General features: G+C 46.3%; 1 protein-coding gene and 7 non-coding genes across 8 annotated transcripts; 4 read left to right on the top strand and 4 right to left on the bottom strand.

Moving 5' to 3' along the window:
* The first annotated feature begins 57983 nt into the window (after positions 1–57983).
* LOC140346545 (2-oxoglutarate dehydrogenase complex component E1-like) lies at positions 57984–109384 on the top strand. Its single transcript, XM_072432669.1, has 21 exons — positions 57984–58211; positions 61458–61640; positions 63454–63556; positions 68925–69040; positions 69686–69840; positions 71012–71249; positions 71912–72091; positions 72165–72293; positions 78299–78478; positions 78923–79075; positions 79363–79465; positions 80373–80501; positions 84809–84959; positions 92391–92518; positions 95330–95508; positions 95577–95648; positions 95854–95979; positions 97822–97894; positions 100869–101032; positions 101142–101296; positions 109215–109384. The coding sequence occupies exons 1-21, from the start codon at positions 57984–57986 to the stop codon at positions 109330–109332; spliced, it is 3063 nt and encodes a 1020-aa protein (XP_072288770.1). The 3' UTR covers positions 109333–109384.
* A 4040-nt stretch (positions 109385–113424) lies between these two features.
* Positions 113425–113511, bottom strand: trnay-aua (transfer RNA tyrosine (anticodon AUA)). Its single transcript is given in 2 exon segments — positions 113425–113460; positions 113475–113511. It is a non-coding gene; the product is annotated as a tRNA-Tyr (tRNA).
* An 844-nt stretch (positions 113512–114355) lies between these two features.
* trnas-gcu (transfer RNA serine (anticodon GCU)) lies at positions 114356–114437 on the bottom strand. Its single transcript has one exon. It is a non-coding gene; the product is annotated as a tRNA-Ser (tRNA).
* A 1034-nt stretch (positions 114438–115471) lies between these two features.
* Positions 115472–115558, bottom strand: trnay-gua (transfer RNA tyrosine (anticodon GUA)). The gene is given in 2 exon segments: positions 115472–115507; positions 115522–115558. It is a non-coding gene; the product is annotated as a tRNA-Tyr (tRNA).
* Positions 115559–116749: 1191 nt separating this feature from the next.
* trnay-gua (transfer RNA tyrosine (anticodon GUA)) lies at positions 116750–116836 on the bottom strand. The gene is given in 2 exon segments: positions 116750–116785; positions 116800–116836. It is a non-coding gene; the product is annotated as a tRNA-Tyr (tRNA).
* An 878-nt stretch (positions 116837–117714) lies between these two features.
* trnas-gcu (transfer RNA serine (anticodon GCU)) lies at positions 117715–117796 on the top strand. Its single transcript has one exon. It is a non-coding gene; the product is annotated as a tRNA-Ser (tRNA).
* An 829-nt stretch (positions 117797–118625) lies between these two features.
* On the top strand, positions 118626–118712 carry trnay-gua (transfer RNA tyrosine (anticodon GUA)). The gene is given in 2 exon segments: positions 118626–118662; positions 118677–118712. It is a non-coding gene; the product is annotated as a tRNA-Tyr (tRNA).
* Positions 118713–119740: 1028 nt separating this feature from the next.
* On the top strand, positions 119741–119822 carry trnas-gcu (transfer RNA serine (anticodon GCU)). Its single transcript has one exon. It is a non-coding gene; the product is annotated as a tRNA-Ser (tRNA).
* Positions 119823–144179: the final 24357 nt, after the last annotated feature.

The raw sequence follows: 144179 nt of genomic DNA, 5'->3' as shown, positions 1-144179 counted from the left end.
TAATTTCCTTCAGAGTCAGAATCTGCTGTAAATTGCATGCCACGTGTACTTCCTCCAGCCATTTTTTTTCTTACCGGATCTGCCCTAGATCATACCTGGCTAATAAAGGGAAGTTGCACCGAACCGACCAATGACTGAAGTGATTTATTTTCTACTATTATTTCATAAATTTCCTTGTACGGTGAAGTCGCATTTCTGCGACTTTGGCGCTTAAATTAATAAGCAGCTAAAAGTTGTGTCACTGTTCTATACTCCGGCTTCTATTGTAGTTCATCTAATAATATCTCTATCTACTTTGAATTTCAAACAGGACCAAGAGGCTGTGGCTCTGAGTAGATCTCAGCACCATATATGGACTGGTACCATCCTGATTCAGCCTCATTATACCAGCGTTAAGGTCGCTGAGGAGCCTGACCTGGAGCCGCCTCAGAGCCAAGGCTGCCATTGAGCATGGGCAAAATATGGCCTTCAAGTTTTTCTTGGAATGAAAAAAGGAACTACAATCACCCTTAAACTGAGGACATCGTTTTGCTCTATCTTAAGTGTAAGGCCTTAATAAATGTCACCTTAGGTTTCTACTGCAGAGCCATGCAATGTAATTATGTAAAAAAAATTGCAATAAATAAGCATCATATTTGTTTTGTGTAAAATCAGTATTGGATATGAACATGTGCACTTTATATCTGGGGACACAGATAGATTATGTTCTATCTCAAAAGAAAATCCTTCATACCATTTTAAATATTTTAAACATTTCCTTATCTGCGTCCTTATATATGAAGTAAACATGTTCATATGCAATACTGATTTTACTAATAACAAACAGAAAAGCAAAAATGTATATGACATTGTAAATACTAGCATAATTTAAAGAATAAATCAGTGTAATCCCTCATTAGTCCAGGAGTGTTCCATTGTAGAAAAAGATTCAGTTGTATCATCTGAACACTGTTTTAGAAAAACAAGACGTTTGGACTCTCATCCAAGAGTCATTCTCAATCTGTGGATCTGGTCTTAGAACTCGGATATTTATCTTACTCTGAGGAATCTGATAATAACCTGTCCTTATTTGCTTTATAAAATAAGGACAGGCATAGGATAGGTAGATCCTATGCACATACATATAATGTATTATAGCTGGAGATATATTTATGCACATTCATTATTGCTTTGGGTTTTCTGCAGCTTGGAAGAGCCATCCACTCTCTTCAGAGATGAAAAGGTCTCCAAATGCACTCAGCACTCCAGCAATGGTGGACGCATTTCAGTAATGGTGAGGTCTTTGTGATTGGATTATGATTTGTGTTTTCTACTCACATTAATGGTCATTTTATTTACTAAAGGTTAAGTGGACCTGAAACTAGAGGGTGAAATGTAAGCTGAGGACCAGACGGCAACATCCACACACAAAGAGCGTTAGAGCCACATTGATCCAAGTGGTCTCCATGACTACCATGGAATGGAATGGAAGTTCTAAAGTTGCTCTTTGGGAGTGGAAGTGTACAAATTCTCCATGTCTACAGGGGTGCAAAAGGGTACATTGCAGCAGCGTTTATTAAACATGTGTACCCTCATTTGATGTTCGATACTTTTTACAACCCTTTGAAACTTTGATGTATCCTCGGTCGGGCTGGTCTTATTCTCTGCTTCATGTCCTCAATGCTAATGACATTGTCAGAGGAGTACAATTACATGTAATACGGCTGAGATTTGAGCAATTGTTTTTAGCAGTTGTGTGGGCCCTAAAGTGGATGGAAGAGGTGAAGCCAGAACGAGTTGTCGTCTGCTCTGACTCGGCTGCTGTGTTGCTGTCTCTGAAGTCAGGAGCAAGGCCAGATTTAGTGTTTGAGGTCTACATGAATTGCACAGGATGTAAAGGGGAGGGACTGATGTGGGCTTTATGTGGGTCCCAGCCCATGTGGGAATTATGGGCAATGAAACTGTGGACCAGGTCGCAAAGGCGGCATTAAAGCGGGAAGCAGGGGATATAGACATTGCCCTGAACACCGAAGTGCAATTAAAAGGACAGTGTGTGCACAGTGGCAAATGGAGTGGGACTGGGACTCTTGATTGGAAAACACCATAATGGCCAATGTGAAACCTGTGGAAAAGAAGAAACTGTCCCTCCATGTTTTAATGGAATGTATCAGGTTTGCAGTCCAGAGGAGATCACTTTTTTCCCACCTTTTTGATTTGGGGTTAAAATATGTGTCAATGAAGATTTTGCTTGGCCCCTCTTTGCATCAGCAGGAGGTGTACAGAGCACTGATGGAGTTTGTTTTCGATAGTGGACTGCATAGTAGACTCTAGTAAAGTGTCATAGCAGACTATCATCAGTGAGAGTCAGCAGTGCGCTGTGTGGCGCACAGTCTGCCAAAAAAAAAAAAAAAAAAGAACCTACCGGAAGAGGTGGTGGTGGCGTGTAGTTCGAGCAGTATGGCGGAAGCGATGAGTGGTGGTGTGAAACAGTTTATTTTGGAGAAGTTGTACTATTGTTGGCGTTTGTTAGTCAGTAGCTCGACGGACGATGAGCTGTATTATCAAGTGGAGTGGCTTTTGTCCTTCACACAAAACGCCCAGGCGAGTGGACAAGAAATTCCTTTGCGACTTAATGAAATCTTGCAATGTGTCGTAGAAGAGCCTTCCTTTCAAGAGCTACGCACGGATTTCACCTTCCAGGTGTTCTCTCAGGGGCAAGGGGGCGTGGGTCGCCCGAGACTTGATATTTCTTTCGACGGCCTGGAGTAGTTCGTGAGCTTCGGATATTCAGCCGTAGATATTGCCCGGTCGTTAAATGTCCATCCCAACACCATCCGACAGCGACTAAACCATTATGGTCTTGGTAGGAGAGATCAGTTCTCTGCCATTTCTGACGAGGAACTTTATGACCTCATTAAAACTGTGTTGGTCCAGCATCCAAATACAGGATGTAAAATGATGTCTGGTCATCTGCGATCCCTAGGACACAAAATCCAGCAGAGAAGGGTCAGAGAAGGCATGATTCGTGCTGACCCGGAAGGCGCTATAAGATAAGATAATCCTTTATTGTCCACACATGGCGAAATTTCATTGTTGCAACGCAGGTAGATACAGAGGAAAAGAACAGATAACTTATAGGAAGTTTAAAAAACACAACATATATTATACAATGCACACAGGCTTTTAGATAGGATTTGAAAACATCCCGTCCAAATAATTTTGTCCGGTTGCTTCAAAAATTTTGGAAAGCCAATATGTTTATTACGACCTTTTTTCCGACGCTTTTACAAAGTAAAGTGGCGCTTTTAACGCGGAGGCGCTTTTAACGCGGAGGCGCCCGCACGGCGATCTAGAGCGGCGCCGGCACGCCTCTCATATCATATTGACTTTCCATACTCTCGCTCCGCCTACGCCTCTCGGCTGTGCGGATCACACTCTGCCACTTAGGAGCGGCGTATCGCGCCGTATTTTACATGGTATTTGGCCGTGGAGGTTTGGCATTTTCCGGACCACGGCTCGGCAGCCAATCAGAGCCAAGCACACAAACTTTGTCGACCAATCAGCGCGCAGCATGCAAATTTTCACTTGTAAACAGTCAACTGTCATGGCGGACTATCGTCAAACGCTTCCCGGCTCAATTTAATGATAGGCTATCTAAAAGCCTGCATGAAGTCATGCAGGCTTTCAGTCGAGGATTGGTGATGTTCAGACAATATTTCAATCAGGAATATTCTCAAATGGGCCTGTAAATGTCCTGTGTGAGGTTCAGGTATTGTACAAATGTGTAAAATTAACCACAAAAGTGCAGCTATATGACATTATACCCCAAGATTACCTTTGACCTTTCTTTTCTTTTATTTCTAACCAGCTCTTCATTTTTCACAGTTTATTAGAGACAAAATACTTGTACCAACAAATACAACATATAATTGCTGCACGTACTTAACATAATACTGAAGGTAACATTGAGAGACAAGTCTGTTCATATCTATTTGCTGCAGGAACTTTTTATAAGTTTAATCAATACTGAAGGCAATCTTGAGAGACAACCTCAAATCTGTTCACACCTTATTCAATATTCTACATAGAAGGAGGCAGAATGATACATTAAAATAATTAATATAATTAAAGGGAGTGTTAATTCCTGAAAGAGTTAAAGGGAGGGGGTAGACCCTCAAAGAGAGGTGGCATACATACAACATGATGAGGTCTCTTAAAACCTCCTTGGCATCCTTAGGTAGTGACGTCGAGCAGCAGGAAAGTCAAACTCAGCCATAGGTATCTTTGCGTAGCTAATCCTGATCAGCTTGTCGAGTTGATCCACACCAAGCAGAGTTCTGAACTTGGACTTGATCCGGTTCTGGCAACTGAAGACCCTCTCTGCCTCTGCATTGCCTACCAACACCACCAATGTCAGGCACATCAGCTTGAACATCCCTGCAACACAAGGACATCTTTACTTGATGTCAGATAAATGTACCAGATCAAGTTTTAATTTTTAATACTGCCTTTTGCTGATTTATATGTACATTTCCTACCTGAAAATACATGCTGGTTGGCGACGTTTGGACCCCCAAACAGTTTCTCCATTCATTCTGGTGCCCTGTAGAAGTGGAAGTGGGGTATCGCATCTTCGTCCTCCCTCATCTCCCCTCTCAACCTCATGACAGCCCTCTTGAATGGCAGGAACTCTCCCATATATACATTTGGGTCCACCAGCGCCTCAGCCCTCACTCCTGTTGTGCTCACCCTGTCCTCCCCATAGTACTCCAGCAGCACTCTCAGGTGATCCTGGCCCCAAAAGTATAGGCGGTGGATGGAGAGTCAGAGGGGTCAAATATCTGTGGGTGAAATAAGTACAAACTTTACGTCCTTTAGTCTAGCCTCAAACTTACTTAATACTGTGTATTTTTATTAGACATATCTAATGAAGTAAAGATATTACAGATATTTCCACCAACCTGCATTGCATGGAGAATGTCCACATTGGGGAACCTAGCCTCTAGGTTGGCAATGAGTTCGGTCAAGAAACCTGCCTTGACAGTTGCCAGCTGTTCCACCTGGCCTGGTTGGTTGCGGCCGCCCACCACTCTCAGCTCATAGCCCTTGAATGTCCCTTCTGCCTCCACCTCAGCTTTGAAGGCAGCCAGCTTATGCCCATATTGGGCCTGCATGGTACGGAGGATGGACAGACAAGCTGAAAATAGGTGTAGAACATAAAAAGTAACACACATATTTTAATAAGGTATTACACAATTATGTTTAATAGAATAATGTGTTCTTTAAATCAGGGGTCCCCAACCACCGGGCCGGGGACCGGTACCGGTCTGCAACGCATTTGCTACCGGGCCGCACAAATAATCTATCAGTGACAGCATCTTCTCTGACGTAACTTTGGCCTGTCACTCATGACACGCTAATAAGCTCGTCTGTGGATATATCATGAAAAGCCTGATAGGAAATTGCCAATGAAATCCTTTAAATATAATGGCAAGTATATTATATCTCTGCTCTTGTCCTGCGTGAGAACATTTCTGATACGTGCATTATACAAACACGCTGCCCAAAAGTTGAACCACAAGCCAGCGAAAATGAGTAAAAAACAAAAGTCTTTGGAGAGCGTTTTTGCAAAGGGGAAAAGGCTAAGTGAGGAGCAGACGAGGAGCCAGCGAGGATTTTGGACACGTCTCCTAGGCCAGAATTCTGCAACTGCTGCGCGATCAGCTGTTTTTACTTTTACAAGAGTTTGAGCGCTACTTCCCGCGCCGTGACGGCAACAAGACAAAACTACGAAGCGGACTGGACTTAAACACACTGCGGGTGTCATTGTCTCCCATCAGTCCTAGATGGGACCCTCATTGCACAGAAACACGCGCAGGGCTCCCACTGATTCAGCGTGTGGTGAGTCGTAATTTTTATGCACTTATTTTTGCCATATTTCTCTGATGAGCTTCCACCAGTCAGAAGAACAGTGAGGACACGTGTAACTGTACCTTATGTTACTCCAATTCAGATCTTTTGGTGTGGTACACTTAATAATGTACAAACGCGTCTTTTGAGAACATTTTGCTTCTGAGCTGAATCGAATGGAAGCCTAAGCCCCGCCCACTTCCGAGCAAGTTAACCTGACCGCGACATAAACTAGCACACCGGTCCGTGAAAATAAACCTAAATTTTCTCCATCATACCGGAGCCAGGTGAGCTTGGTACCCCTGGGAGAACTTCTTAGTCGCGGTCTTTTTCTTCTTGTTAGAAGGCCCATTGTTGTTCTCGTCCTGTGCCGAGTCATCTGACACTTCCCCTGTATATGAGAGGGCTGGGGAGGGGGGAGCAGCCAGCTGCTCTGAAGAGGGACGATGAAGGGAGAGGGCAGACCTTGGAGGGGAGGGAGCAGCAGGCCCTTGTCAAGAAATTAGACATAAACCAATGCTATTCCTTAACACACAGAGAACACAATTCAACTTAGAATATGAAACGACACAGAAACGTCAGACTTTTGTGTAGCATGCATGGGAGAAACCGTCGGGCTGGGTCGCCAAGGCTGTTGTAAGCAGCCTAGCGACCCTCCTGTGGTCTCACGACGTTTTTTCTCATGCAGGTTGGTTTTATTAGAAATTATGGAATAGGCGGGTCACATTCTCATTGGTCAGCTTCACATCAAGGCACTTGTCTTTTACAACAGTTGGTATTTTTCCTTAGAGATAAAGCATGGGTAATGTTTACCTAAACTCCCCTGGGCTGTTACACCCCCTCCCTAGGATAAACATTCCTCTGGCCCATCTTTATGACACACAAACAAATGCAGTTTTTCACATGCCGTTTTACTCTTAGACTAATGATGCAGATAAAATACATCACAGAAATATAATCATATATATACATTTTATCACATTTTCCTCATGTTTATCAAAGCATTAGTCTACTGTCTCATATGCCAAACACATTACTCTTTTCAGTTTTCAACATGTCTTTCATATTGTTGTTAAAATTACACTTTTACACTCAAAGTTATGCACAGTTCTCAAACATTGAACACACTCCTTTTCTCTCGGCCAACAACATGTCTACTACCATTACTGTCCTAAATTGTAGGTCAGATTGGTCAATCTCTAATTTGACAAACAGACAATTTATTCTGTCTATAATTTTGTGCGGTGTGATGGGAAATATAGAAGTACAAGCGGAAGGCCCTTAAACCCGCTGCTCTCTGGTCAGTCAGTTTGTCTCGTTAGGGACCTCTGGACACCCCAATAAAATCAAATACGTTGTATCAGGTGCTACTGGGACCAGACTGTCCACTAACCTCTCGACCTTGACCTTGCAGTATGGTTTTGGGTGATGCTGGTCTTTGTAATGACCATGGCTGGCCACAAAAGAGATACATAGGCACAACGTCCTAGTCCCTTTGGCTTCCAAGTGCCCCCTCAGCACTGTGTGCCCACACCACCATACGTCCTCGCTTGGTTTCTTAAGAGACCTCCTCCCGCTGCTCGCTTCGGTCACACCTATGACACATATGAACTGGTACACTTCCCATCTCAATGTATAATCTCATTAACATTGCATGTAGTTATGTTGTAGCAGATAAAAAAGCTCTCTTAGGTAGTGTAAACAACGGTGGCTGTATAATATGCCATTGTGTTTCCCAGCTACTGTCACTTATTTTCTTCCCTCTATTTTTCATGTCTGTGTATGTTTCATTTACCGGTATACACAGTTGTGACACACCAATATATGTTGATCTGTTGAAACATGGATTGGGCGAGATTATTTCTGCCTCTTTGCTGTCTCTTTTTTCACGTGTTACCGATTGTCCGGTGCATAATACAGATGTTCAGCACCCATATTACCGTCGTCGCTGTGGTGATGATAACTGTTGATTTCTTTTAGCAGAGTATAATGCTTTGCGCATCGTAGAATCTGTGTTCACTGCATACAAAACAACGTCCTGCGTCTGCCACTTATGGATCTGTTGTGTTGTCTGCCGCTGGTGCCGCCAGTTCAGACAGATTCTCTCTCTTTCCCATGAGAGCGATGCACCCATGTTCTCGTCCCTCCACTGGTGAGGACGACACGGTGTGGCTCCTTCCACTTTGGCTGTTCCACTTGGCTCGCCTCTGTAAACACCAGATCTCCACATGTTCTTGCTGTAGTGATAAACAAAGTCTTTTGGCAGTTCATGTATTTCAACCAGTTCTCTCGTGAGCATTGTCAGTCTTATATTCCATGATAAGTCTGTAGGTTTATCACTGCTGGGTCCATTGTTCACATCAAACACTGTTTCCAAATTTTTTTTGTTAGTACTTATTTAATCGGAATGTTTGTTTACTAGTCCCTCCATTTGAGACATGGCATCCGCCCATGGTTCAAACTTCAACCCATTTTAACTTTGAGCTTTGGTAATCATGCTTTCCATAAATTTTTCTGCATTTCATAAAGTTCAATATTCCAGATAGTTTACAAGATGTAATCAAGGAAGAGATGGAATTGCGTCTGTGGTTCGCAATAAGATAAGATAAGATATTCCTTTATTGTCCCACATGGGGAAATTTCATTGGTGCAACGCAGGTAGATACAGAGGTAGATACAGAAGAACAGATCACTTATAGGAAGTCTGAAAAACACTTTCAGTAGAAGATCTCCTATAAATAAATAAAAACTCCCATAGACAAATAAATACATAAATACCATTGCATGTGATCCCGACAGTAATTGCACATGAATATGTGTCACGACAGCACATAGATTGCACATGAATTCCAACAGCAATTGCACATATGACAGTATTAGGTTAGGTCAGTATTGCGACGGGATAACGTGACGATCTCCGGTAAGACGACTGTTCTCCGCAGTTTCATGAGTTCCTCCTTTGTGGAAACGCGGTACGGCGCCGGCCGGGGGGCGGGGCCGGAGCCGGGGGCGGGGCGGAGCCGGGGGACTCAGAGCCAAGACACATCGCAACGACACGACGAAAACACTCAATCCAGCCGAATAAAGTCAAAACAAGTTAATTTAAAGCGATTCCAGTGCGTGTCCCGATCGTTCGTGAAGTTCCTCTTTCATATAAACGTGTATATAAACGTGTACCGACGACACGCCATACTTTAGCGCGGCCGGAGGGCACGGGGGGGGGCTGGTGGGCTCGCTCGGAGCTAGCTCACGTCACAACAACACAACGACCGCAACGAAAAACGCTCAAATCCAGCCGAAAAAAGTCAAAAACAGTTGAATTAAAAAACTATTCCAGCGCGTGTCCCTATCGTACAGTAAAATAGAAAAAATATACTAACTATATTTACAAAATATAGGAGATAAAGCACAATAAGTGTGAGAAAGAAGAGAGAGCGTTTACACCAGGCTGCCAGCTGTACCAGCGCCTTATGACGTGTACCGTTGTTTTTTGTGAAGTATATTTCACCCTGGAGAGACACAGAGACCACGAGAAAGGACTGTTTAGCAAGCTTTATTACGTGAGTTATTTGGCGCTCAGACCCCGGCGGAAGACGTTGCGATCATGGGCACTCCATGATCTATTGATATTAGATGTCTCCCCCCGGAGCCTGGAGACTGGTGGTGGTAGATGTGAAGAGAAGGTAGAGGATGAGGGGAATGCAGAGGAGGAGGTGGTGGGTCGCAGTACGGTTTGAGCGGTCGAGCCATCTGCCTGAGGGCTTAAATGCGACCGCCTGGGTGCTGATTGGGAGCGGGGAGGAGTAACTTGAGAACGTTGATTGGGGATGAGGAGCAGGTGCGAGGGCCATGATGCAGACGCCCCCTGTCCTTTCACCCTCCTTCTTGGCCGGGAAAAACTGCATAACCTCTTTGGGATAAGCGCCGAAACCTGGGAGAGTCCATGGTGAAGTGAGGGATCTGACTCTCACAGACGGACAGGCGGACGCCCGCTTGAGTGCGATGATGGCGCTGGGGAGAGGGTGGCCTTGACGTAGATGGGTGGAGTTAGGTCTTCCAGGCTGAATTTACGCAGGCTTCATTTGTACAAAAATGTGAAATAATTACCCAATGCATCAAGAGTTTCTCTGCCAGCCAGAACTTATTTTCTTAATTGGGCCAGGGCAAGCCACAGTGGGTGGCTTCTTCACATATTTGAGTGTGAGTGTCCAGCCGCATTTCATCTGTGCTTAACACCTGGTGAAACAAAACACATGTCAGAAGATCAAATTAATCTAAATAATTTAAAATGTTGAAGGATATTTAATCTTTCCTATGCGTGTTCAAATACATCGAGGAGAGAGCACCAGGAATCAGGAAGTTAAAGTAAAAGTATTTATTCCCTGACCAGTACAATTCTAAAGCAGATCTGGGTTCCTGAGTCCCTTCGCACACAGTTCTGTGTGTCTTAGCCAAGGGTACAAACCAAGAACAAACGCATTTCCTCAGAAACCCAGGATAACAGACACAGATACATGAATATGCAAATGTAGGTTGATCTGTTGTTTCTTCTTCGAGCCAAGCCTCCTGCACTGCTTCTGTAAGATATAAGATCATCCTGCCCACGCTGTCTGCTCAGCACAGTATTTTTTCCACTGACTCCATTTTGTAAAAATGCCGCCATCTTAGGTCCCCAATTGACTCTATCCAGATTATGTTTTATGCGGCTTCCTTTTAGCATACTTTAATAAATGATTATTCTTTATTCCAGCATAGTTTAATACATTATTATTATTTAATGTGAATAGAATTTACAGATTGGATCATGCTCTGTACATCGAGATCTGGACAATCATCCAGACAGAGTGGTGCGGTTTCCTGCTCTTCTCCCATCAATACATGAATGAGGGCAGGGCTCAGGACATATGTATACATGGGCCGTTGTTGAGAAGGCTTGTGACCCAAAATACGTCACACAACCGTAAACAGGGAACTGTCTGTGAAAGCCCTCGATGGAACAGGGAGGAAGTGGTCACTTTGACCCTCAAAGAAAAATGTCTTTTTGCCAATCCCTGAATAGTTAAAGCATCTCATTAGTACTGGGATTAGTTAGTTGAAAGTAATTGAATTTTTGAGTCTTCTCTTTCTAACACAAATATGTTCAAATAAACATAGATACATGCTCCAAAATTTAAATTGAATCCATGCTGGACACAGGCCACAGCGGTGGATAAAAAACGGCGGTCTACACTCTCTCCTGATACCACATCTCCTGGAAGAATAAGATAGACACAGGTTGTAGAGACCAATGTACTGTAGCGTTTAGGAATCAATAATGCTATCATGTTCAATCTGATAATTTGGTTGTCTGCTTAAGGTATTTCTATAAATGTCAGCACATGGAAGGAAATTGAGTATTGCCTTTGACCCTAAACAGCAAGTTAAAACATGATTGTTACCTCCAATGAGAAACACATCCAGGGGCGCAGACCAGTTGTTTTTCCTTTTATGGAAGGAAACAATATTGCGATCTCGTTCCTCCACATCAGTTAAGTTGACACGAGGTCTGAGAGTTTCGGCGTTTTTGTGTTCTTTCCTCACTTTTTCACCAAAATCCTTCATCATTTCCTCAGGAGTCATATCATCTATTACAAATTGGATCAATTAAATGCTTGTAACAATTAAACGTTACAAGTTTTTGCCAGTAGTTGGAAGGGTAATGAAACTCGTCCTATCTTTGGGGTTTCAGAGTGACGAAAAAACTGCACTGCGTAGCAATATGTGCCATTCTCCAACTAGTTACCTGTGTCTTTTGGCTCGTCATCAATTTCAATGACCTCTGTACTTCGGTCCAATTGTTCTGGGCCAGAGTTTGTCTCTGTAAAACAACACAATTATATTATTTACCACACAATTCTTAATTGAGACACGGTTGAAAAGGTTGTTAACGTAACACCATCCTTTATTATTTTAACCCATTCAATCAGTGGCTAGTGGGTTAGTAAAGATGGAATAAAGTATTAAAATGTGTACAATGTGTACAAAACATTTTTCTTATTGTCACATGACCAAAGATAATGATGTCCTGCAAAGAAGATGTACATCTACAATGGCTTGCAAAACGTTACAACTAGAGATGCACTGATCAATCGGCCGCCGATTAAAAAAAGACGGTTTTATGTCCAATCGGCCCCAATCGCTGACCGGCCCGTCACTGTCGTAATTTCCGGTTTTCGGCCGATCAAACTGACCCGCATGCGCGGTGCGTAGCAGCTCAACGCTCTCAAAGCAAAACAGCTAAAAACTAGCAAGACTCATTCAGAGCGCGGCGGCCAAAGTGTCCAGTTTACATTCAAAGTCTATGTAAACGCGCGTTGAACACCTCCTGTGTTTTCCGCGGCGCGATTCCTACTTTTTCGGCATGGAGCGTGGCGCGTAGGGTGCGTTTTGTCGTTTTCCGCTCTAGACGCTTTGACAGGCGTAAAGGCCCGTACACACTGCGGTGGCCGAATCGCGCCCGACGCAGAAGTTAGACGCCTGTACATTTGAAGACAAACGCCCCGGACGCGCATTATTGACGCCCCGGACTCATGTCCGTAAAATACACTCATCAGCAGACGTGCGTTCGAGTGGCGCAGAGGAGGAGTTGTGCTGTGTTGCTTTTCTCGTGGTGTAAATGGAGTTTCATGGCGGACCATGATTTCGGTTTATTAACTTTACAAAGTCCAAAAGCAGAAGCGATGGGCTCCGGGGCCCGTCTGGCACCCGCATATACTTCAGAGCTGAGCAGAGTTTATTCAATATACTTATTTGCTCCAAGAGCTGTGTTTGAAGATTTTTTTTTATCTTGCGGGGTTTGTTTTGGGTCTTTTTCCGGGTTGTGCGTAGCACGTCATCTCTGATTGGCTGCTGCGGCGCATCTGCCGCAGAAAGTTGAACAAAGCTGAACATGTCGCGCCGGCCGCTTTGGGCGCCTTGGGCGCGCGCCCAAAGCGCCGGGAGCATACAAAAACGCACAAATCGCGCCGCAAAAACGAAGAAATCGCACCGCGGAAAACGCAGGACGCGCTCGACACGCGTTTACATAGACTTTGAATGTAAACTGGACGCTTCGGCTGCCGCGGTCTGTAACCCCCTTAAGCTTCAAGGCGTTAAAATTGTTCGCCGCAGAAAAGTTCAGATTTGTTCAACTTTTCTACGCGAGGCGGCGCAGCAGCCAATCAGAGATGACGCTCCTTTTTGTTCCTGTTCTGTATATATATATTATTTTTATATATAGTTATTTATTTTTCTTTTTTACCACAAAGTACATTACATTTTATATTATAAAACGTGTGTCCTGTATACATGCACCTTTTTCATATATATAAAACTGGGTAGTTTGTGGGAAAATCAGTGGCTAGATAGAAAATCGGCATCGGAAAAAACGGTTTTGGCAGGTCAGACCTCCCTAAAAACCGGAAATCTGTATCGGCCAAGAATTTTGCAATCGGTGCATCTCTAGTTACAACTAAAACTAAAAAAAAGACCACATTAAGAGTACTGTCACTGAAATATAAAAAGGACCAGATCTTACTCCTTTCTTTTGTCCAACTATCTCGTTATGATTTGATCTGTGAGCTGTAATAAAGCACATCAATTTGATGTAGTCTCTCATTTGTCCAAGAGTGATCCATTACAGAAAAAGCTTCAGTTCTATCATCTGGACACAGTTTTTAGAAAAATAGGATGTTTCGACAGAAGATTTATACTTTTTTTAATCGGTGCCAGATTTGTTGTGCTTCTACAAAGCACAACAATGCTTGGCAATTATGTATTAATAAGACAATGTCTCTTTTTAAAATAAGAAATGATAGTTGAAGACATATCAAAGAGAAGGTACAAAGATTTTTTTTAGCTGGACTTAATAGAAATGTTGGTGAAGATATCAAATGTACAGATTGTAGCCAACTTTCCTTTGCAGAAATACATTGAGAAAGACAAAAGCCTGGCCAGGGTAATTCTAAAGCTCTTAATGCACATACTTTGTATTTCTTTGGCAGCCTTCGACATGTTGCATGCTTGAGATTGAGATTTCTAGTGATGGGCAGTTTCAAAACATCAGAGTGAATGTGTGTGTCACCATGTGTGTGTCACCATGTGTGTGTAACGTTAACATCAAATAATTAAAAGCAAAAGCATTTTTATGTGGTTTTAATAAGACAATGCAATAGCTCTTCTTAAGAGTATACATACCGAAGATATGTTCAGCTCAAGATCCCGCTGAAGAGGGAAAATATATATGATGCCAGTTCGAATGCAGGCCTGCTCATGTAGGCTCTTTACACAATGCCCCCCCTCAGGGTAATGAATTGTTTCGAGGGCCCTGGAATGGCCCCCGAAAGATTTTAATAAATCATAGCCCCCTCCATGTTGAAGTTTGGTGAACCGCGCAAACAGTTTTTTTTCAAAATCTGCAGGCCCAGCATCTTGATCTGCAAAAAATTAAATACATAGTAAATATGATGAAATTACAATCAACAAAGAGCCATAAATATGAGGCGTATTTATGGATGGTACCCTTAAATGTACAATAAACAAAAATATGAATGCAATACTTTTGTTAGCTTTGTTTTTCAAGAGCTGAACTCAAAGATATGAAACATTTTCTATAAAAACAGACGACACATTTCTCTGAAATATTGTTCACAAATCCGTCAAAATCAATATTACTGGGCAATTAATCTTGGCCACTCAGAAAGGTGGTATTTTGAAATATTGTGAGGACGCTGGGAGCCTGTGCACCGTGGGGGCTCCTCCTCTTCCACGGTGAGGAGCCGGTTGTGGGCAGGCTCGCACCCAAAGGTCAGTGGATCCAAAGTGATAACATGTTCCTTCCTCCCATTGTTGTTCAGTCTGAAATCCTCGACCACGACTTATTCCACCTTGGGCTCCTCCAAAGCCTCCTCTGAATCCTCCCTTAAAACCTCAACCTTTCTTTAGTAGAAAAAGCTTCAGTTGTAGTCATCTGGACTCAGTTTGAAAAAATAGACGTTTCGACTCTCATCCAAGAGTCATTGTCAATAACAGAATTTAGGTCGAGAACTCCGATATTAATACTATTCTGTGGTAAGACCCGCCCATTGGGAGGAGCCTTCCTGAAGTAGAAAGAGTTGTTTGTTTCAATAGAAACTCCCCCCTTGTATCTACCGAGCTAGCCTATTCAGAATCTTAATGGGCTATTAGAAACCTCTTTGTCTTTGTGAGACCCTGGCTCAACCACCCTGAGTACCTGATTAGCATCTGAATGTCCTCTACCTTTCCAGGGGTTCAGTAACCCATTATAAATAACAGGAAGATTAAACCTTAGCCCTCCATTTCTGTTTAAAGAAGGTCTTTCTTTTTTAACAAAAATAGCTTCCTTGACTCCTCTTTCAAACCATCTTTTCTCCCTGCTTAAAACCTTCACCTCACCGTCTTCAAACGAGTGATTAGAGGCTTCAAGATGGAGATGCACGGCACTCTGTGGACCTGAACTAGTATTTCTTCTGTGCTGATAAAGCCTCTTGTGTAGAGGCTGTTTCGTCTCACCTATGTAACGTTCTTTACAGCTTTCTTCACTGCATTGGATCGAATAAACTACATTGCTCTGTTTTGCTCTGTTCACAAAACTGTGGCTCCGCTATGTCGATGATACTTTTGTAACAATCAAGAAACAAGAGCTGGAAACCTTCTCTGATCACATCAATGCTGTGGACCCACATATCAGGTTTACAAGAGAAGACGCTAAGGAGAATCGCTTGGCCTTTCTTGATTGTGCCACGATCAGAGGAGAGGACGGGAAACTCCAAATAGAAGTATATAGGAAACCTACACACACGGACCAGTATCTGCTCTTTGGTTCCAACCACCCACTACAGCACAAGCTGGGTGTGATCAGAACCTTACAACACAGAGCTCAAGGTGTGCCCACCAGCTCAGAGGGCAAGAAGAAAGAGGAAAAACATGTCCGTAATGCCCGCTCAGCCTGTGGTTACCCCGCTTGGGCTCTCAACAGAGTGAAGAGAACCAAGAAGCAGGACAAAAGGGAAACTGAACAGAGAAGGAAGGGTGTTTCTATCCCTTATGTGTCTGGCCTATCGGAAAAACTGCAGAGAATTTTTAGACAACACAAAGTCCCTGTTTATTTTAAACCAGGCAACACTTTAAGACAAAAACTGGTTCACCCAAAGGACAAATTGCCGACTCAAAAACAGAGCAATGTAGTTTATTCGATCCAATGCAGTGAAGAAAGCTGTAAAGAACGTTACATAGGTGAGACGAAACAGCCTCTACACAAGAGGCTTTATCAGCACAGAAGAAATACTAGTTCAGGTCCACAGAGTGCCGTGCATCTCCATCTTGAAGCCTCTAATCACTCGTTTGAAGACGGTGAGGTGAAGGTTTTAAGCAGGGAGAAAAGATGGTTTGAAAGAGGAGTCAAGGAAGCTATTTTTGTTAAAAAAGAAAGACCTTCTTTAAACAGAAATGGAGGGCTTAGGTTTAATCTTCCTGTTATCTATAATGGGTTACTGAACCCCTGGAAAGGTAAAGGACCAGGGCATTCAAATGCTAATCAGGTACTCAGGGTGGTTGAGCCAGGGTCTCACTAAGACAAAGAGGTTTTAACAGCCCATTAAGATTCTGAATAGGCTAGCTCGGTAGATACAAGGGGGAGTTTCTGTTGAAACCAACAACTCTTTCTACTTCAGGAAGGCTCCTCCCAATGGGCGGGTCTTACCACAGAACAGTATAAATATCGGAGTTCTCGACCTAAATTCTGTTATTGACAATGACTCTTGGATGAGAGTCGAAACGTCTACTTTTTCAAACTGAGTCCAGATGACTACAACTGAAGCTTTTTCTACTATGGAACACGCCTGGACGAATGAGGGATTACACCGACACTCCAAATTATTGTATACTTGTGTGTGTGTGTGTGTGTGTGTGTGTGTAATATATCATTATTTTTTTAGTATGGCATCATAATGCAGGGTATTTTTGTAAACAATTGAACGTTTTGCACTATTTCTTGTTTTTTATCTAAATGAAAAAAGTGCCATTTATTAAATTTGTTGTTTATTTTATCTCTTATACAGGGTTCTATTGGAAAATTATGGGGACACATAAATATTTTTTATCAGTTATAATAGGTATTTGTGGCCTCCAAAACATCAAAATGTATTTTTTATGATCATAGAGGAGCTAAAATTGTAGTAAAACAGTTTGGCACAGTTGGCACATATTTGGATCACTTGTTCCGAATATACTTTTTGATACAAAAAGGTCAACACCAAAATGCCTGTTCCTAGAGATCTGAAACTTTACACAGTTGTTGTCAACAAGATACACATCATGTACAGTGAACAGCATAAGCACACAATGAAGTATGTCATGCTCAGGACCATTACAAATTGACAATATTCAGGCAAGACTAAAAAAGGATGTTTTGTTTATGTTTGGGCTTCTGTAGTGTAAGTTCTGAAACTAGAAGTCCTAGGCTTTCACACAAAAATCACACTTGCATGTGGCTGTAAGATTCTGTTTTAAGAAGCAATGCCATTTGGGTCCAACCATTGTGCACAGGGTGAAACAGGCGGATGGTGACAGGTTAAAGACATAATATGGCTTTCTAATAATAATACAAATGAGTATCATTTTGTCTATATCTAGAGCTCATCTAGAACTGCGCAATTTACAGCTTGACATTTATACAAACTTTTAGTCACAGGGATTTTTCAGACTTCATTTACATCGCTTGCCTTTGACAGATTTTGAAAAACTGCACGCACAAAAAGATAACTTGATAAACAAGCCAATTCCATTCTACAAATGATCAGGTGTATACAGTGAGGAAAATAAGAATTTGAAATTTCTCCCACTTTGAAATTATGGAGCGGGCTTAAATTTTCATCATAGGTGCACTGTGTTTCCCCCAGCCCTATTTAGCGTGGCAGGCTGGCCGATACGCCCTTTTCCTGAATCAATCAGAAGCCACGTCACAGGTAAAGTGGCCCGCCTTTTAAAAGGCGATGGTAATGTGGCCCGCACGAGAAAAGCTGTTGCGCATTTTGCTTGTTAATTACAGTAATCGTAAAAACAACGGAAGTGGTGTTTGAGTTTAGGGACTAAACAAAACATCGAGACTGAAATCAAAGTTTGAAAAATAAAGTTCATATTCATGTTAAGTGTAATTATTTGTTATACAGTGTCCAAATTTGCCTATTACATATGAAGCCTGCGTAAATTCAGCCTGGAAGACCTAACTCCACCCATCTACATCAAATCAAATCAATTTATTTTTGTAAGGCCCAAAATCACAACAACAGTCGCCTCTGAGGGCCACAGGGAGAAATGAATCAACAATGTCTGTGGTGACGATGAAGTCAGACAATGTCTGTGGTGGCGAGGGACGATGTCCCAGGGTCCTCTGTCCTTAGACTCTCCTTCTCGGCCAGGAAAAACTACAAAAAAAACCTCTTTGGGAATAAAGCGTAGAAACCTGGAGTAGTTCCAGTGAAGGAGAGATCCGACTCTCACAGACGGACAGACGGACACGAGGGAGACTGGAGCTGGACCCACTCTTCAGGCAGATGAGGGACCGTCGGAGGCGAGCTGGACCCACTCCTCAGGCAGATGAGGGACCGTCGGAGGCGAGCTGGACCCACTCCTCAGGCAGATGAGGGACCGTCTAAGTCGAACTGGACCCACTCTTCAGGCAGATGAGGGACCGACTGAGGGGGGAACTGGACCCACTCTTCAGGCAGATGAGGGACCGTCGGAGGCGAGCTGGACCCACTCCTCAGGCAGATGAGGGACCGTCCACACAGGGCAGGGACCACTTCACCAGGAGAGGGACATCTGGGTCCACAGGTCCTCAGGAGTGAGAGAAAGAAAAAGAAGGCGGTGAACAGTTTGCAAGTGGAATTAAAAAATAAATATTGTTTGATAGCATAAGTAGTCAGAGGAAGAGGATAGTGCTCAAGCTGTCATACTTCCCCCAGCATAGTTACTCCTAGGGCAGCGTAGCTAAAGCTGTGGGTTTATGTTTCTGTTCCTAACTAGTCTGACCATAAGCGATTTCGAAGAGGAACGTTTTAAGCCTGGACTTAAATGAAGAGACTGTGTCAGCATATTTAACATGGGTCGGGAGCTGATTCCATAACACAGGAGCTTGGTAGCTAAACGCTCTACCTCCTACTGTACTTTTAGAGACTCTTGGCACCACCAGAAGGCCAGCATTCTGAGAGCGAAGAGCTCTGTTTAGATGATATGGTTCTATAGCATCTTTGAGGTCGGATGGGGCCATGTCATTTATGGCTTTGTAGGTCAGGAGTAGAATTTTAAATTTGATTCTAAACTCGATGGGGAGCCAGTGAAGAGACTTCAGCACCGGCGTAATGTGCTCTCTTCTTTTTGTTCCTGTTAGTAATCTTGCTGCTGCATTTTGAACCAGTTGAAAGCTTTTTATGGAGCTTTTAGGACACGCTGCAAGCAGCGAGTTACATTAGTCTAATCTAGTCGTTACAAATGCATGGATAAGTTTTTCGGCATCACTTTTAGGCAGGATTCTTCTGATTTTGGCTCTTGTTGCGCAAATGGAAATAGGCTGTTTTACAAGCTTGATTTATATGAGCTTTAAATGAGAGCTCCTGGTCAAATAAGACTCCAAGATTTCTTACAGTAGAACTGGAGGCTTCACTGACATTGTCCAGTGTGGCTATCTGCTCAGATAGAGCGTCTCGTACATGTTTAGGACCAGCACAATGACCTCGTTTTTTTCAGGGTTAAGAAGCAGGTAGTTGAGTGTCATCCAGGTTTTTATCTCCTTCACACAAGCACTAAGTCTGTCTACTTGATCGCTCTGATCAGGTTTCATTGATAAATACAGCTGAGTGTCGTCTGCATAGCAGTGGAAGTTAATGCCATGCTTTCTGATAATGTTGCCTAATGGCAGCATATAAAGAGTAAACAGAATTGGACCGAGTACCGAACCCTGTGGCACACCGTAAATTACTTTAGAGCTTGGTGAGGAGCTCTTGTTTACATTAACAAATTGGTACCTATCAGATAAATAGGATTTAAACCAGCTGAGGGCTGTTCCTCCAACACCTACATCACATTCTAACCTCTGCAGTAGAATGTTGTGGTCGATGGTGTCAAACGCTGCGCTGAGGTCCAACAGAACCAGGATTGAGACCAGTCCATCGTCAGCGGCTAATAACAAATCATTTGTGACTTTAACTAGTGCAGTTTCAGTGCTGTGGTGGGCTCTGAACCCTGACTGGAAAACTTCAAATAAGTTATTGTCCTGCAGGTGGCGACAAAGCTGTTTTACTACAACTTTTTCAAGGATTTTAGAGACGAAGGGAAGATTTGAAATAGGTCTGTAGTTTACCAATAGGTCGGGATCTAGATTAGGCTTTTTCAGAAGAGGTTTAATGACTACATGTTTGAAGGACTGTGGAACATAGCCACTTTCGAGTGAAGTATTTATTATAGTAAGAATAGGGTCTATAATTAGGGGGAGAATGTCTTTGAGGAGTCTGCTTGGAATGGGGTCTAGGATACAAGTTGAGCTTTTAGAGGACATAATGGCTGAAGTTATCTCTGCTTGATCAACAGGTGTGAACCTTTCTAAGTTTACAGGTGGATTTATATGGGACGTTAGATTTACAGCTTGGGCTTGTTCAGGGCTAATAGCGGGGGTAATTTCATCTAATTTATCTCTGATTGTTTTTATTTTATTGTTAAAAAATAGGAGGAAATCATCAGAGCTAAGTGTAGCTGGGATTGAGGGCTCTAATGCACTGTGACAGTTTGTTAGCCTAGCTACAGTGCTGAAAAGGAATTTAGAGAGCGCTTCTGTGTGAGAGCGACGAAATAATCCCTCTAACTTTCTAACTCTTTGTTTATGTGAACGCAGTTCTTGGTTGTACCATGGGGAGGCGCGCTTTGGCCTAATGACCTTCTGTTTTAACGGCGCTACAACGTCAAGAGCAGACTTCAGAGAATTCATGGTCACGTCGACAAATTGATCACTTATACTGGGACTAAAACTATTCTCAGCAGGATCACCTGACATGTCACTGAGTATTGGCTCTATTATTTCTTTGAATTTTGAGATAGATTTTTCAGATATTGTCCTTTTCATTATAACTTTATTTTGTGGGACTGGATGATCTTTAAGAATAAACTGAAAGGTAATTAGGAAATGATCTGACAATATAGGGTTTTGAGGGAGGACAATGAGGTCACTAATCTCTGTTCCATACGTTAGGACAAGATCCAGAGTGTTCTTGTGAGTGTGAGTCGCTTTATTTACATTCTGAGTGAAACCAATGCTGTCTAACAAGGCGCTGAAGGCATTACTGAGAGCGTCATCACTCATGTTCACGTGGATATTAAAGTCTCCAGCTATAACTATTTTATCCCAGGCTAACACTAAGTTTGATATAAAGTCAGAAAACTCTGTTAAAAACTCTGAATAGGGACCAGGAGGTCGGTAGATAACTATGAACAAAACTCCTTTTTGGTTTTTCATATTTGGACATGTGATCGACAGCATAAGGCTTTCAAATGAGTGAAATGCATTGTTAGTTTTAGGGCTCATGAGTAGGCTTGAGTGTGAGATCACTGCCACACCACCACCTCGGCCTGTGCTCCTGGCAGTCTGAAAGTTAACATGGGTGGGTGGGGTGGACTCCTTTAGTCTGACGTAGTCGTCTTGTTGAAGCCACGTTTCAGTTAGAGCTAGAAGATCTATGTTATAGTCACTAATTAATTCATTAACTAAGAGCGATTTGGAGGAAATTGCTCTAATGTTTAGCAGTCCACATTTTACGTGTTTATTCATTTGTATATTTGTGTCATTTGTGATTGTTATTTTCCTTAAGTTATTTGGTCTGACGCCTGGAATATTTTTTCTGAGATGTGACTTTTTGGCATTATTTGTACGAGGGACACGAGGGACACACACAGTCTCTATCTGTCTTGAATCTGAACACTTCACATGTAACAGAACGGGCGAGAGTTCAGCGACAGAGGAGCGTCTTAAACTGCTGCTCTGCGCCCAGGGCTCATCCCTAGATGGTCACTTAACACGACTAAGACTATCGGTCAAATTCCGAACTAATAGGGATGTACCCTCCAAAGTCGGATGGATGCCATCCCTGCGTATGAGCCCAGGCTTTCCCCAAAACGCACTCCAGTTATCAATAAAGACTACGTTGTTTTGAGGGCACCATCTAGATAACCAGCTGTTGAATGCTGAAAGACGGCTGTACAATTCAGCATTGATCCGATTGGGCAGGGGACCTGAAAATATTACAGTGTCTGACATCGACTTCGCTAGGTCACACACCGTGGCTACTTGAACTTTGAGCACCTCTGATTGTCTCCGCCGGGCGTCGTTACCGCCTGCGTGAATCACGACTCGCCGGAAACGGGTCCTACTCTGCTTTAAGATCCTAAGGTTTCCTTCGATGTCACCCATTCTGGCCCCCGGGTAACACCTAACGCTAGCAGCTGGCAGCTTCACGTCTCTAACAATAGAACTCCCGATTACAAGAGTTTCTCTAGTGTGTTCAGCGGGCATGTGATCGCTGAGGGGAGAAAACCTATTATAGACGTGAAGCTCACGGCGCTCTGAGGTTCGGCGTTTAGTGCCTTGTCCCCTCTAAACTGTCACAAATTGGTCCCTATTCTGTTCCTGGTCTAGTCCCGGCTGCACGGGAGATGCTGAGGGGCTGAGCTCGGCCTTACTGCTACTGCTAATGCTAATGCTACGCCCTGCAGCGCGGTCCGGTAGCCCTCGCGCTTAAACCGAACTATAACTGGACTTAAGCTCCTCTAAACAGCGGATCCGCGCTTCTAACTCCGTAACCCTGGCCTCCAAAACTACCACTACACTGCACTTCACGCACCTGTCATCAGAGAAGGAGCCAGGGTTCTGACTCGACATATGACAGCTCAAACAGGTAAAGGTAGATCCAGCCATGACGCTAGCGGCTAGGCTACGCTAGGCTAGTTCAGGCTGGAGCTAGAGAGTGAGGAGGGCTTTTAATCCATGAAATACTGAAAAGTGAGCGGCTTGAGGCTCCGGATTGTTTGCGGAGAAATCAAACGCTCACTTTTGTGTATATGATGCGTAAATAGTGTGTATAATTCGTGGATTAATCGGTGAAAGGCTCTAAGAACGAACAGCTCTGAAAACGCGACACACTCACCGGAAATGACGTCACTGGAACATCAAGGCCACCTGCTCCCCAGCTCAACCAACTCACCCAGTCCGGCCTGTCCGTCTGTGGGAGTCAGATCTCTCCTTCACCACGGAACTCCTCCAGGTTTCTACTTTTTCCCATGGAGGTTTTTGTAGTTTTTCCTGGCCGAGAAAGAGGGTATACTTAGGTATGTCTAAGTAGATAGTGCTCACAGACTTTTTGTACTCATGCATGTACTTTGCAAATTTTGACCTCTAATTTATTATTAAGTTTTTGCCAGTATATGCACAAGGTACATAACTACATTGTATCAGCTAGAAATGGCCGTTTCAAGCACTCACAAAATAGAATATTTAGCTGTAATCTTCTACAAAACCAAGCGAATCTTGTAGGGTCGCAACAAACGTTTAGGGTCAGTCTGGTTACCCCCCATGAGTCCGATGGTTCGCTAGTCCGAAGGTTCACAAGTCTGAAGGTTTTAAAGGTTCACTAGTCCGAAGGTTCGCTAGTCCAAAGGTTCACTGGTCCGAAAGTTCGCTAGTCCGAAGGTTCACTGGTCCGAAGGTTCACTAGTCCGAAAGTTCCTCATAGGCTAAAGTGAAGGTGCAGACGGCATCGGGATGTAGTCAGTGTGTAAAATGCGCACGAAGCACGAAGACACGCACTGGGGCTCGTCACGTTTAATGTACCAGCTGCTCACAGGAGGCACCGCAAGTTGTACTGTGTATATAAAAATAACAAGGGAACATATCGAATCCTCCGTTATATGTCTTCATTTGATCATAAGAAATATGCGTGATCAGAATCCTCCACTCTAGGCCTTCATTTGATTATAAGTATAGAAATACGCGTGATCCGATCACCATAGGATTTGGTAGTCAAAAAGGAAATTCAGCTCGTCAAGACGGGAGTGTCTACAGAGCCGCGGCGCGCGGCCAAAACGGCTGGGCTATTTGAGTTAATTAATTCATTAATAATACGATAAGGAGCTCAGGCTATGCACAGAAACAAGTCGGTTATGGAAAATACATGAGTGTAATCATAATAAGTGCATCTACACTAGAAAAGTCTTAAAGGTCCCATAACATGCAAAATCGACTTTTCAGAGCTTTTAACCTTCTTACATTGCTATTTGTGCTTCATATATGTACCCAGAGTGTTTTTTTGATTGATTCCCGCAGTGTTTAGCTATATTACAGACTATCTCCTTTCCTCGAATCTCCAAACTGACGGGGGGTGTTCACAGGACCGCGTCATAATCACAGGCACGCGTCATCTGATATATCTGTTCTGCGCACGCTGTAGAATAAACACCAGATTTATTTAGGCTCAAAGTAATGTTGATCTGAAGTTCTATCGTTTCTCACTCACTCGCGTGGCGCAGCGCACGGCGGAGCAGACAGCTGTGGGGCTACGTCACGGGTGGGCGGGGCACACACGCGCTCTCTGAGACTACGTCACGGGTTGGGCGGGGGAGCCAGATCGCTCTTCGCAAGGGTGGGGGCGAATATCAAACCAAGCCGTCTGCATTTCCGGGTTGGTGAGGGGGTCCAAGGTCTGGGTGATATTTCTTAACTATTATGTTAAGGGTGTTGCACAACCCTTATTATTATCAATTATACACTTTGGATAGACTACGAAACGTGAAAAAAAGCATGTTATGGCACCTTTAAAAGCCAGTGGGTGGGTAAAGGGAGGCGAGGAGAACCTGCTGCGCGGACACACCTTTGGTGAGGAGAGCCGCGAGTAGAGCCCGCTGCGCGCACTCACACCTTCGGACTAGCGAACCTTCGGACCAGTGAACCTTCGGACTTGTGAACCTTAAAATTTCGGAGAAATTTCGGACCCATTAACCTTCGGACTAGTGAACTTTAAAATTTCTGAATTTTCGGACTAGTGAGCCTTCGGACCAGTGAACCTTCGGACTCGTGGGCAGCCACCGGTCAGTCTTGTAACTGGAACCTCACATGTCTTTTTATTTGGCCTTATATTGGAATATGTTCATGATGTAGAATTTTTTGACCACCTTAGCCACCAGCACCTGCTCTTCATCAGGCCGCCGCACCTGCTGTGACAGGCTGCACCTGTGAACACTGCACGTATTAGGGCACAAGCCAGGGCACGTCGTCGGACATCACGATGCCAGACTCCACCCATATACATATCAGATGAGGAGGTTTGTTCCAGATCTTGAGATATTTGCAAAACAAATATGTAAATAGAGATTGAAGACAGACATAAGTAGGAAGATTTTAAAAAGGCATGTTTTGCGACAAAGTTTATGAAAAGCATTCTTGTTTCTGCCTTACAGATCACATTCCCTAATTTGGAGAGGAATGGTGGGCATGACAGGTAAATTTATATTGATGCTTAGTTGCTATATTTTTGCAAATCAAGTTTTAGTTCTATCTCATCCACTAGAACCTCATTATGATTGGTAACCATAATATTCTGCTGTCTTTGACAGTGCTCCCAGCGTGCAAGCTCCAAGTCTGCTGGAGCTCCTGTTTGAGCACATTGCTCTCCACGTTGACAATTACGCCAGCAAGAACAGTGAATCTTAACAGGAAGAATGAGCGTGCTGCAACCCTCCGAGGATTCAAGAGGTTGTCCTTCAATCCAAAAGCCAAACTGGACGTCCTGTTTGTGGCGGAGCCGGGGATAGACCATGGAGGCCTTGCAAGGGAGGGCATGCGCCTTGCCATGAAGCAAATGACATATCTTCCGATATTTGGAGGGGCCCCAACCGAGAAAATGCTGACATTGGATTATCCTTGTAAGTAGCAATTTTTTAAAAATGCTTGCGTTTAACATTGCTATGCACATGGTTAGTTAATATAGCAGGAATTTTTATTTTAAAATATATTTCCTGTTTTGTTTAGCTTTACAAGGTGGTGCAGAGCCCTCCGGTGGTAACTATGAAGCTGTGGGGCGCTTCCTTGCCTACTCACTAGTCCACAAGGGGCCAAGTCCCTGCTTCCTCAGCCCTTTGTTGTATGAAGCTCTTGTGAAGGGACTTGACAATGTGAAGCCACAGATCCAGCATGTGGTTGATTATGAGCTACGAGGCAACCTCGAAAAGGTAGCTGGCATTATGTCAATGATGACTATGTTTAAAGGATTTAGTTTAGAATATAATATTGTTAGACCGAAAGAAATTAAGGGTCTAGTCTAGACTTTGGGGAAAATATAAAATTTAAAATTAAGGTTCAGTTCTCAAGAATACATATAAATTGCCTGATTACGTTAAAGGATATTCAAACTCTAAGAATTTGTGCTAAGTAGGTATGTACTTAAACATAAACTAATGCCTTGCTCTATCTCAAGGGAATTGTTCTAGGTAGATGTACAGATCTTTTTTAAGTTAAAGGATTTTTTTATTATGTAATTCAAAATAAATATCTGTTATTCACATTTTTTTTTTGCATGTTCAAGGTGCTGGATGCCAGGGACAAGGATGCATACCTTGCTGCAGTAGGCCCAGTGACAGACGCTGCTCTGTGGGCCGGTAGCATGACCCTCCTGCGTGAAGTTGAGAGGAAGCAGGAGCTGGTGGACAGCATTGTTCAGTTTTCAGTCATTGACTCAGTAGGAATATGCATCAACTCTTAACTAAAGTTTTAATTCTGTGTTCTAACCTTCTGTGAGCATTGACATTGACTTATTTTGTAAATGTTTACAGATTTTGCAACGGTCTTGCCACCCTTGACATACTCGCAGCAGTGAAGGCCAACCCTGTGTCATGGAGAGAGGCCTTCGTCTATGAAGAAAGGCCACTGACTGCTGTGGCAATGAGACCCTTTATAGCTCTATCGATTATTCCCCCTCTAGGACCAACAAGTGTGAGAAGGAGATGGAGGTCATCAGCTGGTGACAGGATTTTCTGATCGAGGCAGAGGGTAATTAATTCATTTATTGAAAAATAAAGTTCACATTTAAGTTTTACCTTTATTCCATATATGCATACATTTTAGTTGCCAATATTTAACAGTTATTGCACTGATATGAATGTTTTTGCCTGAGGTCTTTTGCATTCCAAATGACCCTCATTTCCCTTTCTTTTTGCGGGAATTTCATAGATTTTGAAGGAAATTTGGTTATCCCCCTCTAGCGTGAGCTCTGATCAGATTGTCGTTTGAATACTCTAACCATAGTTCTATGACTTTTCATATTCCAGATCCTGGCATGCTAGAAAGCCTACTTGTCTTTCTGACCGGGTCCAGTGCTATTCCCCCCTTGGGATTTGATGAAACGGCCAGCATCACATTTGGTCATCCTGATACCATTGCCCTGGATGATGCCACTGTCAAATTCCCAGTGGCAAACACATGTGCCCTTCACAGTTCGTCTGCCAATGTAGAGCAGTTATGAAGAGTTCAAGCGCAATATGATGAACTCCTTTCAGTTGACCACTGACTTCACCCAACCATAGGATGGAGAACAAGTTGGTTGTATTCTCCTGCTAGTGACAAAGTAAAGCTGGCTTGATTGTGATTTTTCTTAAATGGTTTTGATGTATTCTTGCAACCTGTTACCAAATGTTGATACATAAGGGTAGAATATAGTTAAAGAAAAAGTTGTATCCATTGTAAGACTATTGGTCAGGGTGTTTCTTGTTGGAGGATATGATGTACAGTTGTGATTTTACATGATCATGCTTTTGTACTTGTGATATGTTTATGATACTCACCTATTTGAATCATTAGTTGGTTAGTGTATTTCTAATGTGAACTGCAGTGTAGCTTGGCTAATGTTAAACATAAAGGCCTGTTAGTTTACCCCAAAGGGCTTATTCTTCATATCTCATATAACAATAGATGAGGATATTTTGGGATCTGTACACAAATAGAGCCCTGATGCTGGGAGCCATGGGGCCATAAAGCTTGAGACGAAGTTGAGGGCTTTATGGTCCAATGGCTCCCAGCCCAAGGAGCTTTATTAAATATGTGTGTGTAAATATTAGAGATGCACCGTTTCAAAATTCTTGTCCGATACCGATTTCCAATTTTTAAGGAGGTCTGACCTGCCAAAACCTTTTTTTCCCGATACCGATCTAGCCACTGATTTTTCCACAAACTACCCAGTATTATATATATGAAAAAGGTGCATGTATACAGGACACACGTTTTATAATATAAAATGTAATTTATTTTGTGGAAAAATAGAAAAATAAATAATTATATATAAAATAATATATATATACAGAACTATATACTAACTAATATATGGCCTGGAGAAGAGTGGGGGACACAGAGGATAAAGGAGTCCATTTCTCCTGCAGAAGATGCAGCTCATTCATTTAATCTTCATGCTCCAATGGTTCCAGATTGAAATCAAATGTATGTCAAATATATTTTCATATAGTAATTTATACATTTGTAATTTTACACATTATTTTGAATGAGCTGGAACCCTCTGCAGGAGAGGAAGCAGATGGAATATGAGGAGGGTCAGTCCCAGAGCGCTGCCAGGACCTCCCTCTCAAAGCTGAAGGACTCTGGCTCCAGGTCCTCTTCCTTGTGGTTCTACAAAAAAAACACATTGCAATTTAGATGACACAGGCTAAAAAACAAATTGTAATCCAACCAAATGCTTTTACACACCTGTGGGTGCAGCAGAAGGGCCAGCATCCCCTGAAGGAGCAGGAGCAGCAGGGAGGGCTGAAGGCGAATCCAGATCTTAAAGAACATTGTACAGCAGTTATATTTTAGCCCAGTACATTTACTGCAATATTATTCAAACTTTTACTATTACAATACAGCATATTTAATGAGGCACATGTATGTTGCCAATATCATTATACAGTTTCACCAGCTCTTTGATAACTTCACACTACCACAGCCCTTCCGACAGCCCTGCTGTTGCTTCTTCTGGCTCTTTCATATCTGTGTCCCTACTCTTCTACAGATTCCTCGGAATAAACACATGAACTCGTATCAACATGTTGATTTTAATCGTCTCAAAGTTCTAATAACTTACCCGGCAGTCCACTCTCCTCACGGATCGTCCTCCAGGCTCGGTCCTTCTTGTTCCACCAAAGACACGCCGCACAATAGTTTATCGTCTGCCATTGTTGCGGTGCCGACAGAAAAGTTGAACAAATCTGAACTTTTCTGGGATGAACAATTTTAACGCCTTGAAGCTTACGCCTGTCAAAGCGTCTAGAGCGGAAAACTATGACGGGGTATCCTGTATGACGGGGTATCCTGGACTGAAATGTTTGTAATGCGTTAGATAAAAACTAACGCACTCGAACTTGAAACTAACAAAACAAACGCGCTCAAACTCACCCTTGTATTGGCCAATCACAGCCAAGATAACAAATTTGATGACGGCTCTGTTGTGAGTAGATGGAGGACAAGTGAAAACTAGTTTTAACATAAGTTTAAATTGAGGTGCCTGTCAAACACACTGTCAAACGCGCCTGGGCCACACAGAGTGGGCTGTAAACCATGAAAAAACACACAGAAGGGCCCAAATGAATCTCTGGTGTGATGTTGATTATTAATAATGAACATGGTATGTTCCTCGAAGATTTTGCGGTACTAGGAGATCTAGATGTTCAGATAAATTGTCTCATATTAAAAATTCCCCACACATTAACCTTTACAGGCATTTTTTTAAGCATTCCGGATAGGAAGTGTCTACTTTTAATTATGGTCTATAGACATTATTACCTGAGAGTTTGAGAAATGTGGGTATTAAAAAGAACCAATACATGCAAATGTTTAACCACAAACATTATACTAAACCATATACTGTCTTGTATTGATCTAGATGTTATTTGAAGTGATATAGTGCATATAATAAAACTGAGAAATTTGGCAAATATTTAACTTATGTACACGTTGATTGTGCTGTCCTCGCCCCAAGTTACTCTCTTTGCAAGACTAGACTGCCAGATGACGGCGCTCCAATAAACAGACGTCTTGGTGTTTTGTTCATTTATTGAAGAACAGCATACAGCTGTTGTCCTCTTAGACCAACCGTAAAACTGGAATACAAAATATGTAATTAGCTGCTGACATGCAAATGAAATGCTAGGCTAACACATTAATTTAGGTTTAAACCTGCTCAAAACAATGCAGAAATCACCCAAAAACAATAACAAACTTATACCTTTACATCACAATACTTACAGGCAAATATTGTCCAAAGCAACAACACGTATGTGGGAAACACGAGCTCAACACATGACAAACTCGGCATGGCGTGCGGCCATCTTGGATTTTTAGACGAAAACAAACAATAGCACTGGGCGAACACAAGAGGGCAGTGTAGGCTAATGTACAACCCTTGTAACAACTAAAACCTTGAGAATGGGCAGAACATTGATATCTACAACAAAAACATTACCGATAAAACTATGCCACATACAATGCTTATAAAAAACATAATAAACATATGAATACGTGTAAGCTAACATTCTACACTAGACCGGCTACATGCCAACAACCTCTTACATATATTCAGAGTAAAAACTAACATAAGACTAGCCAAATAAAACAGGTTACCTATAATTGCGTTAAGTGAAATAAATAATATCGCAAAATATCAAATGCTAGCACTAGCTTATCGAATATCTTGCTAGTGCGAGTTCTTAGGTGTTAAAACTATTGAACACAGATGAAAAAACATTTAGTATAAAAAAAATCCACGAAACAGAAATGGTTTATAAAGCATCTTAGGTTTAACAACAAAAAAAGCATTGTGAGAATCCATTTAACTGTAAGATCTTAAATCGAACTCACACAAACTCACTGCATATAAAACACATACAGATAAATATTTGAAAAGATGAATAATAATGTTACTATAATTTAACGCTAATTGGAATATACCTAGCACCGGAAGCCAGTAGCATTGCAGTTTGTTCCTGCAGGGCTATATCTGTGCACAGATGCCCTCTGACATTTAAAAAAAATTATATTCTAATAACGGTAGATGAGGATATTTTGGAATCTTTACACAAATAGAGCCCGGATGCTGGAAGCCATGGGGCCATAAAGCCTGAGACGAAGTTGAGGGCTCCCAGCCCAAGGGTTTTTTTATCTAACGCGTTAGTTTCCAGTTCGAGCGCGGTTCTTTTTATCAAATGGAGTGTCTACAGTGCCGCGGCTGGCACAAAATAACATGGCAGTTTCGGCCACGCGCCGCGGCTCTGTAGACACTCCCTTGTTTTTAATCTAACGCGTTACAAACGTGCGTTTGAGTCCAGGATACCCCATCATAGTTATGCTGTCATTGGCCACAAGTAAGTACAATGTTTATGTTTATAGTAAAGTTTGAAATGGAGGGTATTTTATTGTTCAATTATAAAGGCGATTGACTGTGGCACTGGCTCCTACAGTTAAAGATCAGATTTTGACCAGACAGAGATTTTTTTTTCTAATTCTGAAACACTGACAGAAATATCTTACACCAACAGTAGAATCTCCATGAGACTGAGAGAGGTGTCCACAGTCCTGAGTCCCTGACTGAGATGAACCATCTTATCACAAGCTTCAGTCAAAAAGTTTCACCATGTAATACAGGACGTATTTTATACACCATACTGTGTATAGTTTTACAGTATGCAGAAAGACGAATGGCATTTTTAGGAGAAGTGTCACCAGATACAAACTGTTGCACCTACAAGTTTCTTTTTTATCTTTTCCGACAGTGAAATCTCCAGCCGTGTCCACAACCCGGGCCCAGGATTTGGCACCACAGGCCATAAATGTAAGATGATATTGAAATGTATAAAATAGATCAGTTGTTCTAAAGGTGTGTTACGTACCACAGTGAAATAAATAAATATTGTAAACGCTGTATAAAAGGATAAAACACCAAATTCGGCTTCATCATTAGATATTTTTTAATCATTTTTTAAAATGGATCTAATAATTGATTTAATGTTTTAGTCATTGACCACCAAGATCCACTGACTTTGCTGCCACATTTCAAGGGGACGACTTGGCTTGTTACACAGAGTCAGGTAAGACATTTCACCTTTGTCAAGGTCTATTCCAAACATGATAAAACATGTTATTTTATGGATTTTATTTCATTACTGTGAAGAAAAAAAAAAATGTAGCAACTACACATTTGTATATCAAACCACTGAATTATGAATTCTCATTCATAAAGCACTTCTCATGCATAAACTGTAACACAAAGTGCAAATAGGAATGTTTAGCTTTAGATTCTTTCCTCCTCATTCATCCAGGAGAGGTTCATAGTAACAAGTTTTAAAACTCAAATTTGCTACATGAGCCAGGGGGGGGAAGGTTGTTACAGGTGTTGACCCAGGAAGGGCCAATGTTTTTGGACTGCTTTGGGGGAGTGCTGTTTTCTTGTGTTTTTTGAATATATCACACATGGATTGTTATAGTTCAATAAATGGCTGTAGTATTAGGCTGGCCTCTATAAAATATAATGTTGCAATCTTAGTGCCAAACTACCTCTAAAAGAACCTTGCTATGTCAGAAGAAATCGTTTATTTTTACAGATTAATAATTTGTGTTTATTTTTGTTATTATTATTAACAATAAATTATCACTAAGTGACTCAACTGTGTTTTATTGTCAATGTGTTGCCGTTGATATTTTCAGGCTCCCAGAGTGTCAGCTCAGCTCGTGCTACACAATAAATTACAATTATCAATAAACCCACTCCCAAGCACATCATGCTGCGGGGGCAACAACCACACTACAGTGCTAGATCTACAGGGTCAGTAAAATATATGTATTAATCAAGGAGCCACTAAGAGAACGAGCGTACACGAGTAGATGACAACAAAGGTGGACAGGAAGTGCGCTCTTGTCGGCATGACTGTCTTCGCACAGCGGCTCAACGTGCACGGCGTGACTGCAATTTTGCGCCACAACTGCGGCTATACCCTACTTGTGTCTGTGGTAAGGGCGTGACAACAACTTTGCGCCACAACTGCGGTAATACAATACTTGTGTCTGTGGTAAGTGACAAGATTTCCTTATCCATAATCCCTGATTTAGTCAAATGTACGTTTCGGTTACAACTTTAATATCAATATAAATGTGAGAGAGGTGGGTCGTTTCACAATGTTAAGGCTAGAGACCTTTCGTTTCGAAAACGAAGTTTAAGCTAGTAATCAATGTATGTAAACATAATTATGACTCTAATGTCTTATTTATGTGGACAGATAAAGATAACCATGAACCGGAGCCGTATTGTAAATCTGTTGGAGGAAGCTATGGGCCTCCTAGATGGAGCTAGACCCTCAACCTCAGCTGCCAACGTGCCTTCACCATCGGCAGGTCCATCGGCAGGTCCATCTGCAGGTCCATCTGCAGGTCCATCAGCAGCAAGGTCCCAAATAACAACAGGTATCTTCTGGAAGACACATTATGCTTTTTTCGAGCACTTATCGAATTATGACACAAATATTAATTTTAGGGATAGGTACTGGATGAAAACGGCATACTCAAACATATTTGAATTAACAATAATAAGGTAAACGACAAAGCTGCTAATATGAAGAAAGCCATGGGGGAGACGAGTGCGGTTTGGGCGAGGGCGTCATCACCATTCCGGAGCACAGAAACGGGGGAGCGGAGTGCGGCGTAATAGACACCGTTGCTGCCGCGAGGATCATAACACTCGCCCCAGGTTTACATTCGACGGATTTCATCAACAAAAACATATATTTAATTTTTAAAGCTAGAAGAGTATTTATTAAAAGTGCAGTCCTGAAAAGCACATTACTGGTCTTACTTTATGACACTGTTGCACTTTCATTTACTCTGCACTTTGCTTATTTGTTTACATGCTGCTGGGTATTTAAAGTTGAGGTGCTATTTTGGTATAATACAAATTTTGCTCTACTATATCTTATTCGAGTTACCTCAAAGAAAGGTGCACTGTTGAAGTGTTAAGAAATGAAATAAAAACTGGGGACAACCTATTTATGTTGCATTTGTGCTTTTTTTAATGTGTTACAAAAGGATAGGATCGGGACACGGTATCAGCAGATACTCCAAATCAGATGACTGAATCGGATCGGGGCTGAAAAAACCTGATTGGGACATACCTAATTATAACACAGTAAAAAGCTCAAGAGAGTTGATTTAGCATAATATCAGATCCTGTTGAACCTTTTTCTTCTATTAATGTATTTCCAGAGAGAGCACATCTGGGTCACACACAACCCGAGCAACCATACCGAACCTAGCGAATACATGTCACAAGCGGTCCGAAGAAGGACAAACAGTCCGAAACGTCACCGCGAAAGACACGTCTCCACCTCATCTTGAATATTATTTAATTTCTTTCTTTTATTTATCCCCCTATTCTGTGATTTTGAACACCATTCCAACACCAGTTCACCACTGCTATGGTGCTAACTAGCTCCGCTAGCCTAGCACCGCCGCACACACCTCCGGACACCAACCGAACCAAAAACAACAATTATAATAGTTAAAACCACCCACCATACACACCGACCAAAGTAAAGACCCTAGGGGCAAAGGCGAAATTGAATAAATACACGTAAAATAAACCAAAACACGGCACTACCTAGCGCCGCTAACCTAGCGCCGTTAGCTTAGCGCCGACACTTACATTTTCGGACAGAAAACCGGACCAAAACAACAAACTGAATTACCCAACCCACTTGACAACAATTAGACAACCATAAAGACCCTAGGGGCAAAGGCGAAACTGACAAAATGTACACAAGCACCTACCTGGCACAGATGATCTTGTAGACCAGCGGGAACATGCAGAATCAGTGGCCGCAGGCCGTGGATGTTGTTGTTGTTGTTGTTGTTGTTTTATGGCGGTTGGCATCCGAGTGTTGCATTACCGCCAGACTTTATTCCTCAGACGTTTCGTAGTCCTCAGACTCTGTCGTAGTCCGTAAAAGTACTCCTCCCATTGCTTTGGCGTTACAAAGCCCATGAGGTCATGATGTGTTTTTGTGACTAGAATAGTTGTTGTGTCAGAGACCAACCGGCTTTATTCCAGGGAGACTCTTCTTCACCTTCCTCGCCCTCTTTGACGTTCGGTGCTTTGGAAGTACAAAGCCCATGAGATCATGGGACGTCTTTGTTGTTTTACAAAGCCCATGAGGTCATGGGACGTCTTTGTCGTTTTATCCTTTAGAAGTCCTTCTTCCATCACTTTGGCGTTTCTAGGCCCATGAAGTCCAAGCGCGTTAAAACATCCTCTTGCTCCTCATCCTCGGCTCAGTCTCCAACACCCCCCACCTCTATAAACGTTTACCCAGCCCTGTGCTACATAAGTAAGCAACCACAGCCTGACACAAACCCTGTGACTGGATCGCCAGAACGTTCCGCAGATTGAACTCCCGCCCATTATTCCGAAACCACAAGGCCAACCCGGCCCTTTCCCTATCATAAGCCTCACAGCAAATCAGCACATGCTCGACAGTCTCTGGCACCCGACAGTGACCACACAGACCAGTCGGATGTTTGCCTATCCTACTCAGTGACCAATTGAGTCCAGTATGGCCAATCCTCATGCGGGCGAAGGCCCTTTCCTCCCACGCGTTCCTGCCCATAGACCCGCAAGGACCCACACTACCCTGTATGTGATAGAGATGCCGTCCAGTAACACAGTGGCTCCAAAATTCCTGCCAAAGGCCGACCACATGACTCTTGATAACGGGCTTGATTTCAGACTTGCCCAACTCAACCGCCACATCAATTGATGGCCGCCGAAGGGAACGTTTAGCCAGTGCATCAGCCATTTCGTTACCATCCACCCCCACATGCGCAGGGACCCAAATGAAGGAAACCCTCACATCCTTCCTGGACAGGGAGAGCATCAGACAGAAGATGCCATTCAACACATCCTATCTGCAATCCGATTTCCCAGATTTAATGCTTTGCAATGCAGAAAGGCTGTCAGAGGCCACCACAATGCCGCAACACTGCAAAGCAGATTCCGCCCATTCCAACGCCAACCGTATCGCTATAAGTTCCGACGTGAAAACAGAAAGGCGATCTGTCAACCTCTTCTTGACCGCTAGCCCCAGGTCAGGCACAAAATACGCGGCGCCAGTACGCCCACTCTCAGGATCCCTAGACCCGTCGGTATAAATAAACACATCACCTGAGTGCTTATCGATGAGCGCTTGAACGGCAAACTGCGGTGCCCTCCCAGCGACTCCTCTAAGCTTGCCATGCAAGCTAACATCAACAGGAGCCGGGACAAACTTCCACGGAGCTATAGCAAACAAAGCCACCGACAGGCTCACACGCAGATCACCAACCCCCGCAAGCCGCGCCTTCGCATTTCCTACCTGGCTGAAAACCATACCGCCAGCCTCACTCTGCCCCCCATCAACCCTGAGAAAGTCCCTCACCGGGTGAGAGCTCGTATGACCTTGCACATTCACCCAGTAAGCCAACAGAAGTTCTAGCCTCCGGAGCCGTAACGGCAATTCCCCCAACTCAACCTGCAGCGCCGAGACAGGGGAGGTCCTAAAAGCCCTACAGCAGATGCGCAAGGCCTGGGCTTGCTCCACATCAAGCTTCTTTAAGTTAGTCTCAGCCGCAGACATGTAGGCTATACAGCCATAATCAATAGCCGCCCTCATGACGGCCCGATAAATACCCAGGAGCGACCTTCTGCTGGCCCCCCAGTCCTGGCCGGATAGACAACGAAGCAAGTTATTCACCCTTTTGCATTTACCACTGACCTCATCAATGTGCCGACGCCAACTAAGCCTCTCGTCAAAGGTGACCCCCAAGAACCTCACCTCCCTGACCTGTTCGAGCACCTGCCCATGCAGTCGAAGGGAGATGTCCCTATGCCCATTGAAGAAACAGATCACTTGAGACTTCCGTACGGACAGTTTAAACCCCCATTTCAGGGTCCACTGCGGGATCCCATTCTCCACCCCATAGACCCCAGAGTAAGCAGCGTCCACTCTGGTTTGGATACGCCGGCCAGACAGAAAGCTCCGGACCCAGTTAAACAGTTTACCCTTCACACCACACTTCCGCAGCTTAATGAGGAGCCCATCCTTCCAAACCATATCGTACGCCTTCTCCACATCAAAGAGCACCGCAATAACCTTTTCTTTCTTTCTTTCTTTCTGAGCCCTGGCCAGCTGGATATCAGATTCCAAACACAACACGGAATCCATGGTGTTCCTGCCCCTACGGAAACCACTCTGGTGCGCGGGAAGCAAACCCTGACGCTCCATCGTTTTCCCGAGCTGCGACGTCAAGGCAATCGGCCTATAACTTGAAGGGTCAGACGCTGGCCTACCCGGCTTCAGAACCGGCACCACCGTAGACTGTTTCCACGCAGATGGAACACAACCTGAATCCCAAACACGGTTGAAAAGACCCAGGACTAGCCCAAGCGTGTCATCAGTCAAATGAGAGAGCATGTCATAGCACACCTCATCTTTACCCGGGGCTGTCTGTTTCGCCTTAGAAAGTGCTCTCCTTAGCTCAAACAAACTAAACGGAAGGTCAAGGTCATCTTGAGTTGAAGGCTGGTGCCCAATCAGCTCAGAATTCTGGGCCAAAGTACTCTCCCTGTAGTGCCTTTCCGCAGGTGAGAGATTGTCAGAGCTGTGCACCGACACAAAGGTGCTGGCCAGCAGTTCAGCTTTGTCAACGTCGCTGACTGCTTCAACACCATTCAGTATTAGGACCGGGGTCCCATGACGGCGCTCAACCCCATGCATCCGCTTAATCATCCCCCAAACATCCCCGAGACGCGTTTCTCTCCCAATTTTGGAACAATACCGCCTCCAACAGGCACTCTTGGCCGTTCTCACAGTTTTCCGCACAACAGCGCGGGCCCTCTTGTAGTCAATGAGGGCACCCTCAGTGTGGGCAACCCTTAGCCAGCGAAACGCCGCATTTCTCGCCCTAACAGCATGACCACATGCTTCAGTCCACCACGGCACCCGCTTCCTATGTCCACTACCACCACTCTTAGGAATCGTGCCTACCGCTGACTGCGTGATGAGCGAGACAATTGCACTATTGAGATCATCCACCTGAGTCAATCCTCCTTCCTGCAGAACCCTAGAACCATCATCAGCTTTCCTCAGGAAAGCCCCCCAGTTCGCCCTTGCCAACTGCCACCTCTGGATCCTCGTCCCCCTGACCACACAGCTTCCAAAGCCAATCACGGTGCGGACTAGATAGTGATCGCTACCAAAAGAAAGATTACCAAGAACCTCCCAACTACAAACACCAGCTAACTCCTTGGACACAAGTGTAAGATCTATTGCACTTTCCGCACCGGTCCCCATATCATAGCGGGTCCCACCCCCATCATTCAGACAAACCAACTCCCTTTGATTGCTAAAACCCTCTACCACCTGCCCATACCTATCGGTACCACTACCGCCCCACAAAGCGCTATGCGCATTAAAATCCCCACACCACACGGCCTTTCCCCGAACATCCTTACCGATACTATGTAAGGACTCTAACGTTAACTCACCACACGGATTATAAAGGTTAACCACAGTAACAGCTTCACCACCCAGCCAGACCCTCACCGCCAGGGCCTCCGGCGCTTTACTCACACTGACAACAACGTAATTTAGGTCATCTCGGACAAACACAGCCACACCTCCGCCTCTACCCTGCTCCCTATCATTCCTAACACACACATACCCTTGTATCCCAAAACCCCACCTAGGTCGTAACCAAGTCTCCTGCACGCACATAACGTGAGGCTTGTTCAACAAGGTAGAGACAAAATGCTTAAATTCCTGGCCATTAGCACGAAGACTACGCACATTCCATTGCAAGACAACCACCGCCATTATGAGCCCCCGGAACCTGACGGCGCATCGGAAGCCCCCCCACTCCCACTGCCAGAACGGGGCAGGGCGCCCTCCCGCAGCGCATCCTCTATCTCCGTCCACTCGGGGCCCCCAGCTCCAAAGTACTTCCCTGCAGCCTTAGCGATGATCTTAGTCTTTTCGGATCTCTTCTTGGTTTGCCCAGTACAGTTAATCACTTCCACTATAAAGAGGAAGAAATCTTTCCTCTTCACAACCAGTACATCCTCCGGACCCACAGGGCCTCTGCCCGTGGAAGCCACACTCACAGGCATCCCAGTGGGGACCTCCCCCTGGCCGCGGGCAACGCTGCCCCCTCCCCTGTCGCCTAGGACACCAGCAGCACTGGCAGCCCCCACTGCATCCACCGTCATCTGACTACCAGACACCTTCTTGACCGCATCCGCGTAGGATATGCCTTGAGAGGCTCTAACTTTTTGCACCTCAGCAGCCCTCTTGCTGAACACGCATCCCCCGTAGGCAGAGCTATGCTCTCCCCCACAGTTACAGCACTTGAGTTTTGCTCCGTCGTCACACTTCCCATACTCGTGGTCTCCTGCACATTTACCACACTTCTGCTTCCCTCTACAGACCGCTGCAATATGCCCAAAGCGCTGGCACTTGAAGCAACGCAGGGGCGGCAGAACATATGGGCGTACGCCATAGCGCATGTACCCAACGCACACCACACGAGGCAGGATCCCACCCTCAAATCTAATCATTATTCCCCAGGCTGTCACACCTTACCCCATCCCGGGTCATCTTCAACCGCCTAGCATCCACCACCTTAGCTCCAGTCAAATTCTCCTTTATGTCATCCACAGATGTCGTCGTAGGGACGCCTACTATAACTCCCCTGACCGTGCCTCTTACAGCATCAGACACAAGAATGTCCTTCCCCCCCAGACACTTAGCTTCAATCGCCTTCCTTTGCTGAGCCACGTCCTTGCACACGACCAGCAGCGAGCCATCCCTAAGGACACTCGCATGCTTGACCACTCCCACAGCTACAGTCAGGCTCCTTGTCAACGCCATCGGATCCCACCCCTTAAAGGACGCATTATCCTGCGCGAGCTTTATGAACACCTTACACTCTGAACTCACATCCCCGACATCTGCAACCCCCCCGCCCTGCTCCTCACTGAGAGAGCCCTCCATAGACGAGCAAGAAGACGCCCTACGCTGCACAGGATCAGTGGCTCCAGGGGAGTCCTCCCCGCTGTTCATATCGTCACCGACCAGTTCACGCTTCCTCTTCTTCTTCCCCGTCATACGGACCGAGGCGTTCCTCTATGTTGCCGTAATATCCAAACTGTTGTCGTTGTTGTTTTTTATGGCAGTTGGCATCCAAGTGCACGAGGTATTGTTCGTCGCAGACCGGGTGTTGAGCAAGGTCTCCACCGCAGGAGCTTCAGAGACTAGTTGTACGTCGTCTTCTTCTTCTACTTCCTTGTTGTTGTTGTTGTTGTTTTATGGCGGTTGGCATCCGAGTGTTGATCTTCCAGTGGAGATGTCACAAGGGGAAGACATGAAGCGAGGGGACGTGTCCGTATGGTGGAGGCCCGTGCACTGTCCAGCGTTAGCTGGACACCCATGCAAAACAACAACATCAATCAACCAACAACAAGGAGGCAATTTAAATAAAAATGAACTACGTAAAATGAATAAATATGTATTATGTCAAAGACACAAGAAAATATTCACATATCATCATTTGTCCAGTCATTGTTGCTAAAGGGATGTAGGAAGAGAGCTGGGAGGAAAGGTCATTTCCTCATGAGAGACTCTTATGAGGATAGAAGAAAAATGTGATGCATTAACTCACTTTTGGGGGTCTGCCCAATGTTTATATCATAACACATAGGTCCTTCCATTCTGTGTTTTCCCTCAGGTGTGACAATGTTGTACAACCTGATGCAACATACAATGATATTTCAACATGAATAAAATGGCATAAAGGCCTATTTTACTAATAAATTACCTTTTTATAGGTTTATCCAAACTAAATATTAAAACTAATGTTGAAACTGGCTCTGAATATCAGATCATTCCTGAGTGGTCTTTGAAATTAATGCAACAGCATAGCTTTTAAATAATTGTTTTATGTTTTTAAATAATATATGTATGTATAAGAAATATATGAAAAAACCCAACGTGTTTTTCTTCAAGCAGAAGTCCATAGACTGTTTCGTCCCTACCCTCCAACCAGACGAACACCCCACAGACGGTCAGTGCAGTCATGGGCTGGAACATAACATTCTGCTGCCTGTCTACAGTGGGGGCCAGTAGAGTCCCAAAGACACTTCAAAAAGCCCAGTTGGCAGAGGCCGGCTTGGGAATGGCCCAAATACGCTTTGAAAGTAGGTTTCTATTTTGCGATCGCAGTTTCCTCATGTTTCTGATTCCCAGATGTTTGCAAACATCTGGGGTGTGAATGGGTGACTGGTTCCTTGATGTAAAGCGATTTGAGTACCTTGACGGTAGAAAAGCGCTATATAAATGTGACCAGCTATAACCTCACAATATTTCAAAATACCACCTTTCTGACCCTAACCCAAGATTAATTGCCCAGTAATATTGATTTTGACGGATTTGTGAACAATATCTCAGAGAAATTAGTCTTCTGTTTTTATCGAAATTGTTTCATATTTTTTAGTTCAGATCTAGAAAAACAAAGCTAACAAAAGTATTGCTCTCATTTTTGTTCATTGTACATTTAAGGGTACCATCCATAAATACAGCTCATTTATGGTTCTTTGTTGATAGTAATTTCATTATATTTACTATTTATCTATTTTTTTGCAGATCGAGATGCTGGGCCTGCAGATTTTGATCAAAAACTGTTAGAGCGGTTCCACAAACTTCTAAATGGAGGGGGCTATGATTTATTGAAATCTTTCGGGGGTCAAAACAATTCGTGCATTGTTTGAGGAGTCTACGGGAGCAGGCCTGCATTCGGACTGCCATCATCTATTTTTGTCCTCTTCAGCCGGATCTTGAGCTGAACATATCTCCGGTATGTATACTCTTAATACTCTTAAGAAGAGCTATTGCATTGTCTTATTAAAACCACATAAAAATGCTTTTGCTTTTAATTATTTGATGTTAACGTTACACACTCATGGTGACACACTCATGGTGACACACACATGGTGACACACACATTCACTCTGATGTTTTGAAACTGCCCATCACTAGAAATCTCTGCATCTCAATCTAGGTTGAAATTGTATTTATTTCCGAGCTGGATGTTACGAAAGAAACATGATACGGCAACATTTCGAAGGCTGCCAAAGAAATACAAAGTATGTGCATTAACAGCTTAAGAATTACCCTGGCCAGGCTTTTGTCTTTCTCAATGTATTTCTGCAAAGGAAAGTTGGCTACAATTTGGCCAACATTTCTATTAAGTCCCGCTAAAAAAAAAATCTAGATTCCATTTTTGTACCTTCTCTTTGATATGTCTTCAACTATTATTTCTTATTTAAAAAAGATACATTGACCAATTCATTGTCTTATCAATACATAATCGCCAAGCATTGTTGTGCTTTGTAGAAATAAGATAAGATAGTCCTTTATTGTCCAAACATGGGGAAATTTTGTTGTTGCAACAGTATATACAGAGGAAAAAACACAACGCAGTTTTTTTAATATTATTATATAAAAATTATATATTATATATATATAATATTTTTAGTCATATGCCACTGATTAAAAAATGATAATAAAACAAGAGTCATTCTCAATCTTGAAGAATAAATCTATTTTCAAAAAACAGTGTTCAAATGATACAACTGAAGCTTTTTCTGTAATGGAACACTCTTGGACAAATGAGGGACTTCACCAAATCGATGTGCTTTATTACAACTTACAGATCAAATCATAATGAGATAGTTGGACAAAAGAAAGTGAGGAGTAAGACTACACTGTTAGTATACATTATGCTATCTGTTCTGTTGAATAACTATGTATACACAATGAAAATGTAGAATGGCTGGTCAGATAGTTTCTAGATCTGGTCTTTCTTATATTTCAGTGACATTAATGTGGATGAAGAAGTGCTCCCAACAAGAGGTGAGTGGTTTCCATGACCTTTGTGAAGGCATCTAGACCAATTATCGAAATGCTCAAGCATGTTCATGTTGTACAAAAACATTCAATTCACCCTGGAGAGACTCAGACACAAAAGCAGAAAAGATGTTTTAGCGAACTTTATTGCAAAGTTTATTTGGCGCTCAGACCCCGGTGGAAGGCGTAGCGATCATGGGCACTCCATGATCTGATTGAATTAGATACCCTCCCCCCGGAGCCTGCAGACTGGTGGTGGTAGATGTGGAGAGAAGGTAGAGAATGATTAGGATGCCGAGGAGGAGCAGGGGAGGTGGTGGGTCGCAGTACAGTTTGAAGCGGCCGAGCCATCTGCCAGGGGGCTTGAATGTGACCGCCTGTGCGCTGATTGGGAGCGGGGAGGAGTGGCTTTGGTCCGTTGATTGCGGATGGGGAGCAGGTGCGAGGGCCATGATGCAGACGTCCCCTGTCCTTTCACCCTCCTTCTTGGCCGGGAAAAACTGCATAACCTCTTTGGGATAAGCGCAGAAACCAGGAAGAGTCCATGGTGAAGTGAGGGATCTGACTCTCTCAGACGGACAGGCGGACGCCGCTTGAGTGCGATGATGGCGCTGGGGAGAGGGGTCCTTCCATGGAGGCCGACGCAGATTTAAGTTAGGTCTTCCAGGTGAATTTACGCAGGCTTCATTTGTCATCTGGTCTTTGTTTTTAGAAATTAAAATTTCAATTAAAAGTTGAAACGTTTTGCAAGCCATTGTAGATGTACATCTTCTTTACAGGACATCATTATCTTTGGTTATGTGACAAAAAGAAAATGTGACATTGTACACATTTTAATACTTTTTTCCTTCTTTACTGACCCATTAGCCACTGATTGAATGGGTCAAAATAATAAAGGATGATGTAACGTTAACAACCTTTTCAATTATTTCTCATATCCACACACAATTAAGAATTGTGTGGTAAATTATATAATTGTATTGTTTTACAGAGACAGACTCTTCTTCATCTTCCTCTCCTTTTTTGACGTTCGGTGCTTCCACTGTACAGCTTTATTCTTTAGGCTTCATTCTATAGGCTTTAATATTTCCACTGATGTCGCTGCTTGGTAGCCGTGCGTCTACGAGACTGGACGAGGACAGGAGACCACCCCCACCCCCATCTCGTCACTCTGATCACTCTGACTCCCCAAAAGCAGACCCCCATCACTCCGACTCCCATTTAGCGCCTTTAGCCTGTTTTCTATATCTGCCCAATCAAGCTCCTTTGTTCCAAGGAATCTCCCTGCAGCTTTAGCAATTATCCTGATCCTTTCAGTTCTGCTTTGAGTCTGAGCAGCACAGTTTACAACATCCACCATAAAGAGTACAAAATCCTCTCCATCCACAACCAGGGTATTCTCATTAATTCTGGAACCTGCACACTTGGGACCTCCACTCTTGAAACCTTCACACTTCTTGGGAGCCACGCTGGCCTTTCTCATTTCGCCCTGGCTGGGAGCAGCGCTGGCTCCTCTCTCTGTATTTACTCTAAACTCGTTACTTGAAACTTTCTTGACTGCATCTGCATAGGATATACCTTGAGACCTTTATTTTCTGCACCTCAGCAGCTCTTTTGCTAAACCTGCATCCCCGTAGGCAGAGCTATGTTCTTCCCCACAGTTACAGCACTTCAGTTTTGCTCCCACGTCACACTTCCCATACTCGTGATCTCCTGCACATTTACCACATCTTTGCCTCCCTCTACAGACCGCTGCAATATGCCCAAAGCGCTGGCACTTAAAGCAACGCAGGGACAGTGGAACATATGGCCTGACGCCATAGCACATGTATCCAATGAACACCTTACTAGGCAGGCATTTCCCTTTAGTGGGTTATCATTACCGGCAGGCTGTCACATCTTTCTCCAAAACGGAAATAAAGAACTTTATACAGCCTACGCTGTTTTTGGAGCAATTACGGGATCAATTAAAAAAAATTACAAACATGTTTGTTCTCATAAACTGAAATGTATTTAGAAAAACAAGTGTAATTTAAGCAATACTGTGCTTCAGTTTATGTGCATTACAACTTCAGGTCACAGTCAATCTACAGAGCAAAACATTTAGTCATTTGTTAAATATTGTTAAATAGGTATTTGGAACAGAAAAATATTGTATTTGACTTAACAAAATAAACTTCTCAAGATCTAAAAAACCTTTTAAATGTACTCTAACATTTCCACGTCTGTGTAGTTATCTGTAGTTATCTGTACACCTATACTGACACACCACTAAATACAAACAAACGTAAGAGCGTTGAAGTAAGGAGGTTAAGTTATGCCTCTTGCCTTGAAAATATAGAATAAGTGCATGAGCCACAGTGTTCCATCAAACCAAACGCTTGTCAAATCGTGGGCCAAATATTTACAAAATAAAACAATAAATATAAGAAATACATATCTTTCATATCTTTCACATATCTAGTAATATTTGTGGAGACTGCTGGAAAGACTGAGTCCATATTCATGCAGCAGCAGCAACAGGAACATGGACTTTTGATGTGACTTATGATATGAAATGTTCATATCACAGACATGTTTCTGCTCAAACTCAATATGAGCTTGCTATTTTCATTGTTCAAGCTGAGTTTAGTGACAAATGATTCTGAAAACCATCTCGGGCTTCAAAATCCCCCCTGCCCAGACAGAAGGGGATCTACAGTGGGTGAATGATTTAAACGCTCACTTCTTGAGATTTGATCGGTCATCCGCCCCTCCCCCTGCACAGCTGCATGCTCCCTCTTCCACAGCTGGACAATGCCCTGCATCTGTTCCTCTTCGCTTCTCTGCCCCGGACCATCATCTCCCCACTTCGCCTGGACTCACCCATCCCCCCAGCACACAGTCCCCAGCAGCACAGGTGAGGAGTAAGCTGAAGAGGATTAAAGTGAGGAAGGCAGCAGGACCTGACGGCATCAGCCCCAGGCTCCTTAAGTCCTGCGCAGATGAACTGTGTGGAGTTATGGAGCATGTCTTCAACATGAGCCTGAAGCTGAGGGTGGTACCACAGGTTTGGAAGACCTCCTGTCTGGTACCTGTGCCTAAGACACCGCGCGCCAAAGACTTCAACAGCTTCAGGCTGAAGACCTTCTACGACTCTGTGGTGCATCAGCCCTCCTGTACGGTGTGGCCTGCTGGAGCAGCAGCATCACAGAGAGGGAGAGGAAGAGGCTGGACAAAGTCATCAAGAAGTCCAGCTCCGTCTTGGGCTGCGCTCTGGACTCGGTGCAGGAGGTGGGGGACAGAAGGGTCCCGGCTGGATTCACATCTATGCTGGACCATGAGTGTCACCCCCTGCAGGACACTCTGTCCACTCTGGAGAGCAGCTTCAGTGAGAGACTGATCCACCCTCGCTGTAGGAGGGAGAGGTTTCGTAGGTCTTTCCTTCCTGCTGCTGTCAGACTTTATAACAAACACTGTTAGTCCTGAACACTCGCAATACTGACCTAACCATGTGCAATTCTGTCATATGTGCAATTACTGTTGTGATTCATGTGCAATTACTGTGAAATTCATGTGTAATCTATGTGCTGTCGTGACACATTCATGTGCAATTACTGTCGTGATCACATGCAATGGTATTCATGTATTTATTCATTTGTCTATGGGAGTTTTTGTTTATAGGAGATCTTCTACTGAAAGTGTTTTTCAGACTTCCTATGAGTGATCTGTTCTTTTCTTCTGTATCTGCCTCTATCTTCCTGCGTTGCACCAATGAAATTTCCCCATGTGGGACAATAAAGGATTATCTTATCTTATCTTATGTAGTGACTCAAATGAGTGCATCGTGTGTCACATTAGTGTGGTGTGTGTCATGTTCATACTTTGTTACACTCTGACCTGTGTTTTTACACAAAAAATACTTATTTTTTATTTCATTTTTTATATTAATTCAAAATGTTTGGCGGGCCGGATTAAAACGTTTGGTGGGCCGCGGGCTGTATGTTTGACACCCCTGCTTTAAGTGAGGAAAATATTCAAATTAGTGCTATCAAATTGCATGTAGTATACCATATATAACTAATATTTTAATTCATAAAGGGCCCTTTTAGTCGACAAGTTTTGTAGAAATGGTCAAGAAAGGGATACGCCTGTGAGAACTGCGAGTGAGACAGTGTTTCTTTCAGGCCAGGGACCCTGAAGTGTATGCCCCAAACATCCCAGCGGGCGTTAATGGACCTGCATTTATATAATTCTTCTTCTTCTTCGCCTTTGGCAGACGAGTCACAGCCGCCAGTTGGTATCCCAATGGCGGCTATGACTCGTCTGGTATCCAGGGTTAACGCAGTGGCCAGTCCTTCTTTGGTGTTTCTTCTTTGGTGTTCTTGGATTTCAGCCGCCATTAAAACACCAAAGAAGAAGAAGTCTGAAGTAAAGGCGGTCTAAATGAAGTCTAAAGAATAAAGTCCAAAGAATAAAGTCCAAAGAATAAAGTCTAAAGAATAAAGAATAAAGTCTAAAGAATAAAGAATAAAGTCTGGCGTTAATGTAACACTTGGATACCAGCCGCCATGAAACACCAAAGAAGAAGAAGAAGTCTTCTCTGGTGGTTGTCTAAAGTATAGGATGTACAACTACAGTAGGTGGCGGTAATGAGAAGAATGAAGTCTAAAGAATTCAAGTCTAAAGAATGGAAAAGAATAAAGTCTAAAGTATTAAGTCCGGCGGTACTGTAACACTTGGATACCAACCACCATTAAACACCAAAGAAGAAGAAGAAGAAGAAGAAGAAAAAGCCAACCAAAGAAGAGAACAACAACAACAACAACAACTACTACAGACGACGAATACAATCGAAAGTCTAGAGTCTAGACGTAGAACTGTTGTGGGTGGCTGTAATGTAACTCTTGGAAACCAACTGCCATAAAACACAGAAGAAGCAGCCAACCACCATTAAAAGTAACACAACAACAACATCAACTACTACTCTCATTCACGAGTTGAGTTCAGTTGACTTCAGTCAAGTGGGTTCACCGTTTGTGAGCAGCGGAGTCTGTTTCACAAATCAAGGCTTTTCATTGACCAAACAGGGTAAGAAATTCTTTTCTTTTGACACTGACTAGGTTTGTTGTAGAGTATATTTCCAGCCAATATGACCTTTCTGGTCGTATTATAGTTATTAAAAGAGTTAGTGTTTTGGGTATAGCTCAGTGGCTGAGCGTTTGAATTTTTAAAGAAGTAAGAAAAAAGGTCCCCATGCAAAAGGTATGGGAGATTTGACATTTTTCCCAATGGGATAACATTTCTGTTATCGCCACGGTAGGAACCGTAGGAAATATAACATGCGTCTCAATTACTATTTTGATCAATACCCTAAAATAGAAATGTGTGGAGAAAAAAGAAAAAAAAAAGAAAAACAAAATCCCCTCAAATAAAATTAGATTTCATGCTGTAGATGGAGCATCAATTTATTTATTAATAATAATAATGCTGTTAGGATAAGAAATAAGGCGTTTAAGAAGGTAAAGTTTTTTCACACTATGGATGCCCTCATTGAATACAAGAAAGCTCACGCAGTTGTGCGGTACTGTTCCAAAATTGGAAGAGAAACGCGACTCGTGTATGATTAAGCGTATGAATGGAGTTAAGCGTCATTATGGGATGCCAGTTCTAATAAAGAATGGTGTTGAAGCAGCAACGTCAACAAAGCTGAACTGTTTCAACTGTTGTGTCAGTGCACAGCTCTTACAATCTCTCACCTGCGGCAAAAGAATGCAGAGATAATACTCTGGCAGAGAATGTTGAACTGATTAGGCACCAGGCTTCAACTCAATGTGATCTTGACCTTTCAGTTTGAGCTAAGAAGTGTGCTTTCTAAGGTGAGGCAAACAACTCCAGGTAAAGATGAGGTGTGCTATGATATGCTCTCTCATTTAATTGATGACACGCTTGGTCTAATTTTAGGTCTATTCAATCGCATTTAGATTCAGGATGTATTCCGTTAGCATAGAAACAATCTATTGTGGTACCAATCCTAAAGCCAGCTAAACTCCCGTCTGACCCGTCAAACTTGGGAAAACCATGGAGCGCATGGTTACTGAGCGGTTGGATTACTTTTTGGAGAGTCAGAGTTTTCTTTCCACGCACTAGAGTGGCTTCCGCAAGGGCAGAAATACCATGGTTTCTGTGTTCCTGACCAGGAAAAAGTTATTGCAGTACTCTTTGATGTGGAAAAAGCGTACAATATGGTTTGGGAGGGTGGGCTCCTTATCAAGTTGTGTAAGTGTGGCGTGAAGGGAAAGTTGTTTAACTGGGTAAGGAGTTTGTCTGGCTGGCGTATTCAAACCAGAGTGGGCGCAGCTTACTCTGAGATTTATGAGGTAGAAAAGTGTAAAAAAGTGTGTGCAGCCCTATCTTGTTCAATGTCATGATTAATGACATCTTTAAAGATGTGGATCAATCTGTTGGAAGGAGCCTTTATGCAGACGATGGTGCATTGTGGGTGAGAGGCAGAAGTCTCTGATTTTACGAGACGAAACTGCATAGAGCAATACAGAAGGTTGAGCAGTGGACTCTGAAATGGGGATTTAAGCTGTCCGTGCAGAAATCTAAAGTGATATGTTTCTTCAATGGGCATAGGGACGTCTCCCTTAAACTGTATGGGCAAGTACTCGAACGGGTCAGCGAAGTGAGTTTCATCTTTGACGAGAGGCTTAGTTGGTTGCAGCACATTGATAAGGTCAATGATAAATGCAAAAAGGTGAATATCTGCTGTGTTGTCTATCTGGCCAAGACTGGGGAGCTAGCAGAAGGTCGCTCCTGAATATGTATCAGGCTATCATCAGGGCCTACAAGCCTCGAAATAACGGGTCGGACACGGTCAATGACCAACGGAAAAATCAGTTTTGATCGACTCAAACAAAGTCTCCGGACATACTGACCGACGCTAATTTTTCGACGCGTCTAATGGCCCATTCACTCCGCGGCGTCAAAGCGCCCAGTTTACATTTTAAGTCTATGTGGACGCGTGTTTTTGCGGCGTGAATCCTGTGTTTTGAGCGTCGGACACCGCTGACGCCGCTGGAGCGCAAAGCACTCGCTCTGTGCGGCTCGCAAAGTGGCGCCCTGGAACGCACAAGCTCAAAGGAGGAGAGGAAGAGGGAGGGAAAGAGAGAAGAGGAGACGGGTAGTTCCAGAGCGTAATCTTATCTGTAAATGCTTTTTTCTTCTTCACTAATCTGTTTGTTGTTGGCCTTAGCCAAAGGAAAGTTTCAAGCTCCTCCCCCGAGCGTTACCATGGAGCTAATCTCACTAATAAATGATATAACGCTTAAAAGAGCTACAATGAGGGGCCAATAAGCATACTTTAATCCATTTGTGGCCATTTTATTTTTAAATTAATACGCTGTATTAAAGAGTAGGGAAGTTAATTGTTAAAAAAAAAAAAAAAAAAAATCTGATAATTGTGAATAATCGTAAAATCGTGATTTCTCCTCGTGACTAAAATTAATATTCTGACATCCCTAATAAAACAAAAAAAAGTCACCCAAAAGCTAATAAGACGAGGAAATATGATGAAGTGTATGTAGCACTGTAGACGAAGAAAGACCACCGTGTCCACTGTGTCTTCAAATGTTGGCAGCGACAGCATGAAGCCAAATAAATTACACATCAATAAAACACACATTTGTAACTGATTTAGAATTAGCTATGATAGGTACCAAATGATTGGTACCTGTCATGTGTTGACAGGGACGTAAAAATAATTTCAAGGCTTGCAACTATTGATTATGGCTGTACTGCTTACATGTCTGCAGCTGAGATTGCAACTTAAAAAAGGCAAAATGGACGATTTTTTGGCGATTTGAGAACACAGGCGGAAGTGTGCATGTGCACACCTCCGTGTGGACTGATACAACACACACGTGCGTTTGTTTATTAGCGCGACGGATCGCATCACATCTCTCGTCTCCCGTAGATTTCCGTCTACTTATGAGTCAGCTCGAACTGTCTTTCACCGTCTTCATTTTGCCCCGTACACTGAGGGAAATTATGATAGATCAATGCGCTTAGACACGCGGAAATGTGGGACGAGCCGCACGCGGCTGCAGGTGAGCGGTAGGTGCGTTTTATGATTGCTACGTGGCAGGACTAATCGGCAGGCCACGCCATGAGGAAATAAGACTCAGATTTATGCCAAAAATGTCTTGCGTATCTGTTGTAGTGCTTTAAGGACCTCCCCTGTCCCTGCAATGTAGGTTGAATTGGGAGAATTGCCTTTACGGAGCCAGAGGTCAAAACTTCTGTTAGCTTACTGGGTAAGCTAACAGAAGTTCATACAAGCACACACTCAGTGATGGCATTTTTCAGGGGAAGATGCAGGACAGTATGAGGCTGACTGGAAATGAAAAAGCGCGACTTGCTGGAGTTAGTGATCTTAGCGTGAGCCCTTCGGTGGCTTTGTCAACTATAGCTCCTTGGAAGTTTTTTCCGACTCCTATTGATATTTGCTTGAAGCGCAAACTTAAAAGGAAGCTCTAAGTGGGCACTGCAGTTCGTTGTTCAAGAGCTCATTGATAAGCATTCAGATTTGTTTATTTATACTGATGGGTATAAGGATCCTGAGAGTGGGCGAACTGGCGCTGCTTATTTCGTACCTGACCCGGAGGTAGCGGTCAAGAAGAGGTTAACAGATTGCCTCTCTGTCTTTACTGCGGACCTCATAGCGATACGGTTAGCGTTGGAACGGGCTGAATCTACTTTACAGTGTTGCAGCATTGTGGTAGCCTTTCTGCATTGCAAAGCATTAAATCTGGGAAGACGGATTGCAGACAGGATGTTTTATATAGCATCTTTAGTCTGATACTCTGTCCAGGAAGGATGTGAGGGTTTACTTCATTTGGGTTCCTGCACATGAGTGGGATTGATGGTAACGAAGTGGCTGATTCGCTGGCTAAAAAAAATCCCTAATGGATGTGATGGTCGAGTTAAGCAAATTAGAAATTAAGCGTATTAATGGGAGTCATGTGTATAAACCTTGGCAGGAATTTTGGAAACGTGATACTGGACGACATCTCTATCAGATACAAAGTAGTGTTGGTCCATGCAGATCCATGGGAAGGCACACGGGGGAGGAAAGAGTTTTTGCTCGCATGAGAATGGGCCGCACTGGACTCAATTGGTCGTGGTGAGTAGGATAGGCAAACACTGTAATCACTGTCGAGAGCCAGAGACTGTTAAGCATTTAAAATCAATGCAATTAAATTTATTTTTGCAACGCCCAAAATAACAACAACAGTTGCCTCTGAGGGCGACAGTAAAAATGACTCAAGCCATGTCTGTGGTGGCGAGGGACGTTGTTCCAGAGTCCTCTGTCCTTAGACCCTCCTCGACCAGGAAAAACTACAAAAAACCTCCTTGGGAAAAAGTAGAAACCTGGAGGAGTTCCAGAGTGAAGGAGGGATCTGACTCTCACAGACGCGAGGGAGAATGGAGCTGGACCCACTCTTCAGGCAGAAGAGGGACCGTCGGAGTCAAGCTGGACCCGCTCTTCAGGCAGATGATCTGTCCATATGGGTCAGGGACCACTTCACCAGGAGAGGATCATCTGGGTCTACAGGTCCTCAGGAGTGAAAAAAAGAAAAACAGTTTGCAAGTGGAATTAAATATTAAATATTGTTTGATAGAATAAGTAGTCAGAAGAAGAGGATAGTGCTCAAGCTGCCATACTTCACCCAGCATAGTTGCTCCTAGGGCAGCGGAGCTGAAACTAAGTTTTTATTTCTGTTCCTAACTGGCCTGACCATAAGAGATTTCAAGCCTGGTTATAAATGAAGAGACTGTGCCTCTTTAACATGGACCGGGAGCTGATTCCACAACACAGGCGCTTGGTAGCTAAACGCTCTACCCCCTCCTGTGCTTTTAGAGACTCTTGGGACAACCAAAAGGCCAGCATTTTGAGAGTGAAGAGCTCTGTTTGGATGATATGGTTATATAACATCTTTGAGGTAGGATGGGGCCATGTCATTTATGGCTTTGTAGGTCAGGAATAGAATTTTAAATTTGATTCTAAACTCGATGGGGAGCCAGTGAAGGGACTTGAGCACCGGCGTAATGTGCTCTCTTCTTTTAGTTCCGGTTAGTACTGCTTGCTGCAGCATTTTGAACCAGTTGAAATCTTTGTATGGAGCTTTTAAGACACGCTGCAAGCAGTTATAGTCTAATCTAGACGTTACAAATGCATGGATAAGTTTTTCAGCATCGCTTTTAGGCAGGATTCTTCTGATTTTGGCTATGTTGCGCAAATGGAAATAGGCTGTTTTACAAGCTTGGTTTATATGAGCTTTAAATCAAATCAAATCAATTTATTTTTGTAAGGCCCAAAATCACAACAACAGTTGCCTCTGAGGGCCACAGGGAGAAATGAATCAACAATGTCTGTGGTGGCGATGGAGTCAGACAATGTCTGTGGTGGCGAGGGACGATGTCCCAGGGTCCTCTGTCCTTAGACTCTCCTTCTCGGCCAGGAAAAACTACAAAAAAAACCTCTTTGGGAAAAAAGCGTAGAAACCTGGAGGAGTTCCAGTGAAGGAGAGATCCGACTCTCACAGACGGACAGACGGACAAGAGGAGACTGGAGCTGGACCCACTCTTCAGGCAGATGAGGGACCGACTGAGGCGAACTGGACCCACTCTTCAGATGAGGGACCGACTGAGGCGAACTGGACCCACTCTTCAGGCAGATGAGGGACCGTCTGAGGCGAGCTGGACCCACTCTTCAGGCAGATGAGGGACCGTCGGAGGCGAGCTGGACCCACTCCTCAGGCAGATGAGGGACCGTCCACACAGGGCAGGGACCACTTCACCAGGGGAGGGGCATCTGGGTCCACAGGTCCTCAGTAGTGAGAGAAAGAAAAGAAGGCGGTGAACAGTTTGCAAGTGGAATCAAAAAATAAATATTGTTTGATAGCATAAGTAGTCAGAAGAAGAAGAGGATAGTGCTCAAGCTGTCATACTTCCCCCAGCATAGTTACTCCTAGGGCAGCGTAGCTAAAGCTGTGGGTTTATGTTTCTGTTCCTAACTAGTCTGACCATAAGCGATTTCGAAGAGGAACGTTTTAAGCCTGGACTTAAATGAAGAGACTGTGTCAGCATATTTAACATGGGTCGGGAGCTGATTCCATAACACAGGAGCTTGGTAGCTAAACGCTCTACCTCCTACAGTACTTTTAGAGACTCTTGGCACCACCAGAAGGCCGGCATTCTGAGAGCGAAGAGCTCTGTTTGGATGATATGGTTCTATAGCATCTTTGAGGTAGGATGGGGCCATGTCATTTATGGCTTTGTAGGTCAAGAGTAGAATTTTGAATTTGATTCTAGACTCGACGGGGAGCCAGTGAAGAGACTTCAGCACTGGCGTAATGTGCTCTCTTCTTTTTGTTTCTGTTAGTAATCTTGCTGCTGCATTTTGAACCAGTTGAAAGCTTTTTATGGAGCTTTTAGGACACGCTGCAAGCAGGGAGTTACAGTAGTCTAATCTAGTCGTTACAAATGCATGGATAAGTTTTTCGGCATCACTTTTAGGCAGAATTCTTCTGATTTTGGCTATGTTGCGCAAATGGAAATAGGCTGTTTTACAAGCTTGATTTATATGAGCTTTAAATGAGAGCTCCTGGTCAAATAAGACTCTAAGGTTTCTTACAGTAGATCTGGAGGCTACAATGACATTGTCCAGTGTGACTATCTGCTCAGATAGAGCATCTCGTAGATGTTTAGGGCCAAGCACAATGACCTCGGTTTTTTCAGGGTTAAGAAGCAGGTAGTTTAGTGTCATCCAGGTTTTTATCTCCTTCACACAAGTACTAAGTCTGTCTACTTGATCGCTCTGATCAGGTTTCATTGATAAATACAGCTGAGTGTCATCTGCATAGCAGTGGAAGTTAATGCCATGCTTTCTGATAATGTTGCCTAATGGTAGCATATAAAGAGCAAACAGAATTGGACCGAGTACCGAACCCTGTGGCACACCGTAAATTACTTTAGAGCTTGGTGAGGAGCTCAGGTTTACATTAACAAATTGGAACCTATCAGATAGATAGGATTTAAACCAGCTGAGGGCTGTTCCTCCAACACCTACATCACATTCTAACCTCTGCAGTAGAATGTTGTGGTCGATGGTGTCAAACGCTGCGCTGAGGTCCAACAGAACCAGGATTGAGACCAGTCCATCAGCAGCAGCTAATAACAAATCATTTGTGACTTTAACGCAGTTTCAGTGCTGTGGTGGGCTCTGAACCCTGACTGGAAAACTTCAAATTATTTTCCCGTAGATGGCGACAAAGCTGTGTAACTACAACTCTTTCAAGGATTTTAGAGACAAAGGGACGATTTGAAATAGGTCTGTAGTTTACCAATAGGCCAGGATCTAGGTTAGGCTTTTTCAGAAGAGGTTTATTGACTGCATGTTTGAAGGACTGTGGAACATAACCACTTTCTAGTTAAGTATATATTATATTAAGAATAGAATCTATAATTAAGGGGAGAATGTCTTGAGGAGTCTGCTTGGAATTGGGTCTAGGATACAAGTTTAGGTTTTGAGGACATAAGTTAGCAGTGAACCTTCTAGAGTTACTGATGGATTTAAATGGAACACTAGTTTTACAGCTTGGGCTTGTTCAGGGCTAATAATGGAAGTAATTCCATCTAAATTTATCTATGATGGTTTTTATTTTATTGTTAAAAAAATAGAAGGAAATCAGAGCTGAGAGTAGCTGGATTGAAGTCTTCTGACAGTTTGTTAGTCTGGCTACAGTGCTGAAAAGAAATCTAGTGTTACTTTTGTTGACTTCTATTAGATTTGAATAGTGTCTGGTTTGGGCTTACTAAGAGCCTGCTAATAGGACAACTTTTCCATGGTTTTAAGGATTCTTCCGTGTGGGAGAGACAATATGGTCTAATTTTGTAAATTTGTTTATGTGAACGCAGTTCTTCATTTTACCATTGGGTGGCGCGTTTTGGCCTAATGACCTTCTGTTTTAAAAAAGGATCTGCATCATCAAGTGCAGACTTCAGGGAAGTCATGGTCAAGTCGATAAATTGTTCACTTACCCTGGACTAAAGCTGTTCTCAGTAGGATCACATGACATGTCAATGTATATTGGCACTTTTATTTCTTAGAATTTGTAGAGATTTCTCGGATATAGTCCTTTTGATTGTAACTTTAGTCTGTGGGGCTGGATGATCTTTAAGAATAAACTGAAGGTAATCAGGAAATTATCTGACAAGATAGGGTTTTGAGGGAAGACAATGAGGTCACTAATCTCTATTCCAAACGTTAGGACAAAATCCAGAGTGTGCTTATGACTGAGTCAAAAATCTTCCGAAAGGTCAGAATCACTCGCAGGATGAACAATCGATGGCTCACCATCCACTGATCCATCATCCTTTGATGGTTTATTCAAAGTTGCAGGAGGAAGAGCAGAGCGATCCTCAGAGATGGATCTGTTGGAGACCTTAGAGTTAGTCCAGAATTGGTTGGAGCAGGAGTGACAGCAGTGACTAACTGGGTTACAGTGGCTGCCAGTGTTTGGCTTTGAGCAGACAAAGCAGCAATGCTTTGCTCGCTGGCGGCAGCTGGCTGACTGACAAGCTGCAGTAGTAGCCAAAGGTAACTCAGCCTGATGCTGCATCATACTCTTTTCCAGTCTGTCCAGGCGCTCCATTGGGTGTGTGCTGAGTCCATACTTGGCTGGATTGTACTATCACACAGGTAACCTAAACTCAAATGCAACACATAGAATGAGCTAAACGAAAGTGTCCTTGAAACAGGAAAGTTTTAAAAATGACAAAGGAGCTATGTACATAACTCAGATGAATACTTCATTGACAACTAAATATCATCCAAAATGTGGAAAATCTCAATACAGAAATTTAGATGGAGAACAACAGGAAATCATGCCAAAACAGTTTTCAAATACAAAGGCAGACGACCAAATATAGTTGCAGCGCTTTAAGTCTCTCTTCACTAATTAACACTCACACTGAATGAACAGAAGGAGCATATATGGGTTATCCTGGGATGATTAGGGAATGAGAGGCAGCTGTGGAGAGCAGGAAAACAAGAGAGGTAGCAAAAGATGGACCGGATTGGGCTGAAATATAGAACTGGACTGACAATAAACAAAGGGGCAAAGGCAGAACTGTGACAAGTAGTGCGTGTATGGGTGCGTACCTACATTCCCTGGTACCTATGTTCCCCCTTTTCTATGAACGGGGGAACATGGGTACCTCCTCAAATATAGAATAGGCTACTGGTTCAGGTTTCACATCCCCAATAGTGGTGCATAAATGTATGGCCTATAGCAGCATATAAACCAAACCCTGACCCAGGTACCGGGGAACATAGGGCTGACCCTGTGTGTGAATTTTGTGGATTAACGATAAAAAGTAGCGAACAACCAACTATCAAAACAGAATACACTCACCCGGAAGTGATGTCACAGGAAAAATACTGTTTGAACAGTATTTTAATATATTAACATCTAGAGCAGACGTTGGATATGTATATAAAATGTTGAAGTGCAAAATTTGCTACAGATTTTTTTTTTAATAAACAATTCAATTGGAACAACTTTGTTCAGGCTGCAAAATATTGGACATTATATATGGCAATCAATATTGGTGCAATATTCAAATATACATTTTGTGCTAGTCATGAGTACTTTGTTAATAACTGTAAACAACACGTATTTTCATTTTAACGTGTTACTGTATTGCCTTCCATAAAATTGTAATCTAATTACAGTGACGGGTTACACTCAGCACTGATTGTTACAAATGATGAGCTGCTTGATAAGTCAATGTAGTCATTATCGTGACAGGCTTGCTGTCAGAGTTCTATGTTGTTCTGTTTGACATTTCTCTCTCCCCACAGACTGAGGAACAGGATCGCTCACTTCCTGTTGGATACTTCCTTCTGTATGTGTCAACCCGGACTCTGTGGACCGGACCAGGGCTAAACCAGAATAATGCATCGCCTCAGGACTTGTGTGGCGCCCATGCAACCACTTATAGCGCAGACTATTGGCCCCAAGCGGCCAATCACAGCCCAGTATCTTGGCGGAGCAAGGATGTTTCATCCAATCAAGTTCTACTCTGCTCCTGTGGCTTCAGAGCCTTTTCTGAACGGAACAAGTTCAAATTATGTCGAGGAAATGTACTTCGCCTGGCTCAAGAAACCAAAGAGTGTACACAAGGTTTGTATGTACTGCTACTAACACTACGGCTACTGCCACTGCTACTAATACTGTATAAAGGCGGTCTGGATTATAAGGCGTACTGTCAATGAATGGTCTATTTTGGATAATTGTCCATATAAAAGGCGCACCCGACTATAAAGCATATTAAGCAAAACAAAACAAACGGATAAGTCAGTCAGTTGAACTTTATTAAACACTTTCAACTCATTCAGCTCAAGATTGTTAAAACATTAATGAGTGTATTCACAACAACTCTCAGCCTTGCTCAGTTATAACGCATACACAATACAACACAATATACTCACTTTTTCAGTTCATTCCTCGTCCACAAATCCCTCAAATTCTTCATCTTCAGTGTCCGAGTTTAACAGTTGGGCGATTACGGCATCAGGTTGTCAGTTTCTCTGCTGTAACCTGGCAGTACAGTGATGATTCCGGTCTTGTGAAAGCTCGGACCACAGTTGAGACTGATACTTTAGCCAAGCCTTGAGTTTAAAGTCCGCGTCGTAAGTGTGTCTCTTGAGGGAGCCATTTTGGGGTCCTTACTTTGGTGTCCTTATCGCTCCGCGTTGCTCCTGACTATGGTTCAATTTTCAATTCAATTCAATTTATTTTTGTAACGCCCAAAATCACAACAGCAGATGTCTTGGAGGGCGACAATAAAAAACTGATTAAACAATGGCCGTAGGGACGAGGGGCAATGCCCCAGGGTCCCCTGTCTTTAGACAAATGCCCCAGGGTCCCCTGTCCTTAGACCCTCCTTCTCGGTCAGGAACCTGGAGGAGTTCCACAGTGAAGGAGGGATCCGACTCCCTCAGACGAACAGGCAGACGCGAGGTAGACAGTGGAGCAGGACCCACTCAGGAGGAGAACCAGTTCTTCCAAGCAGATGAAGAACCGTTCTTATGGAGTAGACACCGCTTTTCCAGGGACTCGAGCATCTGGGCCCACAGGTCATCAATGTGCCTGTCCCACTCCTCCCGGAGTGGCAGGGAGTGGGAAAAGAGAAGAAAGGGCAATGAACAGAAGCCGTTGCCTCTAATGCTAGCCGTAATGTAAAAATGTAGCGATTTTGTGTACCACACAACATTTTTAGGTGCGCTTACTGCTACTGGTACTGCTGCTTCCAATGTCAAATGAAGCAGTTGCTTAGAATCTAAAGAAAACTATGTCTGAAAAGCTCTGCTTGAGATAAGATAACCTTTATTTGTCCCACAATGGGGAAATTCCAGTGTTGCTGTGTTTTTTTAAATAAAAAAACTCTTATAAAAATGTTACCTTTTATACTCTTAATAAAAATAACAATAATAACACTCTTATTTATAGCTGCTATATGGACAGAATATTGCACCAGGAGGATTGACATTATGTCACAGTATTGCACATGATTATGTCAGTATTGCACATGGGTATGACAGTATTGCACATGATTATGTCAGTATTGCACATGGGTATGACAGTATTGCACATGATTATGTCAGTATTGCACATGGGTATGACAGTATTGCACATTATTATGTCAGTATTGCACATGGGTATGACAGTATTGCACATGATTATGGAGCATGTTCAGGGCTAACGGTGTTTGTTGTGAAGTCTGGCAGCAGCAGGAGGTTGAGACACTAATCGGCGAGTCTTTAAACAAAAACCTTCACAAAGCCCTGCTCTGCTCATCTGAGGGCATGGTGTGTAGCAGCGTATTAAAATTTTTTTTTAAAAAGTCAATGGAAACAAGACTGATAGAGGAGAGAAGCCTCTATCAGTAATCTGTCATAATATGAGCCTGGTTGTGCCGAGTGTGTACAGATCACACTGTAGCCCTGCGCGATAATCCCCCGCGCAACGTGATCAATCTGTTTCAGAGACGTATAGTATATACCGTACTTTTCGGGCTATACAGCACTCCTGAATAAAAGCCGCGCACATGATATTTACGAATGAAAATAAAACTTGTCCATATATGGGCCGCACCTGACAATAAACCGCAGGTGCCCACGTTGTAACATGAGATATTCACACATAAATTAATGCACGGCGGCACCCGAGGTCTGCTGCTCTGCGGGACTAATTAGACTAATTTGAGTGAACAGGAGTTGGATTGTAATAAAACACAATGCATTTTGAAGCTTGATAAACAGAAAACACATCACAGCTGTCCCTACTGTGCCCTCTGTCCTTGTTTACACTGTGTCAGCTGATTTACCTGTGTCTTCACATCTGGTTAATCTGCTCCTGAGCTCGTACTTATCGGGTGAGTGTGACGTTGTAACATGAAATATTTACACAGAAATATGGTCCATGGTAGTTATACACATGTTGTCTTTTGTGAGTCAGGTCTGGCCAAGAAAGTTTAATTTCAATGCGGCAGGTTCTGAACTGCAGACTGCCATATATCGCATGTCCGTGCTGTGTGTGTGTCTTTGTATTCTGCCGCGTCGACATTCACTTCCTCTTTAAACACATTTTTCCGTGAATATGAGTCTGATTGTAATAAAACACACAGTAAAAATCTATAGATAATGACCGCAAGTAGCGGCTTCAAGTCAAAAAAGTACGGTATTCCCCACTGATATTTAGGTCTTATAAAAGGTTGAGTTTACTTTTCAGTCATTCTTCTCTTAATGTTCATAAGTGGGCACCAGCCACATTCTCCATAAACAATTACATTACAGTAAATCAAGTTTACGTATTCTTTCCAACACAGGGAACAAAGGTTTTGTAGCTTGTGTTACAGCCCAAAATTTCTCTCTTGAATCCCTCTTGAAAGAGCAAATGTTAATTTTGTTAATGAAATGACCTTTTCTCTAAGCTTGACTGTGACCAAATTCTTGCCACTATTTATTTTTAGATTCTATTTCTAGCAGTAATCACACATATCACAAATAATTCTGTAGCACCCCTGTAGTTATAGACATTATGATAGTGTGATCTGCATAGAATAACAATAGCTTTTTCGTTTATGCATCTATACACAGATATTCCTCTAGATCGTTCACAACAGGGCAAATGAAAATGGTGACAGATTCCTCTGTCTCCTTGCCTAACCCCTCTCAGTTCTGGCCCTCTGCATTAAAAAAAAAAAAAATATATATATATACTATTTATTTGAAGAAATTTATGTAAGAATAAACTCCTCCAGTCCTGGCATGTGTCTTAAGGCCCCAGCCAAAGGAAAGGGAAATTACAGTTCATTCAAACTTTATGTAAAATGCAAGTGTCTCATTTTCAGTCTTTCTGTTTCAGTCATGGGACGTGTTTTTCCGTAACGCTAATGCTGGAGCGCCGCCTGGTGCTGCATACCAGTCTCCTCTGGGTCTGGAACCGGCTCTGCTGTCTCCGCTCGGCTCCGCTCTCGCCTCACAGCCAAATGTTGACAAGCTGGTGAAACATCATCTGGCTGTGCAGTCTCTGATCAGGGCCTACCAGGTACGAAAGCAAATGCAACTTGCAGAAACGGATGCACCCTGAAGGTCAGCGCATAGAGCCAGTGTGATAATGCCTCAAACATATTGTACAAGTTTAACAAAACCTCACAGTCGGGATTGATTCAGTCAAGACACATGGCGGTGATAAGCAGCCAACACTCAATGGAGCATCTTAAAAAGGCTTTTTAGAACAACACTTTAAATAGATGATTTATCTGTGGATCAATGACAAAATGAAAAATGTGATTTGTGTCTGTGTGAGGCAATGTTTTTCACAGGTTTAGTTTGAATGTTTGAATTAAGCAGGAGCACGGCTCTATTCAAATGTCTGGATAGGTTGATGCTGCTTAAACCTTTAGTGAGTGGTCACCATTGGCCAGTCTATTGGTATTACAGCCATATAGTATAATGTAAAAACAAAATGTTTTTGTTCGACTGACAGACCAGCTACAGCAAATTTTGCACAGTTCAAAATCCTGTTAGCTTTCTGCATCTTCAGCTTCAGCTCACTCTGATTGGTCATATGCACCCAAACAGCGGAAGTGCAAAAATCTTGTGTTTTTAGCCGCAGTGTTACGTCTAAATTCAGCATGTTATAATCATCTGTGCGCCTGATGTGTGCGCCCTCCTACAATGTGAGACAGAGCGTCACTGTGTGCGTTGGCCTAAACCCTCACACTAATTATCAGAAATGTATCAGGGCTGCCCAGATTAAAAACAGTCCTACACTCTCAGCTATGGAGGAGACGAGCGCGCTCTGAAGACAACATGCATGCTAAGCAGCTTCAAGATTTCAGTTCAATTTGTTCTAATATTTACTCAACACTACAGTTTTGTAATGACTGTTTTTCCCTAACAGCAGCAGCTTCTCCTCCCTGAACACTTCCTGTATTACTTCTTGTACGTGCCCTGTAGCGCTTGTATTTGTTGTGTACTTCCTGTATGTTGTGGAGTGCAGGTGGTCGGCCATCACTCGGCGCAGCTCAACCCTCTGGGCATCAGCTGCGTGAACTTCGATGAGGCTCCTGTGGCTCCTGTAGGCCGTGGGTGAGCTACAGATGCCTTGTTTGTAACTGACACTAACGCTGCGCCACCCACCACCACCCTCACCCTTCCTTACCCTCCTCACCTCCACTCCTCTGTCACTCACTCTCACTGCTACTGCTGCTGCCGGCTGCTTCACTTTTTCCATTGATCTCTGTTTTCAATTCCTGCTTTCCTTCTTTGTATTCACCTTCTTGGTGTGCGTTCATCTGCTTTATTGCCTTTCCTCTCCCCCTTTTTTTTCTTGCTTTCTTCCTTCTTCTCGTCTTTTCCACCTCTCCCCTGTCTCTTCTTTCTTTCTGTCTTTCTTCCCTAAACTTGATCTCTTCACTTCCCTCCTTTACTCTTACTACCCCTCCTCTGCTCCTTCCTCTTTTCACTATTCGTCTCCATTTTCACCCCTTTCTGTCTCTCCGTCTCTCTCTGTTCTCTCCTCTCCTAATTTCTCCTTCCACTCTCTTCTTTTATTTCCCTCCCTCTCCCTGCTCTTTCTTTATCTCCCATCCCCCACTCCTACCCTCTCTTTTTCCACTTCTCCTCGCTTCTCTTTTCGTTTTCTTCTGTCTCTCATCTCCTTTTTTTCTTCCTTCTGTCTCTCTCTCTCTCCTCTTTCCTTTCCATGCTCTTATCTCATTATTTTTTCTCACTCGTCCTTACTGTCCCCCCTGTGTCCTCATCTGTCTTTTTCTGCATCTCCTCCTTCCCACTCTCTCCTCTCTTTATCCCTCTGGTGGGTGGTTGTCTCTGTTTTTGTCCATCCCCTGCCATAGATCCGCGGGCACCATGTGGCTCAGCTGGACCCGTTGGGAATCATGGACGCCGATCTCAACTCTTGCGTTCCGACTGACATTATCACCTCCTCTGACAAGCTGGGTAATCATTCCACCTTAAACACTCCATTCCACCTTAAAACTCTCTGTGTCTGCTTCTCTCAGATCCGTTTATAACATTTGTTTCTCTGGACTTTTTTGATTTAATGTTTGTATGAAGCTGTTTTATATCAGTCCAGAACAAATTAGGAGAGTTTGTGTGATAACATTTTGATTTGCTTTATGAATGAATGAGCTTATATTTTAATCATATGACTGCATCTAGTGGTGATACACTCAGAGTCAAAGAGGCAAAGCAATAGCCATGGAGACAAGCTGGTCGAAGACCATCCACCATAAATGTTACATAGTGCAACCAATTTGTATCAAGTAAAGCCAGGTTTTAAAACATGACTAAACCATGGCTAAACCAGGACTAAATTTACACTAAACCGCTAGAGTCTTCTTCTAAACCTGGGTTTCTCTCGTTTTTTCTCTTGTTAAACTTATTTCAGCAGCAAGGTCTTGTCGGACTCTAGTTTTATTTTGGTTTGTCACTTGGTTCTGGCGTATGATTAAGTTTAAAGGTCCATTAATGTGTGGAATTATCTTTGCTCTGTCAAAAGTAGAATCTGGATTCGTTTTGTTTCATTCACACACAACATACTATTATCAAGCAACAGAATATCTGTCCCTAAAACTGACAAAAGTTTGTGATTTTGTTTTGGGTGCCTCAGTTATAGGATGAGGCCACATGGTTAAATCCTCCCTCAGACACTCTCTTTACTTCCGGGGGGGATCCCGAGGCGTTCCCAGTCCAGCCGAGAGACAGTCCCTCCAGCGTGTCCTGGGTCTTCCAAGGAGCCTCTTCCTGGTGGGACATGCCGAAACACCTCCCCAGGGAGGCGCCCAGGAGGCATCCGGAACAGATGCCCCAGCCACCTCAGCTGGTTCCTCTTGACGTGGAGGAGCAGCGGCTCTACTCCGAGCTCCCGTGTGACTGAGCTCCTCAGCTTATCTCTAAGGGAGCGCCCAGCCACCCGGCGGAGGAAACTCATTTCGACCGCTTGTATCCGCGATCTTGTCATTACCCAAAGTTCATGACCATAGGTGAGGGCAGGAACGTAGATTGACCGGTAAATCGAGAGCTTTGTCTTTCGGCTCAGCTCCCTCTTCACCACAACGGTCCGATGCAGCGACTGTCAATCTCACATTCCATCCTTCCCTCACTCATGAACAACACCCTGAGATACTTGAACTCCTCCACTTGGGACAAGGACTCCCCACCCACCTGGAGAGGGCAATACACCTTTTTCCGGTTGAGAAGCATGGCCTCGGATTTGGAGATTCTGATTCTCATCCCAGCCGCTTCACACTCGGCAGCAAACCGTCCCAGTGCATGTTGGAGGTCCGGGTTTGATGGAGCCATCAGGACAACATCGTCTGCAAACAGCAGAGATGGAATCCTGTGGTCCCCAAACCGGACACCCTCCGACCCCTGACTGCAACTAGAAATTCTGTCCATAAAAATTATGAACAGAACCGGTGACAAAGGGCAGCCCTGGCGGAGTCCAACATGCACTGGGAACAGGTCTGACTTACTGCCGGCAATGCGAACACAGCTCCTGCTCCGGTCATACAGGGACCGGACAGCCCTGAGTAAAGGGCCCCGTACTCCCGGAGCACCCCCCAAAGGACAACCAGAGGGACACGGTCGAAAGCCTTCTCCAGACCCACAAAGCACATGTGGACTGGTTGGGCAAACTCCCATGAACCCTCGAGCACCCGATGGAGAGTATAGAGCTGGTCCAGTGTTCCACGAACGGGACCAAAACCACTCTGCTCCTCCTGAATCTGAGGTTCCACTATCGGTCGGATTCTCCTCTCCAGTACCTTGGAATAGACCTTACCGGGGAGGCTGAGGAGTGTGATCCCTCTGTAGTTGAACACACCCCTCTTGGACAGAGGGCCAACCACCCCGGTCTGCCAGTTCAGATTTTACGCGCCACGTTTTCTGATCTTGTTAGCCTTTTGGACACGCATTTTGTTAGATTTATGTATTATTATACTATTTTTTTTTTTTATGTAACCTCTATTGGGAAATTCATGGTTAAACTCATGTTTACACATTTTCACATACATTGTTTTTAGCAGTTGTAATAGGTATTTGTCGTCTACAAAACATTTGGCGCAGTTGGCACATATTTGGATGCTTTATTGATACAAAAAGGTCAAAAGCACCAAAATGCCTATTCCTAGAGATCTGAAACTTTACACAGTTGTTGTCAACAAGATAAACAGCATAAACAGTGAATAGCATAATTTTACTTGCTTAGGACCTTAACAAATTGACAGTATTCAAGCAAGACTAAAAAAAGGATGCATTTTTTTATGTTTGGGCTTCTGTATTGTTAGCCCTGACAGTGTTCCTATGCACATCTGCAGAAACTAGAAGGCCTAAGCTTTCTAATGATTCATCACACTTGCATGTGGGCTGTAAGATTTTCTTTTAATAAGTAATGCCATATGGGTGTGCCTGACTATTGTGCACAGGGCGAAATTGGCGGATGGTAAAAGAATGAAGGATCTGAATAATCTGGCATATGAATGCTCTGTCTGCTCCACTTTGTGATGTCAGGTTATGATCCAGAAGATGCTCCTCCATGTTTACAGTCTTAATTATGGTAGAAAAGGTTCCTGTTTTAGAACTCAAGATAGAAAGGCCATGGAAAGCCATTTTCAATTTGATAGAAATGGTCTGAGCAGCTGCATTTGCACACTGCAGACCTCTGAATGGTTCTGCCCAAAGGGAGGAGTTTTTTTAATGAAATTTGCTCAGCCCTTGTTTAGGGCATTATCGTTCTTATTGCTTGGTGAGGTCTTCAATGATGTCAAGTACTTAATTAGCATTTGACTAATTTGGTCTCTGCCAAGGTCTTCTTATGCTATTTTATACTGAGGGGAGGTTGTACTGTATCTCAGATCACCATTCTTGTTTGGAAAAAAAGGTTTTCTTCTCCATTTTGGCCAGACCATTTTGAGTTCAGGAGAGCATAAATGCTGCTGCTCAAACCATTTCCCTTTTGAAAATGACTTTTGAATGGAAGTTGAAACTTCTTTATTTCTAAAGCAGTGTTCTGAGTGAAAGCAGTGACTACCTTCGGAACCACTCCTGGACAAATGAAGGATTACTTGAATCAGACTCATCTTGAACATTAATATTTGTATTTGCTTTGATCCATCTCCTGCTAAAACAACTCTAAAGTTTGTGAGTATCTTTTTAAGCCTATTTTTTACTCATCTGGGGTATATGTATGCAAATCTAGTTAAAAAAAACATACATAGCTGTAGAAAATGCTTGTCTGAAACCTTGAAAATAGTAGCATTATCCATTATTTTCTTTTCAATTCAAAATGTTGTCCAGTGAAAGATCCAAGAAGCTCTCAAGAGTCAAACCAATAATAGCTTCTTCTGCCTGATTCAGTGGAAATAAGTCGTTTTAGTGGTTTCACCTTTAGTTCAGTGCTTTGAATGTTAAATCTGTGTGAGAGTCTTAGCGGCACAGCGTGAAGTCACTGAAGCTGCAGGTTTGTGGTTTGTTGCAGAGTCAGAGTTCAGACTCCTCATTCGACGTGGCAAACGCAGCCTGCGCTCTGCTAACCTTGGTTCAAATGATCCTGGTTCAAATGAGTTTGGATTAGAGTAAGTCTGAGTTTGAGCTGGAGTTTGTGATGTTGGCATTTATTCCTCTACTTCAGAATCAGAAAGTGGTTATTATGGCTCTAGAAGGGTGAGAACAGTTTTCAATTTGAGTTTGCAACGTATGCCTAGATGCCTTTTTGCACGAGCATCAACAGTCTCAACATATTTCAACATATAGTTAAAAAGTCTCATCTTTTGACTTGTTGACAACTGGAAAAGAAAATCCCACACACTCTCTAACTTGCAAGTGAAATATATTCTCAGATGAAGAGGCAACGTTTCGGCAACTGGGCCTTCGTCATTTGCCTGGCGAAGGCAAACCTCATAGTGTCCAATCAAGTCCAGTTGTATCTTGTCTTTGGTCTTTATGGATATGTTTTATGCCTGGATGTCTTAATCCCTTCGCCATTTATTTTCACACTTGTGTATTTTAACTTTAATCCAAGTAAATCTTTTTATGTCATGTTAATGTTTTTTTAGTTTTTTAATTGCTAATAAAGCGAGCAAATATCAGTAAAGAATACTGACATGTTGATCACAGCAGGTACAATTATCTATTTGTTTTATTGACATAAACAATATTTAATGTGTTTCTAGGGAAATAAGTATTGCAGTTTGATTTCCAATTCATATTGGAAAAAATAGTATTCTGTTAAAAGTGTGCAGGTGTATTAACAAGTCTAGGTGTAGACAGAAATAGGAACGGATTGCTTGGCGTTGTGGGTTTGAGTCCAGCCCTCGACATTTACTGTCCGTCAGTGCCCCTTTTCTCCCCATTTCACACTACAACTGTCCTGACTAATAAAGCCTTTGGGCTAAAAATAAGAAAGAAAATATGAACATTGCGATTTGGTAATTGCGACAACTCAAATTGTGCAGTGTCATGTGTAAGAAACAATGATGTAGCTCTGGTCGTCATGGTAATGCATAACTTTTGAAATGGGATGGCAGAATTTGACTGCAGGACCGCACACAAACGTCACTCTGCATATGTTTAGACAGACTCATGTTCTGAGAGGAGAGGAATGTATGTTTGTCCGAGAGCTTGTCCAGTTCTGCTTCAGCGGCCGGTCGTTTCATGTTTTTCGGTCAGAATCTGGTGACGTTTTGGTTAGATTTGCGCTGCATAAAGGCACCATGCGGATTGGCTGAAGGGTTGTTGTTATCTCTGCTCCCACTGGCTGATATGTTGTCTTTGTGACTTATTTTAAGTCTGCCTTGTTCATCAAATTAAGATTGAAATCCATATTTATTTTAAAGCGAGTCACTGCAGGTGGATTTTTGTATGTGTAAAACAAATTTCCTCTGGGACAATAAAATAATATTTTCGCTTTTTAAAAAGGTACAAAGAGGATTTTGAACATTTTATTTTTATTTCTGTAAATGTTATGTCACTGGAAATTGGTGTAAATATTCAGATTTTTGCCTCATTTTCGCAGTCAGACTTAGGTAAAGACATTTTACGGTGGACGTGTTCTGAACGCAGCCTTTGTACTGAGCCTGGAGCAGTTACTGTACATGCACAGAAATTAGTATCTTTTTTGTCTTTGGCAATTTGCAATCACATTTAAAACAACTTAATTGAAATGAAACGCTGACAAAGTGGATTTTCTGTGCAGGCCTAATTTATTATTTAAGCAACTTGAATCTTTAACCAAAAATCTTTTTTCTCCCTCGCTCTATCCCTGTCTCTCCCCCTCCTCTGCCCTGTTGCATGCTGGGACCTGTAGGCTTCTATGGTCTGGATGAATCAGACTTGGACAAGGTTTTCCGTCTGCCCACAACCACGTTCATCGGAGGATCTGAGCGCGCTCTGCCACTGAAGGAGATCATCCGCAGACTGGAGGTGAGATGAAATAAAATAAAATAAAATGTCTTTGTTTTCTGTTCAAGGACACATTGACTGTATTACAGCTTTATTTTATATTAACTAAAATAATATAGCTGAAGTTGTATTTAGGTTAATTCACGTTGAAATCAACCTCATTACAACTGTGTGCTTACATTTGAGTAGATGGAGTGTTAATACGAAACCTGATGATCAGTCAGTTGTAAGTTTTCACTATCAACATTATTTTAAGTTGTAAATGCAAAAGTAAAGGTACAAGATGCATGTTTGAAGGACAAGAACAATACAGATAAAGCAGAGTATATGTTTTTTTTTTCTTCTTTTTTTTCTTTTAATTATGGATTTGTTGAACAGAAAACGGATTGACAACAATTATTTTGCAAATGGTTTACTGTGTTTATGCCCAGAACAACTTAAACCGCTATATGTCCTCATTCCAAAAAATACATTAGGATAAAGGATTGCTGAATTCACTTTTGTAGATAACATACCTACCATTATCAGTGATGAATCAGATAAATCAGATCAGCTTTGTTGTAGATGGCGCACTCTCCACCCTCTAACCCTGTTGTTCCCCCGTGTTTTTTACTATAGATGGCGTAATGTTTCTCTAACCCTGCTGTTCTGTGGTTTGTCCTGTAGATGGCGTACTGTAAGCACATCGGTGTCGAGTTCATGTTCATAAATGACCTGGAGCAGTGTCAGTGGATCAGGCAGAAGTTTGAGACTCCGGGAGGGATGGAGTTCACTCTAAAGGAAAAGAGGAAACTCCTCTCTCGCATGGTCCGCTCCACCAGGTACAGCCACATGGGGGCACTGTTTCTGTACAAGGTCTGTTGCAGTACAGTATATCAGTCCACCCTCAATTATATTATCCTGCCACAACATCTACAGGTCTGTTAACATTTACATTAAGGTTTACAGCAAGGAGATCCCGAGTACAATTATTTTTGTCTTCAACATTTGGATTCGGAATGACAGGATTCCTTACATTACAAAAAATTTACAATTTTGCGATACATACGATGATCTCAACCTTTGATATTTTGGATATATTACCAGGCGGGACCTCCTGATGAAAAGGTGTTATTGGTTTCACCAGAAAGTTTTTCATAGTAAACGAAGAAGCTAGTTTAATAGAAAACAAAGAGGTTTAGTTTCTGGTTAAACCAGGGGTGGGCAAACTACGGCTACATCCGGCCCGCCAGGCCTTTCAATCCGGCCCGCCAAGCTTGTCGCAGTAATATTTAAAAAAAAACATATATATATATATATATATATATATATATATATTTATTTATTTATTTATTTATCTTTTTTCCTTTTTTGCCCGGCAGTGTCTGCAGAGCCGCGGCGCGTGGCCGAAACTGCCATGTTATTTTTGTGCCGGCCGGCCGCGCGGCTCCTGAAACTGCGCCGCTATTTGACCGCGTTTTAGCGCCGTTTTAGACCGCGCCGGGTTAAGGTTAGGGTTAAGGTTAGGGTTAAGGTTAAGGTTAAGGTTAGGGTTAGCCATGAGGCTATAAGGGAAATGCCGCGGTCCCTGAAACTGCGCGGCTATCTGACCGCGCCGCGGCTCTCCAGCCACGGCCTTTTTGCCCGGCATCTGTCTGCACTTGTATCCTTAATAAAGATGACGTGAAATGAATTAAATAATAGATTCAATAGCCTATATTTGACAGAAAAGTGATATTTTATTTATTTGATATTTAATTTTAGGGATTTTTTTTTTTTCACACCAATGATTGCGGGCCGGCCCTCCGCTACTTGCCTGGATTCGGATTTGGCCCTCGGAGGAAAATAATTGCCAACCCCTGGGTTAAACCAAAAACACCTTTTCATCAGGAGGTCCCGCCTACCCAGAGTAGGATAAATATCTGAGTTCCCGGTCTTGATTCGCAGATTGAGAATGATTCTTGGATGAGAGTCGAAACTTATCGTTGAAAAAATATGATTTTAATGAATCAGGTTTGAGGAGTTCCTGCAGAAGAAGTGGTCAGCAGAGAAGCGCTTCGGGCTTGAGGGCTGCGAGGCCCTGATCCCGGCTCTGAAAACCATCATCGACAAGTCCTCAGTGAAAGGAGTGGAGAACATCATCATGGGCATGCCCCACAGGGGGCGCCTCAACGTTCTCGCTAACATCATCCGCAAAGAGCTGGAGCAGATCTTCTGTCAGTTTGACTCTAAACTGGAGGCGGCAGACGAGGTACGAGTTATCTGCTTCTCTGCTTCATTTGCTCTAGGGCTGCACAATGTATCAAAAGTATCAATCGCAATAACACAGAGGTCCTCCTCCTTAAAAAGTGTTTAAGGTTTTAAACAGCAGTGTAACTGGTGCAAACATAGTTAAGTCATATGCAATGTGTGTGTTTCATATGGTAAAAAAATATGGTTTTGATAAGTTAGTGCATAGTTTTTTCAATGAAGTTTCAAGAGTGTTTCATTGTGTGTAGGGTTTTGCTAAATAAAACAAAACAATCAAAATTGTGTTTATTCAATCGTAAAAAACTGTAACAGCCATGTCGCCATCATTTCCAGTACCATGCAGCTCTATGCTGCTCCATCAGACTAAAGCTACTTAAACAAATTAAGGTTGAAATAAGGCATTGAAATGAAGGCTTCTAGAAACAGAATCTTTACAAATAAACTGTAGTATTGATAAAAAAAAAAAAAAAAAAAAGGAAATAGTTCATCATTTGACATTTTGGTTTAATGATGCTGCTGTCGTTTTGTATGCGTTTTAGAGTCTATATAGTCCAGATCCCGATCCAGATGCTCAAATTACAACTATGAGTATTTTTTTTAAGTCAACTAGTCGCAATAATTCCAATGAATGGTCTCAGTTACATCTACTCCTCTCCTCGTTAGGGCTCTGGGGATGTGAAGTACCACTTGGGCACGTACCATCGGCGTATAAACCGCGTCACAAACAGAAACATCACTCTGTCTCTGGTGGCGAACCCGTCTCACCTGGAGGCTGTGGACCCTGTGGTGCAGGGGAAGACCAAAGCTGAACAGTTCTACTGCGGAGACAACGACGGCAAGAGGGTAACAGCAGAGGGCGCTACAGAGGCTCATGGCAGCTCACGACCACGTCCTGAGTCACACTGTTTTTGTTCAGGTGATGTCGATCCTGCTCCACGGAGACGCTGCGTTCGCTGGTCAGGGAATCGTGTACGAAACGTTCCATCTTTCAGACCTGCCTTCGTACTCCACCCACGGCACCATCCACGTGGTCGTCAACAACCAGGTGAGACACAACTACTGCGGATGCGACAGAGCCTTTAAACATTTCTAAAATAAAACATTGTCGAATTCATGAATGGCGACAAAAGTGATGTGAAATATAATAGGAAACTGGGATTAACCTCAGAACATTGCAAAATATGAAAAATCCAGGTGGTTCTGCCAAAGTTAAAGCACACAGACACATGTGAGTGACATAGGAGCCTTCTTTAAAGGCATTTACTATTGTCGAATACATAATCTGTTTATTTAACTGGAGATTAGGAGCAACACATTTTTTTTAATTAAGGCAAAATCATAGTTTTTAGGTTTTACTGAACAGAAATCTTGAGCACACAATAGTTTTTTTCTTTGTCTACATATATATTAGTAAGTAAGTAAGTACATTTTATTTGTATAGCACCTTTCACAGACAGAAGTCACAAAGTGCTTCACAAAACACAGAATAAAACGATAAAAACACAAAAAATTTACAGTGAGCAATACATATACAACAATATACAGTAAAATCAGCCGCTAAAACAAATGCAATTAAAAGGCTTGACTAAATAAAAAAGGTTTTAAGCTGACCCTTAAAAGCAACAACTGAGTCCAGTGACCACAGGGAGAACGGAAGATCATTCCAGAGTCTGGGGGCAACTGCCTGGAAGGATCAGTCTCCTCTAGTCCGAAAACGGGTGCGAGGAACCAACAGGAGTTTATGATCCAAAGACCTTAGTGAGCGAGAGGGAGTGTACGGTTTAATCAGATCGCTGATGTACGATGGGACCTGACCATTTAAAGCTCTAAAAGTCAGAACTAGAATTTTAAACTGTATCCGGTACGAGACCGGCTCCAGTGAAGGGCTTTGAGAATGGGTGAAATGTGGGCCCTTCTATTTGTGCGAGTCAAGATCCTCGCTGCAGAGTTCTGGACCAGCTGCAGACGAGAGAGTTCCTTCTTGTTAAGACGGGAAAACAAACTGTTACAATAGTCTAAACGTGAAGACACAAATGCATGAATTATAAGTTCCAGATCATTTTGAGACACCATTTTCCTGAGCTTAGAGATTTTCCTCAATTGAAAGAAACAGTTCCTCGTCAACAGCTTGGAGTGGTGCTCTAAAGACATGTCTTTGTCAAAGACAACACCCAAGTTTCTAAGACTTGGTTTTACAGTGTGGCCTAAATCACCCAAGTACTGGTTTATCCCTGGAATGGCATCATCAGGGGCAATAATCAATGTTTCTGTTTTATCAGCATTTAGCTGCAAGGAGTTTTTACTCAGCCATTGTTTTATTTGCACTAAACAACTGACCAATGATTTCAGCTTCTGGATCTCAGAAGAAGAGCAATAGAGCTGAATATCGTCAGCGAACAGGTGGTAGGACACATCACTAAACTCTTTAAAGATCATTCCCAGGGGGATTATATAAAGCAGAAATAGGACGGGACCCAAAACGGAGCCCTGAGGAACTCCACACAACAGATCAGCTGAGTCAGACATTATTTGGTTTGCAGCAACACTAAAGCTCCGACCGGATAAATATGAGGAAAACCAATGAAGAACTGACCCCAATAGTCCAATCAGGTCCCTCAGTCTGTTTAACAGGATATGATGGTCGACAGTGTCAAAGGTCAACCGTGCAGACAGATCCAACAGAACTAAAACCGTGCATTTTCCAGAATCAGCAGACATCATAATGTCACTGGACACTTTTAGCAATGCGGTTTCCGTAGAATGATGTTTGCGGAAACCAGATTGAAAAGAGTCGTGAATGTTTGACTGACCAGGGAAATCTGACAGTTGTTCAGAGACCACCTTCTCAAGGATTTTGGACATGAAAGGCAGCTTTGATATGGGTCTGAAACTTTTTGGGTCTATTGGGTCCAAGTTTGTCTTTTTCAGTAAAGGCTCAACTATGGCATGTTTAAATGGACCAGGAAACACACCGGTAGAAAGAGAGAGATTTACCATTTTGGTAACCCAGGGGCCAATAACATCAAACACTTTGAGGAAGAGCCTGCAGGGAAGGGCATCTGATGTACAAGAGGAGGGTTTCATCTTGGTCACCAGAGCTGAGATGTCTTCTAGAGTGACAGGCTTAAAAGAAGACCAGTTTTGGGAAATAGGCTCCACAGAAACAGGTTTATCAGACAAAAGGAGTGGGATTTGGTCTTTGACCATCTTGATCTTATCGATAAAGAACCTGAGGAATTCATTGCTGTCGGCTTTGCAGGAAACAGGAGTCACTGCAGCTGTAGGACAAACAATAGAATTTATAGTGTCAAACAACACTTTGGGGTTTTTCTTGTTAGATGTTATTAGCTGGCAGAAGTAATCAGATCTGGAACTTTCCATCATTTCATTGTAAGATGATACAAGATCTCTGAGGTGTAACCTATGGACCTCAAGACTGGAGGTTTTCCACAGACGCTCAGTTTTCCGACATAGTCTCTTTAGGTTTAGGATATCTTCATTTATCCAAGGACAAGCTTTTTTCTGTGATGACAAAGTGGATTTTACAGGTGCCACCTGATCTAAAATGGATACACAGTGGCTGAATTAAACTGTCCACATCAAGACAATTCATAAACAAATGAGGATCAAATACAGCAGAAAATTGGACGGCTGTATTTGCAGTGATAATGCGCCTCTGAGACCTGATGTTTGAGGGCACAGGCTCAGGAGAAAAGTTCAATTCAAATAAAACACAGCTATGATCGCTCATATGGACATCCTCCACACAGAGGTTAGCAACACCAAGGCCAAGTGAAAACATCAGGTCTAAAGTGTGTCCCTTTTGGTGAGTGGGACCAGAGACATGCTGCTCAAAATTAAATGTTTCAGTCAAGGTTAAAAGATCCTTTGCAGGGCATGATGAGCCATCGACCCAAATGTTAAAATTCCCAAGAATTAAAACATTTTCCAGCTTTATAATAGAAGATAAAAAGTCACTAAAGTCCTTTAAAAAGACAGCAGCAGGACCAGGAGGCCGGTAGACTAAAACACAGTAAAAGGACTTGAAGAACCAACCTTGATCATCTGTGATTCAAAGGAAGTGAAAGTGTGTGAGTCGATGACTTTACACATGTAACGGTCCTGGGACACAACTGCCAGACCTCCTCCACGTCGACCAGGGCGGGGCATCGCAGAAACGGAGCAGCCAGGTGGGCAGAGTTCATTTAGATGAATAAACTCACCCTCTCTCTGCCATGTCTGCGTAAGACACGTGAAATCAAGGTTTTGTCTTGTAAAAAGTTCATTCAAGAAAAAGCTTTGTTGGCAATTGAACGGGCATTCAACAAGCCGAGCCGGACCGTGGATGACGTCACGTACATCGGTTCAGCTGAGAGCAGCGGGACCTGTCAAAGGCAAGTGTTACGGTCACGTGATTCCCATCTGTTTCGCCGGTAAGCCGACGAAAACAAGGAAGCGGACGGTGGCGGTGGACCCCAGCGCTCATAATTCCAGCGGCGCGCAGGCTCCAGGAAAACAGCCGCCACGTTCCGCGCAGGCTCCAGGACCAGTGCAGCCGCGATGGCCCGGGCAGGCTCCGGGAAAGCAGCTGCGATGACCTGGGCAGGCTCCGGGAAAGCAGCCGCGCTGACCCGGGCAGGCGGCGAAGACGGCGACGGTGAACAGCCGCAAACATCGAGGAGCGGGATCAGGCGTAAGCACCGAGCACGTCTCCCAATGTCCAGGCTCGTGCGCTCCGAACACAAGGCTCGTCTGCGCTTGACTTGCACACCAGACCTTGTTCCTCTTCTCCTCTGCTTCTTCCTCTTCCCCGGGCCTCGGGACAGCAGCAAAACGACAGGTGAGTTGGACGGACAAACAAGGGGTAGCGGAAAGGCTTGTTTGTACCTGTCCCATGTGTCGAAAAGCGACTCCATCGACGCTTTGATGCGGAAAAGTGCGCCACGGTCATAAACCCGTACAGCAGACACACAACAGACTAATGTCTGGGCTGATGAAACTGCATAAGTTGTAACGATCGTCACTAATATGCGGCATAACAAGAGTCGAGCAGTGGCGTGGCCGAACACAGGCGCCATCTTGGATTCCAACCTCAAACTGATATTACGTACCATACTTTTCGGGCTATACAGCCCATAAAAGCGGCTCCAACAAAATTTACAAAGAAAGGGTTCCACCCCACAAGACTGAAGGTTTGCAAGTCTGAAGGTTCATTAGTCCGAACCTAACCCTAACCCCTAACCTTCAGACTAGTGAACCTTCGGACTAGTGGGCAGCCACCGTACATATACGGTCTGCACCTGTCAATAAGCCGCAGGTGCCCAAATTGTGACATGAGATATTTAAACTTGTCGGTTGTCTTTTGTTGTGCGTGTAATAAATAGACTAATGCAGGGTATTCTTACTAGTACAGGTACTGTAAGGTTATGAATGTCCTCCCACTTGTGAAAGAGGGGGGACATTCAAGGTTGGTTATGAAGATTTAATGACCAAATAATTTAACAGATATATGAATTAAGAATATGCAAATGAGTCGATAACAGATGGAAATGCTAGACATGATTGTTCTAGATCTAGCTAGTTGTCAGAGTCAATTCTAAGATGATATTATCAGCCAGCCTGTGAAGAGCATTATACAAACGGAACCAGAAGCTGTGAGGAGATGGGCCTGTGTGGGTCGTCTCCAGGCTTCACTCGGGGGTCACACTGCAGCTCAGTCCACAGAGCAGGGCTGCTCTGGAGATCTCCTTGGCTCTGAGGCGTTCCTCAATAAAAGGGCTGTTGCACTGATTCACCGATGAGGCTGGTCTGAAAAGACTGTCCTGGACTTGAAAAGTTGCAAAAAGGTCCTTTGCTTGATTGTGTATGCTGCAGTCTCAATCACGTTTAAAACGGGCAGAGAAAGTTCGCTTCTGGCTCTGAATTGTCTTTGTCCCGTAGCTTAACTTAGCATCGCTAGGCCAGAGATGAGCACTCTCCCAAGGTCCGGTCTCATGGACCTTCCTCAGATGGAACTCCAATGGAGCTCAGATGGAAACTGAATGGAACCTCTCTCTGGTTCTGGTTCAGCCAATCAGCACGCACGCTGGGTAAGAGCTTGATAAGGGAAGAGATCTGGAGTAATGTAGCCGCTTTGTTTAGCATTAACATTGGCCCACAATAGATACAAAGGTAAAATCATCCACAAGACAACTTATAAAAACAGTTAAATGAGCATGTAGAACACACTATCATTTTTACAGTAAAGTCATCTTGTGGACAAAGTCTGTAACCAGATGATTTTTTTTACTAAAACCGCATAAACTGTCTTTTTAGCGTTTTAGCTTTTCTTTTAGAGAGAAAATGACTCTCTGAGTTAATTTTAATCCAGAAGAAGTCATTCGATGGAAAAGTTATTTCCAACGTCAAAGCGTCTCTGCTCCTGCAAGGATCATAAATCTCCACGTGGACTGTTAGCTGATAACACCGTAGCCCGCATTCCTGTCACCATGGCAACATGAGAAGGTCATCTGCATATCCTACACTAATTTCTCAGTGAATATGAGTTGGATTGTAATAAAACACAGCGTTTTGAAGCTTAACAAAGAGAAAACACATCACAGCTGTTCCTACGGTCCCCTCTGTCCTTGATTTCTCTGTGTGAGCTGATTTACCTGTGTCTGTGTCTTCACATCTGGTTCATCTGCTCCTGAACTTGTACTTAGCGAGAGAGTGTTACGTTGTAACATGAGATATTTACACAAAAATATGGTCCACAGTAGTGATGCAGGGGTCAGGCAGCCAGTAAAAATCTATGAATTAATCGCACCGTTGTATGGGCCACAGGGTTCAAAGCGTTTGTCAAATACAACTTTGAGGCTAGAAAAAAGTATTTTCTCCATCTCTACCTTGGAAATTTTATATTGCTTATTTTATTATAAATACTTAAAACCAATTACACTTAGATCAGCTCTATTTCAGAATTTTTGATTATGATGACAATGGTTACTATGATTATTTCTGCTACTATTTCCCCCGAGTCAGATGTGCGCTAACTGTCTCCTCTCTCAGATCGGCTTCACCACAGACCCTCGTGTGGCTCGCTCGTCCCCTTACCCCACAGACGTCGCTCGAGTCGTGAACGCTCCCATTTTTCACGTGAACGCGGATGACCCGGAGGCGGTGACGTACGCATGTAAAGTGGCTGCAGAGTGGAGAGCCAGGTTCCACAAGGACGTTGTGGTCGACCTGGTACGAACAGGATCAACTTTTCGGAGTTGAACGTAGTCTGTCTTTGTACTGTTTGTAGTTAGATGATCCCTTTAGTTTTGAAAATATCTCGCAATAAATCTGAAGTTTTAGTCTAGATAATTCTAATCCGTCATTTTGACTGACGACATAGGCTTCTGGGGTTTTTAAAGGCAAATTAAAAAAAAAAAAAAATTCAGATGTAAAACAGGAGTATAGCATAATATTCACTCTTCAACTGTAGTAGATAAGAAACAACGCAACAAACAAATTACACCTTTTTCTTTACCATAAACCCAAAGTAAATGTGCAGTTTACAGGAGGACTGTATATTACATTAAACTAAAGCAATAAGGAATGTTATTTTTGTTTTGAATTGATTCAGTTGCAATCAAAAGTCCTCTTAGCTGCCGATGCTAACCTCTGTATTGTCTCTTGTAACTTCAGGTGTGCTACCGCCGCATGGGCCACAATGAGATGGACGAGCCCATGTTCACTCAGCCGCTCATGTACAAACAGATCAAGAAGCAGAAGCCTGTGCTGTGGAAGTATGCCAAGAAACTGATCTCTGAGGGTGCCGTGACCAGACAAGAGTACGAGGTATAGTGACTGCAGGAGTATGAAGTGTAGTGTAGTGACAGCTCAGGAGTACGAGGTGAAGTGACTGCACTTGAGTAACACATTGTAATGATCCTGGATGGGTTTATAATGTGCACTGGGAACTAAATCTGAATTTCAAAATAAAAAACACAAATCTAATTTCGTTCAACATAATTCAAACCTATTACAAAAGCAGTTCTGTAGTAAACCTCTTTTCTTCAGCTGTGCAGCGGTGGGGCCACTTTCCGATTGACTCTGATTTCTGTTGTGGTTTTTTTTTTCTGCAGGAAGAGATCGCAAAGTATGATAAAATCTGTGAGGAGGCGTACGCTCGCTCCAAAGACGAGAAGATCCTTCACATCAAGGACTGGCTGGACTCGCCCTGGCCCGGTAACACTACAGCTACCGCTACAGCGACTGCTACAGCTAGAGCTACTGCTACTCCTAGCACTAAGTCTAACATAGTCCTGCTACTGCAACAAAACTACTATCCCAAGTATTACTACTACTACTAAAACTGTAAAAGCTATGACTGATGACCCAAATTATTGTCCATTTGTTCCTCAAGAGTCAAATCTTATTTCTGCTGTTCAATTCTACCACATATTCATATTTTTTATCCGACTCCAACTTCATCCGTAACAGCTACTCCTACCACCGCATTTATAATGAAGCTATATTTGATTCTGTTTACAAGTTCTGACTCACTTTTTAATATAGTTGGCAAACATTTGTTTTAGTTATGAATAGAATATTGTCTTAATAGAGTATTATATTAGAATATTATCACAGATCAGATCAAACAATGTTTGAGTCTTAAAAATACTGAATGTTCCATTCAGCAGGTGAATTAGACATGCTTATATTAGATTTAGCACAACTTTTCTCCTTAAAATATTAATTAATTAAAAAATATATTATAGTCATGTTTCTCATAACTACATTTTAACTACAGCTGCTCAAAGATGTGCAGTGCTGAACCCTCTGCGCCTGTGCCAATTTAAAAGGGGAGAAAAATTGCACAAGATCATTGTACACATAATCTTCAGGTACAGGGGCTTTATTACTACTACTACAGGCAAACACTGCGCTGGTAACACTCCAACTACTGTTGCTTGAAATGCTACTTCTAAAGTATTTCCATATATTCAACACTGATGGCCCTAAACATCAGTGACAGTTGTACAAATTGTACCAACATAAAAATAGTTCAATAGTTATTATAAACTTGCAATGAACCTCCTTCACCCTGGTGGTGTACGCTGGTATTGTTCTCACATCAGCTGATATTGTGCAGGTTTCTTTACTTTGGACGGCCAGCCTAAGTCCATGAGCTGCCCCTCAACCGGACTGAGCGAGGAAAACCTAAACCACATTGGGAGTGTGGCCTCATCTGTGCCAATGGAGGACTTCACCATACATGGAGGTAAAACAACTTTTGAATAAACTGTTACACTATAAAGTCATTAGTGTTAAAAGAGCAGTAGTTTCTCAATTCAGGCAAAAAGTATTATATTATTATTACCTTTCTGATATTTAACGCAAGATCTATCTTTTTTTTTTCTTACAGCTCATTTTTTTCTTTAGTAAAAATGTTTAATATTATTATTACCATTCTCACCATATGTTGTCGTACATGTAGATGTGGTCATATTTTTTTTAAAATAGCAATAACCTTATACCACCACCCATTGTCATTGTATATATATACAAACACACATACATATGTATGTATGTATGTATGTATATATATAGTAGAAAAAGCTTCAGTTGTAGTCATCTGGACTCAGTTAGAAAAAATATATTTTTTCTAACTGAGTCCAGATGACTACAACTGAAGCTTTTTCTACTATGGAACACGCCTGGACGAATGAGGGATTACACCGACATATATATATATATTACAGGGTTCAGATTAAGGATTTTCACTTGTATAGCGGTGCTGCTACACAATCCGCAATTCTTTTCAAATTTGTATAGCAATTTGATAATTGCATAGCAAAACACAAAAGTGACTAACAATCAATATTTTCCATTGATGTAACAAGATTATTTATTTCAAATGTATTTGTAAATATTCTATTTTTAAAAAACACTCAATTTTTGTCTAAATAAAATAGAAAATTTGCAAATAAAAATATTTGTTGAACAAATTAATTGACACCAAGTCAGATGGTCTTATTTACAACTTTCTTCCATATCTTCATCATCAGATGACTATTTACATGAGTCTCATTTACATATTGTCTTTACACTCACAAGTTACATATCACCACCAGAGTCGTCATGACGATGAGCTGTTTGTATCAGAATAACTTCTCTTACACACACAACACGTTTTGGTTTTGTCCTGGACATAAGTGAGTTCGACCCTTTGAATTCCACATCCTCGAGGTTCTCGGGGTGAAAACGGGAGCGCGCGGAGGCGACGAGGGGTTTTACGAGTGTCTCACTGATCTCATGACAATAACTACATGTTACACAATAACAGCATGTTACACATAGTTATGTGTGAGAACGGGAGCATACATAACTATGTGTAACACATGTGAGATCAGCGAGACGCGGCGCTCGTAAAGCGCCTCCACGCGCGCTCCCGGTGGCTCCTCCCACTCAGCAGTTTTCGTACGCGCGATCTGTGACAGCCGCGAGACCCGTCAAGTGTGTCATGCTGTTATTGACGATCGATTGACGAGTGATCAGTACTTTTAGGCGCTTTGGTTCTACGATTGAACACGCATTTTTGTATCGCAAAAGCTGCGATACAAACACACTTTTTTCTGACGAACGCATCGTATTCGAGAGAAATTGCGTCGCATTTTGCGATGCGATACCGCTTATTCTGAAACCTGATATATACAGGGCCGGCCCAGCCTATAAGCGAACTAAGCAGCCGCTTAGGGCCCCGAGGCGTTAATAGGGCCCCCAATCTGGCAACCCATCTTATGCAAAGTGCAAGCGCAGCGTGCGCCACTAGTGTAGTAGCGCTGCTGGCGCGGCAGCGCACACAGGGGTAAAATATAACGCACAAACCGCATTTATTTGTAATGACAATCTGGCAACCAAGACACCAAACCTGCGCTGATTGGGCAACTTCATTGTGCGCGAGCAGAACGAGAGCAAAACATAAACACAACAGAACGTAGTCCCTGCGTGGTCCTCATGTCCAGAAGAATATATCTCCTGGTGCCGAAAAACGAACGAAGAAACTCTTTGACGATGTAAAGAAACTGCAAACTCAACAACACTCTCCAGGTATTGAACTTATATTACAAAGAGACGGTTAATGCTGCTGTTTGAAACAACACGATTCTTTCACGTTAGTTCACTCAGGCTGGAGGCGACGAGAGCTCTGCACAGCACACAGTATGTCAGAATGAAAGATAATAAGCTTAACATTTACACCAGCCCGGTAGTGTTAGCTGCAGGTGAGGCCGGTGAGGTGGCGTCTATGGCCCGGGTCACGAAGAGGCGGAGATCCGGTCTGGACGAGCGCCGTCTCGTCCAGAACCTCTGAAACTTTGGAGTGAACAGTGTGCGGCCTCTGTCCCATCACATCGCAGCATTGTTTCATGCAGGAGTCCAGTGTGTGATGTTCAGATCAGAACAAACATTTATATTGTAATTAACTTTTAATAGAGCAATAAAACATTTCAATGTATTTAAAAAGCATCATTAGACTATTTGTTATAAATTATAATAAATTGATAGTGAAAAATAACCAGACATATTATGATTACGTCTGTTATAGAATAATACTATATATTTTTTATATAAAAGTGGCAAAGTTGCAGAAAAGCAGTCTCTTCACTATAGCTAGGTTTGGACCTTCACTTCTCCTTCTGTTCATTCTCTGGGAATAACATGTTTGCACAGTTTTATCAGTGTTAATTGTTAATCAAGCAATGCTTATGCCATTTGTTTAATTTAATATAACTTGTTTTGTCACTTTGGCAAGCAGGAACAGTTGGGAGCTGTAAAAGATAAATTAGTAAGGATAACTATTACTTTTACATTTTCAGTTAAAATGAATCAATTTGACCATAATTATTTTTCATAGCCAATATTGTATTGAGTAATTAAGTACACTAATGTATTAATAACGGGCTTTAATCATTTTCTCCTGGCACAGTTTCATCACATCTTCATTTTATAGCATTACAACCTCAACATTTTACACTTACTTTAGCCGGCTGGACCACATTAAAATGCAGCAGAAGACCCAAAAAAGGTCTGAAAATATCTGGGGGAGAGCCCCCAGACCCCCCCTGTTCATTAATTTAAACTAATGTGCTAATGTGGCTGTCGACCCTTAACGCCCACAAATACACCCAAAAACATATCTGGGATGTGTGTTATTTGTACAGGGAGTAGAGGTGATGTCAGCGGAATACCAAGTTGCATTGTGGGATTTAAGTTATCAATATTTGTGCTTGTGAGGTGCTGAGAATAAACTAACCAAGATGGCAAACGGATGCCCTGGAGTTTTGGTGCGCTTTTTTTGCGTTGAAGAAAGTTCCCACATGTGAATTGTTTACTGACATTGGCAATAAAACTGATTCTGATGACGTGGTGAGGGGCCCCCAAAAATGGATATATATATATATATATATATATATATATATATATGTGTGTGTATGTATGTATGTATGTATATATATATGTATATATATATATATATATATATATATATATATATGTGTGTATATATATATATATATATATATATATAAATATATATATACACACATACATATATGTGTATATATATATATATATATATATATACACATATATGTGTATATGTGTATATATATATATATATATATATACATATATATATATATATATACATATATATATATATATATATATATATATATATATATACACATACACTACATATATCTCCCCGCATCATTTCTGCCCCTTACCTTTTTTTACAAGTGTCTCCACTTGGGTTTATCTCAAGACAAGTGTCTCCACTTGGGTTTATCTCAAGACAAGTGTCTCCACTTGGGTTTATCTCAAGATCTATCTTGACTAGAACTTGATTAATATGTATGATTAATGTTAGTCCATAAATGCGTGTGTGTGTGTGTGTGTGTTGGATTTGATAAATATCTATTACAGGAATCCATTTTCATATATCTGACTTTTTCCCCCTCAACCAGACGCCAGAATCATGTGACCCTGATTCTGGCATCATCGATGTATTAAAAAGAACTGAATATGGTATTCTGCTTGAACCTGCAAAGAAAAATCCTCTGCAGTCCAGAAAGCCTTTTCCCCCCAAAACAGATTGTAAACACAAATTGCTGGTGTTCGGCTGACCTACCGTTTTTCTTAAGTTAGATTGTGTGTGTGTGTGTTTTTTTTTTATCATTAAGTTTTAATCTTTAGCTTGCTTTGCTCCACTCTGAGTGCAAGGCTATTTAATGAGTGAGGGGTCGGGGACTAGGGAGTCATTCGGATTCAGCCTACTACTGCTGCTACTGCCACTACCAGTACTTCACCATAAACAGAGGCACAGTTACTACTAAAACTACAACACAGGGCTCAGAATACTGTAGACCGTAGCAAGGAGGACGTCAGCATGTTTCCGACCCGGTTTAAGTGCCAGACCGGTTTTGTCCTAGTTTAGACCTGGTTAGAGCAGGATCCTGTCTTAGTTCATCTCTGGGCCAGTCCTGGTTCAGTCCTGGTTCGGTCCTCATGTTGTTTTGCTTTCAGGTTTGAGCAGGATCCTGAAAGGCCGGGAAGAGATGATCCGGAACAGGACGGTGGACTGGGCCCTGGGCGAGTACATGGCTTTTGGGTCTCTGCTGAAGGAGGGCATCCACGTGAGGCTGTCAGGGCAGGACGTGGAGAGGGGCACCTTCAGGTAAAGGGGCAGGTTACACAATGAAGCTTTACATACAGTGCACACAGAGGAGATTTAGGCCGTGTCTGAATGTCCACACTATTCCCTACATGTGGCACTAAACCGTAGCTGAACAGCAATAAGATAAGATAAGATAAGATATTCCTTTATTGTCCCACATGGGGAAATTTCATTGGTGCAACGCAGGTAGATACAAAGGTAGATACAGAAGAACAGATCACTTATAGGAAGTCTGAAAAACACTTTCAGTAGAAGATCTCCTATAAATAAATAAATAAAAACTCCCATAGACAAATAAATAAATAAATAAATACCATTGCATGTGATCCCGACAGTAATTGCACATGAATATGTGTCACGACAGCACATAGATTGCACATGAATTTCACAGTAATTGCACATGAATTCCAACAGCAATTGCACATATGACAGAATTGCACATCAGTATTAGGTTAGGTCAGTATTGCGAGTGTTCAGTACTAACAGTTTTTGTTATAAAGTCTGACAGCAGCAGGAAGGAAAGACCTACGGAACCTTTCCTTCACACATCGAGGGTGGATCAGTCTCTCACTGAAGCTGCTCTCCAAAGCGGAGAGAGTGTCCTGCAGGGGGTGACACTCATGGTCCAGCATAGATGTGAATCTAGCCAGGACCCTTCTGTCCCCCACCTCCTGCACCGAGTCCAGAGCACAGCCCAGGACGGAGCTGGACTTCTTGATGACTCTGTCCAGCCTCTTCCTCTCCCTCTCTGTGATGCTGCTGCTCCAGCAGGCCACACCATACAGGAGGGCCGATGCCACCACAGAGTCGTAGAAGGTCTTCAGGAGTGGCCCTGTCACTCCAAAAGACCTGAGTCTCCTCAGGAGGTAGAGCCGACTCTGGCTCTTCCTGTACAGTGCGTATGTGTTATGAGTCCAGTCCAGTTTGTGGTTCAGATGAACACCCAGGTACTTGTATGAGTCCACTCTCTCAATGTCCCGTCCCTGGATGTTCACTGGTGAGGGGGCAGTGGGGTGGCGTCTGCGGAAATCCACCACCATCTCCTTGGTCTTCCCCGCGTTGATGAGGAGGTGGTTCCGCTGACACCAGTCCACAAAGTCCTGCGCCAGTCCTCTGTACTCCGCGTCATCGTCGTCCGTGATGAGTCCGATGATGGCAGAGTCGTCAGAGAACTTCTGCAGGACACAGCTGTCCGTGTCATGTCTGAAGTCTGCAGTGTAAAGGGTGAAGAGAAAGGGCGCGAGGACAGTGCCCTGGGGCGCCCCCACACTGCAGGTCCGAGTGTCAGACACACAGTTCCGGGCTCTCACAAACTGGGGTTGGTCTGTGAGGTAGTCCAGGATCCACTCTGCCAGGTCATACTCCACACCAGCCGTCTCCAGCTTGTCCCTCAGGAGCAGCGGCTGGATGGTGTTGAAGGCGCTGGAAAGATCGAAGAACAGAATCCTCACAGAGCTGCCAGGCTTTTCCAGGTGAGAGAGAAAGCGGTGCAGCAGGGAGATGACGGCGTCCTCCACTCCGATGCCAGACCGATATGCAAACTGCAGCGGGTCCATGGCTGAGCTCACGGTGGAGCGGAGGTGGTCCAGGACTAGCCGCTCCAGCGTCTTCATCAGGTGGGACGTGAGAGCCACTGGCCTGAAGCTGTTGAGGTCTTTGGGGCGCGGTGTCTTAGGCACAGGTACCAGACAGGAGGTCTTCCAGACCTGTGGTACCACCCTCAGCTTCAGGCTCATGTTGAAGACATGCTCCATAACTCCACACAGTTCATCTGCGCAGGACTTAAGGAGCCTGGGGCTGATGCCATCAGGTCCTGCTGCCTTCCTCACTTTAATCCTCTTCGGCTCACTCCTCACCTGTGCTGCTGTGACAGTCAGTGGTTGGCAGGGGGACTGTGTGCTGGGGGGATGGGTGAGTCCAGGCGAAGTGGGGAGCTGATGGTCCGGGGCAGATAAGCGAAGAGGAACAGATGCAGGGCATTGTCCAGCTGTGGAAGAGGGAGCATGCAGCTGTGCAGGGGGAGGGGCGGGTGACTGATCAAACCTCAAGAAGTGAGCATTTAAATCATTCACCCACTGTAGATCCCCCTCTGTCTGGGCAGGGGGGATTTTGAAGCCCGAGATGGTTTTCAGGCTCCTCCACACTCCCTGAATGTTCTTTTGCTGCAGCTGCTCCTCCATCCTCCTCTTGTAGCCGGCCTCAGCCTGCCTGATCTTCCTCCTCAGCTCCTTCTGCACAGTCCTCAGCTCCTCCTTGTTCCCTGACCTGAAGGCTCTCTTCTTCTCCTTCAGCAGAGCCTTCAGTTCACGGTTAATCCATGACTTGTTGTTTGGAAAACACCGCACCGTCCGGGAGGGAACAATGTTCTCAAAACAGAAGTTGATGTAGTCCTCCAGTCAATGCACTAATGGTCCCTAGACCGCTCAGTGTAAATTAGTCAGAAAAACAACAGCAGACAGCGTTTTAACCTTGTTTCGCTAGCAAGGACCACGCCACAACAATGAAATACGAAATAATGTTTATTAATAATAGTCATGATGGGTCGATGAAAGAGAGATATTGATGAAAGAGAGATATCGATGAGAGAGAGAGATATCAATGAGATGAGAGAGATCGATGAGATCGATGAGAGGCGAGAGATCGATGAGAGGAGAGAGATCGATGAGAGATGGCTGTGTAGAGACTCAGGATGGGGTCTCTGTCTCGGGTAATCAGCCCAGCCGATTCAGAACCCCCCCTCCATGGATGTTATGTGTTAAGGTGACGATGATAGAGACATGCAGTGGGAGGGTGTGGTCGAGAGAGCAGAGACAACAAGAGATGCTGGGATTGGCCTGTGCATATATAGGCCTTCTGGGTAATAAGAGGCGTGGTTAAAGAGTGGAGGTGTGGTTGCTGGGGAAGTAAGAGGTTGAGGCATGGTCCTGCTCCCAAACCCAAGTTAGCGATTACATCTCCAACTACACTTCGCTAGCAAGGACCACGCCACAACAATGAAATACAAAAGAATGTTTATTGATAATAGTCATGATGGGTCGATGAGAGATTGATGAGAGATCGATGAGAGATCGATGAGAGACATTGATGAGAGATATCGATGAGATTAGAGAGATCGATGAGAGAAGAGAGATCAATGAGAGGAGAGAGATCGATGAGAGGAGAGATCAATGCGAGATGGCTGGGTAGAGACTCAGTATGGGAGCTCTGTCTCGGGTAATCAGCCCAGCCGATTCAGAACTCCCAAAAAATTATTTAAAATGAAGGAAGTTGATCTGGATCTTGACGTAAGCCTGGCTGAAAATAATGTTACGAGTGGCACGGGGGAAGAGGAGCTGGATAGCCACTCTGGATGGAATCGAAAGCAGTCCGTCCGTTACTGAGACGAGGGTTATTTCTGGTACATTTGAATAGTGTTTTAGCGTTTGTGGTCGTCGACGGAAGTAGATGGAGAATAAGATACAAGAGTGATAGGATTGGACGAGCAGTCGATAGAACTGGATTCATGGTGGAGTCGCCTTGCTCCGGAGTGGAGAGCGAAATATTTGCATGGATTTAGGAGTTGACGAGCTGCGGGTAGCAAAGAAGTCAATATGAGCGATGAATGAGGGACCTTAATTGAGCTGAATGAGATTGAGAATGAGAGGAATGAAAGATATGAAGGTAGTAGTATTGAGGAGTAGTAATTGAAGCGATCGTAGAGCGTTGGATTTGGGACGGTGAATCGAGAGTAGGAGTTGGTCTATTAAGGTGACTTGAGTATAAGCAATGCAGGAGACGGATTGGTAGAGAGGAATAGACTGGGTATTATGAGTTGCGCATAGTAAGATATCCCTTATTGATCTACTAGAGAGGTGTAGAATAAGTGCCTTCCGACTGATCAAACCCCCAAAATGTCCGGAACGATAGTGGGGTATAATTCTGGGATTATGTGAATACCTGGAAGAGGAGACTAAGCGCTTGAGGACTGTCTAGTGCGTATGGCAGCTGGAATGGGTTGGAAGGGGCTGGAGTGCTCGGAGGGAGCGGTCTCCAATGCATCAATTTATGCGCGGTGGATGAGGTGTACGTTGAGAAATGTTTCTTATGAAAAGAAGGAGGGAATGTGAGATGAATGAGCATCCCGGTGCCTTTTCCGGAGAGAGACTGCATCCCGGTGCCCGATGAGACCCTGGTGAGGACGCAGAAAAGCTTGAGTGGGATGTGGGATGAATGGGGAAGGGGTCGAATGGTTTGGATGAATGGGGAAGGGGAGGGGGGGGGGGGGGGGGGGGGGGGGGATAGAGCGGGATGAGTTTTTAAGGGAGGGATGAATGAGGAGTCGAAAGAGATCGAGTGGATAATGGACTCTGTGCGAGAAGAGGGTCGAAGGAGAGACTGTTGAGAACCAGAGGGGCGTATCCCGGTGGCTCTGTGGTAGACATCCCTGTGCCCGGTGGCTCAGAGAGAGGCTCTGGGAAATGAATACGTGGATTGGGGCGAGCATGGGACACTGCCGTGGGTCGGGGCGAGTGGGCGCGGCTGCTGGTGAGATTCGTGCTTGGAGTGAACATGTTGCCGGCGGGGCTCTTAGCGAGCGTGGCTGCCGGCGAGTGCGTGGCTGCGGGCAGGGCTCTGAGCGAGCGTGTGGCTGCGGGCGGGGCTCTGAGCGAGCGTGTGGCTGCGGGCGGGCCTCTGAGCGAGCGTGTGGCTGCGGGCGGGGCTCTGAGGACGCGGAAGAGCTTGAGTGAGATGTGGGATGAATGGGGAAGGGGTCGAATGGTTTGGATGAATGGGTAAGGGGAGGGGGGGGAATAGAGCGGGATGAGTGATGAAGGGAGGGATGAATGGCTGCTCTGGGGCGAGCGTGGATGCTCTGGGGTGAGCGTGGCTGCCGGCGGGTTCTAAGTGAGCTGTAGTTGTAGTTGTAACTGTGAGCTGTAAGTTGTGACATGTGGGTTGGCTGAGGGCTGTAGCTGAGAGTAGTAGTTCGGAGCTGTAACTGAGCTGTAGCTGTGAGTTGAGCTGTTGAGCTGTAGCTGTAAGTTGAGCTGTGAGCTGTAGCTGTGAGTTGAGCTGTTGAGCTGTAGCTGTTGTGAGTTGAGCTGTAGTTGTGAGTTGAGCTATTGAGCTGTGAGCTGTAGCTGTGAGTTGAGCTATTGAGCTGTAGCTGTGAGTTGAGCTATTGAGCTGTGAGCTGTAGCTGTGAGTTGAGCTATTGAGCTGTGAGCTGTAGCTGTGAGTTGAGCTATTGAGCTGTGAGATGTGCGTTGAGCTGAGAGATGCGAGTTGCGTTGAGCAGCTGCGCGTTGAGCTGCGCGTTGAGCTGCAAGGCAAGCATGGTAAGATGAGGTAGCATGAAAAGCAAGAGCTGGGAAAAAATTAGACTTAATGTAATATGCGAATGAGAAGATGAGAACCTGCCGGAATGCTAGAAACAGAATCTTTGAAGATACCCGTGGCTAACATGTGGCGGCGAAGCCAGACAGCTGAATGTGACATGAAAGTAATTTAGTGGAAGCATGAATTGTGAGCCTACGAGGTGTGAATGATAGAGGAATGGTAAAGAGCCAGCGCGTAGAAGATGGTACGTTGATGGTACATGCAGTAGAATGTAGGTACAGAGGAGGGATAGAGGAAAGCATGTTGAGGGAGTCGAGTGCAGCTGCAGCAAAGGTGATGAGAATTGATGAGAAAGGTTGAGAATAAGAGGGAGCGTTTGAACTCAACATTGTTAAGACAAGCTGGGACATTGCTGAGTCCCTATGAACATTGTCTGATCTTGCTTTAAATTGAGTTTTACAACCTGGCTCCCGCCACCAGGGGGAGCTGAGAGGTCAAGCTGCGGCCCGTGGAGCAATGGTGACGTCATCGGCTGCGCGCCTCCGGACGGACGTGGAACCAGGAAGTGAGGCTGATAAAAACATGGATATTTGTTGACGTAGCATCTGAAAGAAATGTCCACCGGCTTCGGCCCCGTGCGCCCGCTGCGGTACGGTCTCTGGTGTCCACCTGAGTGGAGACGCGCGCCTGGGCGCAGCACACGGAGCGACACACGGAGAGCGCCGGCCGGCGCGGGAGCCGTGCCCTGCTCCGGAAGCTCGGATAGCGCCCGGTTAAAATGAGGGGCAGAGAGCGAGAAGGAGAGCGCTTGGGTCCAGGCCGTTGCTGTGGAGTGGAGGTCGGTGTTCTGTGTGGACGCCCAGAGGTGGGGTCCGTGAGAGACGCAGGTGCGGAGGAGCTGATGGTGTTTGGAGCTGTGGAATCGCGCTGGGTGAGTCCTCTGGGGAACTGACCGACTGAATGTTTTAGACTGAATTGTTCGCATTGGGAACAGATCAGAATCTGAGGAAATGACTCATGGTTGGTTTGAATGAACATGCTGTACTGAGTGTCTCTCTGTCGAGAGAGCAGAGACGACAAGAGATGCTGGGATTGGCCTGTGCATATATAGGCCTTCTGGGTAATAAGAGGCGTGGTTAAAGAATGGAAGTGTGGTTGCTGCGGAAGTAAGAAGTTGAGGCATGGTCCTGCTCCCAAACCCAAGTTAGCGATTACATCTCCAACTACACATCTGGACTCGACACAATTAAATGAAAGCAGATCGAAGAGCTGTTTTAACACACTGTTGACCCATGATTATGAAAAAAACCACTAACGTTAGCCACTTATTTTAGCGTGAGTGGACACACATTGTGCTAAATCCACTTTTTTGAGATTTTAACCATATCTCTTGGTTCCCTCATCAAAATCTCACCTGGATATGTATTTTGCTTAATTCATGCTTGTTTCATCAGTCTTGTTTTTAGGGTCACCTTGCTCTGAGCCTCAGAATTACAGTTTAAATGTTCTCTGGATGTTTATATCAAAGTAGCGATGCAAAGGTCTGAAGGTACTGTTTTTAAATCCATAAATAGTTACCAGAGACCATTTCTGCTGTCAAATTTTGCTCATTACAACATGCTTACATTAGCATGTCAGGGCAAGCTAGCTTTTGTTTATTTCCCCATGGCAATTCCCTATTTTTTCCAGTAGATGGAGTGCAAACACCAACTCTTGATGAGAGAACGCCTGACTGATAGAAAGTCATGTGTGGTATTCAGAAGATGCATTATTTCAAGTTTTAATACATAAAATTCCAAAGCAAAGATACAAGAGCAAGGTTAAGAACAACAACACAAATAATATTTTTAAATGTTCAATAATTTCCCAAAAAAGCTGAAAAACCCAGTATGTTCAATACTTACTGCAAAAATACATTTTAACTGAATTTAGCAGACAGTTTTAGACGCCAGAGTCACATGCCCCGCTGTGAGGAGGAAGTAGTGAACCAAGTGTTCGAATCTCTCTGTCAATGAGGCAATATATAAGAGTGCAGGACCATGTTGTGCGTTGAGGGCTAAGGTGGACATTCTCCCATCCTCACTCTAATGTTGGATTTTTGGTCCTGTGCAGCCACCGTCACCACGTGCTCCATGACCAGAATGTGGACAAGCTCACCTGTATCCCCATGAACCACATGAGCCCGGACCAGGCTCTGTACACCGTCTGCAACAGCTGTCTGTCAGAGTACGGCGTCCTCGGTGGGTCTATTTTTGTTACTGTGTAGCTCTTGGTGAAATAAGTGAAATCGTATTTATGTCTGTAATAATGTTTTGTCGAGTACTCAGAGTCACTGGAGCAGGATGTCATAAATTTAGATTTTATTTTGATGGCTGTATAGTTGGAATGTAACAATAAGATACATTCCGATATAAGACAAACAATTACAAAAGGATAATTTACTTTTATTTATTTACTTCAATTTTTTGAAACAAATCGATTTGATTCGATACCACACATCTAAAACAATAGAATCAACACATAAACAAAATAGATGCTTTTTGTTTCATTTTTATTTGAACATCATAACTTTTTGCTTTGGGTAGTTCATGTTCATCACCTCGTGTTTGGGTTTTTAACAGAAGCTGTAAAACTGGATCTTTATGGGGAAAAGTTATATTATAAAACATCACCTTACTTTTGCTGAGGTTGTTTCACTCGATATATCAAACTGCAGCAGTCTTTTCCACGTGATAAGACACGTTTTGTGCAAACTCCGAAGCTTATTTACTTACTAACAAAAGTAAAAAAATGTTGTTCCGCATTACTTACTGGTTAGCTAGCAGAGCTAGCTCTGGGCCTTTCCCCATAATGCTTAAATTCTTTTTATTTTATTTTCAAACTGAAAATAATTGAGCACTGTAGGTAATTTTACAGGCCAAACTCTTTGAATAGTCTGGGCCGTGAGGTTGAAGTACAGTGAAGTAGCCACTACTCAATCGCGGGCAGAGGGTACCTTATCCAGTTATATTAATACATCCATGGCTCTGACACAACTCTTGAGCGACAGCAGCCCTACAGGCGCTTGAAGATGACGTGGCACAAGAATAAAAATGATTGAAAGTTGATTTTAAATAACATTTACTAAAAATATTGAACTGAAAGCAATGCTATTTTAGTGTATAACGTTTGTTTTTCCAGTATCTAGATATAGTATAATCGATATTATAAGAGTTGTTTTGCGTTTGCATTGATTCCTGGTGTGGATCGAGGAAAACTAGTCGAGCTCAGATCGATGTAGCAGGTCGTGATGGAAAAGTATGAATGCATCGAATAAATAGGTTTTGTTACTCCCCTACTGTATATTAAATTAAAAGTGTTTTCTTAAATTTCCATCTGGCTGGGTTTTGACTATAATGTATTAATCACTTGTGCTGTCAATCAAAAAAAAAAAAATCTTAAAAAGCTCACTTTTTAAATGATTAATTGCGATTAATTTCATTTTGTGTCAATTTTGTATCTTGTGCTGTAATAATTAAATGTAACATAAATATTTGTTCTTGATAAAGCAATTTGTTTTGTTTGATTTTATGAGTTAGCTTTTCCAGTCCTAATGTCCTGTTTGCCACAGTAAACAGATTAGCAAACCCTCCAGCACAGCTGTCGTTAGAACTAATTTCCACATCTAAGTGTAATGAGTTAGCATTATTTTTTAATGACAAAGTTCAGAATTGAACTTCAGAATGAATTCCATAATCTAAATAATAACCCTAAAACCACCCAGACATCTACACGCTGCCTTGATGTGTTACCCACCAGATTTCACATAGTTAACATGTCTTTTCAATCTTAAACATTCCCAAGGGCTTTGAAAACTCCTAAAGCCTCTCGAAAAGAAGAGCAGTCTTGATGAGACAGAGAAATTACCGGCCCATCTCTAATCTCCCATTTTAGTCCTTGAAAAGGTTGTTTACTAAAGCCTTAGACTTAATTCTGTTAGATCTGAGTGCTGCTTTTGACACTGTCGATCATGGGATCCTCTTACAGAGACTAGAGGACTGGGTGGGCATCACTGGCACTGCCCTAAACTACTGGTTAAGGTCCTATCTGGAAGACAGGAAGTACTTTGTTGAAATTGGTAACTGTGTCTCAGACCACATGCCCCTGACCTGTGGGGCAGCCCAAGGGTCAATCCTGGGACCCCTTCTGTTCAACCTCTACATGCTGCCGTTAGGTCAGTCGATACGCAGTGAAAATGTGTCCTATCACAATTATGTCGACGACACTCAGATCTATGTTTCACTGTCGGCAGGTGAATATGGACCAGTGGATTCACTCTGTCACTGCATCCAACAGATCAGTGTGTGGATGCAAAACAACTTTCTCCAGCTGAACTCAAACAAGACTGAAATCATGGTCTTTGGCCCACAGAAACAGAGATAAAGTATTAGTCACAAATCAAGTTTGAAATCTGGGAGTAACTTTAACAGCCACGTCAAATCAATAACATCAGCAACTTTTTACCATCTAAAAAACATTGCCAAAATCAAAATTATATTTGTCTCCAGTAGATTAGACTGTAACGGCCGCTCACTGGCCTCTCCAAACAAGCTGTAAAACAGCTGCAGTACATCCAGAACGCTACTGCTCGGGTCCTGACTAGAACCAGGAAGTACCATCACATTAGTCCTGTTCTCAGGTCTCTGCACTGGCTCCTTGTGGCTCAGAGAATAGATTTTTAAGCAGTTCTGCTTGTGTACAAGTCTCTCCATGGCCTAGCGCTTAAGTACGTCTCGGACATTAGTGCCATGAGAACCATCTCGTAGTCTAGGGAATCTGGGTTTCAGTTTTATGCAGCTAAAATCTGGAACAGTCTTCCTGAAGATGTGAGACAGGCCCCGACTCTTCTCTTTTATGTCCTAAACTGTTTTGTGATTCCTGTCATATCTCTGTGATTTTAATGCATTTTTCCTGTTTTGTGAAGCACTTTGAGTGGCCTTATGTACAAATTGTGCTCTACTAATAAACTTTCCTTGCCTTGCTTAATGTTAACGTGTTCCATTTGTCCCCAGGGTTTGAGCTGGGTTTCGCAATGGCAAGTCCCAACGCACTGATCCTTTGGGAGGCTCAGTTCGGAGACTTTCACAACACTGCTCAGTGCATAATTGACCAGTTCATCTGCCCGGGACAGGCCAAGTGGGTGAGGCAGAACGGCATCGTGCTGCTGCTGCCTCACGGTCTTGAAGGCATGGTACGTGTCTGAGTCTGTGGGTGTGGGCTGCGGGTGCACTCCTTCATGGCTGTCCTGTTTTTCCACAGGGCCCGGAGCACTCATCAGCCCGACCTGAGAGGTTCCTCCAGATGTGCAATGATGATCCCGATGCGCACCCGGTCAGACTCTGTTTACAGTTTATTTTACAAAAGGATCTTAGCTTTAATAAAGTGCCATACAACGTTTAGTCATGCTTTAGTCATACTTTAATCCTGATTTATTTGTAATTTAGTCCTGCTTTAGTTGTACTTTATTTCTGCTTTAGTTGTGCTTTATTATTACTTTAGTCTTATTTTAGTCATACTTATCCCCTCTCTGTTGCAGCCAATCACAGAGGACTTTGCAACGCAGCAGCTCTACGACTGTAACTGGATAATTGTGAACTGTTCAACTCCTGCAAACTACTTCCACATCCTCAGACGCCAAATCCTTCTGCCTTTCAGGAAACCAGTGAGACCAGCGCCACATTTACCACATTTATATCACAACAGTCAGGAAACTAGTGCCACATTAACCACATTTACAGCTCATCTCTAAACTCACTATAATGTCATATGTGACTGACCGTGGATAAACGGAAGTCTACCCGGAGACATTTTGAGTTATACACAGATTCTGAAAGTGTGAATTCAAAGCTATGCAATGATGTCTCACTCATGTAGATCTGATAATATTTGAGTAAGTTGTGGTCATTTGAATGTATACAACTCTCAAAACCTTTCACTGAGAAAACAGGCCTCAAAGTTTTTCAGCTGAGTGAGCCCAGAGTCATAGGGGGGCTCATTTGCATCTCATTGAAATAAGCCCTCCCCCCTGTTACACTGACACCACCTCCCCCTACAGCTGTGTTGTTATTGATGTAGTATTATTTTCATTAGGACTTGAACTGGACTTGAATCAGAATTAGAAGTTACTATATTAAAATGGAAATACTTGGATTACAAAAGACCCTGAATAGCATCAAAGAATCAGAATCAGAATAGGGTTTATTGCCATTTGTCGATAAACAGAATTCACAGGTGATTCAATACATAATAAAAAAATATTAATCCAAGAATGTGAAAGTTATTTTCACGTTAAGAAATCACATCTCTACCATCCAGATGTCAGAGTAGAATTTAAATATTTACTTTTGATTCAGCATCGGGGGGATTAGCCAACTTTTGATTTCATGAACACTAAACCGCAAAGCACCATAAAACACGCATAAAGCACGACCCACACAACCCACGGGTCAAGAAATACTACATCATTATATAATTTGTACAGAACAACGCCGAAAAATAACCCGATAACATGGTGATAGCAAAGTTTAGCTTCCAACTTAGCCCCACGGCCCGAAGCTAAAAGCCGGTTTAGCCACGAAAACTAACGCAAAGCACCATAAAACACACATAAAGCATGCAGGGATCTTGTGAGTACTTACGCCAGGCACTTTGTTTTCGTGGATCTTTTTTCTTTTTCATCTTTTTGTACTACGTATTCCATCTTCAACACCACGGAATATGACGGTGTTTTAAGTAGCAATGTGGCTAGCAGTTGATTGGCCAAAAAATATCAACGATGCGCTGCTGTAAATAGGTGACGCCCCCGAGGAGCGCTGGAAAAAGACCCGAAAACTACCCATTTTTAACGTGTACGTTTAAGACAACCAATAGTGTTATCTGAAGCACAGAGGGGCTCCTTCATAACTTCAAATTGCACACTCTGCAAAAAAACGAAAATCACACATTTGAAAAAAAAAATCTTATTTTGGCTTTATCTCAGTTTTGTCGGGGCCGACTTGTGGTGTTTTTTCCCGTGGTTGATCACATATTTCTTTGTTCCAGAATAAGCTTGTTTGTAAAACTTCAGAGGTTAAATAACAGCGCAAGGGACAATAATCTATACATCTATACTGCCTCATTCACACGCCAGCTCATGTTTCTCTGCCTGTGATGTATCAGAACCATCTCAGCACTAAATGGTTGAAGGGCGAGAGAAACAGAGATACCTGTCTGCAGAGGTGGTGCCCAGTCAGATATTCACTGGGACAAACGACAAGCGAGGCTCCGAACACATTGTGACCGTGCTTTGTCCTATCATTTTACATTCCTCACGTCTTGAAGTGTGATATTCGTTAATCTTAAAAGATAAACAATCATGCATCATGTTGGTTTACCTGTGACAATGGTGTGCTGTTTTTGGTTTACCTTCTTCTTGTACCTCCATGACACGTTCACCATCCGGGCGTGATCGAGTCCGAGCTGTTTACGTTAAGTGTTTATTTCCTCCTCGGTTTCTCTGTTTCAGCTGATAGTGTTCACTCCCAAATCACTGCTGCGCCACCCTGAAGCCAGATCCAGCTTCGACGAGCTGCTCCCAGGTAACACTCAAAATGTTCATATAATTTCAAGAAATTACATTTCTAAATGCCTTCTGCTGAAACACAAAAAAGACAAAAAAGTTTCTTATGCACTACCTCAGTGAAAAGTTACTTGCCAAACTGCGTAGCATAACAACTGATGTCCCCCAAACATTTCTTAATAAATCAAATATAAATTGTACCTGAATTATACTTCCTAATCCTGAGGCCGATCTCAGCAATTCACAAAAAGCCATTTGGTTATTCCAAGTTTGTGTGGCAGTGAGATGTGGCTTAAGCTAGAGTAAAGGTGCCGCGCAAACACCCAGACACAAAGGAAAGGAGAACTGACCCGAGACAGAGCATGTGCACGGACAAAGCAGTCAACAGTGTGTAAATGTTTCCAACGAGTAAATCTGACAAACATCTCACCAAACAACTGTAAGTCACATAAACACTTGTTTATGCAGTAAAGAATTTCACACATGGAATATGATAAGTGAGTGGTTCCCCTGTAACGCCCCAGCCCCTGTATGCTTGGATCCGCCCCTGCGCATCCTGTACTGGCTTTGTTAGAATCAAGTCGGTGTAATCCCTCAATCGTCCTGGAGCGTTCCATTGTAGAAAAATATTCAGTTGCAATCATCTGGTCACTGTGTTTAGAAAAAAAATGACTCTCATCGAAGAGTCATTCTCAATCTGCGGATCGAGTCTGGGAACTCAGATATTCTACTCTGAATAGGCCCTGCCCACCGGGCGGAACCTCCTTATGATGAGTGTTTACAGTTTTACTTGAGACTACTCTTCTTTGTAGCCTAACAGTCCTGTAAATGGGCTTGTGTGAACTGACTGTAGCTCCCGCATCACTGATGAGTACCTGATTAGCATCAGATTGGCCAGGGCTTCTCCCGCCCCATGGCTTCAAAACACAATTGTATACGACCAATAGGTTGAACTTTAAACCTCAATTTCTTTTTTTTCTTTTTTTTTTGTAACAAAAATTGCCTCCGAACTCCTCTTTCAAACCTTATTCTCTCCTGCTTAGAATCTTCACCTCACTGTCCTCAAAATAGTAGTTTGTGGCTTTAAGATGAAGATGTACGGCGCGCTGTGGTCCTGAATGTGTGCCTTCTGCGTTGAAAAAGTATCTTGTGAAGTAGCTGTTTAGTCTCACTATGCTCTTTACAACTTTCTTCACTGCATTTGATAGAATACTCTACATTGCTCTGTTTTTGTGTAGGCATGTAGTCCTCAGTGTGAACCAGTTCTTGCCTAGTTTCAAATAAACAGAAATCTAATGCTGTTTAAAAATTCTTTGCAGTTTTTGGATATTTATGAAGGCCGTGGCTGGAGAGCAGCGGCGCGGTCAAATGGCCGCGTAGTTTCAGGGACCTCGGCATTTCCCTTATAGCCCGTTATAGCCTCATGGCTAACCCTAACCCTAACCTTAACCCGGCGCGGTCTAAAACGGCGCTAAAACGCGGTCAAATAGCGGTGCAGTTTCAGGAGCCGCGGCGCGCGGCCGGCACAAAAATAACATGGCCGTTTCGGCCGCGGCTCTGCAGACACTTCCATTTTTGAATAGCCTTCTAGGACAATTTAGGCTTACGTCAAATAAAGGCTCTTTTCTGTAACATTAGAAGGCGTGGATTCATTGGGGTCTTACCCTTTTCATCTCAGTTATTTCTGCCTGTGCTCACGTAGAGAATGTTGTCCATAAAAGCTGTCACTCCCACATGTTGTAATAATCGCATATTCACCCTGACCTCGCCTGAAGGGATATGAAGCGCTGCCTTTGTGAAACTGAAAGTATGAGGAGCACATGGCTCATGTAAACACAAATGCACTACATTTACACACAATATGCCTATAGATCTATAGATATATAATTAGCCCATAAAACCTAAGTCATTCTAAGTCATTAGGCTCAAATCAAAGTCAAGTCTCAAGTCACAAAGGGCAAGTCCTAAGTCAAGTCTTTGTGGTGTAATTAGGAAGTGGCTGTTGCTAATGTGCTAGCTTTGTTTTGATAACAATGTGGGCTCAACATAAATTTAGCATCAGTGGAAATATGGCGATTTGATGATTCTTTTATGTTTCTCACTGCTCTGTGTCGTCTTGTTTTGGCTTGAATCTTAGTTCTTTCCTGAGCTAAAGCCCACCTGGAGCCCTGGCTTTGGATTGGTGGCTGCCCACGAGTCCGAAGGTTCACTGGTCCGAAAATTCAGAAATTTTAAGGTTCACATGTCCAAAGGTTCGCTAGTCCGAAGGTGTGTCCCCGCAGCGGGCTCTCCTCGCCTCCCTTTGCCCCACACACTGGCTTTTAAGACTTGTCTAGCTTTGATGCACTTTTTATGATTAAACTCACGTATTTTCCATAACCGACTTGTTTCTGTGCATAGCCTGAGCTCCTTATCGTATTATTAATGAATGAATTAACTCAAATAGCCCAGCCGTTTTGGCCGCACGCCGCGGCTCTGTAGACACTCCCGTTTTGGCCAGCTGAATTTCCTTTTTGACTACCAATCCTACGGTGATCGGATCACGTGTATTTCTATACGTATAATCAAATGAAGGCATAGAGTGGAGGATTCTGATCACGCATATTTCTTATGATCAAATGAGGGCATAAAGCGGAGGATTCCATATGTTCCCTTGTTATTTTTATATACACAGTACAACTTGCGGTGCCTCCTGTGAGCAGCTGGTACATTAAACGTGACGAGCCCCAGTGCGTGTCTTCGTGCTTCGTGCGCATTTTACAGACTGACTACATCCCGATGCCGTCTGCACCTTCACTTTAGCCTATGAGGAACTTTCGGACTAGTGAACCTTCGGACCAGTGAACGTTCGGACCAGTGAACCTTCGGACTAGCGAACCTTCGGACTCGTGGGGGGTAACCCTTTGGATCACTTAAACGGGCTACATGTCACTTATGACAGTGGAGATTCTTCAGGACTGAACCAGTGGAAACGTGGCTTATGTTGTTCGCAGGCACACATTTCGAGCGGCTGATTCCTGAAGGTGGCACTGCAGCTCAGAACCCGGAGTCTGTGAGGAGGATCATCTTCTGCAGCGGAAAGGTTTACTATGAACTCAACAAAGAGCGAAAGAACCGTGGACTGGAGAACACCGTCGCTATCGCCAGGATTGAACAGGTACTACAGTGGCAGAGTGGTTTTCACGTGGTCTTCTCTGAGTAAAGAGCTTGTGAGGCTCCTACGAGGCTCCTGTGTGGCAGTGGTTAACCCCTTTCTCTCTCCACAGTTGTCTCCGTTCCCGTTCGATCAGGTGAAGGCCGAGGTGGAGAAGTTCTCAAACGCGGATCTGATCTGGTGTCAGGAAGAGCACAAGAACCAGGGTTACTACGACTACGTCAAACCCCGAATCCGGACCACCGTCCAGAAAACCAAACCTGTGTGGTGAGACTGAACTCTGTAATCACTGCAGCCAAGCTGTGCTCTAAGCTCAAATTTAATCAACTATTTAAATTAAGGAGTCTATTAATCTGGTCAGAACATAATCGCGTAGTAATGTGAATAAGAGAATTAAGGATTTCTGTTTTTGGGACCCGTCTCAGGATGGACACCGCTGACAGCTTTAGCTCCTCCATTAGGATAACACACACACACATAATCTCTGCAGGATATTAACGCAACCACAAATCAATAACGGCTGATTATAACCACAAAAATAGATTGAAATGGGAGAGGAAAGTAGCTCTTTGGAACACTGTTAAAGAGCAGACTAAATTATTAGTGACATCAAAAGCCAGACTTTCTGAGATAAAAGTACATTAATGCACACAAGTCTGCTGACCCATGACCCAAGCCCCTGATGACTGTCATTAACCAATTTTGCATCAGTCATGCTAGTCGTTAGCTTGAATATATTGTCATAGTAGCTCTTTCTTTCTCCCTCTCCTCGCTGTTTCTCTTCCTCCCTTTTTCCTTTTTCCTTTTTCTTTACGGTTAAGCGTAAAATACATACTTTGAGGACGTACAACTACAGTAGTTGGTGGTAAATGCACCTTTTCAGTTGGCTGCCAAAAGCCTGCTGTCCTCACTAAACACATTCAATATTACTCTGAAGTCGGTTGACCTTGATTTTTCCCTCTGTTCTTCAAATATAAATTTGTCCTTTTTTGAAAGTCCAGGTTTAGTTTGAGTAAACACAGAGTTTGGTTGTGTTTTAGTTCAGTGTATATGGTGGCTGCCCACGAGTCCGAAGGTTTACTGGTCCGAAGGTTCACGAGTCTGAAATTTCACCGAAATTTTAAAAATTTCACCGACATTTTAAAGTTTACAAGTCCAAAGGTTTATTAGTCCGAAGGTTCACGAGTCCGAAGGTGTGAGTCTGCGCAGCGGGCTCTACTCGCGGCTCTCCTCACCAAAGCTGTGTCTCCGTGCAGCGGGCTCTCCTCGCCTCCCTTTGCCCCACACACTGCTTTTTGGACTTTTCTTGTGTTGATGCACTTTTATGATTAAACTCACGTATTTCCCATAACCGACTTGTTTCTGTGCATAGCCTGAGCTCCTTATCGTATTATTAATTAATTAATTAACTCAAATAGCCCAGCCGTTTTGGCCGTGCGCCGCGGCTCTGTAGACACTCCCGTCTTGGCCAGCTGAATTTCCTTTTTGACTACCAATCCTATGGTGATCGGATCACACGTTTCTATATATACATATATCATTTCTATACTTTGATCAAATGAGGGCATAAAGCGGAGGATTCCATATGTTCCCTTGTTATTTTTATATACACAGTACAACTTGCGGTGCCTCCTGTGAGCAGCTGGTACATTAAACGTGACGAGCCCCAGTGCGTGTCTTCGTGCTTCGTGCGCATTTTACAGACTGACTACATCCCGATGCCGTCTGCACCTTCACTTTAGCCTATGAGGAACTTTCGGACTAGCGAAATTTCGGACCAGTGAACCTTCGGACTAGCGAACCTTCGGTCTCGTGGGGGGTAACCGTGTATATCACCATAGTAACAGACTACACCAGGCTCCTGCTTTGGACCAGGCTAAGATCTGGTTAAGATTTTAACCCAGATCTTAGCCAGGTTAAAAATATGACATGGGTGTCATTGTCGGTGTAATCCCTCATTCGTCCAGGCGTGTTCCATAGTAGAAAAAGCTTCAGTTGTAGTCATCTGGACTCAGTTAGAAAAAATAGACGTTTCGACTCTCATCCAAGAGTCATTGTCAATAAAAGAATTTAGATCGAGAACTCCGATATTAATACTGTTCTGTGGTAAGACCCGCCCATTGGGCGGAGCCTTCCTGAAGTAGCAAGGGTTGTTTGTTTCAACAGAAACTCCCCCCTTGTATCTACCGAGCTAGCCTATTCAGAATCTTAATGGGCTATTAGAAACCTCTTTGTCTTTGTGAGACCCTGGCTCAACCACCCTGAGTACCTGATTAGCATCTGAATGTCCTCTACCTTTCCAGGGGTTCAGTAACCCATTATAAATAACAGGAAGATTAAACCTTAGCCCTCCATTTCTGTTTAAAGAAGGTCTCTCTTTTTTAACAAAAATAGCTTCCTTGACTCCTCTTTCAAACCATCTTTTCTCCCTGCTTAAAACCTTCACCTCACCGTCTTCAAACGAGTGATTAGAGGCTTCAAGATGGAGATGCACGGCGCTCTGTGGTCCTGAACTTGTATTTCTTCTGTGCTGATAGAGCCTCTTGTGTAGAGGCTGTTTAGTCTCACCTATGTAGCGTTCTTTACAGCTTTCTTCACTGCATTGGATCGAGTAAACTACATTGCTCTGTTTTTGAGTCGGCAACTTGTCCTTAGGATGAACCAGTTTTTGTCTTAAAGTGTTTCCTGGTTTAAAATAAACAGGGACTTCGTGTTGTCTAAAAAATTTCTGCAGTTTTTCCGACAGGCCAGACACATAAGGGATAGAAACACCCTTCCTTCTCTGTTCAGTTTCCCTTTTGTCCTGCTTCTTGGTTCTCTTCACTCTGTTGAGGGCCCAAGCGGGGTAACCACAGGCTGAGAGGGCATTTCGGACATGTTTTTCCTCTTTCTTCTTGCCCTCTGAGCTGGTGGGCACACCTTGAGCTCTGTGTTGTAAGGTTCTGATCACTCCCAGCTTGTGCTGTAGTGGGTGGTTGGAACCAAAGAGCAGATACTGGTCCGTGTGTGTAGGTTTCCTACATACTTCTATTTGGAGTTTCCCGTCCTCTCCTCTGATCGTGGAACAATCAAGAAAGGCCAAGCGATTCTCCTTAGCGTCTTCTCTTGTAAACCTGATATGTGGGTCCACAGCATTGATGTGATCAGAGAAGGTTTCCAGCTCTTGTTTCTTGATTGTTACAAACGTATCGACATAGCGAAGCCACAGTTTTGGGGCTATGCCTGAGAATGAGGCCAGTGCCTTCTTCTCAAAGTGCTCCATGTACAGGTTGGCCACTATGGGAGAGACGGGCGAGCCCATGGCACAGCCATGAATCTGTCTGTAAAATTGTCCCCGGAATTGAAAGTAAGTGGTGTTCAGACAGATGTCCAACAGTTTACATATGTGTTCAGGTGTCAGTTTGGTCCTTTCCTGTAGGGTGGTGTCATTGACTTTTTTGATCAGGACGCCAAAATGGAATTGTGTGCCAAATGTAATATTAAATTCCATATTAAATCTAATTTCACTCTGTAGGGGGCGCTATTGCATCAAATTAAAATGTTTCACATCAAGTAGGTTTAGGGAAAGGGGTTTAACAACTGATTCAAATTTGACGCATTGTCTATGTGCAAATGGAAGCAAATTTAATATTTGGAAAATTTCTGTAATTCTAGCTAAATTTGAGGCTTCACCGCACAGAGACTGTGTAGGGTATCAAAATAAATTGGATATCTTGTGATGCCCCACTCATTGACACCATTTTTACAGGGCCAACGCCCTAGTACATGTCCAAACTACGAAATGTGCCCCTCAGACTAATTTTTGTTGGCCCTTTAGCTTCCTGCTAAGTTGGGCCAAACAAAAAAAAGCTGTACTTTTTACTTTAAAATTGAAAACATTCGAGCAGTTTGATGCTATACAAACCAAATATGAATGAGTCTCATTAAAGGTGTGAAGGCTCAACGATATAAGATAAGATAAGATAAGATATTCCTTTATTGTCCCACATGGGGAAATTTCATTGGTGCAACGCAGGTAGATACAGAGGTAGATACAGAAGAACAGATCACTTATAGGAAGTCTGAAAAACACTTTCAGTAGAAGATCTCCAATAAATAAATAAAAAACCCCCATAGACAAATAAATACATAAATACATAAATACCATTGCATGTGATCACGACAGTAATTGCACATGAATAAGTGTCACGACAGCACATAGATTGCACATGAATTTCACAGTAATTGCACATGAATTGCACATGAATTCCAACAGCAATTACACATATGACAGAATTGCACATGGTTAGGTCAGTATTGCGAGTGTTCAGTACTAACAGTGTTTTTTATAAAGTCTGACAGCGGCAGGAAGGAAAGACCTGCGAAACCTTTCCTTCACACAGCGAGGGTGGATCAGTCTCTCACTGAAGCTCCTCTCCAGAGCGGACAGAGTGTCCTGCATGAGGTGACACTCATGGTCCAGCATAGATGTGAATCTAGCCAGGACCCTCCTGTCCCCCACCTCCTGCACCGAGTCCAGAGCACAGCCCAGGACGGAGCTGGACTTCTTGATGACTCTGTCCAGCCTCTTCCTCTCCCTCTCTGTGATGCTGCTGCTCCAGCAGGCCACACCGTACAGGAGGGCTGATGCCACCACAGAGTCGTAGAAGGTCTTCAGGAGTGGCCCTGTCACTCCAAAAGACCTGAGTCTCCTCAGGAGGTAGAGCCGACTCTGGCTCTTCCTGTACAGTGCGTCTGTGTTATGAGTCCAGTCCAGTTTGGGGTTCAGATAAACACCCAGGTACTTGTATGAGTCCACTCTCTCAATGTCCCGTCCCTGGATGTTCACTGGTGAGGGGGCAGTGGGGTGGCGTCTGCGGAAATCCACCACCATCTCCTTGGTCTTCCCCGCGTTGATGAGGAGGTGGTTCCGCTGACACCAGTCCACAAAGTCCTGCGCCAGTCCTCTGTACTCCGCGTCATCGTCGTCCGTGATGAGTCCGATGATGGCAGAGTCATCAGAGAACTTCTGCAGGACACAGCTGTCCGTGTCATGTCTGAAGTCTGCAGTGTAGAGGGTGAAGAGAAAGGGCGCAAGGACAGTGCCCTGGGGCGCCCCCACACTGCAGGTCCGAGTGTCAGACACACAGTTCCGGGCTCTCACAAACTGGGGTCGGTCTGTGAGGTAGTCCAGGATCCACTCTGCCAGGTCATACTCCACACCAGCAGTCTCCAGCTTGTCCCTCAGGAGCTGATGGTGTTGAAGGCGCTGGAAAGATCGAAGAACAGAATCCTCACAGAGCTGCCAGGCTTTTCCAGGTGAGAGAGAGAGTGGTGCAGCAGGGAGATGACGGCGTCCTCCACTCCGATGCCAGGCCGATATGCAAACTGCAGCGGGTCCATGGCTGAGCTCACGGTGGAGCGGAGGTGGTCCAGGACCAGCCGCTCCAGTGTCTTCATCAGGTGGGACGTGAGAGCCACTGGCCTGAAGCTGTTGAGGTCTTTGGGGCGCAGTGTCTTAGGCACAGGTACCAGACAGGAGGTCTTCCAGACCTGTGGTACCACCCTCAGCTTCAGGCTCATGTGGAAGACATGCTCCACAACTCCACACAGTTCATCTGCGCAGGACTTAAGGAGCCTGGGGCTGATGCCGTCAGGTCCTGCTGCCTTCCTCACTTTAATCCTCTTCAGCTCACTCCTCACCTGTGCTGCTGTGACAGTCAGTGGTTCGCAGGGGGACTGTGTGCTGGGGGGATGGGTGAGTCCAGGGGGGATGGGTGAGTCCAGGCGAAGTGGGGAGCTGATGGTCCGGGGCAGATAAGCGAAAAGGAACAGATGCAGGGCATTGTCCAGGTGTGGAAGAGGGAGCATGCAGCTGTGCAGGGGGAGGGGCGGGTGACCGATCAAACCTCAAGAAGTGAGCATTTAAATCATTCACCCACTGTAGATCCCCCTCTGTCTGGGCAGGGGGGATTTTGAAGCCCGAGATGGTTTTCAGGCTCCTCCACACTCCCTGAATGTTCTTCTGCTGCAGCTGCTCCTCCATCCTCCTCTTGTAGCCGGCTTCAGCCTGCCTGATCTTCCTCCTCAGCTCCTTCTGCACAGTCCTCAGCTCCTTCTTGTTCCCTGACCTGAAGGCTCTCTTCTTCTCCTTCAGCAGAGCCTTCAGTTCACGGTTAATCCATGGCTTGTTGTTTGGAAAACACTGCACCGTCCGGGAGTGAACAATGTTCTCAAAACAGAAGTTGATGTAGTCCGTGATGCACTCTGTGATGGTGTTGATGTCCTCCCCATGTGGGTCATAAAGCTCAGTCCAGACAGTGGTGCTGAAGCAGTCCCTCAGAGCCTCCTCGCTCTCAGCAGACCACATCCTCACCTCACGGGACACCACAGGCTGCCTGCGCACGATGGGTTCATACACAGGCCTCAGATGTACAAGGTTGTGGTCCGAGCTGCCCAGGGGAGGGAGGAGGGAAGAGGAATAAGCCTCCTTGTTTTTGGCAAAAAACAAGTCCAATGTTCTATAGTTCCTGGTGGGGCAGGTGACATACTGGGTGTATGTTGGTAGAACAGAAGAGGGAGAAGCGTGGTTAAAGTCACCAGAGACGAGGAAGAGAGCCTGTGGGTGCTGTGTTTGCAGCCTACAAGTGCAGGAGAGCATTTTCAGCATTGGCAGACGGGGCCACATAGACTGCAATAAAAATGACATGTGAGAACTCCCGGGGAAGATAATATGGCCTCATGCCAATAGCCAATAGTTCAATATCCCTGTTACATAGCTGCTCCTTCACTGTATAGTGTTCGGGTTTGGACCAGCTCGTGTTCACATACACCGCCAGACCTCCACCTCTTTTCTTCCCGCATTCTCTCGTTCTGTCCGCCCGCAGCAGATGAAAATTGTCCAAACCTACAATAGAGTCTGGCATTTCTGCTGTTAACCAGGTCTCTGTGAAAATCAAGACGCTGCTGTCCCTATAAATCCTCTGGGACCGCATGAGGCTCGCTATTTCCGTCATTTTATTTTGAAGGGACCTCACGTTACCCATGACTACGGCGGGAACCGACTTCCTCCTCTCTTCTCTCGGAGTTTACGTCCAGCCCGTCTGCCTCGTTGCGTTTTCCTTAGGATGTCCGCCGGGATAACGTGACGATCTCCGGGTAAGACGACTGTTCTCCGCAGTTTCATTAGTTTCTCCTTTGTGTAAACGCGGTACGGCGCCGGCCGGGGGGCGGGGCCGGAGCCGGGGGACTCAGAGCCAAGACACATCGCCACGACACGACGAAAACACTCAATCCAGCCGAATAAAGTCAAAACAAGTTAATTTAAAGCGATTCCAGTGCGTTTCCCGATCGTTCGTGAAGTTCCTCTTTCATATAAACGTGTATATAAACGTGTATCAACGACACGCCATACTTTAGCGGCGGCCGGAGGGCGCGGGGGGGCTGGTGGGCTCGCTCGGAGCTAGCTCACATCACAACAACACGACGAAAAACGCTCAAATCCAGCCGAAAAAAAGTCAAAAACAGTTGAATTAAAAACGATTCCATCGCGTGTCCCTATCGTACAGTAAAATAGAAAAAATATACAAACCGTATTTTCAGAAATAGGAGATAAAGCACAATAAGTGTGAGAAAAAAGAGAGAGCGTTTACACCGGGCTGCTAGCTGTACCAGCGCCTTATGACGATATAATGTCAAAAGCAAAATTTCGAATGATTCACTTTGTCATTCAATAAACTCAACATTGTCGGGTTGTTAGTGGCCCTCTGCTCCGTAGAAGTTTCAAAATGCGGCCTTCTGTGAAAAAGATTTCGACACCACTGCCCTAGGAGGAGTTCGCAAACTCAAAAAACGTATGAGAATGACAGCTGCTTCGCTAGTTTTTTGCATGGGCTTTGCCCAATTACAACGATAATGTTAGACTTTACCTCTGCTAATTAGTACACACTGTACGTACATGAGTGGACGAGTTGGTTAGTGAGTGTTCGGAAGTGGGCGAGTGCTTTCACACTCTATTTTGAATGCACTTTGGCAGCCGTGCTTCATCCGGCCTTACAGAACTAATAGGCTCCTCGCCAATCAATAAATATTGACTAACACACATTTTTATCTTCTCCTCTAAACTGGGGCAGGCCACTGAGCATGTGCAGATTTCTTTTCGACCCAGCTTGAGCTTTGACTTTAAAACAAGCTGTTTGTGTTTCAGGTACGCTGGCCGAGGCCCCGCTGCTGCTCCAGCCACAGGAAACAAACACACTCACGTTGTGGAGCTGCGCCTCTTCCTTGACTCCGTCTTCGACCTGGAAACGCCGCAGACAGAGTAGAGACAAAAGATTTGACCTGTGATACAGTGAGGAAAATAAATATTTCAACACCATTACATATGGGGGCGTCTGACATTTTAATTGTAGGTGCGTAGTGTATTTGTATTTTATTGCTGCAAATAAATATTTGAATACCTGAGAAAATCAGTGTTAATATTTGGTCTTTGGTCAGTCGTCTTTGTTTACAATTACAGAGGTCAAACGTTTCCTGTAGTTCTCGAACAGGTTTGCACACACTGCAGCAGGAATTTTGGCCCACTCCTCCACATATATCTTCTCTAGATCTGTCAAGTTCCGGGGCTGTCGCTGAGCAACATGGAGTTTCAGCTCCCTCTGAAGATTTTCTATTGGATTCAGGTCTGGAGACTGGCTTGGCCACTCCAGAAACTTGATATGCTTCTTACAGAGCCACTCCTTGGTTCTCCTGGCTGTGTGCTTCAGGTCATTGTCATGTTGAAAGACCCAGCCATGACCCATCTTCAATGCTCTGAGAAGGAACCTGGTAATAATGGACAGAGATTTGTACTTTAACAGCCACTTCAAATCAATAACATCAGCAGCTTTTTACCATCTAACAGCTGCACTACATCCAGAACGCTGCTGCTCGGACTAAGCACAGGACTAATGTACGATCACATTAGTCCTGTGCTCAGGTCTCTGCACTGGCTCCCTGTGGCTCAGACAATAGACTTTAACCTGTTACCAGCCACCTTTCCAAATTAGAAAAGTTCTCTTACATCATCACTTTTATTTTCGTGGTCAATACCAGCAAGTTATACATAATTTTAAAGGTTATTTTCTCAACAAAACGAATATGTCATTAATTGAATAATATGCCCCAATAAGCAATTGCCAATAGTTTGTGAGAAAGTCTCAACTTTTACAAACGCATGTCCTACCTGTTTGCTGTTTATGACGGACGAATCGGCCTTCATTCTGTACATTCTTGTACTCAGTCTGTCTGTAAGAATCCATAGAAAAACAATATCCACAGTTATCCGAGATATTGTCTTACGGCATCTTACCTGCCTCCTCAGCCGGCCTCCCGGCCCGCTTGCCCCGGGCTCTTGTTGCTTCCGCTCTCCGCCTCCTGGCGCGTATTTCCCGGGCTCTCCTCGCATCCTCTGCCTGCCTCCCGGCGCATTTTCCCCGGGCTCTTTTCTCATCCTCTGCCTGCCTCCCGGTGCGTTTTCCCCAGGCTTTTTTCTCATCCTCTGTCTGCCGCCTCCCGGCGCGTTTTCCCCGGGCTCTTCCCGCTGGAGCGCAGGAGTGCAGGAGCGGCGCGCGGATGCGGCCATCTGAGGGGTCGACTAGGAGCTTGAGGCTGGGTCTGCCTACACCAGCTCCTCGACAACGCTGCTGTTCGTCTATGAAAGATTCAGGGATTCATGTGAGCAGTGGAGTGGAACTTCCCAGATCTGTGAGTGGACCCTATGGGGACCCCAAGATCCCACAGTATCTGGCAGGGGAGGATATCGAGAACCACCTGTTTTGAGCAGATTGCAGGGACGTGGGTGTGAGTGGGCGTGTCGCCTGGTGTCGCTCTACTTTCTGGCAAGAGACTAGAGGCTTACACGGCAATGGACGAGGAGAAGGCCCTGTCAAACCCGGACCAAGTTCCGGTCCATGGTAGTTCCACCCAATGAGAACCCCACTGAGACCTACCACCAGCCTCCTTCGCAACCCCGAACAGTAACCAGAGTCAATTTACATGCACCTGGAGACCCCGGCCTGGCATCCAGTCAACGTGGCCTCGGTAAGGAGCTTATCTGTTTTTACACAAAGTTTCTCTCTGCCCTCTCAGAAAAGCAAAACTCAACCGGTGCTTGTTACACACCCCATGCTGGGAACGTAAGTGCTGTAAGAAGGCAGCACCAGCGGCATTTTGAAAAGGGGCTGAAATGTAGCCTGACTGTAATAAGCTTGACTGTAAGTAGGGATTTACAAAGGACATGTGGGAGGTGCAAAAGGACGTTGGGGCTTTGAAGAGGGAGGATGAGTCTCTAAAACCAGTGTTTGCTTAAGTGGTTGGGGGGCTGAATATGGCAAATGGGGACAAAAACTGCTATAATCTTGAGAATTATGTGTTGTATGCAGTGGCTGACAGTCAGGTGCCTGCTGAAGACCTGGGAGGCTCCAGAAACCGCCACTAGTCACGCAGTGTGGTCCAGTCTGTGCAGGAGATGAGGGATCGGCTCGGCAAGTACCGCGAGGAAGCAGATGGTCAACCTTGGTGCAGCCCAGCAGTCCCAGGAGGCTTGGTATGACCAAATAGGCCAAACATCGGGAGTTCCAGCCCAGCCAGAAAGTCCTGCTTCTTCTGCCGTCCGCTAAAAGCAAGTTGCTTGCCAAGTGGCAAGGCCTGTACACAGTTCTCAGGAAGATGTGCCCTGTAACTTATGAGATCCACCACCCTGACAAGAAAAAAAGCAGACCTACCATGTGAACTTGATGAAGGAGTGGAAGTAGTCTCCAGTTCCAGTTCCCATGGTGTCCCTTCTAGTGACAGATGTCAACAGTGAGGGGAAAGAGGAGTCTAGCTTCGCTGATCTCAACCAGTCTGCTGAACCTGCGCTCGACCATCTATCTGCTGACCAAAGCCAGTCAGGTGAGCCAGGTTTTCCAGCAAGTCTCAAAGCTGCCAACCCGGGGAAGACCATCCTAGTTGACCGCCTTTTTGTTTTAGTTTCAATTTACTGCATCAATGCAATAGTCTGGCCTCTGTGTTCACACCCGTTTATGTTCCCGTTGTTACCGTTGCACCATTAAAATACAACTTAACGCAATACAGCATCTTTGTTTGTTAATTTTAAGCCTGTCACACAATGTAACAGGACCCGACCCCTCAGCGGCTCTACAGGAGCAGGTAGCCGCTACAGGCCCATTTGCCAGTGGTCGTACCAGGAGCCTCAACATCTGGTAGCAGAGCAAAGTGGAGGAAATTCAGCGCCTGGGAGTGAGCGAGCCATCGCAGTCTGAGTGGTGCAGCCCTGTGGTCATTGTGGTGAAAAAGGACAGCCCTCGTCCCAGCCGGTGGATAAGCAGTCCATCGCCTTAACCACTCTGCCACCTCGTCAGTGCAAACGTGTTGGTGGAAGTAAAATTCCAACCAGACTAATGATTTATCCTTGGGTTTCACTTTTTTCCAAAAGAGTTACAGTAGATACACGAGGGCCATTTCATATTGCTGTGGTGCCCATGCAGCCCTGGCTGGTTGCCAAAAGATGTCTGAAATCACAGGAGCTGCGTAATCTCGGTTGAGCCGTCCAAAGTTGGTGTGACTGAGACGAACTGAAGATGTCCTTTGAAAGATGGTCACACAGCTCTGAGACAGTCCCATTCAACAAACTGTACGTAGGAACACAGGTGATCCTTTCTTTGAATTCAAATCTCAAATATTTGTATTATTATTTCTTTTGCTGAGTGAAAACCGAAAGCTCCATTTGGTTTACTCCTGCATGAATACATAATGCCATTACCTTTGGATTTGAAAAACCAAACGATATTCATCTCACCACGTATTTAACATACATAACAAGGCAAGGTAAGGCAAGTTCTGTTGTAGAGCAAAAATCGTCCACAAAGCAATTCAAAGTGTTTTACACAACAGGAAAAGATGCAGTATTGATGAAAGAGTAAAACCGAATGGGCACTTCATTTTTTTTTTTATCTTGCATCTTAAAAATACAAATGGCCTACTAGTATAGGATTTTAACTCCCAGATTCTGAAGAAATAGTCACCTTGCATTAAAAAATGTCATTGCAAAGATGTTGCAAAAAATGGCTAAAATCTGCAAACAATGTGGATTTTCTTAAAGAAACCAAGAAAGAGGGCCTAGCACTGTACCAACTGAGCTATCGAAGGTGACAGAGGGGCACTAAGTGTTGAAAGCTACGGCCACAAAAAATGTCTTAAATGCCATCTTTTTGTCCTCTTGAGACACGGGTATAAAGTTCAAAGGGCAGTCTAAATATTGCTGAAGGACATTGTTGTAACAACTGGTCTTTTAAGAAATACAAAATCTGTTTACGTAAAGAGCATCAAACTCACAGGGGCATCTGGATATGAACCGTGGACCCGATAAAAGAACATCCTTCGAGCCGGATTTGAACCAGCGACCTAAGGATGACAGGTTTGCAGACTATAGTCCTCCGCTCTACCAACTGAGCTATCGAAGGTGACAGCACATAACCTAGTGTAAAAAACTATAGCCGTGTATAGCCAACCTGTGTCCGTGCTCTTGCCCTTACAGTCTCATGAACGTTTTCATGTAGTGTGAGCCCAGTCTTTGAGGTAATTTCAAGACACACAGTAGATATAGTAGCTATAGTATATTCCGAGTGTGAAGAGGCTGGGATGAAAATCAGCACCTCCAAAACCGAGGCCATGGTTCTCAACCAGATAAAGGTGGCTTGCCGGGTGGGAAGCCCCAGTATCTATGGGTCAACATTCGGCTATCTCGTGGACACTGGGCCGTTCCACCAAGGGAGATGCTTAAAGTCCAGAAGGCAGCTGGAGGATGTGGGCATCCTTCTCGCTTTCTCAGCAAGCACTGTAGCATTTGAGCTAATACTCATCCCTTCTCCTTAGATCCCTTAAGAGCAGCTCAGGGGCTCTGCGTGTAGTCTAAAACTGAGTACCTCTGTTTCACCTGTATGTGGCTGATGTTACTATAACGCTGGACGTTTGCTGGATGTTCCTTGTGTTTTCTCCAAGAAAGAATTTGTGTTCCGTTTCCTGCTCTTTCTCATGGATGATGTCTCAACATATTTATGGGGTCCATAGACAATGCTCTACCATTTGAACTCATCATGGAAAAAGATGGGAGAGAACTCACAGAAAGGACTGTTTACATTGGCTCATGTGCTTGCACTTACAGAGCCAGTGTAAACATACTAAGCCCTGAAGTAATCAGGGACACGTTAAGTGTCCTGTTGTTTAATGTGCTGAAGCAGTATCAGTATCAACCTTGTGGTACGCTCTTAAATTCTTTGGTGGAGTATAATCAGAAGGTACTTATATCGACGAGGATGGGATTCGAACGCATGCGTGCAGAGCACAATGGATTAGCAGTCCATCGCCTTAACCACTCGGCCACCTCGTCAGTGCACTTTCCTATATCCTATGGAAACGTGTTGGTGGAAGTAAAATTCCAACCAGACTAATGATTTATCCTTGGGTTTCACTTTCTTCCAAAAGAGTTACAGTAGATACACGAGGGCCATTTCATATTGCTGTGGTGCCCATGCAGCCCTGGGTGGTTGCCAAAAGATGTCAGAAATCACAGGAGCTGCGTAATCTCGGTTGAGCCGTCCAAAGTTGGTGTGACTGAGACGAACTGAAGATGTCCTTTGAAAGATGGTCACAGAGGTCTGAGACAGTCCCATTCAACAAACTGTACGTAGGAACACAGGTGATCCTTTCTTTGAATTCAAATCTCAAATATTTGTATTATTATTTCTTTTGCTGAGTGAAAACCGAAAGCTCCATTTGGTTTACTGCTGCATGAATACATAATGCCATTACCTTTGGATTTGAAAAACCAAACGATATTCATCTCACCACGTATTTAACATACATAACAAGGCAAGGTAAGGCAAGTTCTGTTGTAGAGCAAAAATCGTCCACAAAGCAATTCAAAGTGTTTTACACAACAGGAAAAGATGCAGTATTGATGAAAGAGTAAAACCGAATGGGCACTTCATTTTTTTTTTATCTTGCATCTTAAAAATACAAATGGCCTACTAGTATAGGATTTTAACTCCCAGATTCTGAAGAAATAGTCACCTTGCATTAAAAAATGTCATTGCAAAGATGTTGCAAAAAATGGCTAAAATCTGCAAACAATGTGGATTTTCTTAAAGAAATCAAGAAAGAGGGCCTAGCACTGTACCAACTGAGCTATCGAAGGTGACAGAGGGGCACTAAGTGTTGAAAGCTACGGCCACAAAAAATGTCTTAAATGCCATCTTTTTGTCCTCTTGAGACACGGGTATAAAGTTCAAAGGGCAGTCTAAATATTGCTGAAGGACATTGTTGTAACAACTGGTCTTTTAAGAAATACAAAATCTGTTTACGTAAAGAGCATCAAACTCAGAGGGGCATCCGGATATGAACCGTGGACCCGATAAAAGGACATCCTTCGAGCCCGATTTGAACCAGCGACCTAAGGATGACAGGTTTGCAGACTACAGTCCTCCCCTCTACCAACTGAGCTATCGAAGGTGAGAGCAGATCACCTAGTGTAAAAAACTATAGCCGTGTATAGCCAACCTGTGTCCGTGCTCTTGCCCTTACAGTCTCATGAACGTTTTCATGTAGTGTGAGCCCAGTCTTTGAGGTCATTTCAAGTCACACAGTAGATATAGTAGCTATAGTATATTCCGAGTGTGAAGAGGCTGGGATGAAAATCAGCACCTCCAAAACTGAGGCCATGGCTCTCAACCAGATAAAGGTGGCTTGCCGGGTGGGAAGCCCCAGTATCTATGGGTCAACATTCGGCTATTTCGTGGACACTGGGCCGTTCCACCAAGGAAGATGCTTAAAGTCCAGAAGGCAGCTGGAGGATGTGGGCATCCTTCTCGCTTTCTCAGCAAGCACTGTAGCATTTGAGCTAATCCTCATCCCTTCTCCTTAGATCCCTTAAGAGCAGCTCAGGGGCTCTGCGTGTAGTCTAAAACTGAGTACCTCTGTTTCAACTGTATGTGGCTGATGTAACTATAACGCTGGACGTTTGCTGGATGTTCCTTATGTTTTCTCCAAGAATGAATTTGTGTTCCGTTTCCTGCTCTTTCTCATGGATGATGTCTCAACATATTTATCGGGTCCATAGACAATGCTCTACCATTTGAACTCATCATGGAAAAAGATGGGAGAGAACTCACAGAAAGGACTGTTTACATTGGCTCATGCGCTCGCACTTACAGAGCCAGTGTAAACATAGAAAGCCCTGAAGTAATCAGGGACACGTTAAGTGTCCTGTTGTTTAATGTGCTGAAGCAGTATCAGTATCAACCTTGTGGTACGCTGTATAGGATTTTAACTCCCAGATTCTGAAGAAATAGTCACCTTGCATTAAAAAATGTCATTGCAAAGATGTTGCAAAAAATGGCTAAAATCTGCAAACAATGTGGATTTTCTTAAAGAAACCAAGAAAGAGGGCCTAGCACTGTACCAACTGAGCTATCGAAGGTGACAGAGGGGCACTAAGTGTTGAAAGCTACGGCCACAATAAATGTCTTTAATGCCATCTTTTTGTCTTCTTGAGACACGGCTATACAGTTCAAAGGGCAGTCTAAATATTGCCGAAGGACATTGTTGTATTTGGTCTTTTAAGAAATACAAAATCTGTTTACGTAAAGAGCATCAAACTCACAGGGGCATCCGGGTATGAACCGTGGACCCGATAAAAGTACATCCTTCGAGCTGGATTTGAACCAGCGACCTAAGGATTACAGGATTGCAGACTACAGTCCTCCGCTCTACCAACTGAGCTATCGAAGGTGACAGCACATCACCTAGTGTAAAAAACTATAGCCGTGTATAGCCAACCTGTGCCCGTGCTCTTGCCCTTACAGTCTCATGAACGTTTTCATGTAGTGTGAGCCCAGTCTTTGAGGTCATTTCAAGTCACACAGTAGATATAGTAGCTATAGTATATTCCGAGTGTGAAGAGGCTGGGATGAAAATCAGCACCTCCAAAACTGAGGCCATGGTTCTCAACCAGATAAAGGTGGCTTGCCGGGTGGGAAGCCCCAGTATCTATGGGTCAACATTCGGCCATCTCGTGGACACTGGGCCGTTCCACCAAGGAAGATGCTTAAAGTCCAGAAGGCAGCTGGAGGATGTGGGCATCCTTCTCGCTTTCTCAGCAAGCACTGTAGCATTTGAGCTAATCCTCATCCCTTCTCCTTAGATCCCTTAAGAGCAGCTCAGGGCCTCTGCGTGTAGTCTAAAACTGAGTACCTCTGTTTCACCTGTATGTGGCTGATGTTACTATAACACTGGACGTTTGCTGGATGTTCCTTGTGTTTTCTCCAAGAAAGAATTTGTGTTCCGTTTCCTGCTCTTTCTCATGGATGATGTCTCAACATATATATGGGGTCCATAGACAATGCTCTACCATTTGAACTCATCATGGAAAAAGATGGGAGAGAACTCACAGAAAGGACTGTTTACATTGGCTCATGTGCTCGCACTTACAGAGCCAGTGTAAACATACAAAGCCCTGAAGTAATCAGGGACATGTTAAATGTCCTGTTGTTTAATGTGCTGAAGCAGTATCAGTATCAACCTTGTGGTACGCTCTTAAATTCTTTGGTGGAGTATAATATCAAGGTACTTATATCGAGGAGGATGCGATTCGAACCCGCGCGTGCACTGACGAGGTGGCCGAGAGGTTAAGGCGATGGACTGCTAATCCATTGTGCTCTGCACGCGTGGGTTCGAATCCCATCCTTGTCGATGACAGTACCTTGTTATTATACTCCACCAAAGAATTTAAGAGCGTACCACAAGGTTGATACTGATACTGCTTCAGCACATTAAACAACAGGACACTTAACGTGTCCCTGATTACTTCAGGGCTTTGTTTACACTGGCTCTGTAAGTGCGAGCACATGAGCCAATGTAAACAGTCCTTTCTGTGAGTTCTCTCCCATCTTTTTCCATGATGAGTTCAAATGTCTATGGACCCCATAAATATGTTGAGACATCATCCATGAGAAAGAGCAGGAAACGGAACACAAATTCTTTCTTGGAGAAAACACAAGGAACATCCAGCAAACGTCCAGCGTTATAGTAACATCAGCCACATACAGGTGAAACAGAGGTACTCAGTTTTAGACTACACGCAGAGCCCCTGAGCTGCTCTTAAGGGATCTAAGGAGAAGGGATGAGGATTAGCTCAAATGCTACAGTGCTTGCTGAGAAAGCGAGAAGGATGCCCACATCCTCCAGCTGCCTTCTGGACTTTAAGCATCTTCCTTGGTGGAACGGCCCAGTGTCCACGAGATGGCCGAATGTTGACCCATAGATACTGGGGCTTCCCACCCGGCAAGCCACCTTTATCTGGTTGAGAACCATGGCCTCGGTTTTGGAGGTGCTGATTTTCATCCCAGCCTCTTCACACTCGGAATATACTATAGCTACTATATCTACTGTGTGACTTGAAATGACCTCAAAGACTGGGCTCACACTACATGAAAACGTTCATGAGACTGTAAGGGCAAGAGCACGGACACAGGTTGGCTATACACGGCTATAGTTTTTTACACTAGTGGATGTGCTGTCACCTTCGATAGCTCAGTTGGTAGAGCGGAGGACTGTAGTCTGCAATCCTGTAATCCTTAGGTCGCTGGTTCAAATCCGGCTCGAAGGATGTCCTTTTATCGGGTCCACGGTTCATACCCGGATGCCCCTGTGAGTTTGATGCTCTTTACGTAAACAGATTTTGTATTTCTTAAAAGACCAAATACAACAATGTCCTTCAGCAATATTTAGACTGCCCTTTGAACTGTATAGCCGTGTCTCAAGAGGACAAAAAGATGGCATTTAAGACATTTATTGTGGCCGTAGCTTTCAACACTTAGTGCCACTCTGTCACCTTCGATAGCTCAGTTGGTACAGTGCTAGGCCCTCTTTCTTGGTTTCTTTAAGAAAATCCACATTGTTTGCAGATTTTAGCCATTTTTTGCAACATCTTTGCAATGACATTTTTTAATGCAAGGTGACTATTTCTTCAGAATCTGGGAGTTAAAATCCTATACTAGTAGGCCATTTGTATTTTTAAGATGCAAGATAAAAAAATGAAGTGCCCATTCGGTTTTACTCTTTCATCAATACTGCATCTTTTCCTGTTGTGTAAAACACTTTGAATTGCTTTGTGGACGAATTTTGCTCTACAACAGAACTTGCCTTACCTTGCCTTGTTATGTATGTTAAATACGTGGTGAGATGAATATCGTTTGGTTTTTCAAATCCAAAGGTAATGGCATTATGTATTCATGCAGGAGTAAACCAAATGGAGCTTTCGGTTTTCACTCAGCAAAAGAAATAATAATACAAATATTTGAGATTTGAATTCAAAGAAAGGATCACCTGTGTTCCTACGTACAGTTTGTTGAATGGGACTGTCTCAGAGCTGTGTGACCATCTTTCAAAGGACATCTTCAGTTCGTCTCAGTCACACCAACTTTGGACGGCTCAACCGAGATTACGCAGCTCCTGTGATTTCAGACATCTTTTGGTAACCAGCCAGGGCTGCATGGGCACCACAGCAATATGAAATGGCCCTCGTGTATCTACTGTAACCCTTTTGGAAGAAAGTGAAACCCAAGGATAAATCATTAGTCTGGTTGGAATTTTACTTCCACCAACACGTTTCCATAAGACATAGGAGAGTGCACTGACGAGGTGGCCGAGTGGTTAAGGCGATGGACTGCTAATCCATTGTGCTCTGCACGCGTGGGTTCGAATCCCATCCTCGTCGATAACAGTACCTTGTTATTATACTCCACCAAAGAATTTAAGAGCGTACCACAAGGTTGATACTGATAGCTTCAGCACATTAAACAACAGGACACTTTACCCTTTAGGCGCCAGAGATTATGGATGAAATAAATGTATAAATAAAAAACTTCCTGAGATACAGAGAACTGAAGCCGGGGCACAGCTCTGGGTCGGCAGTGCCCCTGGAGGCCCGTAGAAGCTCCACACTCCAGTTGATTCTTGGATAAAAGGGCACCCAGCCGGTCTCGAACTCGCGTGAGGCGGAGCAGGGATCATCCACCCCGCACACGGCCAGACTTTGCCCGGCCAGGGAGCACCTTCTGCGGGTCGGAGGCTCCAGGTCGGAGCCCCTGGAGCCTGGAGCCCTCACCGGGCCCCGAACTCGGCTGCCGGAGGCAGTGCAGTGCCTCATGGATAAAAGGGCACCCAGCCGGTCTCGAACTCGCGTGAGGCGGAGCAGGGATCATCCACCCCGCACACGGCCAGACTTTGCCCGGCCAGGGAGCACCTTCTGCGGGTCGGAGGCTCCGGGTCGGAGCCCCTGGAGCCTGGAGCCCTGACCGGGCCCCGAACTCGGCTGCCGGAGGCAGTGCAGTGCCTCATGGATAAAAGGGCACCCAGCCGGTCTCGAACTCGCGTGAGGCGGAGCAGGGATCATCCACCCCGCACACGGCCAGACTTTGCCCGGGGAAGGGCCACTCTGGCTGAGCATGGCCCCCACTGAGCACCCCCTGGAACCCCTGGAGCCCCCGGAGCACCTCCAGAGCCACCCCCCACTCCTCCAGACTCTGCCCGGGGAAGGGCCACTCTGGCTGGGCATGGCCTCCACTGAGCACCCTCTGGAGCCCCCGGAGCACCTCCAGAGCCACCCCCCACTCTCCCCAGACTATGCCCGGGGAAGGGCCACTCTGGCTGGGCATGGCCTCCGCCGAGCACCCCCTGGAACCCCTGGAGCTCCTCCAGAGCCACCCCCCACTCCTCCAGACTCACCCCGGGGAAGGGCCACTCTGGCTGGGCATGGCCTCCACTGAGCACCCCCTGGAGCCCCCGGAGCACCTCCAGAGCCACCCCCCACTCTCCCCAGATTCTGCCCGGGGAAGGGCCACTCTGGCTGGGCATGGCCTCCGCTGAGCACCCCCTGGAGCCCCCGGAGCACCTCCAGAGCCACCCCCCACTCTCCCCAGACTCACCCCGGGGAAGGGCCACTCTGGCTGGGCATGGCCTCCGCTGAGCACCCCCTGGAACCCCTGGAGCCCCTCCAGAGCCACCCCCCACTCCTCCAGACTCACCCCGGGGAAGGGCAACTCTGGCTGGGCATGGCCTCCGCTGAGCACCCCCTGGAACCCCTGGAGCCCCCGGAGCACCTCCAGAGCCACCCCCCACTCCTCCAGACTCTGCCCGGGGAAGGGCCACTCTGGCTGGGCATGGCCTCCACTGAGCACCCCCTGGACCCCCCGGAGCACCTCCAGAGCCACCCCCCACTCTCCCCAGACTATGCCCGGGGAAGGGCCACTCTGGCTGGGCATGGCCTCCGCCGAGCACCCCCTGGAACCCCTGGAGCCCCTCCAGAGCCACCCCCCACTCCTCCAGACTCACCCCGGGGAAGGGCCACTCTGGCTGGGCATGGCCTCCGCTGAGCACCCCCTGGAGCCCCCGGAGCACCTCCAGAGCCACCCCCCACTCTCCCCAGACTCACCCCGGGGAAGGGCCACTCTGGCTGGACATGGCCTCCGCTGAGCACCCCCTGGAACCCCTGGAGCCCCCGGAGCACCTCCAGAGCCACCCCCCACTCCTCCAGACTCTGCCCGGGGAAGGGCCACTCTGGCTGGGCATGGCCTCCGCCGAGCACCCCCTGGAACCCCTGGAGCTCCTCCAGAGCCACCCCCCACTCCTCCAGACTCACCCCGGGGAAGGGCCACTCTGGCTGGGCATGACCTCCACTGAGCACCCCCTGGAGCCCCCGGAGCACCTCCAGAGCCACCCCCCACTCTCCCCAGACTATGCCCGGGGAAGGGCCACTCTGGCTGGGCATGGCCTCCGCCGAGCACCCCCTGGAACCCCTCCAGAGCCACCCCCCACTCCTCCAGACTTTGCCCGGGGAAGGGCCACTCTGGCTGGGCATGGCCCCCACTGAGCACCCCCTGGAACCCCTGGAGCCCCCGGAGCACCTCCAGAGCCACCCCCCACTCTCCCCAGATTCTGCCCGGGGAAGTGCCACTCTGGCTGGGCATGGCCTCCGCTGAGTACCCCCTGGAGCCCCCGGAGCACCTCCAGAGCCACCCCCCACTCTCCCCAGACTCACCCCGGGGAAGGGCCACTCTGGCTGGGCATGGCCTCCGCTGAGCACCCCCTGGAACCCCTGGAGCCCCCGGAGCACCTCCAGAGCCACCCCCCACTCCTCCAGACTCTGCCCGGGGAAGGGACACTCTGGCTGGGCATGGCCTCCACTGAGCACCCCCTGGAGCCCCCGGAGCACCTCCAGAGCCACCCCCCACTCTCCCCAGACTATGCCCGGGGAAGGGCCACTCTGGCTGGGCATGGCCTCCGCCGAGCACCCCCTGGAGCCCCCGGAGCACCTCCAGAGCCACCCCCCACTCCTCCAGACTCTGCCCGGGGAAGGGACACTCTGGCTGGGCATGGCCTCCACTGAGCACCCCCTGGAGCCCCCGGAGCACCTCCAGAGCCACCCCCCACTCTCCCCAGACTATGCCCGGGGAAGGGCCACTCTGGCTGGGCATGGCCTCCGCCGAGCACCCCCTGGAGCCCCCGGAGCACCTCCAGAGCCACCCCCCACTCTCCCCAGACTATGCCCGGGGAAGGGCCACTCTGGCTGGGCATGGCCTCCGCCGAGCACCCCCTGGAGCCCCCGGAGCACCTCCAGAGCCACCCCCCACTCCTCCAGACTCTGCCCGGGGAAGGGACACTCTGGCTGGGCATGGCCTCCACTGAGCACCCCCTGGAGCCCCCGGAGCACCTCCAGAGCCACCCCCCACTCTCCCCAGACTATGCCCGGGGAAGGGCCACTCTGGCTGGGCATGGCCTCCGCCGAGCACCCCCTGGAGCCCCCGGAGCACCTCCAGAGCCACCCCCCACTCTCCCCAGATTCTGCCCGGGGAAGGGCCACTCTGGCTGGGCATGGCCTCCGCTGAGCACCCCCTGGAGCCCCCGGAGCACCTCCAGAGCCACCCCCCACTCTCCCCAGACTATGCCCGGGGAAGGGCCACTCTGGCTGGGCATGGCCTCCGCCGAGCACCCCCTGGAACCCCTGGAGCCCCTCCAGAGCCACCCCCCACTCCTCCAGACTCACCCCGGGGAAGGGCAACTCTGGCTGGGCATGGCCCCCACTGAGCACCCCCTGGAACCCCTGGAGCCCCCGGAGCACCTCCAGAGCCACCCCCCACTCTCCCCAGATTCTGCCCGGGGAAGGGCCACTCTGGCTGGGCATGGCCTCCGCCGAGCACCCCCTGGAACCCCTGGAGCCCCTCCAGAGCCACCCCGCATTCCCCCAAACTCAGTCTGGGGACGGGCCACTCTTCCCCGGGTTGCAGGCTCTGGGACTCCGGGGATGACCACCGGGGACCAGGCCCTCCCTTCGAACCCGGGGACCCACACTTAAGCACCCCCACACGGGCTACACACCCTTGTTGAGTACCAAGGGAACGGCCCAGCACTCACCACAGAGGCTCGCGCCGGCCCCGGCCCACCTTTCGTCCCCGGGTACCCACACTTAAGCACCCCAACACGAGCTACACACCCTTGGTGCAGCCCCCTGGAAGTCCGTGCCCTTGGTACTCTGAGCCACTTTAAAAGATGAAAAGCACCAGGACCCCAAGGCCCTGGCTCCCCTGTCCCCTACACCACACTTGGAGGCAGGGCCCTTGCCCTCCACTGGCTGCCCCCGCGCCCAATGTACTCCATAACCGAAGAAGAGAGGGGGACCCGGAGGCCGGCCTACTAGGGTAACAGGTTTAATTTAGAGCCGGGGCTCTGGACCACAAATGCCAACAACCCCGCAGTGCGCAGGAGCCTTCGAAGCTGGATGAAACCAGAACGGGGCCCTACGATAGCGGTGACCAGCCAGTTGATAGCAAAGTGAGCCCTGGACAGGAGCTGCATTTGACAAACTCAGAGACGAGGAAGGGACCGGAGTCGGACCAAATATATCATCTGGCGCTGTGTCCAGCGTGAGGGTGAGCCAGCGCAAATCAGGACCACAAATGCCAACAACCCCGCAGTGCGCAGGAGCCTTCGAAGCTGGATGAAACCAGAACGGGGCCCTACGATGGCGGTGACCAGCCAGTTGATAGCAAAGTGAGCCCTGGACAGGCGCTGCATTTGACAAACTCAGAGACGAGGAAGGGACCGGAGTCGGACCAAAAATATGCGCCGGCCCTGCCCCCCGCCCCGCGCAGAGCCATCGGACACGTTGAGGCTGAAGGGGACTGGCGCAGAGCCCTTGGGCCCAGGGGCTAAGCGCAGCCATCATCCTTCAAGCCGCGCCTCCTGCTGCGCGGGGGTGAGTGACAATGGGCTCGGACTGTGGTTCCGTCGGACGCGTTGAGGCTGAAGGAGACTGGCGCAGAGCCCCTGTAACAGGGGCTAAGCGCAGCCATCATCCTCCAAGCCGCGCGTCCTTCAGTGCGGGGGTGAGTGACAGTGGGCCTGGACTGTTGTTCCACCGGACGCGTTGAGGCTGAAGGGGACTGGTGCAGAGCCCCTGTGCCAGGGGCTAAGCGCAGCCATCATCCTCCAAGCCGCGCGTCCTTCTGCGCAGGGGTGAGTGACAATGGACCCGGACTGTGTTCCCACCGGACGCGTTAAGGCTGAAGGGGACTGGCTCAGAGCCCCTGGCACAGGGGCTAAGCGCAGCCATCATCCTCCAAGCCGCGCGTCCTTCAGTGCGGGGGTGAGTGACAGTGGGCCTGGACTGTTGTTCCACCGGACGCGTTGAGGCTGAAGGGGACTGGTGCAGAGCCCCTGTGCCAGGGGCTAAGCGCAGCCATCATCCTCCAAGTCGCGCGTCCTTCTGCGCAGGGGTGAGTGACAGTGGACCCGGACTGTGTTCCCACCGGACGCGTTGAGGCTGAAGGGGACTGGCTCAGAGCCCCTGGCACAGGGGCTAAGCACAGCCATCATCCTTCAAGCCGCGCGTCCTTCAGTGCGGGGGTGAGTGACAGAGGGCCTGGACTGTTGTTTCACCGGACGCGTTGAGGCTGAAGGGGACTGGTGCAGAGCCCCTATGCCAGGAGCTAAGCGCAGCCATCATCCTCCAAGCCGCGCGTCCTTCTGCGCAGGGGTGAGTGACAATGGACCCGGACTGTGTTCCCACCGGACGCGTTGAGGCTGAAGGGGACTGGCTCAGAGCCCCTGGCACAGGGGCTAAGCGCAGCCATCATCCTTCAAGCCGCGCGTGCGGGGGTGAGTGACGGTCCCATCTCCGGAGACAAGGGGCCAGGCGCGGGGGAAGCCAGTCAGACTGAAGCCCCGCGCCTGGTGGGACCTCTGTCTCGGCCTCGCTTCCAACGTGTCCGGCGTGAGGTTAGCTGGAGCAAACCACAGCCGCAAAATGTAAACAAACCCGCAGTGCGCAGGAGCCTTCGAAGCTGGATAAAACCAGAACGGGGCCCTACGATGGCGGGTCTTGAGTGCCAATAGACCAAGCTCCTTGTCTGGTATACATAGAACCATGATTTGTACCATTTTCATGGTTGATTCACGGATGATCCCTGCTCCGCCTCACGCGAGTTGGACGGCTGGGTGCCTTTTATCCATGAGGCACTGCACTGCCTCCGGCAGCCGAGTTCGGGGCCCGGTGAGGGCTCCAGGCTCCAGGGGCTCCGACCCGGAGCCTCCGACCCGCAGAAGGTGCTCCCTGGCCGGGCAAAGTCTGGCCGTATGCGGGGTGGATGGCCCTGGGTCTGGGCGGCGCTAAGATCACGGAGCGGGTCACCTCCGCGTACAGCCCGTGGTCAGCGTGACACCGTGCTCTGCCCCGAGCAATCAGAGCAAACAGGAAGCTTCTGGAAGTGCCCGGGAGTCTGGTAAAATCAAGCCGAAAATAGACCCTCTCATGCCGGGTCTGAGCGGCGCTTAGAGCACGGAGGAGCGCGGAGCGCGGGGCTCCATTCAGAGCCTCCGTGATCCGCCTTACAACCAGCTCTCACCTCCGCGTACAGCCCGTGGTCAGCGTGACACCGTGCTCTGCCCCGAGCAATCAGAGCAAACAGGAAGCTTCTGGAAGTGCCCGGGAGTCTGGTAAAATCAAGCCGAAAATAGACCCTCTCATGCCGGGTCTGAGCGGCGCTTAGAGCCCGGAGGAGCGCGGAGCGCGGGGCTCCATTCAGAGCCTCCGTGATCCGCCTTACAACCAGCTCTCACCTCCGCGTACAGCCCGTGGTCAGCGTGACACCGTGCTCTGCCCCGAGCAATCAGAGCAAACAGGAAGCTTCTGGAAGTGCCCGGGAGTCTGGTAAAATCAAGCCGAAAATAGACCCTCTCATGCCGGGTCTGAGCGGCACTTAGAGCCCGGAGGAGCGCGGAGCGCGGGGCTCCATTCAGAGCCTCCGTGATCCGACGCTCACCTCCGCACCTCCGAACCATGACTTGACATTACGGCTGTGAAGGAGCCTTGGAAGCTGGATAAAACCAGAACGGGGCCCATCGATCGCGGTTCTCGTGTGCCCGTCAAACGAGCTCCTTGCCCGGTAGCCGCACAACCAGGAAATGTACCTGTTTCGATTGCGAAAAACGTCATTCTCAAAAACCGCCCGCCCCTCCCTCCCAGCATTACCATTTTGCACATTCCGCGTGAGAGCAGCGTAAGAATTTCTCGGGAGCAGCGTGATTTAGCCCGGGAATCTTGAGCTGAACGCTTATTCCCACGAGCCCAAAAAACGACTAAGTCCAACGGTATATAGTGTACTATTGCCGAAAAATGACAGTCTTTTCAGGTATAGTGTACTATTTCGGTTTTTACTCTAAGTCCCTCAGGGGCATATGGTGCTATACTCTGATGGTCAGATCACCTCCAGGCCCCAGGGGAGTGCTTTTCTGGGGGCAAACAGTGCACTGATGATGGGGGATTATTTCATTTTGCTCATTTTGGTGTTTTTTCACATTTTAACCCATTTTCACCCCTTTTGCTCACAACTTCATACTACGGCCCGGAAAAACGACAGAGTCGCTCGGGTATAGTGTACTATTGCCGAAAAATGACAGAGTCTTTTCAGGTATAGTGTACTATTTCGGTTTTTACTCTAAGTCCCTCAGGGGCATATGGTGCTATACTCTGATGGTCAGATCACCTCCAGGCCCCAGGGGAGTGCTTTTCTGGGGGCAAACAGTGCACTGATGATGGGGGATTATTTAATTTTGCTCATTTTGGTGTTTTTTCACATTTTAACCCATTTTCACCCCTTTTGCTCACAACTTCATACTACGGCCCGGAAAAACGACAGAGTCCCTCGGGTATAGTGTACTATTGCCGAAAAACGACAGAGTCCCTCGGGTATAGTGTACTATTGCCGAAAAACGACAGAGTCCCTCAGGTATAGTGTACTATTGCCGAAAAACGACAGAGTCCCTCGGGTATAGTGTACTATTGCCGAAAAACGACAGAGTCCCTCGGGTATAGTGTACTATTGGCTGGAAGCTCGGTTTTTTTTCTAAGTCCAGCAGGGGTATATGGTACTATATTCTGATGGTCAGATCACCTCCAGGCCCCAGGGGAGTGCTTTTCTGGGGGCAAACTGTGCACTGATGATGGGGGATTATTTCATTTTGCTAATTTTGGTGTTTTTTCACATTTTAACCCATTTTCACCCCTTTTGCTCACATCTTCAAACTCGGGCCCTGATTACAAGTTCTGACCAAATGATGACAAACACGGTATTTATTATGTATTTTTTTCATTTTTTTTATTTTTCCAACTTATACATCCATCATTGGTGCCAGGCAGGTTGTGGAGAAAGCAGTGAAGAAAGGAGAGAGCCATCACAGAAAAGATGTCCATCCAGGGTCAAGGTACCCTGCACTTTTACATATCCAAATGACAGCATTTAAAGTTTTTTAGCGTATGGTATCTCTCGTTGCATGGAACCGCACAGAGGCCAACGCCACACTGACGGCACCTGTACTTTGTTTGCCGCCTGCCTTTGGTACGAGAGCGGTCAGAGCACACGGCGCAGTCTGGACGTCCCTCTGCTTGACAAAGCCAATGACGCTCTGTGAGTCTCTGTGGCATTTCACCCTCCGGTCTTGAGCGCCTTTCTTGTTTTTTGGAGTGATCAGCCAGTAATGCATCAATAATGTTCTGAATGTAAACCTTTAAAGGTTTGTGTGGGCCTGGAGTGGATTTGGTGTATATGATGTGTGAGTTGACAATACTTATGCTTATAATGGCATTGAATATGCGATGATACCATTTCCGGGACCTGTGTGGAAAGAGGTATGTCTTCATCCTCTGGTCAGCAGTGTCCACTCCACCCATGTAGGCGTTGTACTGGTCGACACATACAGGTCTTTTGATGTCACGGAAGCCAGTGTCATCTGTCTTGGATCGGATCCTCCTCTGAACACAATCATTTCCATGGACTGTGGACAACATGGTGAGACGTTTAGTATCGTGCCAAGCACAAGCCAGGAGTTTTCCCTTTCTGCAAAAAACTGGGTCATCTCCTTTTTTCAGCTGTAAGACACTTTTACCAAGGCATTTTGGCATCCCCAACCTGGTAATCCTTACCGTCCCACACAGTCCAGTTTCCAAATCTGCTAATTCATTTGCAATTACAGGCGAGGTATAGTAACTGTCCATGTAAATCTCGTGTCCTTTGCCCGTAAAGGGAGAAACCAACTCACGGACAACTGCGTGTGTTGCACTGATGTTGCTTGCATTATTTTTGTACTGTCCAGTGTGCATTGACCAGCGCAAAACATACCCTGAACAGCTTTCACTCAGGGCATACACTCTATAGCCATATTTGTCAGGTTTATTCGGAGAGTAACATTTTAGTGAAGATCTCCCCTTGAAAGCTATTGTCATTTCATCTAAAGAAAGCTCCTTGATTGGACTGTAAACTGCTGCAAATTTGGGAATAATCAAATCTATTATTGGGCGGACTTTGAACAGTTTATCGTGCCCGGGCTCGCCTGTTCTCACATAATCATTATTGTTGACAAAATGAAAGAACGAAAGAATGATTTCAAATCTGTTTCTTGACATTACATTTCCAAATCCAGGCGTTTGTGTAAGCCAAAATGTTCCACAGTAATCCTCGATTTCAGGTTTCTCAACAAGGCCCATGGAGAGATGCAAAGCGAAGAAAGCTTTCATTTCGGTGACTGATACATCATACCACTCAAGAAATCTTGAATGTGGCTTCAGAATCATAGGTGCCATACACTGATGTGCATATCTGTTTGTCTCATCAGTAATGAAAGTCCAAAACTGATCGGTCAGAAAGAGTGACAGAATATCAAATGGATTAGCATCCGTCAGATCCATCTCTCCTGTGTAGCCAACTGGGTCTTCAAAAGGTTTGATCCATGCCTCAAATACCTCGACCTCTCTCAGCATGTCCCAGCTCTCATCCACCGGGCAAGTTTTACTGCAGCCACTGGTTCCACTGGTTCCTCGCCTCCGTCTGTCCTTTGCACCTGTCCGTTGTTTCGAAGTCCCTTCATCTCCACTTGGAAATCCATCGTCACTCTCGGGGAGATAATACCCTTCAGAGTCAGAATCTGCTGTAAATTGCATGCCACGTGTACTTCCTCCAGCCATTTTTTTCCTTACCGGATCTGCCCTGGATCATACCTGGCTAATAAAGGGAAGTTGCACCGAACCGACCAATGACTGAAGTGATTCATTTTCTACTATTATTTCATTAATTTCCTTGTACGATAAAGTTGCAATTCTGCGACTTTGGCGCTTAAAGGGTTAACGTGTCCCTGATTACTTCTGTCTCAGAGCTGTGTGACCATCTTTCAAAGGACATCTTCAGTTCGTCTCAGCCACACCAACTTTGGACGGCTCAACCGAGATTATGCAGCTCCTGTGATTTCAGACATCTTTTTGTAACCAGCCAGGGCTGCATGGGCACCACAGCAATATGAAATGGCCCTCGTGTATCTACTGTAACTCTTTTGGAAGAAAGTGAAACCCAAGGATAAATCATTAGTCTGGTTGGAATTTTACTTCCACCAACACGTTTCCATAGGATATAGGAACGTGCACTGAGGAGGTGGCCGAGTGGTTAAGGCGATGGATTGCTAATCCATTGTGCTCTGCATGCGTGGGTTCGAATCCCATCCTCATAGATATATGTATCTTGATATTGTACTCCACCAAAGAATTTAAGAGAGTACCACAAGGTTGATACTGATACTGCTTCAGCAAACTAAACAACAGGATACTTAACGTGTCCCTGATTACTTCAGGGCTTAGTATGTTTACACTGGCTCTGTAAGTGCGAGCACATGAGCCAATGTAAACAGTCCTTTCTGTGAGTTCTCTCCCATCTTTTTCCATGATGAGTTCAAATGGTAGAGCATTGTCCATGGACCCCATAAATATGTTGAGACATCATCCATGAGAAAGAGCAGGAAACGGAACACAAATTCTTTCTTGGAGAAAACACAAGGAACATCCAGCAAACGTCCAGCGTTATAGTCAAATCAAATCAAATCAAATCAAATCAATTTAATTTTGTAAGGCCCAAAATCACAACAACAGTTGCCTCTGAGGGCCACAGGGAGAAATGAATCAACAATGTCTGTGGTGGCGATGGAGTCAGACAATGTCTGTGGTGGCGATGAAGTCAGACAATGTCTGTGGTGGCGAGGGACGATGTCCCAGGGTCCTCTGTCCTTAGACTCTCCTGTGAGGTGAGTCTGGAGGAGTGGGGGGTGGCTCTGGAGGGGCTCCAGGGGTTCCAGGGGGGTGCTCGGCGGAGGCCATGCCCAGCCAGAGTGGCCCTTCCCCGGGGTGAGTCTGGAGGAGTGGGGGGTGGCTCTGGAGGGGCTCCAGGGGTTCCAGGGGGTGCTCGGCGGAGGCCATGCCCAGCCAGAGTGGCTCGGAGTACCAAGGGCACGGACTTCCATGGTATAGTACCAAGGGCACGGACCTCCAGGGGGCTGAAACAAGGGTGTGTAGCCCGTGTGGGGGTGCTTAAGTGTGGGTCCCCGGGTTCGAAGGGAGGGCCTGGTCCCCGGTGGTCATCCCCGGAGTTCCAGAGCCTGCAACCCGGGGAAGAGTGGCCCGTCCCCAGACTGAGTTTGGGGGAATGCGGGGTGGCTCTGGAGGGGCTCCAGGGGTTCCAGGGGGTGCTCAGTGGAGGCCATGCCCAGCCAGAGTGTCCCTTCCCCGGGCAGAGTCTGGAGGAGTGGGGGGTGGCTCTGGAGGTGCTCCGGGGGCTCCAGGGGTTCCAGGGGGTGCTCAGTGGGGGCCATGCCCAGCCAGAGTTGCCCTTCCCCGGGGTGAATCTGGAGGAGTGGGGGGTGGCTCTGGAGGGGCTCCAGGGGTTCCAGGGGGCTGCTCGGCGGAGGCCATGCCCAGCCAGAGTGGCCCTTCCCCGGGGTGAGTCTGGAGGAGTGGGGGGTGGCTCTGGAGGGGCTCCAGGGGTTCCAGGGGGTGCTCGGCGGAGGCCATGCCCAGCCAGAGTGGCCCTTCCCCGGGCATAGTCTGGGGAGAGTGGGGGGTGGCTCTGGAGGTGCTCCGGGGGCTCCAGGGGGTGCTCAGTGGAGGCCATGCCCAGCCAGAGTGGCCCTTCCCCGGGCAGAGTCTGGAGGAGTGGGGGGTGGCTCTGGAGGTGTTCCGGGGGCTCCAGGGGTTCCAGGGGGTGCTCAGCGGAGGCCATGCCCAGCCAGAGTTGCCCTTCCCCGGGGTGAGTCTGGAGGAGTGGGGGGTGGCTCTGGAGGGGCTCCAGGGGTTCCAGGGGGGTGCTCGGCGGAGGCCATGCCCAGCCAGAGTGGCCCTTCCCCGGGGTGAGTCTGGAGGAGTGGGGGGTGGCTCTGGAGGGGCTCCAGGGGTTCCAGGGGGTGCTCGGCGGAGGCCATGCCCAGCCAGAGTGGCCCTTCCCCGGGCATAGTCTGGGGAGAGTGGGGGGTGGCTCTGGAGGTGCTCCGGGGGCTCCAGGGGGTGCTCAGTGGAGGCCATGCCCAGCCAGAGTGGCCCTTCCCCGGGCAGAGTCTGGAGGAGTGGGGGGTGGCTCTGGAGGTGCTCCGGGGGCTCCAGGGGTTCCAGGGGGTGCTCAGCGGAGGCCATGCCCAGCCAGAGTTGCCCTTCCCCGGGGTGAGTCTGGAGGAGTGGGGGGTGGCTCTGGAGGGGCTCCAGGGGTTCCAGGGGGGTGCTCGGCGGAGGCCATGCCCAGCCAGAGTGGCCCTTCCCCGGGGTGAGTCTGGAGGAGTGGGGGGTGGCTCTGGAGGGGCTCCAGGGGTTCCAGGGGGTGCTCGGCGGAGGCCATGCCCAGCCAGAGTGGCCCTTCCCCGGGCATAGTCTGGGGAGAGTGGGGGGTGGCTCTGGAGGTGCTCCGGGGGCTCCAGGGGGTGCTCAGTGGAGGCCATGCCCAGCCAGAGTGGCCCTTCCCCGGGCAGAGTCTGGAGGAGTGGGGGGTGGCTCTGGAGGAGCTCCAGGGGTTCCAGGGGGTGCTCGGCGGAGGCCATGCCCAGCCAGAGTGGCCCTTCCCCGGGCATAGTCTGGGGAGAGTGGGGGGTGGCTCTGGAGGTGCTCCGGGGGCTCCAGGGGGTGCTCAGTGGAGGCCATGCCCAGCCAGAGTGGCCCTTCCCCGGGCAGAGTCTGGAGGAGTGGGGGGTGGCTCTGGAGGTGCTCCGGGGGCTCCAGGGGTTCCAGGGGGTGCTCAGTGGGGGCCATGCCCAGCCAGAGTGGCCCTTCCCCGGGCAAAGTCTGGAGGAGTGGGGGGTGGCTCTGGAGGGGTTCCAGGGGGTGCTCGGCGGAGGCCATGCCCAGCCAGAGTGGCCCTTCCCCGGGCATAGTCTGGGGAGAGTGGGGGGTGGCTCTGGAGGTGCTCCGGGGGCTCCAGGGGGTGCTCAGTGGAGGCCATGCCCAGCCAGAGTGGCCCTTCCCCGGGCAGAGTCTGGAGGAGTGGGGGGTGGCTCTGGAGGTGCTCCGGGGGCTCCAGGGGTTCCAGGGGGTGCTCAGCGGAGGCCATGCCCAGCCAGAGTGGCCCTTCCCCGGGGTGAGTCTGGGGAGAGTGGGGGGTGGCTCTGGAGGTGCTCCGGGGGCTCCAGGGGGTGCTCAGTGGAGGCCATGCCCAGCCAGAGTGGCCCTTCCCCGGGCAGAATCTGGGGAGAGTGGGGGGTGGCTCTGGAGGTGCTCCGGGGGCTCCAGGGGTTCCAGGGGGTGCTCAGTGGGGGCCATGCCCAGCCAGAGTGGCCCTTCCCCGGGCAGAATCTGGGGAGAGTGGGGGGTGGCTCTGGAGGTGCTCCGGGGGCTCCAGGGGTTCCAGGGGGTGCTCAGTGGGGGCCATGCCCAGCCAGAGTGGCCCTTCCCCGGGCATAGTCTGGGGAGAGTGGGGGGTGGCTCTGGAGGTGCTCCGGGGGCTCCAAGGGGTGCTCAGTGGAGGCCATGCCCAGCCAGAGTGGCCCTTCCCCGGGGTGAGTCTGGAGGAGTGGGGGGTGGCTCTGGAGGAGCTCCAGGGGTTCCAGGGGGTGCTCGGCGGAGGCCATGCCCAGCCAGAGTGGCCCTTCCCCGGGCATAGTCTGGGGAGAGTGGGGGGTGGCTCTGGAGGTGCTCCGGGGGCTCCAGGGGTTCCAGGGGGTGCTCAGTGGGGGCCATGCCCAGCCAGAGTGGCCCTTCCCCGGGCAAAGTCTGGAGGAGTGGGGGGTGGCTCTGGAGGGGTTCCAGGGGGTGCTCGGCGGAGGCCATGCCCAGCCAGAGTGGCCCTTCCCCGGGCATAGTCTGGGGAGAGTGGGGGGTGGCTCTGGAGGTGCTCCGGGGGCTCCAGGGGTTCCAGGGGGTGCTCAGTGGGGGCCATGCCCAGCCAGAGTGGCCCTTCCCCGGGCATAGTCTGGGGAGAGTGGGGGGTGGCTCTGGAGGTGCTCCGGGGGCTCCAGGGGGTGCTCAGTGGAGGCCATGCCCAGCCAGAGTGGCCCTTCCCCGGGGTGAGTCTGGAGGAGTGGGGGGTGGCTCTGGAGGAGCTCCAGGGGTTCCAGGGGGTGCTCGGCGGAGGCCATGCCCAGCCAGAGTGGCCCTTCCCCGGGCATAGTCTGGGGAGAGTGGTGGGTGGCTCTGGAGGTGCTCCGGGGGCTCCAGGGGGTGCTCAGTGGAGGCCATGCCCAGCCAGAGTGGCCCTTCCCCGGGGTGAGTCTGGAGGAGTGGGGGGTGGCTCTGGAGGTGCTCCGGGGGCTCCAGGGGTTCCAGGGGGTGCTCAGTGGGGGCCATGCCCAGCCAGAGTGGCCCTTCCCCGGGCAAAGTCTGGAGGAGTGGGGGGTGGCTCTGGAGGGGTTCCAGGGGGTGCTCGGCGGAGGCCATGCCCAGCCAGAGTGGCCCTTCCCCGGGCATAGTCTGGGGAGAGTGGGGGGTGGCTCTGGAGGTGCTCCGGGGGCTCCAGGGGGTGCTCAGTGGGGGCCATGCCCAGCCAGAGTGGCCCTTCCCCGGGCAGAATCTGGGGAGAGTGGGGGGTGGCTCTGGAGGTGCTCCGGGGGCTCCAGGGGTTCCAGGGGGTGCTCGGCGGAGGCCATGCCCAGCCAGAGTGGCCCTTCCCCGGGGTGAGTCTGGAGGAGTGGGGGGTGGCTCTGGAGGTGCTCCGGGGGCTCCAGGGGTTCCAGGGGGTGCTCAGTGGGGGCCATGCCCAGCCAGAGTGGCCCTTCCCCGGGCAAAGTCTGGAGGAGTGGGGGGTGGCTCTGGAGGGGTTCCAGGGGGTGCTCGGCGGAGGCCATGCCCAGCCAGAGTGGCCCTTCCCCGGGCATAGTCTGGGGAGAGTGGGGGGTGGCTGTGGAGGTGCTCCGGGGGCTCCAGGGGGTGCTCAGTGGAGGCCATGCCCAGCCAGAGTGGCCCTTCCCCGGGCAGAGTCTGGAGGAGTGGGGGGTGGCTCTGGAGGTGCTCCGGGGGCTCCAGGGGGTGCTCAGTGGAGGCCATGCCCAGCCAGAGTGGCCCTTCCCCGGGCAGAATCTGGGGAGAGTGGGGGGTGGCTCTGGAGGTGCTCCGGGGGCTCCAGGGGTTCCAGGGGGTGCTCAGTGGGGCCATGCCCAGCCAGAGTGGCCCTTCCCCGGGGTGAGTCTGGAGGAGTGGGGGGTGGCTCTGGAGGTGCTCCGGGGGCTCCAGGGGTTCCAGGGGGTGCTCAGTGGGGGCCATGCCCAGCCAGAGTGGCCCTTCCCCGGGCAAAGTCTGGAGGAGTGGGGGGTGGCTCTGGAGGGGTTCCAGGGGGTGCTCGGCGGAGGCCATGCCCAGCCAGAGTGGCCCTTCCCCGGGCATAGTCTGGGGAGAGTGGGGGGTGGCTCTGGAGGTGCTCCGGGGGCTCCAGGGGGTGCTCAGTGGAGGCCATGCCCAGCCAGAGTGGCCCTTCCCCGGGCAGAGTCTGGAGGAGTGGGGGGTGGCTCTGGAGGTGCTCCGGGGGCTCCAGGGGTTCCAGGGGGTGCTCAGCGGAAGCCATGCCCAGCCAGAGTGGCCCTTCCCCGGGCAGAGTCTGGAGGAGTGGGGGGTGGCTCTGGAGGTGCTCCGGGGGCTCCAGGGGGTGCTCAGTGGAGGCCATGCCCAGCCAGAGTGGCCCTTCCCCGGGCAGAATCTGGGGAGAGTGGGGGGTGGCTCTGGAGGTGCTCCGGGGGCTCCAGGGGTTCCAAGGGGTGCTCAGTGGGGCCATGCCCAGCCAGAGTGGCCCTTCCCCGGGGTGAGTCTGGAGGAGTGGGGGGTGGCTCTGGAGGTGCTCCGGGGGCTCCAGGGGGTGCTCAGTGGAGGCCATGCCCAGCCAGAGTGGCCCTTCCCCGGGCAGAGTCTGGAGGAGTGGGGGGTGGCTCTGGAGGTTCTCCGGGGGCTCCAGGGGTTCCAGGGGGTGCTCAGTGGGGGCCATGCCCAGCCAGAGTGGCCCTTCCCCGGGCAAAGTCTGGAGGAGTGGGGGTGGCTCTGGAGGGGTTCCAGGGGGTGCTCGGCGGAGGCCATGCCCAGCCAGAGTGGCCCTTCCCCGGGCATAGTCTGGGGAGAGTGGGGGGTGGCTCTGGAGGTGCTCCGGGGGCTCCAGGGGGTGCTCAGTGGAGGCCATGCCCAGCCAGAGTGGCCCTTCCCCGGGCAGAGTCTGGAGGAGTGGGGGGTGGCTCTGGAGGTGCTCCGGGGGCTCCAGGGGTTCCAGGGGGTGCTCAGTGGGGGCCATGCCCAGCCAGAGTGGCCCTTCCCCGGGCAAAGTCTGGTCGTGTGCGGGGTGGATGATCCCTGCTCCGCCTCACGCGAGTTCGAGACCGGCTGGGTGCCCTTTTATCCATGAGGCACTGCACTGCCTCCGGCAGCCGAGTTCGGGGCCCGGTGAGGGCTCCAGGCTCCAGGGGCTCCGACCCGGAGCCTCCGACCCGCAGAAGGTGCTCCCTGGCCGGGCAAAGTCTGGCCGTGTGCGGGGTGGATGATCCCTGCTCCGCCTCACGCGAGTTCGAGACCGGCTGGGTGCCCTTTTATCCATGAGGCACTGCACTGCCTCCGGCAGCCGAGTTCGGGGCCCGGTGAGGGCTCCAGGCTCAAGGGGCTCCGACCCGGAGCCTCCGACCCGCAGAAGGTGCTCCCTGGCCGGGCAAAGTCTGGCCGTGTGCGGGGTGGATGATCCCTGCTCCGCCTCACGCGAGTTCGAGACCGGCTGGGTGCCCTTTTATCCAAGAATCAACTGGAGTGTGGAGCTTCTACGGGCCTCCAGGGGCACTGCCGACCCAGAGCTGTGCCCCGGCTTCAGTTCTCTGTATCTCAGGAAGTTTTTTATTTATACATTTATTTCATCCATAATCTCTGGCGCCTAAAGGGTTATCAGTCCTTGGGGCTTGGGGCTAGGCTTGGCGTTTGTCAAATATTTATTTATTTTTGTCCACCTTTATTTACAAAAAATACAGAAGATGGCAGCAGATGATAAGGTATTGAAACCAAAAACTCGGTAAAGTTGCATTTCTGCGACTTTGGCGCTTAAAGGGTTAGCCCTTTAAGCGCCAAAGTCGCAGAAATGCAACTTTACCGTACAAGGAAATTAAAGAAATAATAGTAGAAAATGAATCACTTCAGTCATTGGTCGGTTCGGTGCAACTTCCCTTTATTAGCCAGGTATGATCCAGGGCAGATCCGGTAAGGAAAAAAATGGCTGGAGGAAGTACACGTGGCATGCAATTTACAGCAGATTCTGACTCTGAAGGGTATTATCTCCCCGAGAGTGACGATGGATTTCCAAGTGGAGATGAAGGGACTTCGAAACAACGGACAGGTGCAAAGGACAGACGGAGGCGAGGAACCAGTGGAACCAGTGGCTGCAGTAAAACTTGCCCGGTGGATGAGAGCTGGGACATGCTGAGAGAGGTCGAGGTATTTGAGGCATGGATCAAACCTTTTGAAGACCCAGTTGGCTACACAAGAGAGATGGATCTGACGGATGCTAATCCATTTGATATTCTGTCACTCTTTCTGACCGATCAGTTTTGGACTTTCATTACTGATGAGACAAATAGATATGCACATCAGTGTATGGCACCTATGATTCTGAAGCCACATTCAAGATTTCTTGAGTGGTATGATGTATCAGTCACCGAAATGAAAGCTTTCTTCGCTTTGCATCTCTCCATGGGCCTTGTTGAGAAACCTGAAATCGAGGATTACTGGGGAACATTTTGGCTTACACAAACGCCTGGATTTGGAAATGTAATGTCAAGAAACAGATTTGAAATCATTCTTTCGTTCTTTCATTTTGTCAACAATAATGATTATGTGAGAACAGGCGAGCCCGGGCACGATAAACTGTTCAAAGTCCGCCCAATAATAGATTTGATTATTCCCAAATTTGCAGCAGTTTACAGTCCAATCAAGGAGCTTTCTTTAGATGAAATGACAATAGCTTTCAAGGGGAGATCTTCACTAAAATGTTACTCTCCGAATAAACCTGACAAATATGGCTATAGAGTGTATGCCCTGAGTGAAAGCTGTTCAGGGTATGTTTTGCGCTGGTCAATGCACACTGGACAGTACAAAAATAATGCAAGCAACATCAGTGCAACACACGCAGTTGTCCGTGAGTTGGTTTCTCCCTTTACGGGCAAAGGACACGAGATTTACATGGACAGTTACTATACCTCGCCTGTAATTGCAAATGAATTAGCAGATTTGGAAACTGGACTGTGTGGGACGGTAAGGATTACCAGGTTGGGGATGCCAAAATGCCTTGGTAAAAGTGTCTTACAGCTGAAAAAAGGAGATGACCCAGTTTTTTGCAGAAAGGGAAAACTCCTGGCTTGTGCTTGGCACGATACTAAACGTCTCACCATGTTGTCCACAGTCCATGGAAATGATTGTGTTCAGAGGAGGATCCGATCCAAGACAGATGACACTGGCTTCCGTGACATCAAAAGACCTGTATGTGTCGACCAGTACAACGCCTACATGGGTGGAGTGGACACTGCTGACCAGAGGATGAAGACATACCTCTTTCCACACAGGTCCCGGAAATGGTATCATCGCATATTCAATGCCATTATAAGCATAAGTATTGTCAACTCACACATCATATACACCAAATCCACTCCAGGCCCACACAAACCTTTAAAGGTTTACATTCAGAACATTATTGATGCATTACTGGCTGATCACTCCAAAAAACAAGAAAGGCGCTCAAGACCGGAGGGTGAAATGCCACAGAGACTCACAGAGCGTCATTGGCTTTGTCAAGCAGAGGGACGTCCAGACTGCGCCGTGTGCTCTGACCGCTCTCGTACCAAAGGCAGGCGGCAAACAAAGTACAGGTGCCGTCAGTGTGGCGTTGGCCTCTGTGCGGTTCCATGCAACGAGAGATACCATACGCTAAAAAACTTTAAATGCTGTCATTTGGATATGTAAAAGTGCAGGGTACCTTGACCCTGGATGGACATCTTTTCTGTGATGGCTCTCTCCTTTCTTCACTGCTTTCTCCACAACCTGCCTGGCACCAATGATGGATGTATAAGTTGGAAAAATAAAAAAATGAGAAAAATACATAATAAATACCGTGTTTGTCATCATTTGGTCAGAACTTGTAATCAGGGCCCGAGTTTGAAGATGTGAGCAAAAGGGGTGAAAATGGGTTAAAATGTGAAAAAACACCAAAATGAGCAAAATGAAATAATCCCCCATCATCAGTGCACAGTTTGCCCCCAGAAAAGCACTCCCCTGGGGCCTGGAGGTGATCTGACCACCAGAATATAGTACCATATACCCCTGCTGGACTTAGAAAAAAAACCGAGCTTCCAGCCAATAGTACACTATACCCGAGGGACTCTGTCGTTTTTCGGCAATAGTACACTATACCCGAGGGACTCTGTCGTTTTTCGGCAATAGTACACTATACCCGAGGGACTCTGTCGTTTTTCGGCAATAGTACACTATACCCGAGGGACTCTGTCGTTTTTCGGCAATAGTACACTATACCCGAGGGACTCTGTAGTTTTTCCGGGCCGTAGTATGAAGTTGTGAGCAAAAGGGGTGAAAATGGGTTAAAATGTGAAAAAACACCAAAATGAGCAAAATGAAATAATCCCCCATCATCAGTGCACTGTTTGCCCCCAGAAAAGCACTCCCCTGGGGCCTGGAGGTGATCTGACCATCAGAGTATAGCACCATATGCCCCTGAGGGACTTAGAGTAAAAACCGAAATAGTACACTATGCCTGAAAAGACTCTGTCGTTTTTCGGCAATAGTACACTATACCCGAGGGACTCTGTCGTTTTTCCGGGCCGTAGTATGAAGTTGTGAGCAAAAGGGGTGAAAATGGGTTAAAATGTGAAAAAACACCAAAATGAGCAAAATGAAATAATCCCCGATCATCAGTGCACTGTTTGCCCCCAGAAAAGCACTCCCCTGGGGCCTGGAGGTGATCTGACCATCAGAGTATAGCACCATATGCCCCTGAGGGACTTAGAGTAAAAACCGAAATAGTACACTATGCCTGAAAAGACTCTGTCGTTTTTCGGCAATAGTACACTATACCCGAGGGACTCTGTCGTTTTTCCGGGCCGTAGTATGAAGTTGTGAGCAAAAGGGGTGAAAATGGGTTAAAATGTGAAAAAACACCAAAATGAGCAAAATGAAATAATCCCCCATCATCAGTGCACTGTTTGCCCCCAGAAAAGCACTCCCCTGGGGCCTGGAGGTGATCTGACCATCAGAGTATAGCACCATATGCCCCTGAGGGACTTAGAGTAAAAACCGAAATAGTACACTATGCCTGAAAAGACTCTGTCGTTTTTCGGCAATAGTACACTATACCCGAGGGACTCTGTCGTTTTTCCGGGCCGTAGTATGAAGTTGTGAGCAAAAGGGGTGAAAATGGGTTAAAATGTGAAAAAACACCAAAATGAGCAAAATGAAATAATCCCCCATCATCAGTGCACTGTTTGCCCCCAGAAAAGCACTCCCCTGGGGCCTGGAAGTGATCTGACCATCAGAGTATAGCACCATATGCCCCTGAGGGACTTAGAGTAAAAACCGAAATAGTACACTATACCTGAAAAGACTCTGTCATTTTTCGGCAATAGTACACTATACCCGAGGGACTCTGTAGTTTTTCCGGGCCGTAGTATGAAGTTGTGAGCAAAAGGGGTGAAAATGGGTTAAAATGTGAAAAAACACCAAAATGAGCAAAATGAAATAATCCCCCATCATCAGTGCACTGTTTGCCCCCAGAAAAGCACTCCCCTGGGGCCTGGAGGTGATCTGACCATCAGAGTATAGCACCATATGCCCCTGAGGGACTTAGAGTAAAAACCGAAATAGTACACTATGCCTGAAAAGACTCTGTCGTTTTTCGGCAATAGTACACTATACCCGAGGGACTCTGTCGTTTTTCCGGGCCGTAGTATGAAGTTGTGAGCAAAAGGGGTGAAAATGGGTTAAAATGTGAAAAAACACCAAAATGAGCAAAATGAAATAATCCCCCATCATCAGTGCACTGTTTGCCCCCAGAAAAGCACTCCCCTGGGGCCTGGAGGTGATCTGACCATCAGAGTATAGCACCATATGCCCCTGAGGGACTTAGAGTAAAAACCGAAATAGTACACTATGCCTGAAAAGACTCTGTCGTTTTTCGGCAATAGTACACTATACCCGAGGGACTCTGTCGTTTTTCCGGGCCGTAGTATGAAGTTGTGAGCAAAAGGGGTGAAAATGGGATAAAATGTGAAAAAACACCAAAATGAGCAAAATGAAATAATCCCCCATCATCAGTGCACTGTTTGCCCCCAGAAAAGCACTCCCCTGGGGCATGGAGGTGATCTGACCATCAGAGTATAGCACCATATGCCCCTGAGGGACTTAGAGTAAAAACCGAAATAGTACACTATGCCTGAAAAGACTCTGTCGTTTTTCGGCAATAGTACACTATACCCGAGGGACTCTGTCGTTTTTCCGGGCCGTAGTATGAAGTTGTGAGCAAAAGGGGTGAAAATGGGTTAAAATGTGAAAAAACACCAAAATGAGCAAAATGAAATAATCCCCCATCATCAGTGCACTGTTTGCCCCCAGAAAAGCACTCCCCTGGGGCCTGGAGGTGATCTGACCATCAGAGTATAGCACCATATGCCCCTGAGGGACTTAGAGTAAAAACCGAAATAGTACACTATACCTGAAAAGACTCTGTCATTTTTCGGCAATAGTACACTATACCCGAGGGACTCTGTCGTTTTTCGGCAATAGTACACTATATACCGTTGGTCTTAGTCGTTTTTTGGGCTCGTGGGAATAAGCGTTCAGCTCAAAATTCCCGGGCTAAATCACGCTGCTCCCGAGAAATTCTTACGCTGCTCTCACGCGGAATGTGCAAAATGGTAATGCTGGGAGGGAGGGGCGGGCGGTTTTTGAGAATGACGTTTTTCGCAATCGAAACAGGTACATTTCCTGGTTGTGCGGCTACCGGGCAAGGAGCTCGTTTGACGGGCACACGAGAACCGCGATCGATGGGCCCCGTTCTGGTTTTATCCAGCTTCCAAGGCTCCTTCACAGCCGTAATGTCAAGTCATGGTTCGGAGGTGCGGAGGTGAGCGTCGGATCATGGAGGCTCTGAATGGAGCCCCGCGCTCCGCGCTCCTCCGGGCTCTAAGCGCCGCTCAGACCCGGCATGAGAGGGTCTATTTTCGGCTTGATTTTACCAGACTCCCGGGCACTTCCAGAAGCTTCCTGTTTGCTCTGATTGCTCGGGGCAGAGCACGGTGTCACGCTGACCACGGGCTGTACGCGAAGGTGACCCGCTCCGTGATCTTAGCGCCGCCCAGACCCAGGGCCATCCACCCCGCACACGGCCAGACTTTGCCCGGCCAGGGAGCACCTTCTGCGGGTCGGAGGCTCCGGGTCGGAGCCCCTGGAGCCTGGAGCCCTCACCGGGCCCCGAACTCGGCTGCCGGAGGCAGTGCAGTGCCTCATGGATAAAAGGCACCCAGCCGTCCAACTCGCATGAGGCGGAGCAGGGATCATCCATGAATCAACCATGAAAATGGTACAAATCATGGTTCTATGTATACCAGACAAGGAGCTTGGTCTATTGGCACTCAAGACCCGCCATCGTAGGGCCCCGTTCTGGTTTTATCCAGCTTCGAAGGCTCCTGCGCACTGCGGGTTTGTTTACATTTTGCGGCTGTGGTTTGCTCCGGCTAACCTCACGCCGGACACGTTGGAAGCGAGGCCGAGACAGAGGTCCCACCAGGCGCGGGGCTTCAGTCTGACTGGCTTCCCCCGCGCCTGGCCCCTTGTCTCCGGAGATGGGACCGTCACTCACCCCCGCACTGAAGGACGCGCGGCTTGAAGGATGATGGCTGCGCTTAGCCCCTGTGCCAGGGGCTCTGAGCCAGTCCCCTTCAGCCTCAACGCGTCCGGTGGGAACACAGTCCGGGTCCACTGTCACTCACCCCTGCGCAGAAGGACGCGCGGCTTGGAGGATGATGGCTGCGCTTAGCCCCTGGCACAGGGGCTCTGCACCAGTCCCCTTCAGCCTCAACGCGTCCGGTGGAACAACAGTCCAGGCCCACTGTCACTCACCCCCGCACTGAAGGACGCGCGGCTTGGAGGATGATGGCTGCGCTTAGCCCCTGTTACAGGGGCTCTGCGCCAGTCTCCTTCAGCCTCAACGCGTCCGACGGAACCACAGTCCGAGCCCATTGTCACTCACCCCCGCGCAGCAGGAGGCGCGGCTTGAAGGATGATGGCTGCGCTTAGCCCCTGGGCCCAAGGGCTCTGCGCCAGTCCCCTTCAGCCTCAACGTGTCCGATGGCTCTGCGCGGGGCGGGGGGCAGGGCCGGCGCATATTTTTGGTCCGACTCCGGTCCCTTCCTCGTCTCTGAGTTTGTCAAATGCAGCGCCTGTCCAGGGCTAACTTTGCTATCAACTGGCTGGTCACCGCCATCGTAGGGCCCCGTTCTGGTTTCATCCAGCTTCGAAGGCTCCTGCGCACTGCGGGGTTGTTGGCATTTGTGGTCCTGATTTGCGCTGGCTCACCCTTACGCTGGACACAGCGCCAGATGATATATTTGGTCCGACTCCGGTCCCTTCCTCGTCTCTGAGTTTGTCAAATGCAGCGCCTGTCCAGGGCTCACTTTGCTATCAACTGGCTGGTCACCGCCATCGTAGGGCCCCGTTCTGGTTTCATCCAGCTTCGAAGGCTCCTGCGCACTGCGGGGTTGTTGGCATTTGTGGTCCAGAGCCCCGGCTCTAAATTAAACCTGTTACCCTAGTAGGCCGGCCTCCGGGTCCCCCTCTCTTCTTCGGTTATGGAGTACATTGGGCGCGGGGGCAGCCAGTTGAGGGCAAGGGCCCTGCCTCCAAGTGTGGTGTAGGGGACAGGGGAGCCAGGGCCTTGGGGTCCTGGTGCTTTTTATCTTTTAAAGTGGCTCAGAGTACCAAGGGCACGGACTTCCAGGGGGCTGCACCAAGGGTGTGTAGCTCGTGTTGGGGTGCTTAAGTGTGGGTACCCGGGGACGAAAGGTGGGCCGGGGCCGGCGCGAGCCTCTGTGGTGAGTGCTGGGCCGTTCCCTTGGTACTCCAGTCGGAGTACCAAGGGCACGGACTTCCATGGTATAGTACCAAGGGCACGGACCTCCAGGGGGCTGAAACAAGGGTGTGTAGCCCGTGTGGGGGTGCTTAAGTGTGGGTCCCCGGGTTCGAAGGGAGGGCCTGGTCCCCGGTGGTCATCCCCGGAGT

The sequence above is a fragment of the Eucyclogobius newberryi genome, unplaced genomic scaffold (genome assembly GCF_026437365.1).
Source record: "Eucyclogobius newberryi isolate DKJ021-1_F unplaced genomic scaffold, fEucNew1.0.hap1 SCAF_6, whole genome shotgun sequence".
In the NCBI taxonomy this organism is placed as follows: Eukaryota; Metazoa; Chordata; class Actinopteri; order Gobiiformes; family Gobiidae; genus Eucyclogobius; species Eucyclogobius newberryi.
This window is presented reverse-complemented; position numbering and strand designations above follow the sequence as displayed.

Bases quoted from the DNA above. Each gene is read 5' to 3' on its own strand.
- LOC140346545 (XM_072432669.1), top strand. From the start codon at position 57,984: ATGCATCGCCTCAGGACTTGTGTGGCGCCCATGCAACCACTTATAGCG. The intron at 79,466-80,372 runs GTAACACTACAG...GATATTGTGCAG, and splicing joins GCTGGACTCGCCCTGGCCCG to GTTTCTTTACTTTGGACGGC. The intron at 95,509-95,576 runs GTACGTGTCTGA...GTTTTTCCACAG, and splicing joins CTCACGGTCTTGAAGGCATG to GGCCCGGAGCACTCATCAGC.